Source organism: Melanaphis sacchari, unplaced genomic scaffold (genome assembly GCF_002803265.2).
Source record: "Melanaphis sacchari strain LSU unplaced genomic scaffold, SCAv2.0 Contig221_pilon_pilon, whole genome shotgun sequence".
Taxonomy (NCBI): domain Eukaryota; kingdom Metazoa; phylum Arthropoda; class Insecta; order Hemiptera; family Aphididae; genus Melanaphis; species Melanaphis sacchari.
In genome coordinates, this window is record NW_020271098.1 from 1277120 (window position 1) to 1391082 (window position 113963).

The following is a 113963-nucleotide window of genomic DNA, read 5'->3' on the forward strand; positions in this document are numbered from 1 at the left end:
TTGTGAATAAAATCAATAAAACTGTCAATGAGTCTAGGTGAACGTTATGACTTTTTTTTTGAAAATAATAACATCCGAATTGGTTCTAAATTCTACTCGTTATACAATTATATTTAAAAATCATTGGTAGATAATTGGTCGTTTATGGATGTGGCGTGGAGGGGGAAACTTTAAGTTTTTGTCCATTATTAAAATTAGACAGGATCCATTCTTCGAATTACTGGCTAAATTGTCCTTCACAGCATTTATAAGTATACAAATTTAAATAAAGTAAATACATGAATAATAAAATTATAACAATATGTTTAGTTTAACTTTTTTTAAATTATTATACGTATTAGAAATGGACTATTTTGACAAAAAAAATAAAAACATTCCGTGGCCTGGGAAACCTAGCCTCCAGTAAAATTTATTTTTGAAAATTCTGACTCTAATTCACAAAATTAAATAATTAAATATTTCCTTAGTATTGTTAGTTGATATTTGTAAACGTTTTTGTAAGTACTAAGTATTAAAGGTACTAACTTACCGCTTGCATAGACGATAGACACATACTATATAGTAACATTCTATATAATAATATTATTATTTTAGATTTACGTTTATGCAATTTACAGGTACCTATAATTTACAGGCTTATGATGATTGATAAAAACTATAGACGCAATTTGAGATGTGCTTAGCAACCCACAATTTTTTTATATTATCAATAAATTTGTATTGGCTACTTGCCTACTTATATTATTAAATCATAGACATTCGAATAGTTTTATTTTTTGGATTTTATTCGTGTTTTATTAAAAATAAAAAATATTTGGTTGTAATAACTAATAAGAAATTATATATTATTAGCAATATTAACAACTGACAAAGGCTTTACAGTACGATAAGTTGATAACAAATATTTTATTATAAATGTAAAATAATTATAATTTATAATATTTTATCAATAATGAATTAATTGGTGGAGATGGAGGGTACAATGGAGGACAAATAAATTTAACACCCCTATACATTTAACGCACAGTCTCATTTGAAATAACCTGATAAATTGGAGACATCAGTGTTGAAGAAATGAGATAATAATATAAAATATATATATTATAATATTTATTAGTGAAAAACTTTTCCTAATTTATTATCACTTATGTTTAACATACATATTATTACCATTAAGTGTGTAGGTAAAATAGTAAGATTAAAATTTACTACACATAAATGATCATTATTCATTATTCACTTTGTTAAAAAAAAATTTTGAATTGTATGTATTTATTAGTAGTGTTTTGTGTTAATATGTTATTTAGCGGTCGAATAGGATTTTAAAAAAAAAATAATTATCTCCATATTTTAATTATACCACAGATTAAATAATTAATTTAATTTAATTAAAATAAAATTTAAATTTAAATTGATTTTACTTAATCTGTGATTATACAATTGGAATTATATGTAATTCATTTTTATTCTATAAATAACCTGTAAATAATTTAGTGTTAACAGAATGACAATAAAAAAAAAAATAAAGAAGACAATTATTGCCTATTTGTATTATTATTATTTATTTTAACCTAAATACCCATACAAACATACAGTAAATAATTAAAATATAAGTCATTAATTATAATTAGAGTTAAAAGGACTTCATACTTTAAAAATCATTAAAATATGCATGCATTTATTCCCTTAAAAATTATCATATATACTTTAAAATCATGTAAAAATGTTAATATATGCTCTTAAAAACATTTTAATTTTCATTAAAAAAACTGAAAATAAAATATTTATAAATAGTAGTGTAAAAAGAGGGGTTCTGAAGTCATCACCACGTCACAGGCATGGAGAGGTGGGTGGTGGTTGTGTGTAGTAGTGGTAGCTTCAGAATCCCCCTTTTTACACTACCATAAATTATTAAATTAAGTATTTTTAATTTAATTTTCACAATTTAAAACTGTACCTAGTCTAGAATATTAAACTAACTATAATAACGCAAGACGAAAATAGTTAAAATACCACTAACAGACAAATTGACATTAAACGACCGTAATCTACGTATTCTTTATCGACCGATTTTATGTTTTTTAAAACACAACAATTGGGAAGTAAATAGATTATTTATAATTTATAATATTAATCATTTTAATATATTTTTTCCAATTTCTAGAAAATGCATATTAAAATATATTGTAGGAAATTATAGTACCTATATATAAAATAATATTTTCTATCTTACACATTGTTTTAAATTGTTTACATATAAATCATCATTATTCATGATGAATTTTGTTAAAATAAAAATTTGAATTGTGTGCATTTTAATTGTAGTGTTTAAAATACTAAAATACAAAAAGTTATGAAATATTTACAAAATAATTATTTATAAGTCAATTTTAAAACCGATTTGGTTATATACGATTTAAATTTAAGAATGTGCCAAATCATCACAATTAAAAACAATCGATTTCCTTCCATATAATCGCATCCGAGTGTCCTACTTCTTTGGTATGTTTCATATCACACTTAAAGACTTAAACATTGAATGAGTTAAAAATTTAATTAAAACTTACTCTAAAAAGTTTCACTTTAAATGTCTTTACCGTCCAAATTCTTTAGTTACAAATTATAGCACACAGCCTCAATTTCAAATAAAACCCCTCACCATTTCAAAAAAACGTTGATGTCGTGAACTTTTAATTTGAAACATCACCATGTTCATTTTCTAGCTATCACTGGTTAGCTTTTCTACTCTGTTTCTTGATCAATGCGTTTATCATTGCTCTGATAACCCATTTACATTTACTTATTTTTTTTTTTTTTTTTAATTAACAGATTATATATGTTATTTTTATGAATAAAAAAAAATATGTAATTGAATTTCCAAAATACGCAAAATAAAAACTTATATTTTAAACTTCAAATATTTTAAAATAAATGTCTATTTTACTAAGCCATGTATTAAAAAATATTCAAACTCCTATAAGACTCTAATCCTAGTTATAATAAAGCATTTTATAGGGCACCGCAAATCCAAGACCGACACTGAGTGTGACATGTGAATGTGTTTTTTCATCCATGCAACATATTCCTATTATATAAAAACTTTGCTTAAGACATCTATATTTACAAATTTACAATCAAGCCGGTTTATGCTAATTTAGCAATGATTAATACATAAATAGATGCATTATATTATAATATAAATAACATTATTGAAAACTTTTCGGACAAATAAAGTAGAAAATCAATTTTCATTTTAAAATACTATTGCTTAATGCTTTTTTACTTATTAAAAAATTATTTTATTTAGCAATAAAAAGATTTGCAACTAAAAACCCTGTAGGTCATATTTGTTTAATATTATAGCGGAGTTTAAAGGTTTAAGAGCAACATGAGTTAATTGTGACATTGTAATCTACTTATTAATTTATATTATAATTATTATATTCAACTCATTTAAATATTCAACAATACTTTTAAGGTTTAGTTAAATTCGTTGAGCTTATTACTTTCGGTTTATATTTACATAATATGAAAATATCTCTATTACCTAATACCTTTAACTTTTAGGATTTATACAGTATACTTATGTCCCTATTTTTTTAATCAAATAATTATGGACTAATGATTCTTTCCATTAAATATCACAAAATTGACCGTGGTTTACTGTTGTCAATTTATACCTACTACTACTACTACAACCTATCTACGTACGACGTACCTATTCATAATAATTAATAATACCTACATAATATGTATGTTTGTTTGGATTATGCGCATTCGACGAGCATATTTATTTTGATAGGTACTAGGTATGTGTGTTTTCATACTCACACGATATATGTGTTTGTGTTGCATTCCGTATACATTATATTATATTGGGTTTGGATATAATTATATTAGTAGGTACCTATAGCCGGGCTATAGCACAGAACAGAGTAAATTTAATCTAATCTGTACGTAAGCCATGAATAATATATAAGTAGAGTCATTGTTCCCTATATAGTTGAAAATACAGGTTTAATACAACTAGAATTTGTATTTTAATAAAAACAGGAACCGGAAGTACGTTTACGGTTAATAGTTTTAAACATGTCAATTATTATTTGGAGTTAGGTAGGTATTCTGACACTGTAATACAATTATTTATAGTTCGATACCTACGACCTACCTACTATACAATCTACGCATAAATCAATCATTTTAGACTGCAGTGTTCCATGTGAGGTCAACAAATGAACACCAACATTTTGCTAATATTAAAATAGGTATCGTGGAGTGTTAAAATTAGATAGATATAAGGTAGGTAGGTAGTTTAAAATTGTACCTGATAATAACACGAAAAACAATTTAAAATAAATTTAAGTAATTATCTTGTTTTATTATTTTTTAAATGTAAAATTTGATCTTAAAGTAAGTAGGTATCTATATTTGAACTGAAGTTATACATGCATGCAATTACAAACTTTTATTTTATATATTTTAATATTATTTGTAAATATATTAAAATAACGTATAGAAAAAAATAAAACTATGGTTTTTATAACTGATATAAATGTTAGCTGGTATAACTTATAGGTTATTTTGTATTTTTTTAGTTAAATAAGCAAGCGATTAAACGGTTTTTGTTTTAAGTAGGACTTAGGTATATATAATATAACACAATTGTCTATGTACTTGATATTAAATATATTTTTAAAAAACTTAAATATTCCAATGAATGACTAAAATTAAAAAAAAAGAAAACTTTTAATTATATATATATATTATAATAAAATTATATATTACACTTAGAAATTATTAGAGTTTACTATACCTATATAGGAATTAGTTATAAGTGTTTTAAAACAATGAAGAAAGTATAAAGGTAGATAAAAAATATATATTTAGAATTCTTTTTTGAGGTCATTCGTTATTTAATAAGTTTGAAAAATTATTTCATAAAAAGTTTCATTAAGTATTTCAAAACTCATTACTTACACAATATTTTTTAATATGTGGTAAATATTGATAAGTTCAGGTGTATAAAAGAATGGTGTAGGGGTAAAAACATCTAAAATGTTTGTTTGAACTATCAAAATTTATTTACTATGACTAAAAAGTATGTAGGGTATCCTAAAATCAGATAGGTAATTTTACCCAATTTTAGACCCTGCTATTTGCTAATATACTTAGTTTAAGTATGTATGTGTATTAATATATTATAAAATGGAGTAAGAATTACTGTTATAGATGAGATTTTTAATGGTGGTATAACTCTAAAAAATTATATTTATCAGTAAAATATTACAGTACTTATATAGTAGGTAGTTAAGTATCCTACTAAGTATTCATATTACAATAAATATTTAATATTTTGAAATATAGATTGTATCTGTTAGATTATAGTTATTGGCATTGTTATTTATCATATAGTTTAAATAGTTATGTAAAGAATAGGTACTAATTTTAATTAAAAATTACTCTAATTTAATACTAACATATACTAGTCATACCTTTTATAACTTTACTCATTTTTACAGATGATTATATGTACATCATGTGGAATTCAGAAGGAAAAACACTGAATGAAAATAATAGTGGACAATGTAAAACAATATTTAAACAAACTTTTAAATTTACCAAAGGTATACCAGAACAAAAAATTTCTCCTGAAGGATTTTTAATACGAGACTGTGGTTGTGTCATGCGATTTTTACCTAATTTAGATAATAAATTAAGTAAATATTATGTACACTAAAAATATATCTACTGTTTATTTAAATAAAAATGTTTTATTTGTATATTAGATAAGAATAAGTTACAGCTCACAACCATTAACAAGAACCAAAATCAGAAAAACACCAGCTATACTCACCATCGTAATAATTTAAATCAAACAAAAGTTATTTCAACAGAAATGTACAAATATATTTTGTTTTTAATCTAAATTAATAATTGTTAATGCATTTATATGGTTTTAATAATTATAATCTAAATATTAAAAAAAAAAAATATATGTAGAATGTAAAAACTCTGATATCTATAAAACTGTTGCAAGATAGTTAAATGTACATTAAAATAAATAATATTTTAGTTATAAATATAGAGTAATGAATTATGTTAATTTAATTTGTTTGTAATTAAAATTAGATATCATTTTCCATCAATATCCTCAAATTATTGAAACCCTTTATCCAATATATTCATAGAATTTTTTAATATTCAAAATTATATGCTACAAACAATACAATTTAAGGATATTTTATCATTGATATTTAAATTTTAGGTGTAAAAATAGACAAACATTTATTATCTATTAAGTAGTAAGTGCTTACCATATAGTTATATATAAGTTGAAATTAATTTTAGGTATCAATCAACATTTTGGATGGAACCAAGAATAATCCCTATTAAGTATACCACTGAACTAAATTTCAACTTAGAATCACCTATTAGAAGATTTACAGAAACAATTGATTTACAGGTAATATAAATTGTTGTTTTGTAACTTGATATATTATAAAGGATGGTATTACGCAAGGTCATTTATTTTGAGTTTTTATTATTTTTTCTTGTTTTAAAAGAATATTTACAATTTTTACATATATACTATTATACTAAATACAATAAGTTGTTTGTGTATAAAAAAAGATAAATTAACAGGATAATTTGCTTAAAGCTAATGGATGTCCATTGACACTATTTAAAATTTAAATAAATTTATACATTTTTATAAATACTAAATATATCTAATTTTTATTTTAGATGAAATTAGTTCCTTGTCCATATATTCAGCAAATCGGGACTACAAAACGTTTTAAAACATCAATTGAAACAAAAATACAATCAGAGTATACACTACCATTAGATATTACTAATTAACATAATTGGATATTTAATCTTAAATTATCAATAGTTAACATAGTAGCACAACTATTTATACATAATTCATAAATTAAAAAATATATTAAACATTTTTTTAACACTTAATAAACTAAAACAGTTAATACAATATGATATATATATAAATATATATATATTATTAAGTATAAACAAAATATTATATTAATAATTAAATAATACAATTATACTTATTGTGTATTCATTTTTGACTTGGTAATTTCTTTTCCTCCAGTTTCACATGGTATACTTGGTATTTGCCATCCTTGTATAGATATTTCCTAGAAAAATTAATTTAAAATAAAATTATCAATAATTCAATGAAATAAATAAAAGATTTAATATAGTTTATAAAATACGTTTAACTTAAAATGAATTAATTAAATAGAAAATATGTAAATTTTTTTATTAGATCATCCAATTTTATCAACTAAAAAAAAAAAAAAAAAAAAAAAATAATATTTCAATTTAAAATAGTTTTACATTGTTTCTGTATTTTGTAACAATCATAATATAAGTAATTCTTAAAGAATAAATTCATTATAGTGTTGTTAATTTGTTATTATTGGAAAAATCTTATCATATATTCACACCTGAATTTCATCTAACTGTGGATGTATGTTTATTGTAGATTCTAAACTATTTCCGGCAATTTCATTATTTTCTTGTGGCATATTAAAACAAGCATCTAATGAATGCAACGATACTGTTTCGGCAGAATGGATGTCCCAAGAATCAACATCTGTACATGAAGAACTCGTACGAGTTCTTTCTGCAGGTTGAATAACCTAATACAATATTATTATATATGCATATTTTTTGTATTGATCATTTGTTTATACTAATTATGAGTACTTCATAAATTAGTTTTAAAGGTAATAATTTATATAAACAAGAGGAACTAACTTGTGGTGTCATAGTCCATGGGGACAAACTGGAACATACAGGGTCATAATCATCAATACTAACAGCAATGTTTTTATTTGTTTCATCACAATCATCAATAGTATATACTTCTTTTAATACTGCAAACTGGTCCATAAAATTATTCTATGAAAAAAGATTATGTCGGATGTTATGAAATAATTAATTTAGTAATTAATAAATAGATAAGTACCTTAAAATTAGACATTTCGTTTTTAAGTTTTAACGCATCATCAACAATCATTATATTTCTTCTTTTTAAATCTGCTAACAATGCCAACTGTTCAAACATTTGATGCATTCCCTAAATTGATTTATAACATAGAAAATTAAAATTTGGGAATAATTATAATTTACAATTTACAATTTATTAATAATAAAAATAAATTTTTGTTTACTTCACATATAATTAATGCAGAGTCCCAAGTATCAGATACTAATGTTCCATTCATGTACTGTTCAAATTCTTCAGTATTCATACTAAGAAGTTCTGCATTAATATTTTCAATAAATGACACAGCACAACACTGCAAGTATATATAAAAAAAAAACTTTCAGTAAATAAGTAAATATTAAAAATATATAATACTAATTTTATTAGAATAACTGATAAAGTATATTACATATTGATATCTTTATTCTTTAATACTAATACAATTTAATAAAGAAATATTATTCTAAAATGTAAAATATTAACAATCGATTACCAGGTTGGTAAAATAATATCCAGCTTCTCCAGACATCAGCCTAGAAGCATTACAAAATCTAGTTACATAATGCAAATTAGACTTAAGTCTAACAGGATTTGCTTTAAGAACAACAAATATGAGGACAGGCAAGAAATCATCAGCAGATGCAGGTCCTTTCATTCCATTGTTTCCACCTTGCAAAACTCCAAATATATGTCGACAGCATCTAACAACACATGCCAGTTTGTCTTGTGGTGCTGTAGCTGAATCCATATCTAATAATTCTAGAATTGCTTTATATACTAATTCAATAATTTGAGCATTAGTCTTATCAATATCACAGTCTAGATGTTTAGCATTCACCCAATTTAACTGACGAATCCTAAAATGAAAGTTTTTGTATAGTTATATACTTATTACATTTTTAATAAAAAAGCAATTTCAAATTGTTAAATTTTTACAAATATTTATGAATTAATGTGGGTCTAGTTATTTAGTAACTAATAAAATATAAGTTATGATGTTAGATGATTCAAAATATTATTTAATCCTCAGTGATATTTACTAACAAAATAATCATTTCTTTTAAAAATCAGATAAACATTAAAATCAATTAAATAAATTACTTTTGTTTAAATATTAACTAATGTAAAATTAACTTAATACAATAACATAGATATTTTTGTTACTAAATAGGTAGTTAATATAATTTTATTAGTTAGCGAAATACCGTTTCTGTATAGCTAAATCTTCCTCTTCATCAGCCAAAGTCATACAAAACAAAAACTTATATAATTTTATCATAGAGTATTTTTCTGTATAATCCAAAATTTTTTCTTTCTTTTCTTGACTCAATTCTGGAAATGAAAATTTTCAAAAATGTTTTACGTTAATTAATAATTATTGGTATTTAAACATTTAATTTTAGAATAGTACATTAGATGGGTATGATAGAATTTTAAGCAATATATACCTCCTGACCTAAGTACATTTCCTTTATTTTTGGTATACCTCAATAAGACTTCAATAAAAAAAAAATAAGACTGATTATGTTTAGAAAATTAATTAGAAATAAATTTACAGGACGATCAATTCCGTGTAATAAAAGAATTTTGCTTCACGTTTACAATTGGCATAAAGCATGTGAAAGACAGATAAAAATACAATCAAGAAAGAGGCCAAGCAATATGATACTCATTAAAGTATAAAGATAATATAATGTAGAGATTTTTATGGATCTTTTTAATAATTTCATAAACAAGTCGTCTAATTTATTCTGAATACCTATAAACATTGAGCCTACCTAAAATATAATAAAAAAAGACAATAATTTTATACAATACCCTCATAAGAATAATTATTATTCAGCATATCTAGAATGCTTTGATAGAAATGTTGAGTGAGTTCAGACTGAATATCAACAGGGCTTTGTAAATGTGACATCATCATCATTTGACAAAAATTGCGAATTTGTTTTTTTAATTCAGTACGCAACGATTTTTTTTCTGATAAAATTGATAAATATTCTTGATCTACTTGATCCAATTTCTTTGAAATAAGTGGATCATAATCTTTTTTAGATTTTTCAGATATTTCATCTAAAAATCAAATCAAATATAATTTATTATAAAAACTATATTCTTTATATTTAAGTATATATTTTACGGGGAAAGTCAAGTTAAGGTCAATGTATATTTTGCCCAGTGTTTTTGGACAGTACATTAAAAATACTATTTTTACCATACAGGGTTGTACTTTGACCAGTCCAAGTTACTTTGCTCGTACTAAATTGAGCATAGTAACTTAAGCTATAAATAAAACTTTCCATTTGAATACATTTTTTTTTTTTTTAATGATTTAAACAGTTAAGAAATAGAAGATATAATGAGGAGGATAGGTACTATGTTATAGTCAATTTAGTATGTATTATACTTTTGAAGTTATATACGCACTTTTATATTTATATTTTATAAATTAATTGGTATGAGAGTATAGAAGCAATGTTTGGATGTATTGCAAAAATTGAATTAAATGATGATTTTACATCATAATTGTACATCCAATATCAATAATTATTAATAAATTAAAAACTGAAGAAGATTTAGAAGCAGTTATAACATCTATGAATATTGGAAATCATTGGGAAGTTGATGAAACATTGATTGAAGAAAAAATAGATAATAGAATAAATAAAATAACTGCTGTAAAAACAGAGTCAGTCGTAAATTTAATAATTCAAGCAAATTGATTTACATTGCTCAGCTTAGACTGGGAAATTTTATACAGCCCAGGCAAAAGCATAATTTTGCCTACATTGCCCATTATAATCAGGCAGTACCATAATGCCTGGGCAATGTAAATATTGCCCAATTGTCTACTTTGCCCGTAACACATACACAACATATTTAAAAATTGAATTTTAATGAAAGTTGTTCATACAGGTTTTGTTTTTAAGAGATGTGAATAACTCACATATTTAATTCTAACATATAATTTCTGAGTTATTAAACTTTATAAGTTTTTGTAATAAATTTCTTAATATTTGTTTAAATGTAAAATATAAATATATAGGTACATAATATTTAATATTGTTTTTATTATACTTATCATACTATATGATCCAAATAAATTAATATTAACAAAAAAAAAAATTAATATATATTTCTCCATTGGAAATGTTTTATTTTTCTCTTTTTATTACTAGTCTAAAACATTGTTTCTGTAAGCACATTAAATTTTATGATTTATAAATTATGTCTCACTCATAAATAATTATAATAAAAATATATTAATTGCTATAATTTAAAAATAATTATAACCACCATATCTTCTCATCATATTATTTTAGACTTCGACTATTATTTAGAGAATTTAAAAGTTTAATAATTTAGAAATTACTTGTTAGAATTTTAATTTATACATAACATTTTCAAAAAAAAAAAATGATTTTAATAAGCAAACAAATATAATATTATTGAAACTAAATAAAATAAACATTTCTTTGTATACCTGAGTATTTAAATAAATTCATAAAAACAATTTAATTGCTCTTTTAAAACTTTTGAATAAGTGAATATTTGATAAAAACAATATATTTTATGTAAATAATTGTATTTAATCAACTTTTTTTACAAACCTTTGGACTTAATAGTATTAAACATTTTCAAGTATGACAATTTAGATTTTTTTTCAGTTAAACCAACTTTTTTTAAATCTTGTTTTGTACTAGTCTTGTTAATTGGTACCTTTCTGAAAAATGTATTTAAGAGAAACAAATTAAAATCAGTTAATTAGATTTCCATTGTCACAGAGATAGTTAAAGACCGGATTCCCGTGCAATTGCATATTTTTATGACATGTCCTAAATTCTATAAAAATAAGCTACAAATTCAAATCAAGAGATGTAGATTAATTTAAAGAAAGTTTTAAGTTTAACGTTTTCGGTTTTTTTTTTTATAAAAATGCACTAAATTTCCTTTTGTACAATTATTGTTGTTGTATAATCTATATTATATTACCATCTATCTACTTTATCACTGCTATGTTATGTTGTTATATAAAGTATTGTACTTTTATATCTAATAATATAATTATATATAATTCATTGATATAATACGACGTAATTAAGATAATGACTAAAGATACTATGATAGTTGATAAATTATTGATACATATACACGTACAGTATTATAGTCTATTTGCAGCAGCTATAGTCAACTCGTGTTTTATACTGTTATGGACCATGTAATATATTTTAAAACATATATATTGTACGGTATGGTGGCATATGTTCTGATTATTTAATAAGACAAGACAATGTAACTAATGTGAAGTCAGGGTAGATACTATGACCATTGTATTATTTTAATTAAGATAATTTAGGTATGATCACATGTTGCTCATTTCTTAGAAAATTTGAAACTATAAGAGTGCAAGAGTCAACAAGAATAATAATCAAATGTGAGATGCCTTGTGTCATTAGAAGTCACCATCACCACAATCAATTCTTTGTCAATCAACCATTTATAAGGGAGACTGGGGCAAGAGCTCAGCAGACAATTAGGGAATCCAAGATGCTCAGAGATCGGCCATAACACCACTCACCAACATCTTGTACTTGCAATAATGTATTTTTATATTTAAGTTTAAATTAAATAAAAATTTACTTTATATTTAATATATCAAGTATTTTCATTCCTGTGTTTATATATTAATTGGCGTTGTCATCAGAACGCAACAATACAACAATTTTATAATTGATACTTATTACTTGATATAATTTAATTTAAAATGCTGAAAATTGGACAAAATCTTATGGAAAAAAATTTAGAAACGTAAATGATTATAAATTTAAATCAAATATTGTAAAGTCAGTTATATATGCAAACCTATTTTCAGTTAATTATTATTTAATTTAAATTAAATTAATTTTTTTTTAATTTTATATTTTAATATAATTAATACTTAAAAATTAATGTCAACTAATAAATAATAATATTATAAAAAAATAAATATTAAAAATAAAATTTGAAGTACCTATAATGAAAATTTTGTTTTTGCACAATTTTGCACATTTTTTAGGTGTTAGCTGCACCAAAATCCGGTCTTTAGTTATAATGAATTTCTGTAGAGATGTGCATTAGTCTTTTAATATCAATATAGAAACATTCTCAGAACCTTTGTGTCCTTTAGTAATTACTGAATAATCCAGACTGACATTTATTACAGCAATATAATATTAAATTATTAAGATTTTAAAATACAAATATAAATGTAAGAATAACATTTATCTATGCTATACAATTTTAAAATTGATATAATTATTGCCTATCTTAAGTTTAACTAATTACTATTATCTGTGCTATAAAATTATAAAATATTTTATAATTTTTACGAATTAACTACATACTTAGGAGAAGCATTCATTCGCCTATGTTTTTGTATGTCTTTATAACATTTTGAACAAAATCCATCCCATTGTGGATTACCGTAATAATCACATCCATTTGATTTTTTACATTTTAATTCAGCTTCTCCAATGCGAAAGTTGCCTTTTTTAAATGACATCATTTTGTTGATAATCAAACCTGAAAAAAATGTTATTTATTTAAAACAAAATATAATTTTAATATTATAAAACAAAACTATGTTTTTATTTAAACTATTTTTATATTGATATATTCAGTATCATAAGGAAATATCATAATATAAAATTTAAAAACAGTGATTAAATATTAACTGTCTATTCAAATAAAAATCAATTAAAGATATATTTTTTAGTTTCAACACAAATTTATTTGAATTTCAATAGTATTAATTTAAAAAAAGTAATCTACTTACTATTACTTGGTAGTTAATATACTATTTTTGATAGAGGTAGTTAATAGTTATAAAACTTAAACAACCACAAACGTGCAATTTTAGACTGAATCACTGTTAACTGAGCAGTCAACAGTGAGCACACTAATCAGTGATCAGTGATCACCAATATAATAAATTGCTGAAATTGAATTAGTTAAAAAAAAAGATTCAACTAAATGTGATTTGATATCACAGGTTATCACAATAACATTATTGTTATGTAAAATAAATAAACATATTGTACATATTTATTTATTTATTCCGTGATATTTATGACTACTACGACAAAGGTAGCTATATCCCACGACCCAATTTTAATTTCTATTCATGATCACAATCACGGTCCACGACTATAAATTATTTAGTTTTACAATCAATTTAAATAACAATATATAATAATCTAATTTATTGAATATTTGTATCTACTTGAAAGTTGATGGTCTGTTGTGCACCAATGGTCTTATCAATTATTAAGGTGACGTCTTTACTGCTTCTTCTTCTTTTTTTTTATCGTAGTTGTGCTTTTATCGAAGATTATTATCACGGACTAAAAATCCGTGTTATCTATCAAAGCACAACACATTACACAATTAATGACAGTAGAATATGTATAGAGTATAGATACTATAGACTATTATTTTATGCTAAAACTGTTATAACTTATAGTGTTAATATCAAGTAATAAGTGCAACAATTAATGTTTAAGTATTATTGTGTAAATGTGTTATTAATTATATAATTGACTAGTGTAATTCTTTATTCATAGAGATATTTTTCATTTAGGTATAAATGAAAAATTATATGTTATTACTGATAATTACTGATTAGTTTATTATTTCCGTAATACGCAATATAATTATAAATTATTATATTATATCTTAATATTATCCAATATCAGTATTAGTTCAGTATACATTTATTAAAATTATCTCTCGAATTTAGACGCTAGAGAGTAAGTATCAAATTTAATTTGGTGTTTTAGAAATCATCAAGGTAATTTTTGCTTTATTATTTATTTAAATATTTTAACTACTTTCCAAATCATAATTTAGAGATTTAGCCACTGTATATTTTTAGGTTTATTTTTTTTAGTTCAAGTTATAGTATTAACTAATATGAATTTTAAATTATTATATTTATAAATTGTAATTTGTATACTATGGCTATTTTATTCTTGATTCCTATCATGCTGATAATATAATTTATTATTTAATCATTATCATATTTTGATGAAAAAAATCTAAAGCTATACTTTTTAAATATAACTTGGCCTCTGTGATATATCTTATAAATACAATTAATAACAGATATTGCGTTAATTATTTTAAAAATTCTATTTTATATTTTTAATTAAATAATATGAAGTATTATAATTTTTAACATTATATAGGGTTTAAATTAATATAATAATTGTAATTATAAATAAATATGTCAATTTGATTAATTACAGGTTATAAGTACAAACAGATAAAACTATTTTAATGGATCCATCAGTCTTAACAACATTAAAAATTTTATTAATTGGTCAAAGTGGAGTAGGAAAATCATGGTAAGCTATACCCAATAAAAATTGTAGAAACAATTTAAATTATTTCATATTATAGATAATAACTTGTATTTTATAATTTACTTATACACATATGTATATATATATTTGTTATGTTATTGAATTCAAAATAATATTATATTAACTAAAAGAAGAAAACAAATATATTTTGATTTTAAGTACAGTTGTACTTAAATAAAATATTGAAAATACAATTAATATTTACAAAATATGTTCATCACAAAAAAAGAAAAAATGAAATTTTTATTGAAGAAAATAAATCTTAATAATCTTATAAATTTTTTAGTCTCTGAATTTATATAAATTCCAAAGTTTCATTGTTTAAAGTTTATCAAATTAATATAAAAATAAAAGATAAAACTGTTGTCATTCACTTAGATTTTATTTAAAAATCAGAATTTGCTCAAATATACCTTTAGTTAATTAAGTTTATTCAATTAAGAGTGTCTTAGCTATGTTTAAAAGTGTTTTAGCTTAAATTTAATATTTTATTAATAATAAAATTGTTACTTTTACATTTTATTTTTCATCATAAACATATTGTAAATATTCATTAATACAGTATTAAGTAGTACAAAAATTGTTTGTGCTACTATTATATGATATATTGTAAAAACCTTTTATTTTATACCTTCTACTACTTATTTTTATATTTCATTTATTTTGAGTTGAATATTTTAAAATATATTTTAATATAATTTCTTTTTTAAGAGCCATAATAATAATTTATATTATTTTAGTTTTGTTTTGTTTATTTTATTTATTGAAAATTTAATATTTAACATAATATTAACGTAAAATATCTATTTTTTTAAGTTTGCTATGCAGATTTACAGATGACACATTTAATGAGGACAATGCAGTTACTATTGGTGTAGATTTTAAAATGAGAAAAATAACTGTTGATAATAATAATATTAAACTAGCCTTATGGGTAAGTAATCAAATATTATACTTTGAGAGCAAATTGATTCATGTAGAATGATTTTTTAGGATACAGCAGGACAAGAAAGGTTTCGTACACTTACTCCAAATTATTACCGTGATGGTCAAGGTGCAGTACTTGTTTATGATGTTTCAAACCGAGATTCATTTACATGCTTAGAAACATGGATTAATGAACTTAATAGATACTCTACCAAAACCAATATTATTAAAATGGTTGTTGGTAACAAAATTGATCGGGCAAGTATATAATATGTATATAAAATACTATAGGTTTTTGAGTGTAAACTTTTATTTTATTTAGGTACTAAATTATAACAAAAATACAGAATATTTATTTTTTTAAATTCAATCATAGTTTTTTTTTTTTCAGTAATATATTTGAGATTTAATAAACTACTATTTTTTATAAATAAATGTATCATAAACTTTTTAGTAAAATTATTAAAATTAATTTTTAATTTTAGGAAAGACAAGTTACTAGAGAAGAAGGAATTGCTTTTGCTCGTCGTCATCAAACATTATTTATTGAAACTAGTGCTAAAACAAAAGAAGGAGTTTATATGGCTTTTGAAGAATTAGTCAGAAAAGTAAGTGAATTATTTTATGAAGTATTTTGGTTTATTAGTCTCTTGTCCATGTTAAAATTTATTTTCATGGCAAAAAAAACTTAAATCTCTTTATATTTTTATAGTATAGTTAATATTTTATCTTTAAAATCACTTTCTATTTAATAATTGGTCTACATAATATATATTAATTATACAGTTCTTAATTTTTACACAATCTAAGTCATCTAAAAAACAAATATTACATATTGCTAGACTTAAAATATGTATTTAAATAATTAATGGATTAAAATTATTTTGAAAATAGATAATAAATACACCAAGCTTATGGGAAAAGCTTGAAGATGCCAATGTTGTTCGGTGCAATGATGATCATTCAGTATCGGAGGAAAAATATTGTTATTGTTAACTATTTAATCATTTAAATATTTATGGAAGGTTATATTGTATTAATACATAAGTATTCTAATACTTTATAGGTATATGATTTATTATTTGTAACATAAAAGAAATATGCTACATATGAGTCAGTACTCAGTTTACATATACATGTAATTAGAACTTATTTTATTATGTATTATTGCACTTAAAAATAATTTTTAAGTTATATTTTTGGTTGTAAACATTCATAAAGTTATTAAAATAATATGAAATATTAATTTTTTTAAATAATGTATTATTTTATTTAATTAATATTAATCTTTTCCATTGGAATTTATTTTACAGTGATGATCTTAGTTTCCCTTGAATTTATAAATTATTTATTGATTAAGTTGATAAATTATTCTTTGTTATTATTATTAATATTAAAATAATATGACTAATTAATTTATGGCTTGACCACATAATGAGGAAATTTGCAAAACCATTTGATTTTTAGTATAAGTGTTAGCCTATTGGGAATATAATAGTAGAGTAACTTTTTAAACCATTACTGATTGTTTGGTATTATTTTATGATCTTGAATGATAGTCTTTTCAAGAATACTTTTACTTACTAGTTATATTTGAATTTTTTTCATTTAACAGCCTATTAAGGACGGTCTAGAGCAGCATTTCTCAAACTTTTTCTCTCCCAGACCCCTTCGAAATAATAAAAATGATTTTGGACCCCCTTAATAAAAATAAAAACAATAATATATAATGTAATATAGTATTTTCAATTTATGTTCCGAGAACCCTCTCCGATACATATGCTGATCACAGTTTGGTAAACACTAAAGAGCTAAAAACTGTATCACCTGCAATAAAAATCAGTTGGAGCTATGTATCACTGTATTATGTTTATATATTTGTAATTTTATTTTTATCTAAGTCATCAAAACCATTAATAATATTTGGTATTTAATTTGGCATTGTAATAATATTTTTGTAATAATTTAAGTATGTAATATGTTTTTGTCAATGCAATTATCCTTTTTTAATATCCACATTTCTTGTTAATAAAAATTGTGTTATTATATGCTTTTATTTAATCATACTATAAACCTTGAACACACTTTATACCTAGGAATTATAAAGCAAATTAGTACATCTCATTTAAATTTAAAAGTGAGTATCAAGTGGATCACTGTAACAGATATGTTTAATTGAATTCAATGAAATATTAAAGTATAAGAAAAATGATTTTGAGCAGAATCTATTTATTAACTTATATTACTAAGTACTTATATTAAATTATTGGTTTTTGATATGAAAGTAATTTATTTTACTATAAATAATATTAATACAGTTGGTTGAATTAATTCTTGCCAAAATTATTACATTTGAAATTGCCATTGTATGCATAAAATAAGTCCCCCTGTGACAAATATTTTAAAATGTATGTAAAAAAATACTAGAAAAATCAATCATAACATTAAAAAATGAGTTAAAAAAGTTTAAAAATGGATTATTTATTTATCATTTAAAATACTATGTATTTAGATTGATTATAGAATAGACTAATTCTATAATGAATGGCTTTACCTAAACATTTTTAATAATAAAAATATTAAAACCTTAAATACAGTTAATTTTTATCAATTCATGTTAGTTATTATACTAACCTAATTTATTTTTATACTATTTATAGCCATCCCCTTGCCATAGTGTTAATACTGTGATAATAAATTGTTCAACTTGATTATTTACACAATTTACTAATAAAACATTTATGAAGTTTATGTATAAACATTAAACATAGTTACTTGATGTTTGTGCTATACAGCTTAAAACGATTTATGGCTAAATATATTGAATATGTTTTCCAAAAAATAAATTATATAGCAAAAAAATATTAAAACTCCTATTATATATTTTACAGGTTGAACTATTGAAGTAGGAATCGATGCAAAAGATGTGTGATTCATAATAATAACTATAATTTTTATTATTAAAGTTTATTATTATATTTAATTAAAAATATGATAAAATATGTAATTATAAATTATTGAATACCTAATATCTGCATTACAGCTTACATTAAAAATCTTTGTAAGTACTATTACAAATAAAGTGTATATAATTAAATTAATTAATGATAATAATAAATTGTTATAAATAATTCGCATATAGTATTACCCGGCGAAGAGTATAGGCAAAATAGGTACATTTCTGTAGTGTTCCGTGTTCTTGGTATATAACAGGTGTTTGAGTGTTTCCAAACAATTTTACATAATATGCTCTACAACATTTTGATGGCACTTCGCAACATTTTACAAATTTTTTTTTTTTTATCATTTTTTAATTTTTACATTAAATTACAAAATTAGATTACTACAATTTATTTTTACGTTTTAGATTCCGAGCAGAGTGATGAATGTAATAATTTTACAATTATATAGTTTTTTTGTGTGTGTGTACAAAAAAATTATACGATAAATATTAAGTTGAAAGATAGTTTTAGTTGGAAAATTGAATACAGTTTGTACTTTAAAGAGGTCAAAATGAAAAATTCCCAGTGTTTTATAATTTATTTTTAATACATATAATCTATAAATAAATTTTAAAATAAGTATGTTTGAGGGTTTACATTTATGTTGACCTGGTTGATATGATACAATATAATCACCCAGTGACAACACTTAGTAGCTAAAGAATATTATTTTTTTATATAGGTATAGTTGGGAAAAACAAACAATACAAATATTTGAATCATCATAAGTTAAAAAAAAATGTAATATATTGGAAGATTAAAATATTTTTTCCTCAAATTATTTCATAGAAGTTAACATTTATTTGAAGTTTCTCTTGTTGTACATTTAACCACAATTCATAGTAATCACATTAGTTGGGTTAAGAACAAAAATAATTCAATAATAATATTATTATTGCATGAGGTATGAACACAATTTAATAATATTGTCTTGAAATTGTGATTATAACTACAAAAACGGCAGGTTATTTTTAGATCAATAACATATTGCAATAATAACAAATAATAATATAATTATTATTTTGTCTTGTTTATACTTATATACCTATTACCACATCTCATTGTTCTGTGATAGTGTGCTTTACAGAAAGTCCATAGACTATAATGTTCTATTACTTTATACTTACTCATTCTGCTGCTGTAATTTAATAATTAAATCTTAGAAAAAAAAATGTTCAATAAACGACAGTTGACATCGTTCAATTGAATAATAATTGATTAATTGTTTCAAATAGAGTAGAAAATAATAGAAAACTAACATTTAAATAATTATTCTTTCACTTATTTTCCAATTTTTGTTTATTGAATAGTCATTTAATCAGTCGTTGGTTAAAGTTAATTGTTCAACAAATATAAAATATATGTAAGTGATTTTACATGTAGTTACTTTTAAACTACACAATATAACACCTTTTATAAATGAACTTTTATGTAACTACTTAATATTATTTTACAATATTGGCACCTAAACTAACCTGCAATTTGTTTTTATCTAAATATTCTTAACCACAAAATGAATTTTAAGACTCATGTAAAATCAAACAATTAGGTACACTGTATACAATAAAAATATATTAAACTGGAGGAGGGCTCAGGTTTTTAATCATAGTAAATAAATTATTTTGCCCACTATAGATTTTTTTCCTAATCATTCCACTGGTATCAAATGATTGTAATGTAATTTTCTATTTGCGATCAATTTTTTAAAATATTTCTGGTTTTTTAATCTATTAATAGACAGAGACATTTTGAATAGTTTTAGTTTTTTTATACACAAATCTACAATTTTTATCAATAAAAAACTATTCACTAAGTAATAAAAATTTTTAAAAATGTATTAAAAGATCCCATGTAAGTTTATCTTATGTTTGTATAAAAATATTAAAAATAGATACATTTTTTTTTTTATATGGACTTAAAGATTTTGACAAAATTCTTCAAAATCATAAAAAACTGAAAACATTTTTGAAAGGACTCATTAAAAATTTTCATTTTATATCTAAGTTTTTAAAATTTAGTATAAGATTCTTCGTAAGTGTTTCATACTGAAACTATATAATTTAAAAAATATATAAAGACAATTATTTTCATAGATATTTTAAATTCAAACTTGAATAAAATTATACTTTTATATTGAAATTTATATAAAAAAAAAAAATCAAAAGTTTTATTGTTCATAAATAGCTCAAAAAGACTAAATATTTTAAAAATTATAATTCGATTCAGGTAGGTTTAAAAAAACTTAGTTTTTATTAAATCCAATCAAAAAAATTAAAAACTAAATTATAAGGGAAAGACTAACAGCACTAAGGTCATATTTAGGATACATTGACTCCTAGGCTAGCCTCTAGTGCAGGTTCTACCATGGGTACAGGAATATATTCAATATCATTTTTTTTATAAATATTTAACAAAAAAATAATTACCGAAATAAATGTCCTAGAGGTTAATTGGTTATGTCTATTCTTAATGGTGGTGAATTTTTTTGTAATATTTTCATAACTATCTTATCTTAAAATATCACTTTTAATGTCATCAGGGCTAAAATATTTTTCCACAGTAAAATATAATTTATGTAACATGATAAAAAAAATCAATTCAAATATTTAGGCTGTAGTAATGACATGCACTATGGACATAACAAATTCAATATTTATTAGAAATTAAATTTTGTTTATACAAATCACAATAAAAAACATTTTTCAGGAAATTTTCTAATATATTATTAGGCTGAACTAGTAAAAAAATCTTTGCTAATAACTTAGTATTTTTTATGAAACTGTTCAAGTATACTATGTATTCTGTAAATTCTGTATATAATTGTTACTAGTTTTTCACAATTTAAAATAACTATATAAAGACATTTTTGTTTTTTAACAATTATTATAATTGAGCAAAAGGATTTTAATAAAACATACAATTTTTCATCCAACAAAACACGGTATAATTTATTTAACATACATCTATATTAAAAAGGTTTAAATTTTCTGCTCTGTTTTAATAATTCAATTTTTGATTTGTCATTGTCAAACTTGTTGCGTAACTCCATTAATTCTAAAATAATAATATATTTATTAATAATTTATATATTTGTATTGCAAACTATGATTTCCGTGATAAATAATACTGAAAGTTTAGACTTTTTAAAAAAAAAAATAAATAAATAATAACATAATAAAAAAGATTATATGTACTAACACATAAAATAATAAATTTACATTAAAATGTCTGTATTGTTAAATAAAAAAAGTAGAAACTACAGTCGAACGAAGTTAACTCTAAATCACTAATATCTTAAATTTTTTCCCTGGTCCCTGGAATTACTTTCTATTTAAACAATGTAAAAAATCCTGTTTAACTTCAATATTTTTAGAGCAACTCAATTTCGATTTTATTCATAAAATTACAAAATGTCAATATACTCCATACATCTATATTTACTATCAAAAACAAGTCCATTAGTGTTATCATACTAGAGGATGAGAAACAAGGTATAAATATTCTTTTCAAAAACTATATCAACATAGACATCAACTTAGAAGTATGTGAAAATTTATCAAATTTAGACATTTTGACGTCTGTAATGACAGTAACAAGTACTCAATCATCAGATGAAAAGGAACAAGAATGTACTAAACCTTCATTCTCACAATTGTAAAAGCATAGATACATTATAACAAATTGAGATGATTTATTAATAATAAACCAGAAGTCAGTAATAAATTTATTGAAGCTTTAAATAAAATTGAATGATTCATTGCAAATGCTGCGATCAACAGCAAAACTTTCCAATAAAATTAATACTTTTTTAAATAATTTTTTTTTTACATTTTTAAATTATAATATGTACAATAAATACTCATGTATAAATATATCATACATTATAACGGGTTTTTTATAAGAACACCTGGTTTTTTTTTTTTAATGTGAAAATACTGTACTGTTTTAAATAAAATATGTATTTTGAAATTTATTTTTGGGTTTTTGGATTACTTGAATTCTTAAATAACTCAAACTTTTTTGCCGGCCCTTTTAACTTCAAGTTAACTAAGTCTGACTGTATTTTTAGTCATAATATTTGAAAAAATAACCTCAAAATAAAAATGAAATGTAACAAAAAGTATAAATTTTCAATATTTATAAACATAATATACCATAGTATTCATACTTTAATTACAGATATAACAATGGTACTTATAATTTTATCTATACAATTTTATATTTTTATACAAGTATTAGATTGTAGTATTTTAAATACTTACGATTCATTTTAGTCTCTTTAATTTGAAACCGATAAAAGTTTTTTAATGTTTTCTTTATTTTTTTCTTAGCTTCATTTTTCATTATATTATTTTTAATAGCCTCCTTGCGTGCAAATCCAGGATTTCGCCCTCTAAAAATGTAAATGAAAAATAATAAGTAATTTACAATTAATAAATACAGTTGGTTACAAAAAGTTTCTTTAAATTTGCCATTTCAAACTCTTATGTTCTTTAATTAAATTATAATAATAATTTGAAATGATTTCTTTGAAAATAATAAAAACTTTACTTTTTAGAAACAGTTTTCCACCCATCTTCATCTTCATTGTCAACTGTTTCTTTTTCAATCTGTATTCGTGCTGCTGATTTTTTATCATACTCAGACATGTACGTATCAATTTCAGATTGTAATTCTTTTACATCAACAATATTATCATTATAATTCTCACACCATCCTAAAAATAAAAATTAAGTAATTAATCAAGTAAACTTTAATATTATATAATTTATATTTGCTTTTTTACGGTTTACTATGTTTTTGATAGGAGCAGATTCTGTGGACAATATAAAAGGATCACTTTCAGTACATTTCAGTGATAATGCATTTTCTAAGCCAGATGTATGTGCAAACACGACATAAGCCACTTTAAAGCCCTGAAATTATAACCTATTATATATTAAATACGCAAATAAAGTGAATGCTCATACCTTAATCAATTTTGGAATGAAATATTTTGATGGTATTACTTCTGGTTCAACTGGAGTGGGTTCATTGTGAAAATATACAGATTTTACTTTACCACAACGACGAAATGCGTGTTTCATAATTTTCTAAAATTATACAATTAAAATAGATAAAATATTTGTTTTAATAAATAAATATAATAGAACTTTATAATTATTCGAATATTTTCTATTAACATATAATAAATTAACCAAATTGTTTAAAATCTTTTTGGTTAAAAAGTGTATTTGATAATTACTTAATAGTTAAAATTACCTTATTTTATAAATATATGTAGTTTATTGGTTATTGAATAATTAATAACTTTTATAAAAATATATATAAATTAAATTAGTTTTATATGGATAATTACTTGATTGCAAAATTCAGGAACACCAAGCACAAACAATGTCTGATATTCTGGTTTTTGAGCACATTTGTCTCTGGTTAGATGCATTTTTAAAAATAAATGACGAATAGCTTTGGAATTTTCATTGACTTTCACTGGGAGAACTGCAAAAATATAATAAATAATAAGTTACGATTTTAAAATTCTTAAAATGGATTATATGCTTAGTGCTTATTAGTATAACAATGAAGTAGTATTTAAGTAAATTTTAATTACCTTTAAAGCCAACACAGTCTTCCATGGTGCAATTATCAAGTAATAAGAGTCAAGTACTAAATTAATAAATTTTTTTTATTAAGTAATAAGTATTAGCAAGAGTCAAGAATTAACAGTAATACAGTATTAACACACGTGAATAATACATAACTATTTTTTTTATAATCATTATCACAAACCATACATTCAATTTGTTATCACCTTTATAATCATAGCTGTACAGTGTGTGGAAATCACGAGCGCTAACTCTCAAAACATTGATCGTACGACACTGCTCCTGATTTTTTTTTTTTGGGCGCCTGCACTTATTTTTTATTTTGCGACAACGCATGGCGATGAAATAAAAATATATAATATGATATTATACCTATCCGTACTTCGTATTCGCCGCGGCAAGTCGCGACCATCACATCTATAATTAAACGTTATTTCATTTGATTAAAATCTTCATCGTGTTAATGATCTACCGCAAGATGTGCACGAAAGACTTTATTACGCGCAAATAGAAACGTTGAGAATTCGATAAGAAAATTAAAAAAAAACATATTGAATCTATGATGAAGATCAAAGTAAAATAATAATTTCATTTTTCAAGTGAAAATAATATTTTAAGTAAAATTAATGTTCATTGGCCATAATAGGTACATAAACAATACCTATCTAATAACACTATACACATGTATCTCGGTCGCGGCACACTTGTATTCCGTATTTCCGTGGAACACCGCGGTTGAGAAACACCGCAGTAGTGTATAGTATATAATACTATGTTATAAATTCAGGTGTAAACTATACATACATATATAATCATTAATTAAGCAATTAAAATTTTACACAAGTCTACACAATAAACTAGTAAAAAAAACCTCAACTTTCTCATCCATAAGCGATAACCTTACATTTTCAAATTTGTTAATTTAATAATTTAAATTAGATATAGATATATTATAGCTGGTACCTAAACCTTAATATTATAATTAGAAAAATAGCGTATTTGTTATACATAACTATAAAAGACATCAATGAACTTTCAAACATTATTGTGCTGTACATTTTAATGTAAATTCTAATTGATAGCTCCGCTTATAGATTTAATATTATAAGTATCAGTATATGTTCCGCACTGATTAAATTTATACACATTACACAAGTCACAAATTACCGACTCGTACCCTCCATTACCAAGAATAGATATTGACGTTCGGAAATATTCTTTAATCTATTAATTCGAAATTTAAGACAAATATTTTTTTTTTTTTTTTATAAATTTATTACGGCTTCAAAAGCAAAGGTTTTTAGCCTGCATTAAAGTAATACAAACAAATTTACATTATATCTTTATACGAATATTGACGTTTTTAAGATAGATTACAGTTTATGGCTTATGTTTATACTACGAAAAATGAATTGATTGAGTCCATATTGTCTTCGTTGAATGCTTGGTGGAGTGTGATGGGGTTTTTGAGGGTCTTATCGTTTTAGGCTTTCGTGTATTTGGCGCAATTTAAGATTATATATTCTATTGTTAATGTTCCATTGGTTACCACTGGGGGGCTGATTATTTTCTGATGAGATAAGCATGTGTTAAATATGAGTGGTCTATTTTAGCTCGAGTAATATTTACTTCCTCTCTTCGTTTAGAGGTGTTAAGAGGATATTTTAATAAAAAAAATAAAATAATTTTACATTTCTCAGTTTGTTGGAGAGAGGAAGGTTTGACTAATATTTTTTAGTAGATATATGATAGTATATAATAGATTCTTCCATTATTTTATGCTGTATGATGTTGGAAGTTTCGGATGATGTTAGCGTGTTTATCTTTATGGAAAGAAAAAATGTGGTGACTTCATAGGCTGTAGTGTCAGTTCTCTCATTTCCTTATATCCCGACATGTGAAGGGACCCACTTGAAACATGTAGGGCTATTTATTTCAGATATTCTGTACCTGTTTTTGTTTAATATCTTCAAGTGAGTCTATAGTACGTTGTTATTGTTTGTAGACAAAGCTGATAAAGGCAAATACTTCTAAATATATTTCATTTTTTAAATTATTTATATAATTATTGTTCTTTTATCTATATAGATTTCATATTAATTAATGATTATACCTATAACACCCCACATTACGTACTCTAGTAGTCTAGTCGTTTTTTTAACTTAATTATAAATAGGTACATCACAATGTTCATTTTTATTTACCTACATTTTAATGGTGTAATACACTAAAATACCTCTATAAGTACAAATTATTAGTCATATTAAAATTAAATAATAAACAGTAAATTAGTTTTCCAGATAGTTTTACACCTACAGTAAGATCTTAAATCATGCTACATCTACTACACTGTAGATACAATATAATAGTTCATGGTAATCAGCCATCGGTGTGATGACTTATGAATCATCATTAGATTATCTACTATATAAATTTATGAATGAATCGAGCTTAATAGCACTACAATAACGCGTTATATTGATATAAAAATAACATTTATACATGTAATCAAGGTGGAATTAGCAAACTTCAAGAAACTAAAATGTTAAGGTACAACAAATCTGCTTATTATATTACATTAAATACTGATTGACAGTGGCGTATTTTCAAATTTTTTGTGGGGAGGGGGGGGTCTTTATATTAAATATAAGTTTATAACATTATAATAAAATACATACGAGTTATGATTTAATAATATTATTTATATTATATTATATTTCACTATTATTATGAAAATAAATGTCAATTAATAGTTAAACCCAAGTTATTTTTAAAAATATTGTAATACAAACATTAAAAACACATAATATAAATTAATATTATTTTTTTCTGGGGGGGGGGTCGAGACCCGGGGGACCCCCCCCCTCGTAAATACACCACTGCTGATTGACGATTGTAAATATTAATAATAATTAAAAGTTTCTGAATTTAATATAATATACCTATAAAAAATTTAGTGTTATATATCATAAGGAAAAAATCCCCGGATTTTGACTTAACAACAATGACAATTGCATTTATCACATAAGATATCTGATAGATCGATAAATATTATAATTATTTGAGAATGGTTGAATAGATGCTCTGTGTCTTCTAAACAACATAGTATTCGGATATTTATAATAGTACCATTACAATTTTTATTTTTGTTCTACTTTCAAGTCGACTAATTTCATGAGTAATTCAACTCTGGCCAGGATGATTATTATTACAGGGTCCGGCAGTAAAACCGGATGATTTAAGGAGGAGGATAAAAGGTCGTTATGTGATGGTGGGTGCTTCGTATTCCGACCATCATTAACATCGCGATCTACCATTTAGTAACAATGAATCGTTGGTCGGTTGAACAACGCGGCTTTGCTGTTAAAGCATATTTTCAAAATTACAAGAGTTTTATTCAAACACGTCGTGTTTTTTGACGTCATTTCAAAATATCGTGCAACCAGCCTCTTCCGTCAGATAATGCAGTTCGAAAATTGGTAAATAACCTCAAGCAAACTGGATCGACAACTAAAAATAGAGATGGGAGTACAAGAACAGTTCGAACCCCTGAAAATATTGAACTTTAAGTTCCGGCAACAAGAATGCATACATAACAATGGAGGTCATTTGGCAAACATAGTACATAAAAAATAGTATTTTTTGTATTGAATATCAAATTGTAACTTTAATACTTTATATTTATATTTATTAAAATAAATGCATTCTTTAAATAATAATTAAATATCTAAATCATTCCGTTTCACTGCTGGACCCTGTATTTCAATAATATGCCTTTCTTCAGTAGATACACAGATCTAACTCATGATTTTTGTTTTTGTTTTGTTCCATTATGTTTTTGATTCTTTTTGTTAATTGTTAATTTATCATACTCTATGATAAATCATAAAGTTTTTCATAATTTTTCAATTTATATCATCTTACATCTAGTATCTATTTCAACTGTTTATTGCATGCACAATTAACTTGCATAATATAATCTATAGTCTACAAACTCATAAAATAGTGATCAAAAAAAATTATCAATGAATACATATCATAGTTTAATTGTACTATTATACTGATTATTATGAAGTTAAATGTAATTATGCATGATTTACTATGCATATATAATGTATATTATATTATTTTATAAATTAAATCTAACTATAAGGTAAAATATGTTTTTCTCGATATTATAAATAAATATCATGAAAAAAAAAGGTCAATCCTGTAATATTTTCATATGCTATACAGCGTGTGGTCATTATTTAGATACCACTAAATATGTTACCAGCTATTGGACGATTTTTTTGCTCCATTTTGGTGTCACTTTCAAAATTGAAAGAAATTGAAAGAAACCTACGCCATGGGCGTCCCCAGACATTTTTCTAGAGGGGGAGGGGGCAAAATTAATTTAAAAAATGAATATAGATTTTTTTATACATTTTATTTATAATGCATTATTCATTATTACATTAAATTATTAAAATTAAGTAACAAATTTAAAATTTTAAGGGGAAGTGCCCCATCTTGCCCCCTTCGCTTTTGGAGGCCCATGTATACAACTATAGGCGTATTCTTGGGTCTTGGAGAAAGGGGCAGATTGTGGAAAAACTAAAAATCTATTAGGTATAGTAGGTATAGAAAGAGGAATTTTTTCTCGAATTAATAACTCTTAAAACAGTCGAAAAAATTTAAATGGTATATACATTATACGCTAACATTATTGAACGATATTATAGATACTATAGTTATTTAATATTATTTTTAACTGGAATAAAAAAAATATATCACGATGCTTTGTCCATTTTTTATTTTTTATTTTTAATATTTAAATTAATTTAATTTAAACTTATAACAGGGGGCAAAAAGATACAATTGTCTGTTGCCCACTGCCCGGATTACGTTTATGTATATCACCGTCCACTATACATTAAATAATAACAATTGTTGAATTTTGCTGGGCATATAGACATATAGTAGTGTTTATATGACATATAAATATAATATATATAATAATAATCATTATTATTATACTTCATGAGTATGGGATACGGTGAAATGCGTAAAAGGAAATGCGATAACGACGTTCGTCGCTTGGATTGTTGAGGGTCGCGTTTTATGCATTACGCATTCGAGAACAAAATATGTGGTTTATACATTGCTTGTTTGTGGCAAGTTGTAAGTTATTCTGAAAAAAAAACTAAAACAAAAAAATATTTCAAAGAATTAATTTTTTTTTTATTGTGAAAACATTTAAAGTTTTCACTTAAAAATATGAATATAATGTTATTTACCCTATCAGTGAGGTTTTTTCTACTTCCACACTGCATACTCGTATTAAAAAATAATGAGTAAAAAAAAAATATTTAATAAATTATATTTTGAAATTATTATTAATTTTAGACTACAATTTTTAAAATTATCAATTAGTTAATGATTTATTTTTTTATTAGTATTGTAGTAGATTGAACATTTTTTTTCCAGAAACATAATAATATATTTATATAGCAATTTCATTATCATATTCTTTTGAATAATATTACTGACTACCATTCATTAATCAAGCTATACATAAAAAAAATGTCGTTGTTCTGTAAATCGAATGCTAATAAGTATTAAACTCATAGTAAGAATAGCTTAAATTAATTAACATATTTTTAAAATATCATTATGTAACAATAATATATATTATAGTGAAAAATTTCAATTCACAAGTAAAAATTTTTGAATTACAATAAAATAATTAAAATTTATTTTTTTTATCAATAAAATATCTAATCTTGTCAACATTCGAACTTAATATATAGATTTATGCATTAAAAGTTATGCACACCATTGTATTTCGATATTTATTAGTTGTAAAAAAAACTTGTGAGAAACACACTATATTAAGTATTTTTTTTTAAATATATTTTATCATAGAAAAAAAATTTTAAATATTTAAATTTCTATAAATTTCTAATGAAGCTTAAAAATATTTTAAAAAAATGGTCTTGGAAATTTTTTTTATAAATATTTGGTAAAAAATTTGAATTTCTATTAACAAATCACTTTTTAAATTTAAGTTTGATTCTTAAAGCATTTATATTGCTTTAAAAAGTGAAAACAGACCCACATAGTATCATAGTAAAACAAATACATTAATTACTTCACTCAAAGTCTTAATGACTCATACATTTTTAAATACTTTAAAATTCACTATACCTTAAATCACATATCTTGTTAAAAAAATTAATCAACTTGAACAGTACTGAGCAGTGAGGAAATAAAATATGTGGGTAATGCAACTGAAATTTTCTCGTCTCGCTGGAAAAAAATTTCGCACTACCACTGTGTGGCTATGTGAAGGGTGAATGTGGGAAGGGATTACCTAACTTAATAGACCGTAAATTAAGATTCTCCATGTACAAACCTGAGTACTTCGTTTGTATGGGCTATATCGGTATAGATCGTATTGGTGCAATAAATAAAAATTTAAAATTAATGTAATAAAATAGAGTAAACAAGACATGTATATTTTTGTAATCACTTCAGTAATTCAGTATATCAATTAATGATACTTTCAAAGTTATCTGTAATTCAACAGAGCACTCAAAAATTCACTGTTTATGTCCCTTCATCGTACATATGAGTTATGAAATAAACAAAATAACACTAATCTAACTTAATCTGGCGGACTTAATAATTAATATTAATAATATTATAATATTAAAATATAATAGTTCATACAGTAGTCAAATAATGTCTGTACGGTCCATAAGTATCTATAAAACTATAAATAAACTATAAAATTAATATCATGCGTCTACCATAGCATAATATTTTATAAAATACCTACACTCAATGTGCACAATAACGGTTCGCGTATGAAGCAAAAACTGACTAATAGCATTTTTGGCAAGATAATTTATATTTTTCTACAATTTGCAGTTCTCAAAACGGCATTGGTTACAGTTATCAGGGAATTTCCAACCCTCATATTTAACGCACCACAAATGTTATTATAAAATAAATGAATTTTTTTTATACATGATTAATTAATAGCGGTCTGGTAATTGATATGCGGTGTATATTATATGACGAGTTAAATATATAATATACAAAATATACTATTATTATAGTCGCAGATTCCATTTTTTGCAAACGCGTCTAAAAATATACGCTGCGGCGGCGGCGTCCAGTGACACGTGTAGATAGCAGTCAAGCGTTATTAACCAACCGGTGGTGATGCTAAGGGTGTATCGAGTTACTCTACAGAAAACGCGAGGGTAGCGTCTGTCGCTAGCGAATTTAATCGAGAATATGAGTAGTAATGGACCTATGCCAATGCAATCTGTCAACCGTATTATCGTCCGCCCGTCCGGCGAACGTGTATTGCTATCATACCACCGAACTTATTTCCCTAAAGAACCAGTTTTCTATGATTTTTTTCCATGTAACGGGGTGGAACGACTATCGCACGGCGTACTGCAACGTGCCGCGCGCGCACCACACAACCACCGGCGTTTAGCCTTAGCGTTGTTCCGTTGTAGGTGCGACGCTTTCAGCTGCTGAGCTCGTTCGTGGTACCTCGACAGCCCACAACTCCCTCGTTTGCGCTGACCCTCCGGCGATCACGTTTGGTTAATGCACGGTTAAATCTAGAATAAACTTTTTTCGCTAACTATCAGCTACCCGCTTCACCTTGTAGATACAATCTGCAGACACTAATGAATGGTGATAACACACTCTTGCGACTTCGACTACATACCGCAATAATTTACGATGTAAGCGATTCGTCTTGACGGTTTGCGAAAATTGTAATAACCATGTGATTTTCTGCCACCGCCCCACAAGGGTAACAATAGCAATTATTTTCGAAGAGCGAGCGCAAAAAGAGATCGCCGGCACTGAGCGCGCGTCCACGACACACCGACGAGTGTGCATATTATGTATGTGTTTAGAGGATCGTGACGGGTGTCATGTTCGCGGTTTAGTAGTATCGGAGGTGTGCGAGTGTCGGCGTGTGGCCACGCACCGTGTGTGTGAACGAGCGAGCGAACGCGATTGAGAGAGAGGAGCGTGTGGTGCGGAGACTACCAGTGAGTGAGAGAGAGAGCGCACGCGCCACCACCACCGTCAACACCACCGCCACCAACACCACTACTATTACTACTCATAGTACTAGTATTACTACTATTACTACTACTACTACGACTACTACTACGACTACTACTACGACTACTACTACTACTACTACTACTACTACTACTACTACTACACTACTATTACTACTATTACTACTACCACTACTACTACTACTGCCACCAGCGGCGGCGGCAACGGCAGAAGGCAGAAGCACAAGTAGTAGCGAGCGGCGACGGTAGTGTGTTTTTCGCGTGAATGTATGCGCGCGCTAGTGTTGTGTGCGCGTGAGTGTGAGAGTGTGCGAGCAGAGCAGCAGCGAACCGCCGAGAGTGTGTGTATGTGTGCGTGTGTGTGTGTATGTGTGCGTATGCGAACGGTGATATATAGATAACAGCACCGCGCGCGCGTTTTTGGGCACTACGCGCCACCTCACTGCCCGTTCACCGTGCTCGCGCACCGTTCGCTCCCACCGTTCCCAACGACCACTGTCACACGCACACATACACACACGGGCACACGCACACACGCACACATATACACACACACACACTCCTCGGCCCGTGTACATCGTCCGCCACCGCTACTGCTCGCCGCGTATAGTGGTGTCGTCGTCGCCGCCGCCGCCGCTGCCGCCGCCGCAGCCGCCGTCGTCGTCGTTGTCACCGCCGCCGCCGCTGCCGCCGCCGCCGCCGCCGTCGCCGTCGTCGTCGTCGTCGTCGTCGTCGTCGCCCCGTCGTTATTGTTTTCGTGGTGGTGCGAACGAGTAACAACAATAACAATAAAACCGGTGTCGCCTCTAAACGAGCCGTAGCCTAGTGCTGGCCTCCGCCCCGCCGTCGCCGCCGCCGCCGCAGCAGCAGCCGCAGCCGCCCTCCCGCCGGAAAGCCACAAAAATAGGCTGGCCTAATGTTATGGGGTGTTTTGGAAGCGCCGCGGCCAAGACGGACCACGACGATGCGAAAAAGGGCAAGGAGACGAACAAAAAGATAAACCAGCAGCTGCAAAAGGACAAACAGGTGTACAGGGCCACACACAGATTACTGTTGTTGGGTGAGTGAGAGGGTCTATGTTTTTTTGAAAAATTAAAATTTTTCTCCTGTCTCACATTTCACTCTCGTCAGCCGTTGTGAGAACACTACTAGTCCTGGTTTGTCACCAGCGCTTTCCATTCCCACTCATGATCCACCCTTTTTCTGATAAATGCTCGCCAAGTACTAACCCTAAAGCTCTGCCAAAACTTCCCTTGATTTTGGGCTTCATCAAATGTTGGATATATTATCTAACCACTATTGGCTATCAAGATCTGCACAGTGCAATTGTTTCTAGTGTCTTTCAAAACGTTTGCTTGTTGTGATTGATTTAATAGTCTTAAGAAATCAGCAATTTCTGTGTATTGCCTCTTTGGTCTTCTGCATGGATTTTTCTCTGTATTCTTTGTCAATTTCTCTTCAGTCTAATAATACCTTTATACTAATACAATACCAATGTAAATTATATGTATTATCACTCTTGCTTGTTGATAATCGATATTGAGTGGTGCTCTAAGTCAGTCCCTTGAAGTCTTCTTACAATTTTCAAAGTTTCTATATTTTAATTACCATAATTGTTATTGCAGTAAAATTTGTTTATGGCGCATAATTTTTATTTTAAGTTTAAACCGAGAATGTTTTGTATATTAAAAATTTTCCTGAAAGACTAGGTCATAGATATCAGTGGTTTATCTTACCTCTTGACGATTGTATTGAATAATTATTTTTGTAAAAGATAAATGATAATATGATCAATATTTTCATTTTGTATCTTTATTGTGAATATTCAATTCAAACTATAGGTATAAGTACACATTTACTTGGATTTTGAGTGTTTGATTAGCTATTCTCTTAAATCATTGGTGTCCTTGAAAGTAGTTGAAATTGAAAGATGTAATTATTGATTGTAATCTTAACTTTTCATTTTTACCAACAAGTATCAATCATCAGTAAACTTGTTTTATTTTATATTTTTCTCCTATATATTAGGATATACATGTATGTATAATTTTTTTACCTAATTACAATATTTACATGTGACAGACGACAGTATAACTATGTTAATAAACTAAACATGATAGTGTATAATATAATCGATTAAAAATATAAACTTGAAAACATGCCAAATGTTGTGTCTTGGTTAGTTTTAAATTTATATTTTTCTCATAACATCTACCAGAAAAATACACAATTTTATACACATTTATATAAAAATGTTTTAAGCGTAACATTACATTTATTTTGATGTCTTTACATTTTTTTTTTTTCATTTAACATTCTCTTAAAATGTGTGTTGGTAATATTAACAGATTATCTTGTTATACATCAATATTTGTTCAAATGAATGTACCTTTTTTTTTCTAAAGAATATATCTATCTCGATGATATACCCAAAAAAGAGTTTAGGTATGGTTAGCAATAATATAAGTTTTAATGAATTAAAGAAAGACTAATGCTCAGAATAGTTAAACAGATTGTTAAAATAAAGAGAATTCCTTTCAAAACTTTAAACACTGATTCCTAATTGACGGAAGTATTATTGTCACGTCCAACAATAATGAGAATATTTTGTTTTCAAAATATTCTATTATTTCAGTAGTATTTCACTATTCATAGTTATTGAAAAATGTAAAATATAAAATACTGAAATAATAAATTAAGATAGTTGAATGAAACAATAGTAGCTGATACTTAAACCATGTCTTAACCAAATTTACTGTCAATGAATATCCTTGGGAAATTACCACAATGAATTATATTTATATTTAGACAAATCATATTGTGTATTATAACCAATATTAAAAAAATTGGATAATATAGAAACTTACAAAAATTAATAAATGCTTGTTTTCAAATTTTCAAGTTATATTATTTTTTTTCTTGTAGGAGCTGGAGAATCTGGTAAAAGCACAATTGTTAAACAAATGCGAATATTGCACGTAAATGGATTTAGTGAAGAGTATGTATAAATAATAAAATAATATTACTTTTTGAATTTCTAATTAATGTAAATTAATTTTATAGAGAGAAAAAACAAAAAATTGAAGATATTAAAAAAAATATTAGAGATGCCATATTGGTAAGTTTATTCTTGTCATTCAATATTATATATGAACATATGCAATATATAAATTTATTTTTATAGACAATTACAGGTGCCATGAGCACACTCACCCCACCAGTACAATTAGAACACCCAGAAAATCAATTTAGAGTCGATTACATGCAAGATGTTGCTTCCCAACATAACTTTGAATATACGACGGTGAGTAATAATTCTAATAGTTTATGGTAAATTACTCTTATATTGTCATTAGTTTTTTTCTAAATACTATTTTTTCATAGGAGTTTTATGAACACACAGAAATACTGTGGAAAGATAGAGGTGTACAGTCTTGTTTTGACAGATCTAATGAATATCAACTCATTGACTGTGCAAAATAGTAAGTATTTCACTTCAATATTCTCAAATTGTAATCTTAACATTTCTGTTTATGTATATATATATATGTATATAAAACAAAACTACAGGTGTAATCAATGAAATAATTCAAAAACATAATATATCTATGTTATGAATTTACTTATCATAGTACAAAATGTAGTGTCCTCTTTTAGTTTGAAAAAGTAATGTTTAAATTTAAAATTCTCTGTTTGGTTATTTTATTTTATTGTTTTGTTTAGTTGCAAAACAATTGGTATTAATTAAATTATTTATTTTACATTTTCATTATTATTGTTATTATTATTAAGTACTATATTTGCATTTAAGAGAGTTTAATTTACTATTTTTCAAATAGAAATTTATGTTAAACATGTTTTTTTTTGTTGATTTAGGTTTATTGATTATTAGTTATTACATAATTTAAAATGTTTCATTTCTTTTATCTTAATGATATAATGACATGAGATATAAACTATATTTAAATAATAATAGGTTTGTGTTTTTTCTACAATATACTTAGGTTAGGTTAAATGTGTCTTAGAAAAATCTTTTAGTAGTATAAAATCATTCAAATATTCAAATATTTATTTTAAATAAGAAAAAGAATAAATAAGCTATCTCTGTATAATAATTAAATATATAATTTTTTTATTTCAGTTTCCTTGATCAAGTACACATTATCAAGCAAGTAAATTATACCCCTTCAGAACAAGTAATTATAATATTCTTACTTAATTTTACTTGTATGTTTTTACATTTTTTTACAAAACCTTTTTTTTTTTTTTAAATTTTTGTTTGTGATTAATTTAAAATAAATAACGTTTAACCTACTAGGTAATTTTTCTAGTTTAATATGTAACTTATTAATCTTAAATTTATTATTTAAGCTTAATAGTAATGTGTCAAAAGCAATTGCATCAAATTAATCAGTTTATATATTTAAATTTTATACTTATACTAAAAATGTTTTTAATCTTAAACTAATGCCAATACATAGCTAGTAATTGCAAGTGGTAAATTTAAAAAACATGATAATCAAAGATTATGACTTATTAACTTTTAATGTAGTTATACAAATACTGATTAATACATATATAGTTAAGGGGTAGAGAATTATATTAGCCCAACCCTTAAAAAATTAAAATGCATTTTATTTAAAACTATCCAAAAATTATGTTTTCTTTCTATGTCAAGCTGGCCCAACCCTCAAAAAAAATTATTCTCTATAGTTATTTCAGTATAATAATAATTCAAAGTAAATTAATAATAAAATAAAATAATGTTATATTAATGAAAATATAGTTTGTCACTGGTGACTACTTAATAAATTAGTATATAAAAACCTTATCAATATCAAATAAATATTAACCATGAGTTGCATTAAGTATAAATTAATGCATACAAATGTTCAATGTTGTAAAGTATTTGAGTAGAAATGTTGTATAAAAGTATTCAAATACTTTTTTTGTATCAAATACTATTCTGTTTTCAATAAAAATATAACTGGCTTTTATGAATTATACAAAAAAAGTGCATAAATTACACATACATAGTAAATGATTACCTATCAAATATTGGTATCCATAACTGATATATTTTAGATTGTCAATAACATTGAATGTATAAGAACTTTATAAGTAGACACATACCCAAATTTATTTTTTTATTGTCATCATGAGTACACAAAAATATTGGCTGGAGTAATTAATTTTCTTATATAATTTATAATAGGTTTATTACAATAATAGTATTGTTTTATTTTAGTTATATTAATATTTAAACTATTTTTATTATATTAGTATTTAAATAACTATTCTAAGAGTATATATTTAATTAAATACTTTTAAAAAATATTCCTTACAAAATTAGTTTATGATGATAGTTAAAAACACACTATAAAATAAACATCAATTTAAATTAAATTTTTTCATTAAATTTTAATAAATTATTTTTAGGACATACTTAGGTGCCGTGTTTTAACTTCTGGTATATTTGAAACACGATTTCAAGTTGAAAAAGTTAATTTTCAGTAAGTATACAAATTAAATGTAATTAAGTGTTCCAAATAAATTAATATTTATTATACTTTTTTTTCAGTATGTTTGATGTGGGAGGCCAAAGAGATGAAAGGCGTAAATGGATACAGTGTTTTAATGATGTCACTGCCATCATATTTGTGACTGCTTGTAGTAGTTACAATATGGTCCTTAGGGAGGATCCCACTCAAAACCGACTTCGTGAGTCATTAGACTTGTTCAGAAGTATATGGAACAACAGGTATTTATTTTATTTTTATTTTATTATTATTAAACTTTATATTTTTACTATTTATTTTTTAAAGATGGTTGAGAACGATATCAGTGATATTGTTTCTGAATAAACAAGACTTATTAGCCGAAAAAATCAAGGCTGGTAAATCTCGGCTAGAAGATTATTTCGCAGAATTCACCCGTTACCAAACGCCAATGGATGCTACTCCAGATCCAGGAGAAGACCCTCCAGTTATTCGCGCCAAATATTTCATCCGAGATGAGTTCCTTGTATGTAATTTGTATCTATAATTTGTTTATTTTTATAGTAAAATAACAAGTATTATATTAGGTTTTTTATTATTGGTTTATAGCGCATTAGTACTGCCAGTGGCGAGGGTAAACATTACTGTTATCCACATTTCACCTGCGCTGTTGACACTGAGAACATCAGACGTGTGTTCAATGACTGTCGCGACATCATACAGAGGATGCACCTGCGCCAGTACGAGTTGCTATGATCTCTCCCTTACCCACTCACATATACATACACAGGTCTCTTCATTATTCTGCAGCAATTTTGAGTAAGTAATTATGTTTTAAGAAACCATTAATTTGGGTTCTTAAATATCATTTTTATTGAACATATTTTAAACATTCATAATTATTATTATTATTATTATTTATTAAGTACCAAATTTTATTAATTTAACAATATATTTATTATGTTTAATTACTATGATAAATAAATAAATTATATAGTTATAAATTATGATTTTTATAATAAATAATTACTGCTCTGTATAAATACTTATTCATAGTTTATATAGGAATTTTGATTTTTAAAATCATTATTCGTAGTAATATAAATTAATTTTCTCTTTGGTCAACAGATTTTTAATTCATTAATATTTTTTATCAGTATTAATTGTTCTGAGTTATAATTAATTTTATTTATTTTTAATGAAATCTTTAATATTTAAATACTCAAAATATTAATATCCTATGTATTTTATTTTTGTTTTTTTTTTTTTCATTTTTCTAAGTTAAACTATTCGCATCTTTAATTATATATAACATACCAAAGACTATTAGAAAATAAATTTATTATTGTTTTATTTGTTAATAAATATCTCGTTTGATTTATTATTCACATAAATTATAAATGTGTTTTTATTTAATTTTTGAATAAGAGCAAACATTTTTATGCACTAAATATGCTAAGAATCAAATGATTTTATTAAAAAAAAATCCATTTAAGTATTTTTTTATTGAATAATGAGATTTTTCACATTATTAAACAACAAAAATTAATTAAAAGTAACAATTTTTGAAAAAGAATAAAAATAATTAATTTTTATATTTATATAATTAATTAAAACAGGTTAAAATTATTTAATATTCAAAGTTCCTCCAAGAAGAGAATTCTTCATTTTTTGTGAAGTATTTTTTTTATTTTCATACACACTATTGTCATATTCATTTATTATAAAAAATTAAGAAATAAAAATTGAAAAATGATAAAACCATAATTGAATGTAAGAAAATTATATTGTCTATATAAACGTTAAAAATAACAATGTATGCAATTATACTATTAACATTTTTAAAACTAAAAATAACATAGATGTATATTTTAAAATAAAATTAATAATATTATGTACAAAATAATAACATGATTTTATGTTTTAAAATAATTTACTATCTATAAATTACTTACCATACATTTATTTTTTGTTGAAAATAATATATAATAATATTTAATATCAGAATATTCTTATACTTTCTATATTTTTTTAAGACTAGAAATTGGAGACCGAACATAAAAGGTCGCCTGCTTAAAATATGTCTCAAAAAAAAAGTACTTAGCCTATACTAAAGTCATTTTGGTTGCTACTTTAACCAGTATAGTATATAATAGAAAATATTAAATTTTAACGGCTTTTGAAAATATACTCTATATTATAAACTGTAAAGCTTGTAAAATTATGCATTCATACATTATGTTAAACATTTATCAATTTGTTATAACATAAAGATCTTAGTTAATATCCAATATATTGGAATTTAAAATATAATATAATAATATTATGATTAAAAAAATATATACTGTTAATTGTGTTATTACAGTGATAATAGATAGTTAAACTTAATTTTCTAAACATTTATAATACTATTTAAGTATAATCTACTTATGTACATATGCGAAACGTAATTATACAAGCATTAAATTTATAATTGTCAAAATATTGCATAGATTTTTCAAAAAATATCAACAATTCTTCTATATATTAGACAAATTAAAGTAGTGACTGATTTAGTTGTAGCGTTAAATTGTGTGACCTATCAAGATGTATTCAGTTTTTTAGTAAGCAAATTTTGATTTCCTTGTTCTAGTATTAGTGAATATATCATTTCAATTTAATTTTTAATAATAATGATAAACTTAGTTATTTTAAAATTTATCAAATCATCATACAAATAAATTGTCCAATTTTATTAAACTGACTTTTTTGTACTATTAGTATAATTTTTTTAGTTTACATGTTGAGTTTATATTTAATTTCATACTTGATATTACAAATTACTAAATCATTTAATTGTGATAATTTTTCTCTTAGTAATTAATAAAATTAGAGTTAAAAATAAATATGTATTTAAAAATGAATAACTTTTATATCAATAATTAAAACTACTATTATAAATAAAATAAAATAATAATTCAAATTATACAATAATTAATATTTACTTTTATAGGAGTATCATTTAATGTATATTTTAACAAGTAAATCATATAATATAACAAAAGCAATAATGTTGAATACTAAATTAATATTTCATAAATTCTTTTTATTTTTATGGTTAATTAATGTATTAATTGATTTAAAGATTAAAAACAATAAACAATATTATTTAAAATTATTTAAATTACATTTAATAATTTATAAGTATATATATTATAATTGAATATAGTGAATGGTTTTTAATTTAATATTTATATGATGTATACTGAAATTTCCCAAATATTGTATTAATAAAGTATAAATAACCTTGTTAAATTATTTAAAAAAAAAAAAAATTAATTTTAAATTGTCCCTACTAAAGGACTAAATATAGGACGTATTATTATGTTTCTTTTTTTTTTTCATATCTGAATTGTTAAACTAGTATTTTACCATCAATATTAGATATAATATTATAAATTTCAATTTTAATTGTTTGTTCCAATTTTATTCTACAATTTGATTTTTCCCTTTTTATCTAGTTCTTTCAAATTCGATTGAAAATTGGTTTTTAATAATGTGTAGTTAATAAAATTATTTAGTACTCTAACTTATCATAAATATAGAATGATACAATTCATAACATGTAAAATAGTTTTTGGAAATTAATTCATATTTTTTTTCTTAATTAGATTTTCAGAATCACAGGTTATCAAATCCAAAATCATTTCAACAAACCTAAACATTTCAGTAGTATGTAATTAAATTGATTCTTTGTGGTGAGCGTTCTTTTACAAGCAGCCAAATAAGGATTTTGCAAAAAGAATACATATCTAGATATTAGGACCTTTGAAGATGTATAGGTACCTATGTTTGCCTAGTCACAATTTTAGATAATTTATTAGTAGAAGTAGTTTAAAAAAATTAACAATTAAACTTAAATCCTATAAAAGTATTTAATTTTTAATTTAATATCTGTTTCATTATGTTGTTCAATGTCTAGTACAATGAATATTATAAAATATATTCACCAATAAATACATTTGTTTTTTTTTTTGCTTTTAAGATTGGTGATACATTTTTCTAACATATAGTAATATTATAGTATGTAAAATTACATTGTCAATGGTTATATTATTGTTAACTATTATTTACCAGATACAATAATGTCCTAACCTAATGATTATATAATTTATATTAAAATGGATACCTAGTTCAAGCCTGTTTACTACAGTTGAATGTCCAAATTCAATGATGTAAATAATTGTATGCATTAATATAACTTTTTTTTAACTATATAATATTTGCAACGTTCCATTACAAAAAAAAAAAAAAATCGCACAATTGAAAGTATATATTTATCGTCTAAATATATATAAATTAATTTTTAATATTACCGTTATGAATGTTATACCAGTAAATCCAATGGTAAAATTTCCAAATCTTATGTAATTACGTGTATAGACAAATATAACTAATTATTACATTATGTTTGTAACTTACTAGTTTCTTTAAATTATGTATTATTTGTTTCTTGTTATAAGTCATATTTTTAAGTTATTATATATTTTTTTGCTCTGGGATAATATATGCATTTTTAAAAGAACAATAATTTGTTTACATAACAAAATCATTATTAAAAGATGGAACATAAGTTTCCTATGCTTATAATCAATATTAATTGTGCAACATGAACATGCACCAATATTTTGTTTATATTTATTTCTTTTACTTTTAATTTTCATTTTGTTTGGTGCTGCTTGCTTATACTTCCTTCTTCTACCCATCCTCCATTATTATCAAATCTTGTTAAACTAAAAAAAAAACATGTACAATTATTAAATCTAGGTTTTGATTTTAATTTTTTATAAGTTAACCAGTGTTTTTTCTTCAGAGGGTGATATTAAATTAGGACTTTTTTAAAATTGTATTGATTTATATCATTATTATTATTATTATTATTATTTTTTTTTTTGTACATAGATTTAGTGTGAGGGTCTGCCAATATTTAACATCATCATGCGAGAGTCAGTTGAAACCATTATTGTAAAATTAGTTGTCCTTTTCATTATGTTATATTATGTGTGTATCTGTGTATATGTATATATATATATAAATAATATATATATATTATATAAAATACTAAGCATAATAGTAATATATAACCTAAAAAAAAAAATGTAATACATTATAATTAAATATTACTACTTTGTTGAGTTTTTTATACATAAAAAATATGTTTATTATACATACAATTATGTATTGCTTTTTGTTTATACCTATTGTCTTTATTATTTGTAACCTAGTTGAATTGTTTTTCTTTTTCTTTTTTTTATTAATGTGTTTATTTTATTGTTTCGATTACTTATTATTTAAATTAACTTTAGAAAAGAAGTTTTTAAAAAAACATTAGATTCTGGAGTTTAGAAAAAAATTTGTTAACTTTTTTTTTCTATTCTATGGTTTATTTTATTGTTGAAAATAATATTGTACTTTTTAATTGCGTATGAGTAATAACTTTGTACAAAAGAAAAATTAGCGCAATAAATAATATTACAATATATACATATTATATATAATATTTATAATATAATGTGTATATATAATATATTTATTTTATTATTGTTTTTTTTTCCATTGGTATTGAAATTGCTGTTTTAAATAGCTAATTGTAATTTTACCATTAAAATAATAATAATAATAATAAAAGAAAAAAAATTTACCTTCTATGTATCCTTGAATATTTTAATACTCAATTAATTAATTATTTTATTTTATATATAAAAAAAAAGAAGTGGTTGGGTATCTACTTATTCTGCAACCAGAGTTCATACCCCACATTACTGTCTATCAATAGTATTTAATACACAATTCCAAAACTTTTATAATTGATATATTTATGCATTTGATATCTTACATTTCAGTAAATCAGATATTTAAATTATTTTTCAGTATAATATGTTATTTCCTCTATGTGGTCACTACCATGATTAAACAATTAAATCAATTTAATGTTGGAATTTTATAAATGTCTACCAATACATAATTAGTAACAATTTTCTCAATTATTAATACATTTTGTTCTAATGATTATTTGACTATTAATCCAAATTAGAAATTGTTTTAATGTACAATTCTTCTGATTAACTTATTCCAATGTAGGATCAATAATATGAATGTTTGATGTAAGTGTATTTGGACAATTTTATTGTTATTTAAAAACAATAGTATTAATTTTAAAAGGAATTTTAGATCAAGGCTGGAGCCGCTGGAGGTGTTTCAAACTTTGATATTGGTATTAGTTTACTATTGATATTTACCAAAACACCATACCATTTTTGATATTTTTGTTGAATTTAGACTTGTTTCTAAATCTGGAAATTTCAATATCTATTTTAAAAATTATGATTGTAAATATTTGTTATTGTTTAAATAAGTCATAAATATACTGTAGGGAGTTTTTATATAATTAATAGAAGATTGTAGTTCTATAAAAAGTTCAAGTACTTATTTTAGATTTGAGGATCACAACTTTTTTACAGTTTTACTGAAAACACTTCCAAGTTCAAACCATAGAATATATGTTAATACTTTTTATATTATTTATATATTGCTTTAGTTTTATACTTTAGATACACTAGTAAGAACTAGCTACCTAGAGGTCTAGTAGAAAATAAGAGCACCCCATTCTAGTTTTTAAATTATATGATTATAGAAAAATGTCTTATTAATTAGCAATTATTTATTTAAAAACACATTCATATTTATAAATTTAAATTGGTTTCAATTAATGAAAAAAAACCAAAAAAGTTAATTTAATAATCATAATATAGGTATAGTTATTTCCAACAATGCACAGTACATAGTAAGACATACAGTTGTTCTGGAGATGAAAGTTTTTATTGTATAAGTAATAGGTATTATACATTAAAATTATCAGAGATATAAAACATCAATTAAAAAAATTAACCATATTATATAGATATTTATAAATAAGTTTACTTATTTTACTTACTAACACTTGCTATAATTAAAAAATAATTTAAGAGATTACAAAAGAAACTTTCTTTAGGTTAGGTATCCAAGTGAAATTATATAATTTTTAAACTCTTTAATAACTATAAATTCCTAGTTTAAATGTTTAATACAAAAACTAAAAAATACCTGGCCAAATACTATTATTGATTTATAGGTATAATTAATTTAATATACTTTATTTATTTTTTGTATCGATTATTTGAATTAGGTAAGATCAGTATTTAAGAAATATACAAGAGCATATAATTTTAAATTTTGTACTTAAATTTAAAAGTTCCTAAATATAACTAATAAAATCTATAGATCTTAAGAGGACGCCCCATCCACATGTGTTGTCTCCGTCTTGAATATATTCATGGTAAATTTTCGTTCAGCAGAATCTATTTTATATTGTTAGCTTTAACATTAGAGTAAATTTACCTATTATCAAACTTAATGGTAAGAATTTTTTCAAGTCAATGATGAAAGCTTTTATTAATATTATAATTTTAAAGTGAGTATTATGAGCATTTTAAAGTTTAAATATTTTATACAGCTATAACTCGGTTTAAAATTAAAATATTAATAAAAGCCTATGTGATTCCCTAGATAAAATTCTTAGCTTTAAGTTTGATAGATAATAAGTAAATTTACTGCAATGTTAAATCTAACAACATAAATGGATTTTTCTGAACGAAAATTTGCCATGTTGTATATAAGACGGAGATAACACATACAGGTGCGGCGTCCTCTTAACGACTAGGTACTTACCTATTCAATTATTTTTTATAATGCTGTCCTTTATAGAATAGGTAATATTAGGTAGTCAACTTTTAAATTATCATTCATCACAATATAAAAATCTTGAATTATAATTTTTTGTTCTAAGTAATAAATAATGTTTATAACTAAAAGTACTATTTTTAGTAGTTTTTTTTTAGATACCTACTGTTGAGCGCGTACTCTGGTTTCGCATTCAATTAGTAATTTGTTCGAACGGTTTTACTACGTGAATAAATATACAAATACATGTGTTAGTATCATCAATATTATTTAAATGTGTTACACATAGTTCTGATTTATTAAGACTATACTTACGTAAATGTTTAAGCATAATAAGTAATACGTTGTATAAATGTATAATTAAGTAGGTATATAATTTATTTATATGCTTTGGATTAAATTATATACCTACATGGGACTACTTGTAAGTTACTTTATTTGAATATTTTAGGTTTCGAATGGAACGATAAACGTACTTATTAATTTCATAAGATTTTACAATAATGTGCTTTTTTTTGTATTTACCTATACAGGATAAGTAATTGAAAATATTCTTCGATTTTGAACTTTGAAGGTACCTACCTAATTCGGATAATAAAATTGGTACTTCGGACTCTTCGGAGAGATCATTTAAAATTCTCACCAGGTAAAACGAAAAAAAATTAAGAAAAACTAAGAATTTTTACGTAAAACTAGTGTCTTTATAAAATTTATTTTATTTTATTTAGTATAACCAAATTTCTGTTACCATTTCATTTTGACATTGCACATGGTAAATGTCACTGTGTGTATAAAATATAATAATAAACTTTAAATATTACAAGTACCTACCAACAATTACAAAAATATAACTAATAGACATCGTTATTTTTCGTTTAAATATTAATAATTTCGTTCTAAATTGTTCTTACAATGTTTATAAATAAAAACTGTGTTTGTATATTTTTTTTAATTTGTGGTTTCTCATAAGTCATAATAAAAAACTTATTATGAGGAACCTTGTATTTAGTTTTCATGACGTATTTTAATACATTTTCAACTACTAAATAGTTTTAAAATGTTCATGGTTTTAAACTTTTAACAAATTTTGTTAAAACTATTGTATTTTAAACACATAAAAAAAATCGAGCTCTTGTCTTTTATATTTTTGAATAGCTAGTTATAAATGTTATAATAGTAGCTTATGTGATACCTACTCATTAAATTTTTAAGTTTTTGATTAAGCAAACATTTTTTTTTATCGACGTTATAAAAAAAATTTAAAACTGTAAATGTTTAAAAACTATAGATAGGTAGGTAACTAAATCTAAAATAACTCAAAAGTGACAAAAACAGGTAAGTAGATCTACACCTCAATGGTTCGATACGCCCAGGTGATAGGTCTGATAAACAAAAATTCTTCTCGGGACTTCAACGATGATTATCTATATTGTGTCTATATCTGTATTCGATACACCATTACACCAATATAGATAATATTATCTTAAATCGTGATACTATATCTATGTGTATTTATAAATAATAAATTTCTACATTTTTTGAGTGATTCGACCACTGTACGTTAATAATATACGTTATTAACTATCATTTACTTAAGTATCGCTTGCTTGTAAATAAACTTTTACTATACATTTATGATTTTCACTAAATTTATTACTGGAATCGTAGTATACGAGTGAACTAGGGTGTATTGCGATTCGATCAAAATCCCTCTACCTAGTGCCATTTAATTATATACGTCATACAAGGACAAACTACCGATCATCTTGGTCCATGCTCATCCAAAAACTGAAGATAACCACCATCAGCTGCGACTCTGGCTCCCATCATCTGGTTTCGCAGTCTCCTTGTTATCCATCATGTCAAATGACCTGAATCGACTTCGGCTGCTGGAAAGTGTATTCAATAGAGTGACAGAGTTTGCCCGGACTGTGCACAGCATACTGCCCACCATCAGAGAGTGTGTTGAACTGCATGATAGACTATTAGACTCTATCGGTCGTATTCTGTCTCTGTTGCGGCTCATACGTGACGGTCTTGTTGGACAAACATCCAGTTTAACAAATGGACGATCGAAGGGCTGACACATAAGTGATACTAGTCAATATGACTATTCCTAACAGCTCGATACCATTACCTAGGTACATTTTTTTTTTTCTGTAATGGACTTCATAGTATTATATGTTATCTTTATTTTTTAATTAGTTATTTCTGAAGTATCAACATTCTCCGAGTACAGTTTCTCCTTAAGTTTCTCTATCAGACAATATTGAAAAAAATTTGTGGATGCCTTATTGCTTTAAGATTATGAAAACTAATTTTGATTTAACCATTGTACATTGTTAAAATATGTATTACAGAATATTTTTCTATTAAAATGTCATTTATAGGGTTTATTAGGTACTATTATTTATGGTGTTAAATTTACAATCTCAAATCAAAAGCCACATATCTAGGAGTAGATTAAAATGTATATGGGAATATACAGCATATTTTTATTACAATATTTATAAAGAAATGTGTGTATGTGAAAAAAATATTAATAAGTGTACAGTGAATGGTAAGCAATGGGTTTATCATTTAAATATTTACATTTTTGCTAATAATTTGTTGCTTGAGATCTGATGGGTAAGCTGAATGAGTGATTTTCTACCACTGTAAGGAACATTTTTTATGAAACATTTTAGAAAAATATAACTGTATTCAAAAAATTTACCAATACATCCTTACGTACAATATTCAATCTAAAACCTTATACTTTCATTCAAATTTCTTTTTTAATTGCATGAAAAATTACAATCATATACTTTTATTTAATATGTTGTTTAAGTATGATTTCCTTCATTCCTTGTATGATTCTTGTGATAACAGTATCATTGTATAAATTACATGTACAAAATATAATTATGGATGCCCACAAATCTGTTTATATAACATTTTAGGACATTTTTATTTTTTAATATTGTTTATTTAAGGATTAAAAATAAAAATAATTATTGACACTCTTAAAATCTTTTTATAACAAATAAAATGTTGAATAGGTACTTTATTAGGTATTAAAAAAATGAATAAGTAATTGCAGTTATTTATACTTTATAAATATTTGATATATAGAATAAAAAAACAATAGAATTAAGAATTATCTAAAATTTGAATAAAATGAGCATTTTTTGGAAACATATAGTCAGTAAATCTAAATAATTTAGGACTTAAGATTGCCCTAATTATTTAAATTACAAGTCTAATGTATAATAAAATTAATTTTTGGATCATCTTTATTCTAAATCTTCATTTTGTAATTTTGTTAATATAATTTGTTCCTAACTTTCATATTAGTTGAATATTTGCTCATATTTTTTTTCTAAATTTTACAGTCAAACGATGCTGTTTTGTGGTATTTTAAAAAATGCAGTATACAGTTAAAAATTAATCTAATCGTTACTTTTACTGGGTCAAAAAAAAAAAAAAGAAATGGTTAATCTAGTGTGCTAAATAAATGAAGATGTTCCTACAGCTGACTTTAATCATCTCAAAGAAATAATAAGTTGTTTAAACATAGGTTGAAACATTTTCCCATTTTGGTAAAGGTACCTACAACAATTTTAATATATATTAATTTTATAAAAACAATTTTTTAATTTTTATAGTTTGATTCTTTAAATGAGATACCTAGTTTCTAAAAACTAATTTTTAAGTATTTTAAATTTGCAAACAATTTTAATAAGTACTGATGTTATTTTTTTACAGATGCAATATTAAAAACTTCTTAAATAATGCATGTCAAATGTGCAGTCAATATTGTCAGAAGTGGTTTACAGTTGTTATATTTTTTATAAACATTTTAATTTTAAGTACCTATTGTTAAAAAATAAAATGGAGACTGGTAATATTTAATTGGACAAATTAATTTATAGTTTACAGTATTATTATTTTTTTTTCTAAAGTTAAAATAACTGTTTATGTTTTAAGTCGTTAATTGATTATATAATAATATATATTTCATAATGTATTAAAGTTTGTTACAATTTAAAATATTTTAAAATTGTATATTTATTCTAATCTTTACATTTTAAAGGTTTAAATGGTCATAGTTTATTAATTTTATTTTTAAAGTTAAACAAATTTAGTCATTACTCATTACTATAGACCAAAAATAACTGTTTACTATATATGTATATTGTATAGTCTGTTGAGGACTATTCTTAGGGTCTTGGGGTTGTGGATGGGAAGCATGGCCCTGACACTAAGCTTCATACTTTTTATTTAGATTTAGACCTACTGTACAAAAAAAAAAAAAAAATAAGAAAATAGGTTTTGAAATTTTACTATTTCTTTGAAATGAAGTAGTGATATACATAAAATATTACAACTTATAATTAGATATTATGTGTCAAATATGGTAAGACATGATATTAGGATGAAATAATACTTTTAGAAAACCCTAGAGCTTTTGCTTTTCTTTTTTTTATACACTTCTTATAGTCATAATTTGCTATTTGAAGATATAGTCCATTCCAGTTGCTATAAATTTGTGCAATTTATTGAATATGTTTCTTTTCTGATTCTTACAAAAATGGACAATTCTTTTAAAATTTATTAATCTTAAATAAATTAATATAAATAAGTAAAAAATGAGTATTTTAAAGACATTTTTAAAAAGGAATTTATGATAAATTTTTTAATTATTTTCATATTGGCCTTGTAATTTTGAAGGTTAATCCTGTATTATAATACCTACTTTATTCCAAATAAATTTGACAAAAATGTTGCAAATCAGGATGAAAACGCGTTGTGGTTTACGCATGACAGTCACTGCAGCCAGTCGTTTGATAGTTGCGCAAATTTCACTGGACTTATTTTGAGTATAGACTATAGCATAATATTGTATTAATCATTGTCATTATTAAACAACTGATGATTAATTATTGCAAATCATAATTTATAATCTATAAATTATTATTTTTCAGTAGGTATAAATAAGGAAAAAAAAATTAAAATCACAAGTTATAATATTAAAAGGTTAACATCAATAACATCTAAAAAAAAAATAAATAACAATATTAGGTACATCATAATTTTATAGAAAATGAAAGTATTTGTATATTATTTTAAATAAAATTTCAATTAAGACATTATACATGTACAATAAAAATGTATTATAATATGAGTAGTCTAACACTTACACACTTATATAAGTGAGACATTTAATACATTAAAAACTGATACTTACACTAAATATATTATAGTTAATTTCTGTTTTTACATTTAAATGTTAAATTTTCCATTTGAGTTAATTTTTTTTTTGATTAAAATCTAAATATTGAAAAAATCAAATTAAATACTAGCATTAAATGCATTAAGCAGCAGTAGTTATTGATTGTGTATCGCTTGTTGTCGGAGGTTTTTCATTAATACCCAAGCATGGGACGCGTTTTGAAAGTTCTAATCTAAACGACAAATTCAAGATAATTTATTTAAAAAAAAAAAAAAAAAGAATTAAATAATTATTAAAAAATACATAAATGAAATGCTTAATTATAGGCAATATTGTAATTACTGAAAATTAACCAATTTAAAAAAATAATCTGTAATTTTTAATAGGTAATAGGTGTCAATTATTGTTGGTATTATAATTTTAGATTATGGTTTGTAGTCATGTTTCTAATTTTATAAATTTTTAATGATACAGCCAATACGTATGAAAAAATACCAATTGATGATGACCGCTGAAAGTTTTTAAATGGCGATTTGAAAATATTTTGTAACACAAAAATTCTTGCCAGTCCCTCTAATAGAATTTATGTTAAAGTATCCAAACGGCAAATGATAATATCAAACTTAATGAATTTCAATAACATTTAACAATGGCAGGATTATACAAAGACAGGATTTGAGCGAGGAGAGTATTCAATTCATTGACACTACTTAAATTTTTTTTTTAGAAATTATTTATTTATTTAGGAAGACGTGTTTGTGTTTATACACATGGGAGATCTGAGGTATTCACGATTACAACTTTTAGATAACCAAAATTATTATTTTTTAAACAATAAAAAAATTAGTTTTTTTTTAGTTATATAGTTCTGGTTGAAGTAGGTAAGTTGAGCGCTTGAATTAGGTTGACGATTGTTGAGATTATGCCAGCATATCACCAATGAATAGTCAAAATTATCAAGGGAATTAACTTCCTATATTGTATAAACTAAAACATCACGGTAAAAACAAACATTTATGATAATTTACTGGTAAGGGTAGAAGGGTGATTTAAAAATGTCGAGTGTTTATTAAACAATCAATAAGTTCGTTATATAAATTCTACAGTTCAAAGCTTAGTTGACGAGGGAGGGGTTGTGGATTAATAATTCACTGTTGAATTACATCTTACTCCAATCAATAAGAGTACACTACAATTTGATGATATAACTAAATAAATAATATAAAATGGTTAATAATTATTTAATTACTGTAAAATCAGTGGTTTTCATTATTCGCTTAAAAAATAAATAAAATAATAATAATAACATATACTAGTAATTTGTTATAAATTTGATAAAACTCATAACTATTAGATATATATTAATATATAAAATAATATTAATTATTATAATGCTTGTCAATATTATTATGATTTGTATTGATTTACCTGTATTTAGGATGACTGATAGCGTATACATAAGGGTCGAAACAAGCCACAGTCTTGGCAAACACCGCTGGTAGCATTGACGCGATAGGTGTTAGTAAAGATCTTAAAACAAAAAGTTGTTACTGATACAAATTTCAAGGAGAAACTGTAATGATTTGAGACACTTCTAGTTATGTAAAAAAAAAGACTTAATTTGAACTTTCTTGCTTTTTCAAAGGAAATGATCGAAGAAAACTTATACGCAAAGAAAAAATTGTTTAATTAGGTAGGTACCTATATATTTTTTTTTAATAATATTTATTTGTACCTAAAGATGAACCAAAATCATAAATTAAAACTAAACTTTGTTCTTTGGAAACCTTATAAAATGTATTTTTCAAACTATAGGAATTGGGCCCTTGTTATTTATATATAATTTTTTTTTATTTCTAACGAACTTAATACAGGTAATCCTGATGAAAAAAAAAAAACGAAAATATTAATATAAACGTTTCAGGGATATTAAAATGAATGGCCTATTTTATTTAAAAATAATAATTTTATCTATCATAGAACAAATTTTGTCAATGTAGTTTATCAGAAGTCCGATTTAAAATGTTTAGTATATTAGTGTATTAAATAAGTAGGTATAAAAATTCTTACTGATCTCCAAAAGCGCCAATCATAGCAACTACCGCGTATGGTGTCCAAGCAGCTACAAACAAGAAACAAATCGTAATTGCGGCTTTTGCAATTCTAACTTCCGCTGATTGAGCATTTGCATCTTGATTACTTCGCAAAGATTCAACATTCATCTTTTTAGCCTAAACAATGTATAAAAAAGGTGTTTTAAAATTAAATTAAATTTTTCAATAATAATAATAATAATCCAAATTAAATTGAGAACTCGTTCTGCTGTATACTAGGTGTCGAGTGTACTTCATCATGGATTTTAAACAGGAACGGTCTATTAGCCTATATAATTTATTAAGCATATTTTATTAAACATTTGTAATGCTATTATCAGAGTTGAAATTTATAGAATTTAAAATTGCATAAATATGCGCTTAAATATAGATAAATAATATGGGCTAAAAATATGCAATAAAAGTAATAACATATGTTAAATAAAATGGAAATTTTATAGAGTATACAATGCTTTCAATACTTGTTCGATAATAATCGGTAATCGCAGTCTATATCGATACAAAAAAAATCTTAACAAAATCAACAGATAACCAGTTTAATCACGTCGCATCAATGTATTCGTGTATTTGGTCCGTATAGGTACCTAATTAATCTGTAATCTATGTATTTAATTTGATTATTTTATTGACAATAATCTCAAGACATGTTTACTGAAATATAATTTCATAAAATATGACCAATTTTGATTAAAAAATAGGTAAAAATGTAAAACGTCTTAAAATGTCTAAAAATATTGCAAAATATGCAAAAATATGCAAAATTAAATGTTTAATTTAAATTCTCTGTATTATAAAACACATTTTTAGCTTACTCTGCTATTTTTTAAGCATCTCATACAAAATATGCAAATTTTATAAAATTCTAATCATGGCTATTATGGTTCCTAATACAGTAGGTTGAATATATTTTTACTGAAGATAGAGGATCTATGTTTTATCGTTAAATTAATTACTATAGAAGTATATATTTGTATAATAAATTATTATTGTTATTCACTTCTGAGCCAATTCCGACTAATTATAAAAGGGTGTGAATAGGTTCATGGTATAAATAGGTATTACCTTAAAATTAATTTGTTTGTTGAAAATTTCATGTTATGTTAAGTAAAACATTTTATATTACAGGTACATAAGTTTGAAGACTCCACAAATATGCTTGATTTTCGACAAAAATAACTAAACATTTTTATTTTTCGTTTAATTACTAAACTTCAAATGCTTTTAAGAAAAATTCCACCCATGTATTTACGATATTTTTAATTTTCTGTAAGAAAAATATATGTTGCAGGATCGTATATTAAATTTAAAAGTTTTTTGAATGAATCAAAAAATGTCAAAAGCCTTTAAATAGTTTATAATTAATCTAAATATTTGAAAACCTTATTTGTACTTAATGGAAAATTATAATTTGAGTGATAGCAGTACCATGTTTTAAATAAAATAACGAAAACCGTTATACGTTAGAATATCTGAAGTTGTTAACATTTTAACTTCAATCGGCCATAAAAATTTATAGGACAAAACTTTATTTTTAAAGTTTCTGATGTAATAAAATGTATAAGGAATCATGTAATACATTTTTAAATTTTAGGTAATAAAATTAAAAATTGTATGAATGTTTTTTTGATGTTTATGAAACAATTTGCATATTTTTATGATATTAATGAATTTTGTAAAACTTAAACATTTTATATATTTATAAAAAAAAAAAAATGTGATTATGTTTTTCAGATTTTTTTTGTGGTATATAAACAATTGAGGAAATCTATTAAATCTAAAAATTTGAAATATATTTATATATATTAGATTTAAATTTGGACTTGAATTACTTGTTCACGAAGTGCTTTTTCATGGTTGAACACATGGCAGACTATTTGTGAATAAAAGTATATTATAAAAGACATCGGGATTACGTAACAAATCACAAACATGGTTCCAACAAAAGCTTTAGTCTCCTCGGTAGGCGTTAAGTAGTCAAAAGAACAACTTGTCAAAAAACCCTCTGAAAAAATAAATTATTATTACATAATTTACTAACTTCAAATAAAGAATAAATTAAAAAAATTAATTAATTATTAGTATACGTTATGTCGTTATAATAGGTATCTCTACAATTGTTTATATTGTCATACATACTTAATTTAAGTACATCAATAGTTTTTATAGATATGTAAAAGTAATTGTTTGTTTGTAAGTATTAATTAATGATAGATTTATTAAATAGTTAAAATAAATAAATACATAAATTTAAAAATACTAGGTTATGCCAGATATTAGAAAATATTATATTTTATTATTACTCCTATTAATAATATTTTCAGTTATTACACTTTTTGTTAATTAAAAAAAGTATTTTGGATATGATATTTAGTATAGTTAGTATTGTGACTTTATCTTAATTAAACATAAGTTTTGTACAAAGAGAGAGGATCTGTGAAAAAAAATCTAACCTATGTATATAAACAGTGTTTCACGGTGAACAGACAATTGAAATAACTTTTGGTCTATTAAACATTTTTAATTTTTTTTTTTAAATTTTGTATGTAAAATTAAGAAATTAATTCATTTTTTGCTTGATACTTAAAAAAAATCAAAATAACCTTTTTGTTGATATAATTTTTAAACATGTTTAAAAAAAAAAAAAGAAGAAAAATGTTCCAGCCGCTTATTTTCTACGATTTTTGAAGTTTGCACAATTTTATAATATTTCAAATAGATTTTCTAGATTACGATAATCGCTGTAACACTGATAAACAAGAAGTAAATTTAAATTTAAGCAAAATTTAAAAATTGTTTAAAAATTATTGAGTCAACCTCAGTAAAAGTTTTTAATACTAAAATTTTTCTAAAAATTGGATTTACAAAATGGTTATCTTGATTTTTTTAAATATCAAACAGAAAATTTTTTAATTTTTTAATTTTGCATACAAAATGTTAAAAATATTTTAAATATAGCGCAGACCACAATCGATAATTAAAAAAAAAGTTGAAAATGATGAATAGAACAAAAGTTATTGCAATTGTCAATTCATCGTGAAACACCATGTATATGTATAAAAATTACCATTTTAAGACATTTATAATGCTCTAAAAAAAGGTCATCAGCAGAGTTCGAATTTAAACGATATAAAAGCAATATGTATACGACAATATTATCATTATATGTACAAAACAGTTGGTAGATCAAAAACAAAGTTAAATATTGTAACTGTAACTATTTATTGTGCCATAATTATTTAGAATACTATTTATTTGAATTTGTTTGATAACGTCCAGAATTTATTAGTCCATTTTATAGGATTTATTCAAATGTTTATATCATGGAGCTGTATAAAAAGTTCTTCAGTTTTTCTGGGAGCCAAAAATTGTAGTTGTAATATTTTTATGCTATTCATAAGAACGTTATTGCTTGAATTTAGTTGTTAGGTTTCAAATAATTTTGACTTTCTTACAGAACATGTTATCAAAAATAAAAAAACTTAATTAACTATACTCACTTATAATTATTTTCATATAGGTTCTATAAAAAACTAAATTTAATCTGAATTCCGAGTAGGTAATAATTGTTATTTGTAACATTTATTTGAAAAAATACTTTATTTTTATATATTTTTGTTAACTTACCTGGTACAAATCGATTCCACTTTTCAGTTAAAGGAAATAAGCACCACGGTAAAACATAAGTCCAAATACATATGATCAATATTAATGCTTTGCCATAAGTCATACGACCTTCAAATGGTTTTGCAATTGTACTGAAAAATAATGATTCAATGTAAATATATTTGCAATCACTTATGAAAACGTTATAGGTATGTATATTATATTGCATATATATATTACAGACATTATAAAATAATGTATTTTACAAAAAGTATTATACAAAAATTATTTTTTTTTGTATTTGTAGTTCAAATTGCTTGGGCAATGTATAGATTATTCGGTATTCCATACTGTCTATAACATAAACATAATTAAATCATAATATAACGGCATACCTATTTATATAGTGTAAATTTATAAATTTAAGGATTTCTTGAAAATCCATAACTGGTGCAGTTGTTTACAAATTTACATTTTAGATATCATAGAACTTACGTGTACTAATAACCTTATGAAATCTTCATTTCTAATATAGTGCTACTTATAAGTTATAATATTATATACTATATAAGTAGATAAAACAAAAATAACAGTTAAAGTTGTTATATGTATTGTATAGTTGGACAGTTGGTGTCGAGTGTACTTCTTAATTGAGTAGAATAAATCACTGTTCACGATGAAAATAAATTTTCAGCGAAGACAATCTGTCAGCCGATAGAAATTTATATTTTGCAAAAAACAGATGGCATATACTTATTATATAATTACTAACACACTATTATTTAATAGGTATGTTGAAAGTTGTTAGTCAATCACAACGTTCCATAGAACGGTGTAAATGCAAGGCCGTGGTATATATAGTCTTAAAATTAATCAAAATATTCTAAAAAGTCATTGTGTATGCTAAATAATAACGAGAAGTTTTTTTTGATTTTGAGTAATACAACTAAAATCCGTATTTTTTGGTTTAAATATCTAATTTTGTAAAAATTTGATCTTTAATATCTGTAAAAATATGTTGGTATTAGTATGTTTTATTAGGATTTTTATGGTTTTTTTTTATAAAGTTTATAAGGAAAATTATATTAAATTGCCTAGCTTTTGTTATTAATATTTAGAATATTTTTACATTTTTAACTATAAAATAATTTACATATTTTCGTAATTTTAATAAATTTGTAATCAATAAACTTTAAACCGCTTATAAAAAAAAAATTGTGACTCGTAAGGAGATATTTTAAGGAACTTTGTACTCAATTGTCAAGCTTTCTTTATTCACAAACAAAATTTTCATTAAAAAAAAAAATCAAAAAAAAATCTGAAAATATCTATAAATAGCAAAGAAGTATAAAAAAAACCCTTGAAAATTATATCGAGTCTAGATATTGCTTATGTCAATATTTAGTGAAAATTTAAGTGTTTATAATTATTCATTTTTGAATGCCATTAAAAAAAATCTAAATATATTTTGTCAAAAAATTAGTTTTCCGTAAAAATTACCGTTTTTCTCTATTTTTGTTGTTTTTCTTTAGTTATTTAAAAAATTAGTGAGAAATTTTTTTTCTTTGACTCCTCTTTCTCACTGAAATATTTACTAGATCCAAAAATTCAAGTATCTCTTAGAAACCACGTTCGAAGTTTAAGACTAAGGCATTTTTACATTTTTTAATTATTATGATATCAGACAAAAAAAGTAAAGGTACATAATTATTGTAAAACTAATATCAGTCCGCTCAGTCCGCTCAGAATCTAAAATTGAAAAACTCTGTCTTTGCTTTACACATACTTAATATAATTAAAGATTAGTAACATAATTATTACAACTTACTTTTGTTTGGAATTTTTTATTTTTTATCTAATTTTGTATTATTATCCAGTGCCTATCATTAGTGATATACTTATATATATATTAAATAAATAAACTTTCCTTGATAGGTGTTGTAGTTAACATAACTTCCCTAATCCTAACATAACTCAGCTTAATTGTTTTATCTAACTTTTTTTTTACTGTATAAATCTAAAAATCCAGTTTATTAAATTAATAATAGTTATAATACAATGAATTAAATGTTTATACCTATATCTGTCATAAGCAATCGCAGCGTTTGTGGCTCCTGCTCCAATGCCACTGATAGATCCGCACAATGCAAATATCTGACATTGTAAATGGCCTGGATATTTATGATCTATTGAATCATAGATGAGGATTGGTAGTACTAATACCATGGAAAAATCACAGAGCGCCAAATTGAGGACAAACAAATTGGAAGGTGTTCGTAATGGTTTTGATCTAAAATAAAAATACCTCTATTTTATTACACGATTACACGAAAAATATTAAAAATTATAGTCTATATTTCTATAATCAATTAAAAAAAAATTTTAATCTAAAAATTATGACCTATGTTATTCAGTTATTGCTTGTTCTGTAAATGCTTAGAACATAAACAGGCAATACGATTAGAAATTATTGTTTATTATGTACAATATATTATACATTGTATGAGTTATTATATATATACACTATATATTATTAGAAATGTTCAAAGAATATATTTTTCGACACATCTATTAAAACTATTGAATTTAAATACTACAGATAAATATTTTTCTATTTTTTTTTTTTTTTTTGAAAATAACTAATGACATTATACGATTACATCAATGATTATAATTCATAATGTTTAATAATGACTATTTTATTAGAGTGACGTTTAAGTCATATACAATATAGTATAATATTATGATCTAATGGATGACGTTATTACGAGTACCATACGGTTACACTAGAAGACTAAAATATGATAATCAAATATTTAGTATGTCTTTTAATATATATTATAATGGGTTAGAAAAGACCAAAATCATAACCAATAATAAATCAAATAAATTTGTTATAAATATTTGATATTTTTTTGTTTTTAATACTCCTAAAATAAAATAGTAAAATAATTAATGTACAATTTCCAAAATATCTTAAATATTAATCTGAACACATTTATTAATGAAAATGATTGTTATTTAAAAAAAAAATCATTTAAATGTGTTTCTTTATTATCTGTATATTTTCAATAAATCAAAAGGTATTTTACTTACATTAAAGTCAGTACATTTAAAATTTAAACAAGTAGTTAAATAAACATTACTAAATAATATTTTAAAATTATGTTACATATAATAGTGAACTTTAACTATAATTATATTAATATTAATATTAATTTTAATCTTTAATAATTAATTTTACTATATTTTAAAAATATGTTGATTTTTAATTCCATATTTTATATTATTATTATACTTACGTATTATGTTCAATCGAGTATATTATATGGATCTACATGTTATTAATATAATACTTATACTTACACACAAAATATCCATAACACCAGACCATTTCCAATTACACCAAGACAAAATAAAATTGTATAAGCGAATGCCAAAATATAATGGTAGAGCGCTCTAACTTCTGGGTACGACAACCAATGTTCTGGTATATGAGTAAGATCTTCAGGAGTAAGATTCCAACCCATTAATTGAAGTTCATCTTCATTTTCCATGAAACTAGAACTAATCAAAAGTCAAAACATTCCTAGTATTATAAACTTTATAAAATATCGTGTTTTTGCATTAAAACTATGATATTTAATAATTTTGTATCGTACCCTAGTTGTGACAAAGGTCTCAATACACTTCGGTTGAAATCCATTATTAACGTTTGTTAGTGTTAGTCTAAAACACTAGTCACTACTACGACTGAAACAAACGCAATTATTAAGCCGATCTGGGTTTATATAAATAATATGCATCACAGGGACAACATGGATTATATAATTGTAGCCTATCAACTGATAATCCTCACTAACTTACAAGGGATGTTGTTATTATTTTTTAAATTTATCCTCGTCAACATACAACTTTATTCTGTTATTTACACAATGATTAAATTATAATACGTTTTATAATTAGATTCAAAATGTGTTTAAGTTTGTATAATCAAAGTAAAAAATATATTTACATGACTTAATGATTTGTGTATAAAAAATTCACGTCGTTCAAACTTGGAAAAATATATTTTATCTAAATATCTAGTAGTAGTATTATAAAGTATGATTATTCAAATTAATTTATTGGCAAAAGTTAAAATAGTAGAAAATTACATTATTTGAACTTTAAAAAGTAATTTATTTTAAATTCTCAGTTAATATATTGGATTTACATTGATGTTTTATGTCTTTTTTTGGATAGTGAAAGTGATCTGAACATTTTTATATTGCTGTATTTATTAATGGGAAATTTCAGTTGATAGGTACCTAGTTAAAAAATACATATATATATATTTATTAAAAATTATACTAAAAAAATATTACTGATAACTATAAAACATTTTAAAGAGATATAAATGTTATTTTATCAAAAATGCATGACATTTAGAGTTTAGGTTTGTGGACAGAAATATTTTGTACTAATTGTACTATTAAAAATGCATGATATATTTTCGGCGAATCCTGGAGTATAATAAAATAAAAAAAAGGCAATTTAAACCAAGACCGGATTAATGGGTTGTGAGAGAGCATGGTTCTTAGGTCTATCTATTTCTACAAAATATTTTTTAATGGTCTCGAAAGAAATTTCAAAAAATAAAATAAAATATGTTTATACTACAAGAAATTATACTAAATGATAAATAATACTTAATAAAACGAGTGCAAATGGAAGTAATGAACAATGTAGTTTAATGTGATGTGTGTATACTAGTTTATCTTATAATTATTTGATTATATAGTAAAACCTCAATTATCTGTCACTCTCTCATAGTCTCATCCATCAACTTCTGTTTATGTCACCCTGTACCCGCTGTCAAAATGGCACCGTGAATTCTAATTAGAATATTGCACGTTTATGTTATGGGTATACCGTGTAATTAAATTTATTGATTGATATGAGAAACAAGAAGAAGCCGATTTGAAGCATAAAGCTATTAAGAAAAATAAAAACTTATCTTTGAAGAAAGTCCTGGATTCAAATAAACAAACTAAAATGACTAATTTTTTCAAATAATTATATTTTATTATCATGCTGCTCAATAATGCGTAAATATAATATTTAAATTAATATAAGATAATCATAAATATAAACATTTTTTTTTCTTTTATCCATCACTCTCTTATAGTCCCGTTATAGACGGTTAATCGAGGTTTTACACTACATAACATGTTATTTGTTATTGATGTATTATATCGATTAATGTACATATTATTAATATTATTAACATATAATTGAATTTGTAATTATAATATTAGATTTTTTGATAAAGTCAAGATATGTAACAATTAGTGTCTAATGCTTGAAAAAGAGTTTGTTACTGCCGCGTGGTTGTACCGTAAAAAGTAGTAATCAAAAATAGAGTGGAGAGTAAAGGGTTGAAGTTTGATAGTTGACAGGAGCCTACTAAGTGTTTGGTATTCTGGGACTCAACGGATCTATAATTCGGGTTTGATTTTAATAGGAGTAGGTAAGTATTATAAGTAGATACTAATATATCATCTGTTTTTTAGTTTCAATCCATAAACTCACAATATTATTCGGTCACCTAAAAATTATATCATTGTAAAACCATTAACTTTCTAGATCCGCTAAAAATGCTCTTTGAGTGATATTTTATATAAACTAAAAAGTTAAAAAAAAAAAAAACATTGAATGTATAGTGAAAGTGCTAAGGTTGCAAAAATAAATGCAAGATATGCCATGTATTAACATGTTAGTGTAATAATTCTCCAACATTAATTCGATGTTAGATATTGTAAGTCTTCGTGATACAACAGATTTAAAAATAGCTATGTAATCATGGCATGCTTTTGGTAAGAGGGAGTGTGGTAGTATGTATATATAATACAAACACTGACAATAATTATTCATTATTAAACTCAAACGTATCAGTGTATTATATTTAAATTTACTTCATTTTAATATCATACTGTAGTTTTTAGTTTATAAAATGGTATATTTTATTTGTATTATCCACGGATTGGATAGAATATTATAAGGTAAGATATAAATATAAATATAATATATTTACGTATGTTTTTAACTACTATATTCTGTATAGTAAAAGTTTAGTGGTGCTCGACGAACGGCCTACACACTATATGTAGCCCATGTAGGTATTTTATGTAGTCAGTCTCAATTTTTTAAAAAAAAAAAACCTTTCAAAAAAAAAAAGCAAAATACAATAATTGTTTTATTAATTTTTTTAAGATTTTATGTATTCCAAAAATACAATAATAATAATAATAATAATAATAGTAATAAAATAAAAAAATAAAAATGTTTTAAACTTATTTTTAATATGAAATTTGAGCTTGTGTTTTATTTACTAACAATAAAAAATATAGTTGGAATTCAGTAGTTTCAATATTTAAAATTGAATGAAAGTGTTTTATTGAAAATACGTAATAGATTAGGAACCTTTTAAATAGATAGACAATTTTTCTTAATATTTTAATTCACATGTCATTTGATAAAAAATTTTTTTAAACCGAAACAAAAGTAATTTATTAATCAGTTTTTACTAATAATTCGGTATTCATTATTATATTTGAGATTTTTGTTGTTAAACATTTTCAAATGGAAATTTTACGATTTAATATCGATATCACCCATGTATTTAAAAGAACGTATTGATCAAACTAATTTTACTAATTTGAATTTAAATTCGTTATTTTCCAATAGATAATAAAAGATTAAAAGAAAAACAAATCTTATATGTACCTACGTCATGTTTATTGTATAGTATTTACTATTTTTTTTTATAGTGTATTTAATAGTGTATTTATTGTGTATAGCAAAAATTATATTATTAGATTAAAATTGAGATTGAGATTATTCGTATTTTTATATTTGATGGCACGTTCAAAGATGATTGTTTACAATCATGACAGCTGAGGAAAAAAAGGTTGGAAATCATAATGTATGTATTATATACAATAGTCAATCGACTGTTCTGATCAATTAGAAATGTTAAAAGAATTTTTTGAAATAGTTTGATATTTTATTTAAAAGCATAAATATTATTATACGAAATTTGTTTATATACGGTGTTTACTTTGGAAAACCAAAACATATGTTTGATTTTTAAGTATGTATATGTATTACTAAGGAGTTTTTCGCTAAGGAGTTAAGGTATCACAACGCCCCCACTCCTTTCAAAATGTTTATCTTATGAAATTTATTTCTACAAAATGCACCTCTCCACAAGTATGAATCTATTAATAATAAGTATTATAGTGAGTTCTATCTAATGGAATCACTGGTTTATTGGGATAAAAAAGAAAAAACCTGAATCAAATTTTATGTTACTAAAAAGTTAAATTGATTTATTGTTAGAATCACTAAGAATCGAATGCAAACGAATCGTCAGGATTTTTTTTTTTTAAGAGGTACGTAGTCTAAATAATACATAAATATATGTAGGAATAATTTTTCAAATTACATGAAAATACAAGTAATAAATAAATTTTTTTGTTTGAAAAATCCTTTTGCATTTACAAATTCATTGAAAATGCAACTGTGGGATTTAGAAAAAAAACCTTAACGTTTACAATTGGTCTTTAAAAAATAAGTTATTCGTTGGTAATCATGAAAAATAAAATATTATTTTCATTACCATTCAATTTTTTTAAATGTTTTTTCTTTTTTTGCACCCTCTTGCATCCCCCTCGAGGCCCCTATGAATGAATAATTGAATTAGAATTATAAATGATTTTATTATCAATTTTCTGGCTATTCGAACTGATTTAAGTCATAAAAACAAATTTTATTTTTGAACTTATTAGTGTATCATAATTCATAATAAGTCGTATAGTTAACGTTAAGTTATTGTTAAACGTTACGTCGTTCAATTTGTTTTAATTCGTGTTCATACATTTTTCTTAAATGTCAGAAAAACGAAGATTTATCAATTAAAGAAAAAAAATTATACGTTTAGAAGTTAAAAACGTTCACAAATATAAACCGTATCAAGTCTAAAAGTTTCCCAGATTTATATTTATATTCTTTCCTTATTTTAAATCTAATTTTATTTTTATTTTTAGTACCTGTGTGTATTATTGGATAAAGATAAAAATGTTTTATGGAATCAATCAGTTGACTTATGTCTTATACCAATATAATTACATTAAACGAAACTCATAACAGTCATAACAAATAATTTATGAAAAATAAATAATTATTAGCACAACTCCTTCTAAAAAAAATCATTATTGAATTATTTGGTACATTAAACTTATTTTCAAAGAATTTTTAACCATTTGTGAAATAAAAAAAAAATTAAAAAATTGAAGTACCTATATGTTTATGTCGTTTATTTCTAGGTATTAGTTTATAAAAAACCCAAACTGAACATTCTATAAACAATAAACCATAAGTTATTTAATTCAAAATTCAAAAATTTTAAATTAAATATTAATTTTTTAAATAAACGAGTGTATTAACATCCACGCTATACTACTACCTACAGATAACATAGCAAATTTAATTTACTCCGTCATTTTTAATATAACATTAAGTTAATGCATATTAATAAAGTGGAAATATTATCCAAGACTTCAAGTTTAAATCTTTATTCGATATTTTTGATACAAGTTACAACCGTTTTAAAATTTTCATAATTTGCTTCAAAATTAAAATTTCAAAAAAAGCCTGTATGAAAAATATTTTACAGGATATTACATTTGGAATATTATCTTTAAATTTAATAATAAATTAAAATTCATTTATTTATCCCATTTATTAAATTTTATTTCATTGTAAATTATACTTCCAAAAATATTCGACAAGATATGAGAGTTTTCGGATGATTTATGTTATTATTTATATACCACGATAAGAATTTCAATATATTCATATTAATTTATAAAAAATTTAATCTATTTAAGCCAGTTTACGGTTCGTTAGTATTGACTAATAAATTAATAACAAATAGTGCATACTAGCATACTGCATAGTAGTGATATTTTATCAAATCACATTATAAAACATGCGATTTGTTTTAAACAAAGTATTTAGTTCATTCTACATATTACTACTATTACTATTTAAAAAATTCATGATTAAATAACTAATAACAATTTTAAATACAAGATAAATTAAGCTTTAAAGTTAAAAAAATATATTGTGACAAATAGTCTTACTCAAAATAGTTTTTTTATGCAATGATTTGTCATTGAACTCAATTTTAGCACATCCATTACAATGACCTAACTCTACTTGACATTGATTGAGAGTAAGTTTTCTAATTTTTTTTTAATTGATTTTTCAATAACTTATAATTATAACAATAAATATTATATGTTATTTATTTTAATTTATTAAATTATTATTCTGAAAGAGTATTATTTTTATTTTTATGTTTTATTTATTACTAAAAAAATATTATTAAAAAAAAAAAAAAAAAAAAAAAACAGAAAATAATGAGCAAAGGATTCTATTAATAGGCATTTAATTGGAGTAGATACCTAGTTTGATACGTTTTATAAATAAGACAATTTATATTAAAATTTATTATAATGTGTATGAATCATTTTCATCAAATTTATTTTGCTTGGTTAAATAATTTAAAATTTATATAATAATTATATATAAATATATTATATTATGTTATTTCCTAATTTTCAAAATACATTTTTGTAAGTATAGTCGTGTATAATTTTACAATTCAGAATTCCCTTTATTAAAATAGTACCATTGGTTATAAATACTTTTTATAACCAATGCAATTACCTAATTTGTTTTATTATTAACTTAACAATTATATTTTATTTAGAGTTTTTTACACATTTGGTATGGAACAGGTACACTAAAAATAATTTCTTACGTTTTTATTCTGCAATTAATCTAAAGTAAGTTGGTAAATTAAACATTACATATTAGTATTAAATAAATAGAAAATGTATATTCTTTGGAGTAGACAGTTAAATAAAATGTTTGGTTCATGGTTATATTTTATTTTACAAGACATACGTTTAGTATTGATCTATTATTGAGTTTTTATTAATTCGTAATTAAAAACCTATTATAATATTAGGTAGGTATATATTAAGCAGTTGTAGTTGTTGTGGATTGGGTCTCGGATGCTGTTTGTGGTGGCTTTTCATTAATTCCAAGACATGGAACACGTTTTGATAATTCCAACCTAAACAAAAATAAATCTTATAAATAAAATTTTACAAAATACTTATGTACCTTAATTGATTAAATATATTTCTACACTCATAAAATATAATATTGTTTGTAATATATTATATAACGTGTGATATAACGTGTGGAGAACGATGAAACGGATTGTTATGAAGTTATCCTATCATTTCGGTTGAATTAATTAAAAGTAGTGCAAATAAAATTATTAAAAAATTAATCTTGATTTATGTGAAAAAAACAAAAATCAATTTTTACGTTTGAGATATTGACTTTGTGGAGCTCAAAACTTTGACAGATTTATTCTGAACCGAAAATAAAATTTAGTTAATAAAAAATAAAAATAAATTATAAATCAAAATTATAATTTTTTTGGTAAGATCAATTCCAAAAAAATATTTCAAATCCAGTATGGAACAGACTTTAATTTTGGTGGACAGATAAATTTGAAAATGATAATTGTCATAATTTAAGCATTCTAATGATTTCTGTTGTTAATTATTTATTATGAATGATCTTTTACTTAAATAATATAGTAAATAATTATGTACATCATTTATCATATAATAATTATTATAAAAAATGTTATAACATTATGTTGTTTAATTTTTTTTTATTTATTATTTCGTTTAAAGGGCAATTTTAAATGTATAATACTTTAATCTGTTACATTTTAAATTTATCGTTCCGAAATATGATTTAAAATTATTTGTAATTGATTTGTAAAATTTTGAAATGAATTAGAGATATATTTTACCGTAGTGGGCAAGAGAAAAACTTACTTTGTGATCATATAAAGTGGTTTGTATTTAAAAAACCTATATCATGTAATAATATATAGTATATACATATATTATATTTATATTCAATAATTGTTCGTATGTATTTTTTTTTTTTATTTAGGAAAAAGGCTGCAGTTCTTATCACAGAGTGTTCAACATAAAAATGTATCTCATATTTTGATTAAAATTTTCAACAATTTCAACTCATGTATGACTCTGATTTTAAATCTATTCCTCTAAAAATTAATATTTCATTATCAGTAATAATTGAACCAAAAATATTCAAATCCCTTTACAAAAATTAAAAGGTACTATGAAAAGCTATATGTGGATTTGGAAATTCAATAATATAATGAAATACATATTAATTTTCATCCAGTAGTTAAGTAATAACTAATAATTAATTACGAGTTGGAGATGGTAGTTATCGATGTTATAACTTATAAATTTCATAGAAAATATATTAATGATAAATGTTAAAATATTATTACATAACGTTTAACCAAAAAAAAAAAAATTTAAAACAATTTTAAGATTGAATAAAATAATTTTTATATTATTACACTCAACTGAATTATTATAATTTATAAGATTTAAATTATTTTTACATAAAAATACGCACCATTTAATTATAAATCAAAATAGGTATATCTATACATTTAATTTAGTAATAATTTTTTTCTCCGTGTATGTATTATAAAACTGGTGATCATAAATTGTTACTTATATCACAAATAATTAAAATAAGTTCACCTGTATCTTGGATGACTTATTGCATATACATAAGGATCGAAACAAGCCACAGTTTTGCAAAATATCGCTGGAATCATTGTTATACCAGGTGTCAGCAATGATCTTGAAGTATAAAAAATGATACTGATTAGTATATGTTACAACAAATTAAATAATATCATGTAATTTTTTGGAGATCATATATTCACATGCATTATATCATTTAATATTAAAATTATGTTTACATTAAAAATTAAATTATTGAATAAATAATTTAATATACAGAAAATATTTAAAAACCATTAAAAGTTTAAAAACCCTTACCGATCTCCAAAAGCACCAATCATGGCAACCACGGCGTACGGTGTCCAAGAAGCTATAAAAAGGCAACATATTGTGATAGCTGCTTTTGCAATCCTTACTTCTGCCGATTGAGCGTTTGCATCTTGATTACTTCGCAATGATTCTACGTTCATTTTTTTAGCCTAAAAGATATCCGAGATGAATAAATTAACTTAAATGTAGTATAAATTAGTTTTCAAACATTTCAATAGACGTCTATGTATTACTTAAGAGACAATGCTAATTCAAAAATAACTGCGTTATACATAATGAAATTAAAATTACTCAATGTCGCTCTAGTTACTAGCTATGTGTAATAGTGTAAGTATTTTATAATCAACGATTGTCATGCTATTAAAAATAATCATGTCATAAAAGTTTAAAATAATATACAATATCATCTACACTTTCAAAACTCATTTTATAATTATTATTTTACAAAAATGTATTAAATAAGCAGTAGATACGTGGTGAACATAATCGCTAAGAAATAGGTATTTGTCCGTAGCTTATAACATGACAATTTAGAGAGGATGTTTTTAGCAGGGGTCAGCAATTAAATTCTATGGGGGATCAAATAATTTGAAAAAAAGTTTTCGGGAGCCAGAAAAAACTTATACAGTTAAATTTAAAAAAAAAAATTAAAATACGAGTAAAAATAGCTATAACTTAATTTATACTTGTTATTTTGAATAAAATACTACAAAGGTTTATTATTATTTAAGTTTGTTAAGTAATGCAACAAGTATAAAAAAAACTCAACTACCATTAAATTTTAATTAACCTGTTCACGAAGTGCTTTCTCGTGATTAAAGACATGGCTAACGATTTGCGAGTAGAAAAATATGACTAATGAAACAGGTATTACATAACAAATAACAAACATAATTCCAATGAAAGCTCTGGTTTCGTCTGTTGGAGATAAATAGTCGATGGTACAACTTGTCAAATATCCCTCTGAAATAAAAAATACAATATTGATAATCGTTAATTTCAACAAGTTAAACAAAATTAATTTCTAAATAAATATGGCAGAAGTAGTATAATATTAATATAAAGTGTCTACCGCGCGTATTCATATTAATATATTAATGTAAGTACTTATACAAGAACTATACAAGTGAGGATGTAATGGTCAGAATTCAGATCCCTTCCCATAATTTTCTTTTTTTATGAAATTTTAGAAAATTATGATTTTTTTGAAAAAACTTGAAAATATAATACTTTTGTTCATATTTATAAAAAAATATAGTAGGTAATTTTATATGTATTTGACATGTATTATAAAAATAAATACCTACACACATATACAGCGGCAGTTTACAGATTTGATATAGAACAACTTATTATATGTATATTTTATAATTTTATAGTAAGTAGTTACATGTAGGTCATAATAAATTAATATATTTATACGCAAGATGTAGTAATAGATCTAATCGCCTATCTCATCATTACTTATTAAGTCGGGTTACTTTTTTAGTATGATATTTCTATCAATTTTAAAGAAGTAAATTGGCAAAAAAATAAAAAAATTAACTTTATGATTTAATTACTTTAGGAAACAATTTTGAAATAAAGTGAATTAAATGTCAAATATATATTACATTAAATACGTTTTATAATAATCCACGGGTCATTTGCTTAACTTGTACCTACTTACAAAACGTTATAGTTTAAAAACATGGGTGTATGTATTAAGGGGCTTCATTAGAGTTTCATCTAAAGCTATTTTTTTATATACTATAAGCTTCTTTTTTTTAGATCATTATAAATACATCAAAACGATTATTTTTTGTACATAATTTAGATGTTTTTCTACTGATCCCTCCCTTCCTTACAAAAATTATGTATACGCCACTATGTAAACTACCAACCTACTATTTAATTATAATCAGAGCAGTATAAATTATGTATACATACATATTTATAGTCTAGTAACTCCCCATGGTTCTTGGGTAATTATTGTGAAAAACTATAATATGAGAAATCGGCTAAATTTCAATAACAAATAGTGCACGATATAGGTACGAGGTACTCATTAAACTGATCTTAAGTACTCATGATTAGAATTTAATTTTATTATCTTTTTTATAAATTTTATATTATTTAAATGGATTATAGTCTATTGGTACGTGAAAACGCTTAGATTTTAGAATATATACTTTTAGATAAGTACCTATAAATACTATTATAAAATAAATGGCTTCAACATTTCCAACAAAGTTAAAAGTTTATAACTAATATTATTGTTTTTATCTTTAATTTATTATGTTAGTAATGTGTACAATTTAATTGTTAAAATATATTTTAATTCTATGTTTTTTTCTTCTTAAAATAAATTATTTTTATTTTTACCTTTAATACCTACGAAACATTTTTTAAACAATATTATAATATATACATAAACTTATAATAAGGATTAATGACTAACCTGGTACAAACCGATTCCATTTTTCGGTTAGAGGTAAAAGGCCCCATGGCAAAGTATAAGCCCAAATACATATGATTAAAAATAATGCTCTACTATAAGTCATACGTCCATCGAATGGTTTTGCTATCGTACTAAAAAATAAAGTGTTACATTTTAAACATATTTTCAAACCAAAGTTTACTTTGATAAAAAAGAAGATACTTAAAAAATAAATTTAAAAAAAATAAACCAAAATTGAACGTAAACAAAATTTAAAAGTTTAAATGTAATACATGTTATCAATTAATATAGGTATTGTTATTATTAATAATTAAAAATTACAATAACTTAGAATTTAGATAGAATTAGGAACGAATATATATTAAATAGGTAGTAGGTATGGTATAGGTACCTACACTATTAGTTTATAATATAGTTATGTGTATACTAATCATAAGTAAATGGTAAAGGTAGGTACTAATAAGTAATAGGTATAGCATATGTACTCATATTGTTAACGAGGTGCAAATGATTTAATAAATAGTTACTTATACCAAGAATTATAATATCGACATATACTCAATAACAATAATAACGTGTATAAATAAGAGATGACTGCTAAATAGAAATAATTGAAAATGGTCAAGGAAGAAGTTAGAAGAAACCAGGTAGGTATTTATTACTTATTAATTAATATAGATACCTAAATCTGTCATATGCAATTGCAGCATTCGTAGCACTCGCGCCGAGACCACTAAAAGCTCCAGCCACACCAAATAATTGGCAAAGGAAATGGCCTTGATAACCACGATTTATAGAACTATATATGAAAATTGGTGCTTTTGCCATCATCACAAAATCACACAATGCCAAATTAATAACGAATATATTGGACGGCGTTCGTAATGGCTTTGCTCTGAAATAAAGTATTTGATTATAACTTTATGTATTTGTATCTGTAAAATATTTACCAGTGTCAATCAAGTATGGGGAGGCATTCCCTTTATTCAAGCCACTTATTTCATGTATTTTATTTATAAGTATAAATTGTAAATATTTACTTTCTTAAAAAAACTTTTTGTATAGGTACTGATGTCTGATGCCAAATTAATAACACATTTATAATCCATTTTAAATGAAATTAATGATTTAACAATCAAACATCTATTTTTATTTATTCTTTATAATAATAATCACAGATAAACCATAATAGTTTAAATAAGGTACTACTTTAATGATAAAAAGATCATTATTTTTGAAAAGTGCTTAAAATAGTATATGCAATTCTGATACATTGGAATTTATACAATATTTTAAAATTTTTTACAAATAAATATTTTTTTTATTTTATCCCATAAATAGGCATAACTATATAAAACGTATACTTTCTTTTGATAAATGTTAGTAGGTAAAGTATTAAGTATCTAATATTATATTGTTTTTATTCTTTATCAAAATATTTTTAATGAATTTCTATTACCTAAAATGTTTATAATATTTTATGATTTAAATAATAAAAAAATAAGAATTCTACCATTATATCGACTGTTAACATAACATTAAATTTATAATTAAAAAATAAAAATTATTTGGATACTTTTATTTTATTTTTATTTTTCACGTGTTACTTAAGTATATATTTTTTTATATTTATTTTATGCTGTTAATTATTGACCTGTTACATTTAATTTAAGTTCATCATATATTTTAAAAAATTAGGCTTCTATCCAAGTTAATGAATTGATAATGTTATTATTAATAATAATAAACTTTATATTAAAAGAATCCACAATTTAATAGGGAATAATATTAGTTATTATGTACAATTTATTATGTTAAATATTTAATAGGTATTTTGTTAAAAATAAATACCGATAATAAAATAATAATTTATAAAATATATTAACACTTGTAATGTAAACTTGCTATGATATTTATATTAAAATATAGGTATACATATAAGGTAGTACTTACATACAGAATATCCATATGACCAAACCATTTCCAAATAATGCGATAAATGTAAAAAGTGTATACATAAATGCTAAATAGTAATGTTGCAACGGACTGGGTTCTTGGTATTTTAACCAATGTTCTGGGATGTGAATAAGATCTTCAGCTGGAAGGTTCCAACCCAACAAGTGAGTTTCTCCTACTTCGTTTTCCATCAAACTAGAATTCGTATAAAATCATTCCTTTATATATTTCATTTTTATTGTGCCTATTTAATCGTCAACACAAACGATGAGGAAAAGATAATGTAGAATTTTAGACGTTGTCCATTTATTATTTGTACGTAATACATATTTCTATTCGGAAAAAAATAAATTTAAATAATGAAAAAGGGAAAAGCATGATAAAATATATCGATTGGAAATCACGTGTATTTTCTGAGGCATTATTATATAATATAATTGTAACACAGCCGCGCTCAGCTCAAGATTAAAATGATTAAAACAAAAATTTCCTCAACAAGTATACTCGACTTCAAGGGGTTTTATCTATTTTTTTTTCATTTATATTTTAGCCTACCCCATTTGTGGCAGAGGTCTTGATACGGTACGATTGAAGTCCATTATTAGAGTTGGTGACATTATGACGGTTATGTGTGGATTGACTGTGAACGCGATCCGGAGTCCGGACAACTAAAATACTACCTAGATACTATATACTGTACACGTCCGGAACAGACAGTATTTTTAAGCCGTAGTTTATATTTATACATGCAAGTAAAGGCTGTGGGGAGGTGTATAGAGTAGGGTACACATGCCGTGGATTGCAATGGCAATGCGGATTAAACGTAGTCGTCGTAGCCTATCAAATGATTAATCCCCGGCTAATAATTTTTTTTTTACTTATAAGGTTATAATATCTAAAGTTTTTTTTTCAGATAGATAGTTTAATAATGAAATTAAATCGCATAAAATGAATACAAGTAAAGACTGTTTGTAATATAGTAGTGTGTATAACTATACTTACATTATATTATTTGAACATCTGTATATATAGGTATACTTTAAATTTGAAATTAATACTGTACACAGGTTAATTTTTTTTAAAGTGAATGGTTTCATTTTTAAATATTTATAATAAGTACCTATACAGTATACATTATACTCTTAATCACTTATTATATTTAGTTAAGTACTTGATATTTTTCACAACCTTCATATGTGTTATAATAATACTACCTATGTAAGTAAAACTGTTAATCGACTTTCGATTTTTAAATATTAATCTGAATACAATTTTATTTGTTTCTATCTATACACACCTATCAATAAAAAATATGACGAATATGTCATATAATATGTCATTCAGAGGCATATAACTCATAATACTCGTAGTATAGGTAAGTTTTATTTAAACTGAAAAAATTCTACAGAGTGATTCTTTTAAGAGTAAACATTCACTTTCCGTTTAAAAAATTAATCATTATAAAAAAATATATTTTACATAATTTTAAAACTTTACAAAATAAATTAAATAATAATAATAGAAAATACTATTAAATATATTTTGAGCAGAGCGATAAATGGAGCTAGGTTAAAATTTGGGTTCGTTTTAAAAGCGGTAAGTTGAGTACCGGGTATAAAATGGTAGTAGGTAAGTTGGGTCCCGGCTATAAATCGTTGGCGCAATTAGGTCTAAAATATTAAAAACTTAAAACTTTAATATTTTATATTTATATAATTTACTTTTGAATAATTGTTGTTACAATAATAAGTCATATTGCATACAGTGTGGTACACTGCCTGGACACCAATTAATTCTACGCATGATGTTAATGTGTGTATAGACAGGTATATTGTAAAATTTGACGTACTTTATTATTTAGTTTATTAACATTTTTAAAATTATTTATACCATATATTGTAAAATTTGACGTACTAATATATTACTTAGCGTATTGACATTTTTTTCCCGGTACACAATTTTTTAATCATTTATACCATATATTATTTATTGAGAACATAATATTATAATAACCACATACATTTTAATTTATATACTTTTTTCCGGGACTCAACTTACCTAATACCTTTTTTTATCCAGAACTCAACTTACCTACAACCTTTTTTTTTCCGAGACCCAATTTACCAATCCCGCGATAAATATATTAGTTTTATACTATGATAATTGTTAACCGATACATTTTTCTTAAATGGTTGTGTAGGTACATTTACACCTTTATAGGAAAAAAACTAAAAAAATTAATTGATTTTCAACTTCAGGGGTAATTTAGTAGAAAATTGGATCTAGTTAGTACTTTGAGTAATCGGAGGGGGTCAAAAGAAATGACTAGTGAATTTAAAAATAATCAGGAAACAAAAAAAAAAAAAATCAAGATAGGTAAACAAGAATTTTGATTCAAAACTATTTTCGATAATCATTGTTTTTTTGTTATACCCAATATTTCATATTTAAATTAATATGAAAACTGCATTTTTCTATTTCATTATACATATTTTTAGAGACTCAATTTATTATAATAAATTCTATAATAATAATTTATTTAAATGTAAATATTAAATTTTAATTTTTTATTGCCTCTGATGTAAGAAATCTTTTGAATAAACTACTTCATTTTTAATGAAAAAAATAGCTAGATATGAGTTTGTCGTCTCCTAATGTTGAACGCAAGTATGTTTTAAAAAGTTTTAATTTTGAAAAAATATTCTCACCACCGACAACAGTACCTAACTAGAATCATTAAAAAAATACTTTATGGATTGCAGATATTATAAATAAGTCAGACATAGGTATTTAATTGTAACATATATATTCTACTATTATAATCTTGATTTGGGACAAGATACAACTTATGATAAAAAGTACCTAACAATTTCTATATTTCAACTCAACACAGATTCGTTCCATTAATATCACTTTTATTTCGGTCTTTACAACTTCACATAGAATATTTTCAATTTCTAAAGTGGATAAACCAGATGAAATAAATGCATTTGGTACCTATCTCTAAGCAATTTAATAAAAATTAAACAACCTTTAACAATTTAAGTTTGATAATAGGTAATGTCTTGCGTTATTTTAAAGGCTTAATTAGTTTAAAATAATAAATCATGTTAAACAAATGGAAAATTAAACTACATTATAATAAAAAATATAATGTAGGAAATTTTGTCCATGTACTGAAAGACAAACCTGTAATGTAATAAAATATTATATTAATATGAAATATACGTTAATAATGTGATCCAAGCTTTTTGATATTTTGTAAGAAATTCTTACTTACTTTCTTTTATTTAGTTCAACATTTTTTTATTACCTAATACTAATTAGATGCCCTTTATATTATAACAGGTATCCTAATTGCCGGCAATGAACCAACTAGTTTCGATTTACTAACAGAAACCACGTTTGAAGTTGAAGATCGAAGCATATTTTTTCTATAAAAAGAATATATTCTCAAAACAAAACAAAAGAAAAAAAATAATGTAAAACAAATACATTCATCACTCCACTAATTAGGATTTAAAATTATCGTCATTTAAACACTATAAATTAATAATTTTTTTAATATGTTGAAAATTGTATATTCGATGTTAGCGATTAAGTAAACGGGAATTCAGAAGACAGTTTAACTACTCATAATATTTGAGAAGTATAAAAGGAGAATTTTAATTTTAAATAAAAATATAACTTATTTCATTAATTAGATAATATAACAAATTATTAAAGACTTAAACCATTAAAATGATAATACTTATTTAATAAGAGTATTTATCAATTTCGAAAACTATCTGTAAAATTTAAAGAAAATCCGTGTAATTCAAACTATCTTATGGATCAAATTCAGCAAATTATGTTAGCCCGCACTACTTCATATATTTTAATAGATACCTGAATACATAAATGACACTATATTTTATTGAGTAAAAATAGCAATTCTCACTTAAAATTTAAGCCCAACAATTATATACAAATATACAATTATGAAAGATTTAAAATTATGCACTGTAGCCCGATTTAGTAAAGAAAAAAAAGGGGTGAGATAACAGTAGGGGATCTGTAGAACTTTTTCAAATACATTTTTATATTTTACATATAAAATATTATGATTGTCATATTATTTACAGATGTTTTTTAGCTAATTTCTAGGCTTCTGTAATAACGTAATGTTTAATATCGTAGCGATAAAAATCTATTTTATCTGTAAAATAGACAATTTATATTTGACACTACCTACTGTTTTAGTTTTTTAGATAGTTGCTTTCTGAATTCTGATTAGTGAATACTATTATAATTACATAAAATTTCGTTCAAATCCGTATTAAAAAAATATTTCTCAGTATAGGTATCTACTTATATTATTATTATGCTTGTAATACAAACTATCCCATTAAAACTTTTTAATAAAACCTACCTACCAATATCAATGATTTTTTAAGACATATAATTACACTTATTTATAATTTGTTAAAAATAATAAATAAAATTATAAATATTTATGTATGTTTAATACTTTTCAGACTCGTGACATTTGTAATATAGAATAGATCAGTAATTATTATATGATTGGTTTGTAAATATAATATTAACAAAATAATTAAGAGCCAGAGCACATATTGTAATTGATTGTACAAATCCAATGAATTAAAACGATTAAAATATTTCAAAGGTTTCTTTTTTTTTATAAAAACTGAATACAATTTTATAGGATTGATATTTCATTATGGCTTCATATAATCATATATCAAAAAATAATGTAAGTAAATAGAAGCCATTAACAATAGATAATATAAAAAAATACATACCGAGATAGTCAGTACACAAGCATATATTACCAAAAACTCATATTATTTATAACTATAAAATATTGATTTTAAGATTTTTATATTTATTAGAATTGAAATGAGAAAATAGTTGTGTGACATTAGTCCTAGGTACTGAATATAAAAGATTTCTATTCTAGTAAAATTATATCATTACTAATTAAATTTATTAGTACCAAATTTTTTTTACAGATGTCTGCGCATAATTCTGTAGTAACTATTTTTATAAAAACAAACAACATTTTAAGCTACAATAAAATTATGCAAATGACTTATTAAATTAAATAATAATAATAAAAAAAAATTAAACGAATATTTTAGAACAAATTATTTGTACAGAATTAAGAAATAACAATTAAAAACACACCATTTTTAAAGATGCATATTTTGCAAATAACATAAAAGCTCGATTTTTTAAACTTACCAGGTAACTTTTAACGTTTTTCAAAACCTAAATTTGATATAATAATAAATGTACCATAATTAATTGTTAACTACTAACTTCATTAGCGTGTTGACAGTAAATTGCAATGTTATATAAAAAGGAAGTATAAAACAAAGATTTATTCTTAAAAAATTATTCTTAATAATTTTACACATAATAGGATTAAAAAAAAAAAAAAATCATAATAAAACAACAATATGCCAATCAAACTATACATTAGCCATTATTGTGATTATCAAAGGTGTAAAAAAGTTAACATACAGACCATAGGTGTGCAAAGACTTCTAAGCCAGGTATAACTAAATTCAATCTGACCATCCACTCTCTCCCCCGTTACGGTCACACAAGAAAAAAATTATGTGTATGAGCAACCAGTTTATCTTTAATTGTGTAAATATATATGATTTTAATTTATTTTGTTATCAATTTTCTACAGCTATAACACTTTATTAATTATTACTTTTTTAGGTACCAAGTACCCACCCACTTATAAAAAAAAGGGTCAGGTGAGGCTAAAGCCCAATCAGCTCTACTCGTGCGCACGCCTATAATACAGACATAAATAAAATTAAATAGAAATCATAATTATTTTTAAAAAAACAGCTGATTTATTTGACATTCTTTTAAATTTGTATGAATAGAAAAGCATAATACATCAAACAAATAAAAATATTTTATAACTGTTTTACAATTTACATATTTCATAAATATCCAAAACATAAGTAATTTTATTAGTAAAAACATAATTTATTACATTTTAATTAAAAACACTTAATTCTATTTTCTTGTGCTACAATTTTATCATAAAATATTTTATATTTATTCAGAACTTCATCACCGACTTGTAAATTATTATGTTTTAAATTTACTATTACACATTCTATAATATCTACAGGTATCGTATTACCAAATGTACTCCCAATATCATCACTATTTATTTCTTTTTCGAAAAGTTCCAATATTAAATCTGCACAATTAATTAGTTCTCCATAACTTAAGTATAATTGTAACAGTTCATCAACATTTCTTTCTTTGAATGTTTTGACAATCCAATTAGGTAAAAATGATTTATGTCTAAGTAGCTCATCAGCTATATGATAATGTATTAATGTCCTTCCTTTTTCTTCATATTTGTTAACTAATGTTTCCAAAAAGTGCCAAGCTATTTTTCCACTGTCAATGCCATCACCACTAACTCCATTGTCGGCTAACCAAATCCATGCTTTATCACATTCTTCAGAATTTATAAGAGATAAACAAGTTTTTACCAACTCTCTTAATGGTTGATAAAGTGATAAATTCCACATTTTAGACAAATGCATTACATCTTTATACTTATGTTTCATTAACAATACTGATATCACACTTTGTATGTCCATATTGGTTGTGGACTCATCAATTTCTTGACGAGCTCGAGCCAACCAACATAATTTTTTTAAGTGCTCGATTTCTATTATTCCATTGTGAACATCATCAGTCTTTGAAAGAAAAGGTAACGAAATTGTAACAAACCAAGCATCTTTAGGGTTTAATATTTCCAAGTATAAGAGTGATAGTCTTAAATATTGTTCTTGGGCTACACATGTGTCAGCCCGTAAATATAATTCATAAAATGTCATGGATAGTTTTTTGTACTTTGCATATTTATCATGAATTGAACATAAAAACATGTAAAAAGGATATGCATCTATATTTGATAAAGATCGAGCTTTTTTTAATACTATATCTTCTACTGAGCTTTGTAAACCATAAAAATTGAAACTCAGAAGTTCTTCTTTTTCATCATTTTCTAATAATGTTAAAACAAATGTATGTAGACAATTTAATTTTCGGTCTTGATCCTCTAAACATAAAATATTGTCATATGCACTTCTGTACGCTTTTAATTTTAAATTATTCAGAAAAATGTTAGAATGGAACATTGATATCATGTTTTTATCTCCAGAATATTTACATATTATTAATGCATGATTTCCAAGTTTTACTGCGTGATCATAATAACTATATTTTTCAAACAAAGTGATAGCTTTTAGGAAATTGTCTACATTTTTTTTAAGATCACATTCAAGTATCTGAAGTGCTTTATCTGGATCATTATTTAACATATATGAAATAATTAATGTTTCTTCCCATTTACTATAATCCAATAATTGAGCCATTTGTTGTATGAAAGTATATTGTCCCTCTTGTAATAAGAATTCTACAAGAGTAGAAGCATCAATAAGTGGCCAAGTGTAGTTTAACAAGCTATCAATGTATTCCATTAATGGTTCCTTGGATAACAGTATATTAGTTGAGATCATTTTTTCACATAACTTTATATCATGTGAAAACAAAGCTTGTATCCAATAGCTATAAGCAAGATTACTAGCATCAACAACATACTCTTTAGTTTGTCCATAATTCTTGGAATTCAACTCCATAAATGTAAACAATCTACAACATAAGTCAAAACGTGTCACCACTATTTGATGAAAACTGTGGGAAACTACACTGGTACCTAATTTACTTCTAAAACATCTTGAATATAGAGTATCTTGCATATTATCTTCATCTGTCTCTGGATCAGTATACATCATCTTTATTAATATACGAACAGCATCAAGAACATTACATCCGTTTAAAAATAATGATATGATAGGATCACTACTATCAAATACATAAGACCTTCTAACCAATTCCAAAAAGCTTTTTGGGGACATATTTATGTCTAAAAACAAATTAAAATTATTTTTTGGCTCTGACATCAGCACATTGAGTAAACTATTTAATTTGTTTTCAACATCAGGATTTTTAAATGAAAATATCTTGTTTTCAACTTTATCTGATGGCCGCAAAAAGCAAAAACTTGAATTAGTTACAACAACTAGTAAAAAAGATGGTGAGCCCAACCAAATAAGTCCAAGAGGAGCTAATCTTTTGCGACGATAATCTAAACAGCTTTTATAAAAACTGGCACTACATTGTTCAATAAGTTGCATTTGTGATTCAATATCTGAAGAGTCATATTTATCCATTTCCTGAGCAACTTTTGTATCAATTGCATTACTTATTTTGGTACGGTAATCAGTAATAAATTCACAACCATCAGATGTATCATAAACGGCAATAGCATTTTTTAAATCATCATTTGTAAAATAAGTCGAAGACGAAAATATTTTATCCAAATAAGTTTGTTTAGAGTTAGATGAATATTGGGTAGGTTGTTCAAAAGCAGTAGTATCCAAAGAGCAATCTTTCCATTCACCATTTCTGATATTCACAGACTTAATACAAGCAGTATCTTTTCCTGTTCTCCATATGCACCAAATTTCATTGCCATACAATGACATATCAACTAATCTACTATTGATGGGTGACCGTACATAAAACTTTTGTTGAAGTTTAAACATACCATGATCAGTGCATGGTTCAAGCACTACAAATGTTGAACTTTCTGATAAACTGAGGTAAATAGTAAGTAAAAGTTGATCATCAAAACTTTTGTGAATAATATGTGGTCTTGAACCATTTTCTGTTGAAGCCGCATATATTTTTTTCATATCCATAATATAAATATACACAGATTTATCGATTGACCAAACTTTTAATTCGCATGTATCATCAAGAGAGTATACATATATATCTTGTTGAAATGGGTGTACAGCTAAACTGTTGATAACTGGGTTCTCAATATGTGTAGAAAAAACTTTGGTTATATTTGAAAGCATTCGAGGGACAGCAGATTCTTGACAAATTTCTTTTAAGGTGGGTAGTCCAGAAATATACTCCATACGTATGTAAAGCATGACATTATTTTGTAGAGCTATTATAAATATAGCATCATGTTTTTGATCTAAACAAGAAGCAGCTGAATATGGATGGCTAAGTTCTGCATTATAAGAATAGAATGTTGCTGGATCATCAATAGATGGTACATTAAAATTTGAAAAAATTGACGAATCTGTTAATACATTTTCATTTTCACTATCGTTTTCCAGACGATTTGGTCGTGGAAATGTCAATCGGTGACAACTACATGCAGTTGGAACTAATAAAACAACAGATTCCAATGTCTCATACACAGAAATTCCACTTTCCAATACAGGAGAATCACGAAAATGTATACGCATTTGGTTTTCTGTAAGATTCATGTCTAAACTATGTTCAACCAATTCAAGTTTATCATATAAAACACGCCAAAATATAAAACGGTTAGGAATATCTTTGAAACAGTGTCCACCTGATCGAGGTAGTGTACTTTCATCTCGTAGAGTAGTTGAAGCACCTTCAGGATTAATCAAAATTTCCCTCCATTCATTTGATTGAAAATGTTCAGTAACTACTTGTCTGTAGATAGTATTTAAATATGGATTATCAATGTCCATATTGTCTAAACAAAATAATACAATACAAAATTAATTGTCAAATAAAAACTAAAAAGTAATAAATGGCAATTACACACTAAACCTATTTGATTTTTGATTATAATTTTTAAGGAAAAAAATTAATTAAAATAACCACGATTTACAAATACATGCATGAAATGTATCCTTTAAAAAAAATTAAAAACTAGTAAAAATTATTACTAAGAGATATCTAGCATATACATATAATGGGGTATATAAATAGAAAATTGTATGTACTGATTAATCTATTTAACCAGGCATTAAGCTCTATTAAACTCGATATGATAATAAATAGACATATTATCAAATTTAAAAGTAAGAATATCATTATATAATGAATCTCATGATTTTTTTTATTTATATTTTAATTTTTAAGTAAGTAAAATATATTTATAAATTTTAAGTTATTTGTACATTTTAAGATACAAACTTATACTACTTCAATTAAATTAATTTTAAAATATTGTATTTTATATGTATGTTTAATATCTGATCATTATATTTGAGAAAACCATTTTTTTTTATTATTATTTATTGTATTTATTGGGGTTATAAATAAATAAATAATTATATTAGATAGTTTCATACAAAAATAATAAGCTGTCCTATATTATATATTGTATACATGATGTATTTAAGATCATTAATAATTTAAAAAACAAAATTTTTAAGTGATAATATTTGAAAAAATATAAATATATACTTGAATACTTAAAATAATTAGTATTTAATCAACATAATTTTAACTAATTACATGCCCCAAAAATAATAAATGAGTCTAAATGTATATTAATCTAAATCTTATTTGTACATATAATCTTACACTGAAAATTATGTTTATTCAAAATTTTCTCAAACATTGGTGTTAATGATCAATCATTTTGTAATGACTTTAAATCATAGATATTATTTAAAAATATAGAATAATAAAACTAAGATGTATATTACAAACCAATCATTAGATCAACAAAAAACAACAAAGCCCAGATTGAAAAAATGTACATTTATAATTAAAGATTTCTGTATTGTGAACCAATATAAAAACTCTAAGTCCGGGTTGTTAAGAGAATTATAATATTGTAAGCAACTCACCGTTTATAAGCACACGCTTAAGTCAGTTTAACAGAATGATAGTCGAAGTCGATTAAATAATTTGAAACTTAAATACACGTTTAGGCATTCGTTAAAAGGTACAATACAGTTAAGCCGTTAAGCGATAAACTAAACAGTACTACAGTAGACGTTACTACGTTAGTAAGTCGTTTGATTATGTTTCGTTGGTGTTGTGTTGCGGTAACCACAACTTTACTCACGCGGAGGGAATTTAATTGTTAACGCTTATCACGTATTGATCACAAATACGTTAGCATAGGTATCATACATTTGTTCCAACGTCACTTTTGTCCATATTTTGATATTTTTTAGACAATATCAATTGCCTTATTGGTCCATAAAATATTTGTAATTTGTACAAATGGTTTTTTATAGATACCAAAAGAGCATTTGTTTCAAGAAGAGTAAAATAAAAAATAACCATTGGAGAAAATTTCTTGTGAAAAATTGTTTACTGCAAAAAATATTTTTTGAATAAGTCATATGTTTTTATGGAAATAAGAAATAACGGTATTTGAATAATTTAAGTATTAACAATATTGTATAACGATTAATGTTATGCTTTTTAAAGTATTTTTTATTCGCTTAATATTATATATTTATATTAAAAATAACTTACTAGGACATTAGGTTCACTAGATGATAGTCTTACTTTTACTTTAAAAAATAATAGTTAAAATAGTTAAATACCTAGGAACTCTGTAATATTAAGCATAAATATTATTTCATTCTACAATAATGTAGTAATATACTGTTGTCTGTTATTGTTATCTACGCCAGTTGTAAGACTGTAAGAGTAATTATAAGCGGAACTACGAGTTAGGTCATGACCTGGTCTATTACCGAATTGTCGACAAGTTATCGGATTCAGAAATTATACAGATGAAGTATGTAATAAATAATAATATATTACGAATATTTAAAAAAAAACTAAAATATTGTTTTGTGGTTATTTTCCCGAAATAAAATGATGGAAAATTAAAAATAATGAAATAATTTTAATTCTTATTGCTGTTTAGGTTTTATAATAATAAATATTATGGGTTGTATAATATTAACTTTTTTTATTTGATATGAATGTTATTAAATTATAAAAAATAAAAACATTTAATTAAAATCAACAAATGAAAATTATTTTTAGCCACTTTTATTTTTATTTCTATTAAAATTTTTTGTTTATATTTATTTCAATAAAATGTATTACTAAGTTCGAGTGTGAAGAAATTTTTTCAATACGTTTTGGTGTTTTGACAAATATAAGTGTATATATATTTATAGAAATACCTAAGTAATAAGAAAAGCGTTGGTGGCCGATGTCTAAAGCCGTATTTTCATTGCGGTTACACGGTATCCGCATCACAAATAGGCTTAAGGCTCTAGCATTTATTAGTTATCGGTATATTTTCTTGGAATTTAATTAATACTTGAATATATCGTGGCAGTATGACTATAATATATAAAAATATTTCTAATATCTAAAATATCTTAGTACATTAAATATTAAAATACAAAACCTAGAATGTTAATTGTATAAGTAAAGGTAAGTTCTTTTAGAAAATTAAAAAATATATAGGTAAACTTGAATACTTAATATTTATTGGATAAATCCCCCCATAGGCTTGTATACACACAAATAATTATAGTCATCATATTATTTAAAAAATTAGTATTGTTATTTTTTTTTTTTTTCTGATCAACAATTAATTAAATTTGCAAGAATTAAAATATTATAATATATTGTACGTATAATATTCTCATTGGTATCCTCCCATGTCAAAAACCTAAATTCGCCACTGCAGTTATAGCTACAACCTGTAGTTCGGTAGCCCATGCAGTAGCTTATTTAGTTTAATTAGAATAATAATTGGATAATGTTATTACTAAACTAAACTAAAAATAATATTATTAGGTCGAGAAAATTGACTGTTTACAATATTTAACCCTTTTTTAAAATTTTTTATTGAACAAAAAAATTTCTTTTTGAAACACATAAAAGTAAATGATTTTCTAGTGATAATAAACGATTTCTGTATTTAGTTTTACGTATTGCCAACATGAAGGAGAATCCTTTTTAACATAAATAAGAAGTAGCGAATGGAATCAACATTTTCAATGCCTCTGTTACTGAACGTCTGTATTAATTTTTTACTTAATATAGGTGGTGGGGGGGGGGGGGTCGCGAAGTGATTAACCATATTTTTTACCTATTTTGGGGGTTGTGACACTAAAATGGTTGAGAAACTATGATCACCAGTCTGTAATAATATATTTTAATCTAATGGCTTAAATCGGCTGTTGAATAACAGTCGTTGGAACAAATATTTTTTGGCATAAATAAACATCAAGACAAACATTTCTATGAAGAAATGTACGTTTTGTATATTAATTAAATTTAAACATGTTGAATTTGGAACAAATATTTCGTAGAACAAAAGGTTAATTCGACACAGAATAGATAGAATTATATTTCATCTATTTTGTGATCTACTTGTAGGTACTTTCTAATTTAGAATTGTAATAATTGATTCCTATTTGATTTAGGTATAATTTTTTTTATCAATATTAATATCTTATCATTTTTGTATGTTTGATAGTGATATTGATTGTCGGCCCAAGAATGGTGTTTTCTATTTTTCTGTAAAAGTGTAAACTGGCCTTACCCCTTCGGATAATATTTTAAATTTGAATATCATTGGTTTTATGTTTGAATTCAATTAAAATTTTATTATTAAATAGTGTTTGTATAGTTAATGCGTGAAAAGACAATTCGATTATACAACAATTATTAATAACAGAAAATGAAGATGGCTGAATCTGTAAAAAAATTATTAAAACGAAACAAACCAGGAACTAAAGCTAGTGTAAGTTTTATATTATTCTTTAAATTTGTGTGACTTACATTTGAATATTGTTTTGTAGTTCTTCCGTAAATGGCCCGATGAGCCGTTTGAAGAGATGGAAAGTACATTAGCTGTTCAAGAGTTTATTCAGCAACAAATACGTATAGATCCGAGCAATATTGATGTCATATTGACACCACCAGATTCTCAAGAAGAAGGAGTTTGGAAATATGAACATTTAAGGTGACAAATAATTACTTCTGTTTTAATTAACATTATTAATGCTGAATGATTGTATTTGTAGGCAGTTTTGTATGGAATTAAATGGGTTAGCGGTTGAATTACAAGCTGAATGTTTACCCGATACATGCAGTCAAATGACATCAACTGAACAGTGGATATTTTTATGTGCTGCACATAAAACTCCTAAGGAATGTCCAGCTATTGATTATACCCGCCATACTTTAGATGGAGCTGCTTGTTTATTAAACAGTAACAAATATTTCCCTAGCAGGTACATCTTATACATAATATGTTATTATGAATTTTATAAAACAGTAGTTTTTTTAATTGGCCATTCACAAAACATGTATCTTATTCAAAATTACAAATTATGCTCTATTATCACCTGTTAATTAAACCACAAGATTTGCTAATAATGTTCAAGTTGATTTTTTTTTTTTGTTTTTTACTTTATATTTAGAGTATTTTTATAACTATGAGAGATAATAGTATTTATTCAGCAAGTGTTATTTTATTATCGGATTTTCTACATTTAAATTCATATTTTGTTATACATAAGATATTATTGAGCTTTTGCCTGTTAAAAAAAAAGATATATATATATAAATAAATAAAATGTTTGTAGGCTCCTATATAATTTTTGTCTACACTAATGTAGTTCATCCAATTTTTAAACTTAAAGGATAAATTGTAGATCATGAAGTTTTCTTTTCTCTACTCCCTTTTTATTATTGATCAAGATTTATTACAAAGAAAAACATTTGTGATGACTGATGAAATTTCTAGCTTCTATGTTTTAAATGATTATTAATATTGAATATGCATTCTCGGAATAAATATGCCAGTTAATTCCTTAAAGTTTTTATTAATTTAATATTTTTATGTACAGGGTGTGGCATAAGTCGGTTCCCCAATTAACACAACAAATTAAATATGTATATTGTATATTGATTCTAATTATAATAATAAATTAATTATTAATAACAATAATAAGCAGTTTTGTGATAACAAAACAGCAGGAATCGACTTATGCCGCATTCTGTATTAAAAAGATGTTTGTTTTTTTTGCCTGGTCAGCAGTTTTCTTATAGTATTTCAGTGTTGCTAGTTAAAAAATAATAAAACAATACATATTAATTATTTCTCGAAACGAATAACCGAGTGGCATAATTTTTCCATAGTTAATAAGAGGAAACCAAAAGAAACACAACTAAATATTATATACTAAAATTTTATTATCAAGTATCAGCTTACATTAAAATATTTTACTTAAATATATGATAAAATACATTTTGCTACATATAAGTCATAAGATTTATACTTAAGTATACTGTTATAATATAAATAAAAGCTACCATTAATGGTTGTTTTTTTTACAATATTATATTTTATATAGTAGTACATAATTTCCACTTAATGTTTAAAACTAAAAACCAACAATTAATTAATTAATAAAATAAAATATTATATTTATGTTATACAATTTTAAAAAGATTATTTATTCTAGGGTTAATATTAAGGAATCATCGGTGGCGAAATTGGGATCTGTTTGTCGGCGAGTATATAGGATATTTTCCCACGCATACTACCATCATCAAAACATTTATAATAAATTTGAGGTAAAATATTCAAAATATAAAATTATTATTTCATTAAAAGTAGTTACAGATACAACATGTATCAATTTTTTAATAAATTAAAATTGTGTAAAATAATAAAATATTACAGAATGAAACGTATTTATGCCAGAGGTTTACAAAATTTGTGATAAAATACAACTTAATGGCAAAAGAAAACCTGATTGTGCCTATGCCTGATACAATTATGCAAGGTATACGAACTGAAGAAGATGGAACAACATCAATTAAAGAGCCATAATTTTACTCTCCTTCGTACCGCGGTAATCATTCTTTTCAAATGTTTTGCGAGGCACTGGTCTATTAACATGATCTGATATCTTGTCAGCTCCCTGGTATCTAAAATAAAAATACTTTAATTAATTAATTTTAGACATACAATAAAATTAAGAATTTAACTAGGAAACATAACAATATATTTTTTTTTTTATTAGGTCAGTTAGACAATTAACCAATAACTATTTATTATATTAGATTATTGTAAGCTTACCCAGGTAAATTAGGATGGAGATGGTTTTTAGATAACAGAATATGGATTGAAGGTAATCTTCTTGTTGTAATTGATTGAGAGACTTTACCATCAATCATCTCATCCTTAATCATTCTTACGCTATAAGTAAAATAAATATTACTATTTATAAAATGTCTCCCAATTTGAATTTTAAAACAATAATATGTATTTATTAATTTAATAATAAAGTGTAAATGTTTAGTACACTAATCAATTTAGTTTTTTTTTCATTTTAATACTTTGTAGTATTATAGTTTTTATTTTGTAATGGTGCCATACCACAATTTACAGTGAAAATTCAATTTATAATTATATTTATAAAACAATCACATTACTATGATTTTTAATTTGTATACATAGGAAACAATACTTATAAGTTATAAGAATAAACATGATTATTTATCTTGTACTGTTTATCTAAAATATTTGACTGAAATTGTTACTTACTTTCTATATCCAATACCAGTGACTTGTTTAAGCTCGGGCATCTGTCTTTTTAATATTTCTGCACATGTTACAGCCTTGTTAACTGATGGACCACTGGCACTACATACTAGATGATTAGAGTGTTCAAAACTTTTTACTGCAAAACCAAGCATGTTTCGGATTTTGGAATGGTTATTAATTTTTAAATGTTCAAAATTGTCTGGTAAATTGTCAATTGTAATTAAAGAACGTGTCCAACGTTCTTCTTGGTATACACATTTAGGTTTCAAAGTTTCCACTGTAAAATATAAATAGTTTAATTTAGATTTTAATAGAAATAAAACTATTGAACTACATAGTAACAGTAATTAAATATTATTAAGTTGAATAATATTGTAACAATTCTGAGGATATTTTTGATTTATAGTAAACATGGAACATAGCATGGGTGTTCCCAGGGGGGGGGGGCAAGACGGGGCATTTGACCTCCTAGAATTTTAAATTTGTTACCTAATGGTAATAGTTTAATGTAATAATGACAAAACATAATAATGTACCATAAATAAAATGTATAAAAAAATCTTCATTAATTTTGCCTTCCTCTATAAAAATGTCTGGGAACTCCCACAGAGCAAAGTAACATTGCTAACTTCGATCTATAAGTAATTTACTTGAGAACTTGTAAAATATTGAAGCCATGGTGAACCAAAAATTTTTAATCCCATCCTGACTACAGTTGAATATAATATTTTAGTCATAAGGTAAATTATATTAGAGTTGTCATTTGAGGTTTTGTTTTATCATAGTTAATAAACATATATTATACAATGACGCATGTATGCGGTTGGATGGTTATATATTTAATATTGTAATGTATCAAAATTATTACTTGTATTAAATGTATACCTATTAGTGTATTACATTGAAAATTAATGTTATTAAATAATTAAATAATATTATTTAAGTAGAAGGTAAAATTTAATTTTAATAGTATTCTAATTTATATTTTTTACTTTTCAATTTAGAAAATTAATTTACAAGTCTAATTTGTTAAGTGTCTTCTTTTTTTAAATTTCTTGTTATCATTAGTCCATTAGTTACTCAATTATTCAGCCAAGATAAAATTTTATTCTATTAAGATTTAAGACATTAAGTGATGAAAACATGTTTTATTAGACACAATACTATTTGATATGGTATTAAATATTTAAAATATGAGTGTTTTTGAAGATATTGTTAGAAGTTATTTGAGTGTTTCAATAATCAAATTCAAATACTTTCATGTTGAAGTAAATACTAAATACAGATAAAAATTTTATCACCTCTACTTAAAAACATAAGTAGTGATTAAAAAAATTGTTTGAATACAAAAATTTTGCATTGACGTAACAAGAGGATTATTATAATAAATTATCTAGACAATTTTTCTTATATATGCATAATGGTTTATACAGTATATTTATTTTTTATGCATAAATTATAGGTTTGCAAGTTTTAGGACAGGTCAATAAAATATAGGAAAATATAGGGGTATTAATATGTATACTGTTACTTCCCTCCTAAATGTCACGTCTGAATTATATAGGCTTGAAATAGATAAATTTAGTTAGAAAACATTTTAATTTTATGTAAAAAAACAATTTTGTACTAATTTTTAGTACTAAAGAGTACCTACTACCTACTTATATTTATTTGACTTATTAGAGAAATTAAATTTGGTATAGATATAAGACTAGTACCTAATAAAATTAATTTATTTTTAAATATGTTTTTCAGTATTTAAATGGGTTAGTACCTATATAAATGAGTAATCAGTATTTATGGATAATTTAACTGTATCTAAGGCAATAATTTTTAAGAGAAACTAAAACTTTTTTTAATATCGGGTAGGTGGCTACAATATAATATATTGTATTACTTACAGTTTTAATATAAGTATTTACAACGAGTTTTTAACTAATCAACAACTTGTTGGGAACAGTTTTGAAATAAATCCACTCTTTATTGAATAAATTATAATACATTTTAAAAATATATAGTATAATTCGGATGTAAACTAGAAAGATGCATAAAGTTTCAATATTGTGGAGATAGTTGTAAAAATTGTTTTATTTTTCTATAAGATTTCTAACTGATAGTGTGTTGTGCATAATACATTCAAATAATAATATTATAAATTAAAATAAATTAGTTATTAAAAATTAAATTATGAAAATAGAACGAGAAATTGTATTTGTCAAGTACAATTACAATTTCTTGTTCTGTTTTCATAATTGAGTTTAATAACTAATAGTACAAATATAGCAGAAATTATTATTAAAAATCGTAAATTGTAAATTTTTTATCACATTTTTAATAATAAAAATCTTAAATATTTTTGGGATTCTTATATTATATGTAAGGAAGTAGTAGGTTTTGAAATATTGCTTTTGTTGATCTACTATAAAATAAAAATTTAAGAATTTACTACACAACGCATTTTAAAATTTTAATTTAGACATTACTCGATCTTCGATAGAGATTATCAATAGTTTACACATTACACACCAGTATTTTTATAACACATATTTTTAGAAGGATATATAAATTGAACATATAGGTAAAAGAGCACATAATTATATATTGTTATCTAATAAATCACGCGCAGGTAAACCTAACATAATGAAAACGTCGATGGATTTTGTACAGAATTTGTGCTCAAGCTATAAATGTGTAACGATAATACAGTTGAACGCGCAGGCGACACAAATCTCACAAGCATGTGAACGAGAATCAATAGTTTAAGGGCCCCCCCGTCACTCTTCCAGGTTTATTATGGCCACGGGACTTTTATGAGATAAAATGAAGAGCATTCCAGAGCAATCGTCGCATAGTCAACATTCCATCCACGACCGACTACTAATAAAATATACCGATTATAATTTTCAAGTCTAATTTCAAACTTCTCGAAAAGCACAAGTTGGATAGGGAGATTTAAAAAAAAAATGAATTCTCATATCATTGTTTCATAGCGGCAGACTATTACAATTCACTTATTTCACTATATAAGGCAGTTTACATTAAGGCATGGAACCATTAAGTATTATTTTAATACAATATAAAACGTTTTCAATGATTTTTTGCATGGGTTTTCTTATTTTCTGTGGTGTAAACATTGCAAGCGTCATATTATTAGATAACGTTGATGAAAATTCCTTCACGATCTGTCCAATGAACCTTGACCTATATGGCTAAATACATATATAATATATATTATATATGCATGCACATACACTCCATATACCGAATTAATCGTTATGGATCTTCCTGTTGGTAGCATTAGGTATTTACGATTATAATATAGTTGGAGAGATGTGACGAAAACATGTTTATGATTAATACATTAACTGAAAATAACTTCAATGAACACCGACGGTTAAAGTTTCCGTGTGTAATTTAAATAAATAACAACAAAATATAATATAATTTGAACTAGATATACAAATAAAAAATGAATTTTTTTGATCTATTGAATGGGTTGGAAAACAGATACGCAGTATAGGATAGAAAAAATAAACAAAACACTTTACGTTCTCAAAGGTTACAAATAAGAAGTGCCAAGTGGGCGGGGAGATGGACTTAAGAGATAAGAGGAAGGTAGATATATTCCATCATTAATTCGAGAACTGTCCTACACATATATAATGTCGTTCTGACTGGGATCTATACAAATCATAAATAATTTGGTTTAATCTACAAGACTATAGACGTGACTATACGTAATATAAGATTAGTTAGATAAGGTTTTCATGTTTACTAAAACAGATGGAGTAAAATAAGACTAACAGAATCTAAAAACATACGTTAGGTAAATACACATTCACACCAACTGCAATCGTGATGCCGATCAAAATAACGTTCGTGAACAACTTTGATATTGAACAGCGTTATTTAAATTAATATCAGCGATTATCTGGGTACGATTGAATACATTAGTCCAATAATAGATTCTCTAATACTCGCTATTCTTATCAAAAAGAACATAAATTTACTAACAATCTGCAACAGCGAGTTAACTATATAGCTGTTCAACATTTCCTGCCATGTAATACATCCATCATATAGAGCGAGACAGGACCTTAATTTCCTTAGAACACTCATATAATATGCACGTACTGTATCAGTGGTCGGGCGAATGGAAAACGGTTAAAATACTTAACAGAAAAGTGAAGTTTCTTCGGAGTTAATTCGCTGTGAAAACTTGGGTACGAGTTTTCTACAACCCTAGCGACAACAAAGTTCCACGGAGACACGCTGTCCATTGTACATATTCTAATATTGACGGTTATATAATTATGTGATATTGTATTTGGATTCGTGATTGTTACGGAGACAAGGGGTGGTTTCAGTTGACGCACAAATTGTCTAAAATGTTGGTTAGCTGGTAATATTTTACATTAATTATAAATTATACACACGATTTATAAAAATAACAACTAAATGATTTACACTTTGAAAATGTTTCCATAATATTTTTGACCACCGTAGACGCTTTTTTTTAATTACTCAATACGATTAGTTTGTTTTTAATTATCTTTGATTAGACGAAATAAAATAATAATCGATTTACGTGAATAGTTGTTTCCATTTCTTATTAAATAAAATACTTAGTGCATAGAATAAAATGTATCAAATTTTGTACTGATTTTTTTTAATAGGTATAGGGATAAATAACATGCTATAGTTTATACAATTATTAATTTAGTATATTCATCATTGTTAATTAAAATTATTGAGTGTTTTAATTAAAATCAGGCATTATTAGAACCACTTACGCATAACGAAATATTGTTTTATATAGGTACATTAATTGTACCAATCGATAAAACATGCACAAAATAATTTTATCAATTGTTTATGAAACTCTGTTCAGTGGCGTACATACAAGGGATAGGTTTGTGTATTTAATCCCCACCACCCTTTGAATTTTTTCAATATCTAAAAACGTAAACAGTTTTTTATGCAACATATAAACATTTAATATATAGTCTTTAAAATTTTGTGACTAAAACAATTTGTAGAATCGTGCTAGAACCAACTTATTAAATAAAATTTAATCAATTATATTATTCTCATTAAATATTTAACTGATACATTTTATAATAAATATTATGAGAAGTGCTTCATACTATTCTCGGATCAAAGGATTAAAGGGTATCCTGGCCTGTTTAGGTAATTTTTCATATTAAATATAACTAATAGTTCAAACGGCGTAATATATAATTTTAAGAAAGTGTTTTATTTAAATTAATAAAAAGACTGATGTACTCGGAATAAAAATTTAAACGAATAATGGTACAATACAATTATGATTGAAAATACATTGTTTCAACACATATATAATTATGTTAGAGTATATTAATTAAAGTGACATATTTTAAAAAAGTAATGAAAATAAATGCAAATAAAATTGGCATTATTGTTTAAAATAATAACACAACTAGTCATTGAAAAACGGCGTATACTATTCATTTTAGATATAAATGTTGGCCGCTAGTTTCACGCTACAGGCAGTCGTTACGAGAGCCTTCCACAACTGTTCTATACCTCCAGCAGTTTGGACGCGCCGCATTCCAAGTATATCATAGTAAGTACACCCTCTCGGACATATGATGTAATTGTATATAAATATATAACTAATGATTAAATATATAATAAATATATATTATATAATGACATTAATTTTTTAAGCAAATTATAAAAAATATAAAATTATACGTTTAAAAAAAAAAAATTCTTTTGTTTTAAATATATTTATTGAAAACAAAATGTTTAATTCCAAATTTATATTTTGTACAAATATTATTTTAAACTAGTGGTGACCAACTTTTTTCGAAAAAATTTTCGGCGAGTCAAGAATTTAAATTTTTTCTTTGAATCTAATGTTACATTTTATTTTAGGCACATATTAATAGGGAAGAAATAATTTTTTTCAAAAGAAATATTTATTTATATTAAATTTTACAAATGTTAAACTTTTATAATACTTTTTTTTTTTAATTTTAATGACTTTGGTGGGTCGTACTTGGTCATCACTGTTTTAAATAATCGATTAAGACTTTTTGTACATTTTTGTATATTATAATAATAGTAGGCGAGTATAAATATTACATTATAAGTAATAGAACAGAAATAAAAATAAATTATTTAATTAGTGAAATTACGTAGCTTTATAATTTGATTTATAAAGTGAAAAATATGATTAAATTAAAATTCCATATTTTTATGGTAATATTTTAAATATTTGTTAAAAGAATAATAAAAAAAATAGTTTTGAATTATATATTAAGGTGAATAATGTATGTTTTCTCAGTGAAATGATATACTTGTTGGAGACGTTAAAAATATATCTAAAATTTACAGTGTTTTATACAAAATGTGAAGATCTTTCAGAAAAAATCCTATTGAGTATAATAACACATTATATGAGTTTTTATTTCTATGCGTATTTGATGTTTCAAAAATTATAAAAGTAATGAAAAAAATAATAACTTTAGTAGAACGATCTATATATCTGAGCAATAATTTGATAAATATGGAATAATATGGTTATACAAAAATATTAACTAATAATTGGTGTCTATAAAAAAAAAATTATGCATAAATATATACATTATATATGTATATGATACAATAGGTACCCGTACAGAAGAAAAACCTAGGCCAAATGTATCGATATAAAATTTAGTAAAGATTTAGTATAATTTTTTATAATTATTAATTTATTTCATACGTAGTCTGACTAATTTTATTTGAAATATGAAAATTTACAAGCTGTACAATAATCAAGTTTTATAGAGCTAAGAAATTAAAAAGCGTGAGTAGGGAAGTCGACAAGTGGTGGCACCACAGAGTTTAGAAGTTGGCGTATTTATTAGATACTTGCTTGTAAATTTTTCACCAACGTAATTTAAATTATAATAAGTATAAGTGTGGAATTAATATCGTTAATTGTGGTATGAGTATTAAAAATTAATACTTGTTTAAAACGTATATAAATCACTTATATCACTTTAAAAATCTAGAAATTATCTTTAATTATGTTTTAAAAATGAAATGTTAATATTTTATTTGAATAGATAAAAATTAAAAATAATACACTGTGTATAACAATTTGGAAGACACTCAATGATTAAAAATTGGTTAATTCATTGTACTAAATGTAATATTTGTTTTTATATACCTAGTGGTACCTGTTTATATTCGTAATTTTTCATTTATTCGAAAATCCAAACTATATTAGATACTTTAAATGGACTTACAAAAGTTCCACGACTTGAGTAAAGGATATTCAGGTATTTTTCAATCTAATATTTAATATAACATAAGTAAATATAATATCAAATAGTTCATAAAAATAAAAATAAAATAACACCAACGACCATGAAAATGTTTTCAATTCAAAAATTAAATTGTGGTAACAGTATAATTTAATAGGCACTAGGTATAGATGTTGGCAATAATATTTAATTTTTATAACCAATATAATATAAGTAATTATCTTGAAAATATGTAACGATTTCCTGACTTGTCATATATTTCTATAGTTTAACAATTTATTTTAAACTGTATTTTACTAACATGCAAGTTTTATTTAAAATATATTAATTATTTGAAGGAAATTTTCAAAAAAGCTCAATTATTGTGAATTTAATGATCTTATATTGATTATTTTCCGATATGAATTAATTTTATTTATTCATTACAAGTTTTGTTAACAACTGGTGCTACTTAAACTTGTCAAATAAAGCAATATTAATTAAAATATAGGTACCCTTAAATTTTCAGAAAAACATCTCTATAATAAATAAGAAATGAAAAAATTGAATAAATATAAAAAAGGTGAAAAATCTGTTGTTGACTTGCAGTGGTTTCGTCAATCTAATATTTCCTTCGCGTACATGACAACATAAACTATTATCATTCTCGGAGAAAAATAAATTAGCCTTACATCCTTAACGAAATCAAATGCATTTGAATTATAATAAAAGTGTTGATTAAATTTTTTATTTAATTTGAAGGACAAATTTATAAAATGGATACGGAACAATTTCGCAAACATGGCAAAGAAATGGTGGACTATATATGTGAATATTTAGAGACAATAAAACATAGAAGAGTGACACCAACGGTAAACCCTGGATGGTTAAAAAATCAAATCCCACTAGAAGCACCTGTACATCCGGAGGCATTCGATGAAATAATGAAAGACGTTGAAAACATTATTATGCCAGGAGTAAAATATTTACATATATTATAATTAGTGCTTATAGTTGAACGTTAATTATGTTTTAAGCAATAAAATACTGGGATTTAAACAGAATAAAATATTTTTAATAGAGTTTTAAACACAATAGAAATTGGAAATTTATATAAACTTACTTTTTAATATCTTATCTTATCAGCCTTTTGTTTTCAGATTCAAACAGAAGTATGGTATAAAATCTGTAACATAAATATAAAAGACATTTTTTAATTTATGTATTTACTAGGTAACTCATTGGCAACATCCAAGATTCCATGCTTATTTTCCTTCTGGTAATTCATTTCCTTCAATTTTAGCAGATATGCTATCTGATTCTATAGCATGTATTGGTTTTTCATGGGTAAGTTACAAATAAAATACATTTTTTTTTTAAATAATATATTTTAATTTTTAAAGGCTGCAAGTCCTTCGTGTACCGAATTGGAAACTATAGTTTTGGATTGGCTAGGTAAAGCCATAGGATTACCAGAAGAGTTTTTAACATTTTCAGAAGAAGCATCAAAAACTATTAATTCTGCGAGACAAGGTGATAGCGAAACCGAAGTACACAATGGAAAAGGCGGTGGAGTACTTCAGGTAAGAGATTAAAACAATTAAATTTAATTAGCTATATAAATATACCTATTACAGAAACTATTTTTTTTTAGAGTTCAGCAAGTGAGTGCATATTTGTTTGTATGCTAGCAGCTCGAGCTCAAGCAATAAAACGATTACGAAAACTTCACCCATTTATTGAAGAAGGTGTTCTACTATCAAAACTGATGGCTTACTGTTCTAAAGAATCACACTCGTGCGTGGAAAAAGGGGCTATGATGGCGTTTGTTAAATTACGTATACTGGAGCCTGATGAAAATAATAGTTTAAGAGGGGCTACGTTAAGACAAGTCAGCTGAACACATAATACTTAAGTTACAAATATTTGAATTAACACATTTTTAGGTGATGGAACAAGACGAAGCGATGGGATTAATACCGTTTTTCGTTTCCACTACATTAGGAACGACGTCATGTTGTTCATTTGACAATATACCCGAAATTGGTTTAGTATGTCAGCAATTTGAAACTGTTTGGTTACACGTTGATGCTGCGTATGCAGGAAGTGCATTCATATGTCCGGAGTTTCGGTCTCTAATGAATGGTGTACAATATGCAGACTCTTTTAACCTCAACACAAATAAGTGGTTGTTAACAAATTTTGATTGTTCATGTCTTTGGGTAAAAGATCGGTTAAAATTAACTTGTGCTTTGGTGGTCGATCCTCTCTATTTACAACATGGTTATGCTGGTGCTGTAGATTATAGACACTGGGGTATACCACTGAGTAGACGTTTCAGGTATGTTTAAAATAGTTTAATACGATTTGTATTTTATAAATGAGTATCAATAAGTTTGAACACAAAAATTTAGATCACTAAAGCTTTGGTTTGTGCTACGCACATACGGAATTTCTGGACTTCAAAAATATATTAGGCATCATTGTCAACTAGCAAAACGTTTTGAAAGATTAGTCAGAAGCGATAATAAGTATGAAGTCTTAAACGATGTGAAGGTAATAATTATTGAAATATATAATATTAAATTCAATATTTTATCATTATATTAAATTGGTTTTTTTTCATTAAAAAAAAAAAAATAGATGGGGTTAGTTTGTTTTCGTTTGAAAGACGATCCGACCAATAAACTAAATAAAAAGCTCTTAGAAACCATTAACGAATCAGGAAAACTTCACATGGTGCCGTCATTAGTACACGAAAAGTATGTCATCAGGTTTTGTGTAGTTGCAGAGCATGCTACAGAAGATGATATTGGTAATATAAAACAAACATATAGTATTGAAATTAAACAATTAACTGAAATCAGTAACATTATAAGTCTTATTTTAAGTACCTACTATTCAATTATACTCATTACATGTTTAATGCAAACTACTTAAGTTTAATAAAACATAAATTAACGGGTTAAAATTAATTTTTTCTATGGCTTTATACTGTTAATATTATGAACCATGATAATCAATTTTCAAAATAACAAATTAGTACTAGAAAAAGTTATTTATCCGATTTTTAATTACAATTCATAACAGTTTTATTTTCATAAGTATTTTTTGAAGTATATTAGGTATTTACATTTTTAAATGTTTTTTATGATTAATTAAAAAGTATAGACAATAAATATTGTTGTTCTTAATTTTTTTTTATTACAATAAAACTCTTTAAATTATGAAAAACAATACTTTATTCATGTAACTTAAGGTTTAACTAAAATTTATTGAAATTTAGATTACGCCTGGAAAATTATTAAAGAGACAGCTGTAACAATCGTGTACAACGAACAAGAACTCACAGAAAAACGAGAAGTTAGTAAATATAATTTATTTTAATATGTACATAGTTTAAATAGGTTAAAATGTTTTATCTGTTATAGTATAAGACACCATTTTTATGTATATAGTATATTCAGATTTGTGTACAACACAAGTAGGTATTTTAGATTATGAGTGGAGCGATGAATATGTATTCATTTTATAGCGTTGAGTTTTATATTTTTATTTAATTTTTTAATGTCTTAATTTAAACGTACCAAGCTAGAATTTAATACAAGATTCATAGTAAGTTGTTTAAAATTGGAATAATTATAAAAAAAAGTATTGGATATAATGATTTCTGTTTCAAAATAGTTAGACTAATTTTGAGTTAATTATAAACATTTGAAATTTTCTAATTCATTTAGTTTTTTTTTTTCGAGGAACTCTGATAAAAATTAAATATTTAAACAACAAAAAAAAAAAAATCATTATTTTAGTTATATTTTACAATTCAAAAAATATAATTTGTAAGAACTAAAAACTTTTCGTTTTAATGTGTATTATTATTTACTACACAGTAAAAAATTTTCAAAATATTTAGATTAATCTTATGCTACTTTCACTAAGAGCCTATTCTTATCATTCACGGTATATTGGTATTAATTTAAAAGTTAGAAACAGCTAGAAAGAAACGTAATATTGCTTGAAATAATATTATAATATATTATATGATTTGTTCTTAAAAAAATTAGTTAAATCACAACCATAGTACCTAAATATAGACAAATAAATTACTAATAACAATACAAATAATAAAATATAAGCTGACCGACTGTCTTTTCTGAGATTCATTTTTTGTATGCAATGATTTTTAATAGAATTCAAATTTAATATAACCATTACAGTATAACTAATACGAGGTAGGTTACACTTGACACATACATGACTTCCCAGGATTATTTATTGGTATGCATTTTCAGTTTTATAATCTTACTACGTTTTTGGTAATAGATATTAAATGATAATGTTAAACAATATGTGTGGATGGTAAAATATTAAGTTTTCCAATAATTATTATTAGGGTTATAAATTGATTGTATTTAATTACTAAAATATGCATTTTAAATATAAAAGGATATCCAAATTAAAATAAAGGAGGAAAGTATGTAACCACTCTGCAGCACAGTATGAGTCAAATGTACTTCGTTATTGTAATATAAGTGTTAAAATTTAATTAAATCATAAATCATTGCATAAAAAAAAATTATTTTGGCAAAGATGTTCTATCAGCCTATATAATAATGATATTAATTTATTTTGCTATTAATTTATCATAAAATACCTAAACAAATAAAGGTACACATTTTTTTAATAATTTTAGCATTGAACTATGGAATATTTAAAAGAAAATTTAAATTAAATTTTCAATAAAAATTAAACATTTTATAAATTTTTAACAACACAAATTTCACGATTTTGACAAATTTTGATGTTCAAACATTTACAAAACAAATTAAGTCTATTTATGATAAATATTTTCAAATTACTAAATATGTACCTTATGTACCTTGTGAGGGATTTGATATTCAATTATCAAATTTTTTAAAAAGCTAAATAAAAAAAGAAAATTGATAACACCTATTAATAGTTTAAATACTATGAAAGTGTTATTGAGTATTAAAAACGGTAATTAATGTAACATTAGAATGTTTCAAGTTTTTATAATTATATAATTCTTTTCAAATTATAAAAAAAAAAAAAATTGTTATTTTACGTGAGCATTGTATTCAATTTTAAATAATTTTTCCAAAAATTATTGTCGATTTATGCTTGAAATTTTAGTTAATTTCACAAATAATAGCTAATGAGGTTCTATTCATTTTTCAAGTACTTTGATTGTAAAAAAGTTTTTATTAACATTTATATAGAGAAAGAAACAAAAAATATAGGTACCATTATAAATGTTTACAATTTGCTTAAAAAGTAAAAATATTGAAGTCAAAAACTTAAACATTTTTACTGCTTCAAAAAATGATAACACTAATAAATTTATCTATAAATAGAAGAATAGAAAACTGGCTAAAAATACAAATAAAAGTTTTATATTTTAACTTGTTATATAATTCAAACATTGTGCTCATTAACTTTTTTATATCCCTCTCGCTCACAAAGTTGATTTTAAATAATTATAAATTACTTGTTTTAAAATAATTTGTTAAATGTGAAATAGGAACAAGTGGATGAAGTGTTTGAGTTATCAGAACGTAAAAAGAAGGATGATTTGGCCTACAGGAGATCATTCTTTGTTCGAATGGTCAGTGATCCAAAAATATATAATCCTATAATTGCTCGATCATCCCCTGGATCTCGCAGACATACTCATTTAAGTTCAATGGATGATGATATCCATGATCCATTATCCATTGCTACAAGTGATACAGAAGATACAATGACTCAACCAGCGTAAGAAATAATAATAATCAATAAAAAGTTAATGATAATTAATTTACATGTGGTGAATTGAGAATAAGATATTCTCAATTAGATATCTAAAAGTAGTAGGTACTTTTAAAGGATGATTCTTTATTTATTTTTTATAATTATTTTACTTGTCTAAAAACATATGATTAGTTTAAATATTTATATTGTATGATCAATTCAGATTACTTTATATTATTTTTATTATTTTACTTTGCTTTGAATATTCCATACAAATAACTATACAGTTTTAAAAATATATTACTCATAATAATTAGAGAAAATGCCAGTGAATAAATTTAATATTTCACAACTAGGTATAAATGTTTATTTAACAACTATGAAATTAAAATATTATGTTATTATACTTTTAGAAGTTCATGGATAAGTTGGCCATTAGCATTTTTATTTCAAGGCGTATTTGATGATAAAGAAGGAAATGATGTTCCTTTAAGGTGAGTAATATAATAAGTGTTTATAATATTATAATTGAATAATTAATAATAAGAAAATATTTAAATATAGATTTAGACATTTAGCAACTAAAATGCACTTTAAATCAAAAAGCAAATCACCGGAACACTTGGCCACAGAAGAAAACAGATCACGGCGCAATTCTCCAGTATTTCCAAGGAAATCTAGTTATATTAAAACTGAAAATGAAAGTAACATGCAAAAATAAGAACTGACCAAAATATAAAAATAATTTTTGCTTGTATTATTTTTCAAGCTTGTTAATAATTATAAGTTCATGACCTCAAATGCACAAAATGAATCTAGATGCTTATATTAAAAAATATTTACTGTTAAGCTAATATTTGTAAATGATTAAAAAAAAAATGATATAGTAGAATAAAAAAATGAAATATATACAATGATAGACAATTTTTTAGTTCATAAATATATTGACATAATCAGTTTAGTAATTTAGGATAAATGGTAGGGAAAATTCAGAACCAAGATAAATTAAAAAAATATTAACTTAAGGTACTAATAAATAATTCAAAATATTGATTTATAATAGATAATTTAATATTAAAACATAAACTAGTAATAAGTTTAACATTTTTACTAAATAATGATTATTTAAAAAATAAAAATAATTTTTTCTTTTGTACGAGAGTAATAGTTTCTATTAAATTTATTAGATATTCTTCTAACAGACAGAAGTGAGGCTTTAACTATGAGAAAGTAGGATTCATGGGTCCAAATCTCTTAATTTTCTGAAAAAGTATGACTATATAAAATTTTTTTTTAATGTATTGGTTAATTATTCATTATCTGCTTTTATATACAATAAGTAAATTCATTAAAAAATTCAATGCCACTGAATATTGATAATACTAACAATGATATAACATGATTAATAATATTTATAGATAGCAAAATTACACTATACTTGATACATCATTTATTGTTTTTAAAATAAATGTAAAGGTACTCATTATGCATATTGTATAGTAAAAATATATACTAATATAAACTATAATATAATCTAAATAATTATAGGGTACATACAATTATTAAGACAAATAATAATATTAATATTAGATTTAAGAACATATATTAATTACTAAATATAAAATACTTTTTTTATTATTATTTACTCATTTTAAAAAACAACCATTAAATAATAAAAATTATTGCTTATCATATAAGGTGATACCAACATATTTTAACTGAATATATCATATAAAAATTCTTAAATATTAAGTAGATACTCATAAAAATATTAGTCTATTGGTTGATTAAGCAAAAAAAAAAAAAAAAAAAAATAAATACCTAAATAATCATAATATTTGAGGTCATGACATTATAACTTATACAATTCAATTCCTGATTAATTAACTTGCTTTCTGTATGAAAAAAAATAAATTATTAGTGTTGAATAATAAAATGTAGTTTTTTGTTGTAAATTCTATATTTATAAAAATACTAAAATACTTATGGTTTAAAATTTTAAACATGTTATCTAATCATTGTTTTTTTGGAACATGCTGCAATTATTATCCAATTATAAACCATAATCACTAGATTACTTAATTGTTTTAAAGTTTACAATTTATTGAATAGATAATTTTTATTTATATCAATAATAATATTTATACTTGTTATACTTAAAACACATATCTATTATAAAGTTAAATTTGAAAGGTAGGTAAGAGCGGTATTATTTAGTTGTTTATTAAAGTTAATTAAACACATCAATCAATAATCTTTGAATTATTCATCAACTACTGCATTAAACATAGTGGCAATCATATAATTTAATACACCATGAATTTTTACTTGGAAAATTCACCATTATAAGTAGTGTTTTATCTTTTTCTTAAATTTCTCAGTGTATTGGAAATTGCTCTCAAATTTACAAAATTATCTCTGTTTATCAAAAGCTTAACCCACTAATTTCTGGTTAACTTTTTATTTCTCTGAGAAATTACAATTTTTTAAAACAAATAATACCTATTTGATAATATCCATTGTGTGACATAACACAAAATTAACTTTTGCCAATTGTCAAAATGTACAAGATGAATTAGATATTATCAGCTGTTGGATCACCCAAACTGGATTAATTCTCAACTTGAGAAAGTGTTTAGTAATTTCTTTTTCAGATATCGAAAACCCCTAGTTATAATGGGTAAGTTACTTTTAAAAGGTAACTAAGCCACATTATTAATTAACATAAAAAGTAATTAAATTATTGACAGTTACCAAAATACATAAATGTTACTTTCTATTTTAAAAATAACTAGTAACAATGACAACATTTTAAATAAGCAGTTTATGTATTTTAATTTTTTTTTTTTATTTGATATAGGTTAATCTATCTTTAAAATTGTTGTTATTTTTTCATGTTTAAAGCAAAAACCCCAAATTATACTAAAAATGCATTTTATAAAAGTGCCAGAAAAGAAAAATTCATTAGTCATTAGCATAAAAAATTATGATTGGTTTAAAATGATTTAATTAAGAACAGTTTTTCTTCTTATAGAATTTAAAAAATAACTAACTTAATAATTCTTGCATTACATCGATAAATAAATAATAAAGTAAACATATTAACCAATACTGTCCCTAGTTCACTTTTATTTTCAGAGTGATATTCAACTCCACTAAGATCTTGAAATATAATATACCCTACTATCTTTTTTTAAACATCAACACTAATGTTACCATAAAAAGAGCGTTAAAAGTCTTAGGTTTCATCAAATGTTACTGTAAAAATACTTTATACTTGTTAGATGACTTATTCTAGAATATGGCATGGTTGTAAGGCACCCTTCTTTGTCAAAAACCAACTTCATGCTGAACTTGTTCAAAATAGATTTTTATCAAACGCTTTTTACATTCTTAATATTCATCAATCTTAGAAGTCATACACATTCATTCAGTCTCTTTTTTTATGGTACATTAAAGTTGATTAGTTTATTAATAGTTTTAAAAACAAAACTCTAAATGCTCTAGTTCTAATTAGAAGATTTTTTAGAAGTTTCTGCTTACTCTATTTGCAACAAACTACTTTCTTTATCCAGTCACACTCCTTTGTATAACTATAACTGCATGCACAGAATTTATACTCCCCAAAGAATCAGTATTTTTGTATCTTTAATCTTTTTATTATATGCTTATAGTGCCTGATAGGTTGAATACAGGCTCACTGAGTTTCAGAATTTTTACTAATCCAAAACATGGGTATTATTTTTTTTAAAGATTTAACTTTTACTGAACATATTAATGAAAACATTTTATGAGCCATTGTGTAACTGTGTACTTGAATTTTTAAAATGTAATTGCTGGAAACTGAATAATTCTACTTGCTGAAAAAATTATTTTTATAGTTAATTTGTATGATATATTATGAAATATGGGATTTGAATTCCAGATTATGATTATTTTATAAAAAACTGAGTAAAATTAGAAAATCGATATCTATGTTTGTTGGCACTAAAATCGTATAAACATAAATCATATAATTACTACTGACAACAATAGATATCACATTTAATATAGGTAATAACTTTAGAATTCAGAAAACAATACTGTGATGTACTGTTAGTTATAAAATATGTTAAATACCAAAATAGATTGCTTTGAAATGTTGTCCTAAATTCATCTTAATGTTCCTAATTTCACGTTATATTCTACCACTACAATTCACAATCTAGTGTACAAGAAAAACTTTTGTTTTTATTTTTTGATTTTCTACATAAGTTAAAAACTTGTTTAAAAATTAATAATAATTAATAACTATTAATATGTATAAGAATTACTTAATATTAGTTTGTATTTTTGTATCTTCGTACTTAGTTCTAAAATTAAATTTGCATCTATATTGTATGCCCCAGGTATACAATTAAAATAAAAAATACCTGTTAAACTAGTGAAAAATAATTATATTATTAAGCTTAATATTTAATCAATTAAAATATAATCCAGTCTATAGAGTTAAACTCAATAATTTGCTAATTTTTATAGGCCAGAATATAGCCATGTTTATATAGATTTAGTCTTTAGGTTTCAACTATATTATAATCATTTATAAAATTGTAATTGTTGTTTGATTTTTATATTCCAGTATAAAAAAAATTAAAAAATAATAAATATTATTTTTATCTTGTATTAAAATTTAAAAAATATATATTTGAAATATGAAATTATTTTTCAAATTATGATAAAAATGTTGTTTTATTGAAAATAAAAATTATTTTCACTTTTAATGCTATAGAATTTCTAATAACAGTAGGCATCTGTTAAAAATATTACTTTTATTTGGTAATGTTATAATAGTTGAACTGAAGCCAATAATATTAAAATATATTAATATTTTAAAGGTTACCATTGAAAAGTTTAATTCAAGTCGGATATCAAATACTATTTAACAATAATCCAAACAAATGAAATAATCAAATAAGTAGGTTAAAATTAAAAAGGCAGTATAAAGTAAATTTAGTTAAAGATTAAAAATGTTAGTATAATTGATTTGTGCTATTTCATATTTAATACTATATAGTATTATTTGGTAATAATCAAATTAATTTAAAATACATTTTTTAAAATTTGTAATCATTAAATTTAATAACAATATTTAATTAAGACTATTTTTAATACATTTTGAAATAATAAAATTAATTTTCAGTAAACTAATTGACAATTAATTAGATGTAAATTTTAAATTAAAAATATTGTATTTTGCTTAAAATATGTTATTGATGTTAATCGCTATGATCATGAAACAATTTAACTATTATTTTTTAATGAATTAATTACAAAATGTTATAATGTAGTTAAAAAGCAGTAAAAGCAATACACTTACTTGATTATCTTAGTACACAGGACGTGTTATCTAAATCACACCTGTATACGTTTGAAACAGATGTAAAGATATAAGTAAATAAAAAAGAATTCAACAAATTAAACAATCAAAATAGGTTTTTATTATATTATACCTATTATCTACAACAATTTTACTATGACTAATATCATTGTATTTTTCTCTATTGTCTATCTAAAACCTTCTAGTGTTTGAAATTCAAAATATTTATTTAACTATGTAGGTAGATGTAATGAATAAATGAAACTATATTTTATCATTAGCTTATAATATAGTATGATATACATTATTGACATTACATAACCTCATTTTTTTGCGCGCTAATCTTACGGTATCAAGAAATAATTATTAACACTAAAATTATCACAAGCTAAGATAATATGTTGTTAAGTAATGGTTATTGTGCTTATTATCAATTTTATCAAAGATGTTAGAAAATATAAGCAAACCACTTAGATTTTATAAATAAGGTCTATCTATGGCAAACTATTATAAATGTTTCTTATATTGTAAAATATTGTATTACTGTTAATTCTTAATAAATATTATAAGCAGTTTGTGAGAGAAAAATCTTCTTATATTATAATATATAACGTGAAGTGGTTCGCTTTTTTTCGATAGGTAAGAGGTACTTTGAATAATAAAATTAAAATTAAACTTATGTCGAGTTGCACAAACAACCGCTAAATATATTTCAACGCATTAATAGTGATTAGTGAGTTCAGAGTTAATATAGGTCTATTAAACATGATTTAGATACTCATGATTGGCTTACTAAATTTTAGTGAACCATTAAATAATGTACACATTTTTTATATAATACCCCTCACTAATATTTTAATTCTTGAAGCAAATATAAGTAATATTATTATATCTATTTTTTTTTATAAATTATAATGTAATTTTGATTTTTGAAAACGGATAAGTGCCTATATCTAGATAATATATAGTCTTTATAGGTTAGGTATATACGTATCACTTTTGCCACCTTTTTGTTTTTAAAATTAAGTACATTCTGACTTGTGAAACTTTTTTTTGGCTTACAAAACAAATTGTGATTTATTATTTTTATTTATTTTATTGATTTATCATATTTTCTTTAACTTATATTGAATTAACACTAACAAACAATATTAGGTGCAGTCTACAAGACTACAAATGTGAAGAGACTAAACATTTCAAATAACGGGAAACACGAATAATTGCTTATAATACCCATGATATAAATGATATAACACTAAAATATTAAATAAAATAATTATATCTATAATATTGTTATTATAATACATGAATTGTACATTATTAGTTATTAGGTGCTATTCTAATTCATAATGATATTTTACATATATATTAGATAGTTCAATATAATTTGTATCAAATACTATTGATTAAAGAAAAGTAACAATAAGTAAAAAAAAAAAAAAAAATAAAAAATAATAATCAAGATTTAATCTTAACAGAAGTCTGAATTATATTGATTAAAATTTGGTTAAAATTGGAACGTTCCGGAGTACCTACCTTACGAATAATTTGTTGAAGAGAGCATTTTTTAACCACCATATGAGGTAGGAGAGCTGTGTCCCTCTGCGTCCCCTTATTTTAACTCCTGTAAGTATATAATAAAGTATATTTTATTAAAACAATTAACTACAAAGTATAAAATACAGAAATGAAAACAAATACAATGCTTTGAAAATAGTGTGAATGGCAACTCTGACCTATTAAATATTGGATATAGGTACTGATTATTTTTAAAGATACTCAAATAGTCAAATAACTATCAGAGTTGTTTAGCATTTAAATAGGTAAATTGTATACATCATATATTATTCAAATGTGAAATATCGGTGTTTGATAGTTTCCACCGGGAATGATTTTACAGCTTTTCGTCATTTATAAATTTGAAATAATTATAGTTGATTGTTATACTACAAGAATCTATTGATTATATTACAATAGGTACTGTATAGTGTATACCTATTGCGCTATTGCGTAATAAAATGTTACATAAATTATATTTTTAAACATTATTGTTGTCTATTGATATGAATAAACAAAATAAATAAATAAGTATTAATTATAATTAGGGGTCGGATGTTTATGCACTTAAAACTACTGTAATGCATTTATGCATTAAAAAATTACGAAATATACGCTAAAAATTATAAAATATGCATTTTTAACCAATAAAAATGCCAAAATATGCACAAATATATTTTTTAAATTTACATAGCGTTTTATTTACTTTAATTTACATTATTATTTATAAATTAGGTATTACCATTATTAGCGTTATACTGTGCTAGGTACTATATAGTTTTTTTTAATTTGTTCAAATTTGTAATTTCGTCTATTATCGTTTAGTAAATTTTTGTAATGTGAAAAGTTTCGTTTTACATTAACTGATGTTATTTAAACCTTGTCCAATAAAGTACTGTGATTCCGAACAAACACGATAAGTCGATAATAAACATTTATATTTTACGTCAATACTTGGTAAATTGTAGACTGTAGTTACCATCTATAAAATTGATACATACAAATTGTGAAATTAATTGTATAGTTCGTTAATTAAATTGTTTTTTTTTTTTTTTATGTAATGTACTGAAATATGCTTTTTTATTTTAAAAATCCCAAAATGTGCAATTAAAATACGAAACCATAAAATATGCAAAATAAAAATAGTATTATTTGATTCAGTATAACATGAATTAAATTTGTATCTAGGTTAGCATTAAATTAGATAAATAGAAAAAAATATGTAATTTCATAAACATCCAAGCCCTAATTATAATTAATAAAATATTTAAAATTAGGTTATTATTCTCTATTCCATGCCATTGTAAAGCTTGTAAAATTCGTTATTGTTTGATGTTTAAAATTAATTAGAATTTAATGCACATATTTTATATTAATACAGTGACCTATTAATCAATGATTAGGTTACCTGTTATGCAACCGATAGTGGTTACCTATTTTCCCCTCCCCTTTTTTACTTGACATTTTCATAAAACATTGTAATTATTTTGTAACTAAATGTAAAACTCAATAATTGAGATTCTTGACTTGACTAAAATTCTATAAAAACGTTTAAAATTGGTCGAGTATCAGAGTTAATAAATTTTCATTGTTAACACTGAACGTTTTACCAGTCACGTACTTGCATTACTTTATTTGTGTTTGTGTACTTATCATTTTATGTCGAAACGGATATTTTTAAATTTATTATATTTTAATTATATTATAAGAATACAATTTTAATAAATAAATATGTAATTTTGTTACAGCACTAATAGTAGAACTAAGCCTTTGTGCATTATTGTTTACTTTATTTTCGTGTCCGGGCAATAATAACAGTGCCATTTACTTTCGTAGTTTAGAAACTTTTTAATAACTGTCCTCGACTGAACTTCGCAGATGGCGTTGTCGTATACATTTGTGTTGTATTTTATTTTAAAATTTCTCACTTCCTAGCCAAGTTTTAATAAGCTTACGGTGATATTTTTATTTTTCTTGTAATCACCGAGCGTTAAAAATTGCATAATTCATACTCACCAATAATTATGCACGTCGGTTATGTTGTGGTTGGAATATTGGGGGAAAAAAAAAATAAAGATGAACCATAGGCTTAATTTTTAAATCAGTGTTCCCCACAGTCTTTAATTTTACCATGAAACATTAAATTGTAATAAACCATCAAAAGTTATATAATACAACTTAAATATGTATTTCTAAATAGTCGTTTTAAATTAAAAATTATTCAACTTAAAATTTTTTTATAAAGGTTTATAAATATATGTATATATATTATATAAGTAACAAGTCATAATTTTGACTATAAGTCATCATTAAGTTACAAATGAATAATAAAAATGAAAAAAGAAGAACATTTTTAAATTCTTTGAATTTCTTACTATGGAGTATTCTAGAGAAGATGATTTGCTTTAAACTCCGTTGAAATAACGAATCACTAAAAGCTGATTTGATAAAATCGGTTGCTTTGTGGTAAACAAGTTATCAGATCGTTTGAAGAAGTGTGTAAATGTAAATGGTGTATATTTTGATAAGTAATTATTTTTTTTTACTCACTAAATTTATAAATAATAAATAACATCAGGTTTTTTTATAATTGCTTTGTTTTGTCACTAAGAACTCGGGTGGTCACTATTTTAATTTTAATTTATAATTTTTAACTTAAATGTTATCTTTAATTTTTATAACTTTAATTTATAATAAAATTACCTTAAAGGTTTTTAAATTTTACTCAAAAAATTGTCTGATTTTTTAATCAATAATTTATAGTTTTAATCTATAATCTTATGTTTAATTATCTGAAATTTTACCCTAAAATTTTCTGATATTTCAATATATAATTCATAGTTTTCTGATATTTTATATGATTTGAAATTTCCGTCTTAAATATTATCTTAAATTTTTTGAAATTTTAATCTATAATTTTCTAATATTTTAAAATACAATTTTTAATATATATATATTAATTTTTATCATTTTTTTTCTAATTATAAAATATATATATATATATAGTAGTTATAAAATAATAATGCAAATCTGATGATTAAATACAATTGGTTCGTAATATACGAGTAGTTCTTATTCTACGTTATTATTATAACCTACATATTAGCAGTAACTCAAGTTTTTACGTTGTTTTTATTAGGTAATATATAAAAAAAATATTATTAAATTTAACTAAAAAAAATTGATTTTATGTACCAGTGTATCATGAAGTACACGGGTGGTATATTTTTGTCTGTAGTATATTGTACAATATTTATTAACGCCACTACCTAATTTTTAAACGAAAATGTAATTTATCAGAACAAGATAAAATACAATAAAATATCTACATTGTTAAGTTTAACACTTAATTGTATTACCTTTTGGAAGCAACGATACTTTTTATGTAAGGGGGATGAGAGTTATTTAAATATGTTGTACTCCTTGTATGATATTCCTATAGTCTCTAAAGGATAGAGTTAAGGTTATCTTTATCCCCGATATAAAAGTAAATTAAATAATAAAGCTTAATTTGCCGGTAAAATTATATCTTACGAATATTTAATATTAACAGTAAAATATAATAGGTAACTAATGAGTATTAAATTATTACTAACTTTAGATTATGAATTAATAATTAACATATTATAGTTAGTTATTAATACTTATTAATAATTGTTTGAAAAATTATTTTAGTTGGCTATTTTAAGCAAATGTATTTTTTTTACATTACCATTAATTTTGGTTAATATTTTTATTACATATTTTTGGAATCCTTTTTTGAAGTAGTACAACAACTTGAAAAATTCAAAAGCTGTAGGTGTTTTATTCTACTTTATATACATTTATTTATTATAAAATTTTGGTTTTTTAAACAGCGTAATTTAAGTTTTTTTTTGAAAATAATAACAAAAACT

General features: G+C 24.2%; 11 protein-coding genes across 21 annotated transcripts; 5 read left to right on the plus strand and 6 right to left on the minus strand.

Annotated features, from left to right (window-relative positions):
- The first annotated feature begins 4163 nt into the window (after positions 1 to 4163).
- Positions 4164 to 6917, plus strand: LOC112594205. Of its 3 annotated transcripts, none has more exons than XM_025338875.1 (5): positions 4164 to 4303; positions 5520 to 5717; positions 5787 to 5898; positions 6349 to 6463; positions 6745 to 6917. In XM_025338875.1, the coding sequence occupies exons 2-5, from the start codon at positions 5528 to 5530 to the stop codon at positions 6859 to 6861; spliced, it is 534 nt and encodes a 177-aa protein (XP_025194660.1). In that variant the 5' UTR covers positions 4164 to 4303; positions 5520 to 5527; the 3' UTR covers positions 6862 to 6917. The 3 variants fall into 3 exon arrangements, with proteins under 3 accessions (XP_025194660.1, XP_025194658.1, XP_025194659.1); XM_025338873.1 differs by having other exon boundaries at positions 4164 to 4299; XM_025338874.1 differs by having other exon boundaries at positions 4164 to 4265.
- A 105-nt stretch (positions 6918 to 7022) lies between these two features.
- On the minus strand, positions 7023 to 14413 carry LOC112594180 (rab5 GDP/GTP exchange factor). 3 transcript variants are annotated; one of them, XM_025338838.1, is made up of 11 exons: positions 14280 to 14413; positions 13402 to 13579; positions 11629 to 11741; positions 9836 to 10090; positions 9223 to 9349; positions 8511 to 8874; positions 8202 to 8330; positions 7997 to 8107; positions 7786 to 7929; positions 7473 to 7667; positions 7071 to 7160 (listed from the first exon to the last, which is right to left on the minus strand). In XM_025338838.1, the coding sequence occupies exons 2-11, from the start codon at positions 13560 to 13562 to the stop codon at positions 7071 to 7073; spliced, it is 1689 nt and encodes a 562-aa protein (XP_025194623.1). In that variant the 5' UTR covers positions 13563 to 13579; positions 14280 to 14413. The 3 variants fall into 3 exon arrangements, with proteins under 3 accessions (XP_025194625.1, XP_025194623.1, XP_025194622.1); XM_025338837.1 differs by lacking the exon at positions 14280 to 14413 and adding an exon at positions 13833 to 14267; XM_025338840.1 differs by lacking the exon at positions 14280 to 14413 and having other exon boundaries at positions 7023 to 7160; positions 13402 to 13562.
- On the plus strand, positions 14310 to 17543 carry LOC112594181 (ras-related protein Rab-18-B-like). 4 transcript variants are annotated; one of them, XM_025338844.1, is made up of 6 exons: positions 14310 to 14328; positions 15304 to 15402; positions 16237 to 16354; positions 16414 to 16605; positions 16833 to 16955; positions 17242 to 17543. In XM_025338844.1, exons 2-6 carry the CDS (start codon positions 15335 to 15337, stop codon positions 17341 to 17343), a joined length of 603 nt encoding a protein of 200 aa, XP_025194629.1. In that variant the 5' UTR covers positions 14310 to 14328; positions 15304 to 15334; the 3' UTR covers positions 17344 to 17543. The 4 variants fall into 4 exon arrangements, with proteins under 4 accessions (XP_025194629.1, XP_025194628.1, XP_025194627.1 ...); XM_025338843.1 differs by lacking the exon at positions 14310 to 14328 and adding an exon at positions 14552 to 14636; XM_025338842.1 differs by lacking the exon at positions 14310 to 14328 and adding an exon at positions 14719 to 14805.
- Positions 17544 to 22293: 4750 nt separating this feature from the next.
- Positions 22294 to 24985, minus strand: LOC112594223 (ribosomal RNA-processing protein 7 homolog A). Its single transcript, XM_025338906.1, has 7 exons — positions 24961 to 24985; positions 24709 to 24848; positions 24320 to 24442; positions 24136 to 24265; positions 23901 to 24066; positions 23612 to 23742; positions 22294 to 22403 (listed from the first exon to the last, which is right to left on the minus strand). Exons 1-7 carry the CDS (start codon positions 24983 to 24985, stop codon positions 22318 to 22320), a joined length of 801 nt encoding a protein of 266 aa, XP_025194691.1. The 3' UTR covers positions 22294 to 22317.
- An 8289-nt stretch (positions 24986 to 33274) lies between these two features.
- On the plus strand, positions 33275 to 43628 carry LOC112594199 (guanine nucleotide-binding protein G(s) subunit alpha). Of its 3 annotated transcripts, XM_025338866.1 has the most exons (12): positions 33276 to 34117; positions 35983 to 36055; positions 36121 to 36175; positions 36242 to 36361; positions 36442 to 36539; positions 37199 to 37253; positions 38497 to 38570; positions 38639 to 38818; positions 38883 to 39081; positions 39165 to 39374; positions 42206 to 42376; positions 43497 to 43628. In XM_025338866.1, the coding sequence occupies exons 1-10, from the start codon at positions 33979 to 33981 to the stop codon at positions 39309 to 39311; spliced, it is 1140 nt and encodes a 379-aa protein (XP_025194651.1). In that variant the 5' UTR covers positions 33276 to 33978; the 3' UTR covers positions 39312 to 39374; positions 42206 to 42376; positions 43497 to 43628. The 3 variants fall into 3 exon arrangements, with proteins under 3 accessions (XP_025194652.1, XP_025194651.1, XP_025194650.1); XM_025338867.1 differs by lacking the exon at positions 42206 to 42376 and having other exon boundaries at positions 33275 to 34117; XM_025338865.1 differs by lacking the exon at positions 43497 to 43628 and having other exon boundaries at positions 42206 to 42568.
- A 7971-nt stretch (positions 43629 to 51599) lies between these two features.
- Positions 51600 to 60999, minus strand: LOC112594204 (opsin, ultraviolet-sensitive-like). Its single transcript, XM_025338872.1, has 8 exons — positions 60908 to 60999; positions 60612 to 60812; positions 59323 to 59535; positions 57267 to 57397; positions 55472 to 55644; positions 53599 to 53759; positions 52957 to 53058; positions 51600 to 51760 (listed from the first exon to the last, which is right to left on the minus strand). Exons 1-8 carry the CDS (start codon positions 60949 to 60951, stop codon positions 51670 to 51672), a joined length of 1116 nt encoding a protein of 371 aa, XP_025194657.1. The 5' UTR covers positions 60952 to 60999; the 3' UTR covers positions 51600 to 51669.
- Positions 61000 to 67099: 6100 nt separating this feature from the next.
- LOC112594226 (opsin, ultraviolet-sensitive-like) lies at positions 67100 to 74510 on the minus strand. Its single transcript, XM_025338909.1, has 8 exons — positions 74238 to 74510; positions 73680 to 73877; positions 72409 to 72621; positions 71727 to 71857; positions 70077 to 70249; positions 69275 to 69435; positions 68972 to 69073; positions 67100 to 67434 (listed from the first exon to the last, which is right to left on the minus strand). The coding sequence occupies exons 1-8, from the start codon at positions 74297 to 74299 to the stop codon at positions 67338 to 67340; spliced, it is 1137 nt and encodes a 378-aa protein (XP_025194694.1). The 5' UTR covers positions 74300 to 74510; the 3' UTR covers positions 67100 to 67337.
- A 4966-nt stretch (positions 74511 to 79476) lies between these two features.
- On the minus strand, positions 79477 to 84636 carry LOC112594111 (nuclear pore complex protein Nup160). The gene is made up of 3 exons (XM_025338741.1): positions 84428 to 84636; positions 79746 to 83319; positions 79477 to 79492 (listed from the first exon to the last, which is right to left on the minus strand). The coding sequence occupies exons 2-3, from the start codon at positions 83312 to 83314 to the stop codon at positions 79477 to 79479; spliced, it is 3585 nt and encodes a 1194-aa protein (XP_025194526.1). The 5' UTR covers positions 83315 to 83319; positions 84428 to 84636.
- Positions 84637 to 87051: 2415 nt separating this feature from the next.
- LOC112594229 (MOB-like protein phocein) lies at positions 87052 to 89434 on the plus strand. Its single transcript, XM_025338911.1, has 5 exons — positions 87052 to 87309; positions 87368 to 87531; positions 87593 to 87802; positions 89039 to 89150; positions 89260 to 89434. Exons 1-5 carry the CDS (start codon positions 87247 to 87249, stop codon positions 89407 to 89409), a joined length of 699 nt encoding a protein of 232 aa, XP_025194696.1. The 5' UTR covers positions 87052 to 87246; the 3' UTR covers positions 89410 to 89434.
- LOC112594230 (ribonuclease P protein subunit p25) lies at positions 89382 to 108759 on the minus strand. Of its 2 annotated transcripts, XM_025338912.1 has the most exons (5): positions 108511 to 108757; positions 98527 to 98589; positions 90127 to 90403; positions 89659 to 89778; positions 89382 to 89507 (listed from the first exon to the last, which is right to left on the minus strand). In XM_025338912.1, coding segments are annotated over exons 2-5 (510 nt in total). In that variant the 5' UTR covers positions 98528 to 98589; positions 108511 to 108757; the 3' UTR covers positions 89382 to 89395. The 2 variants fall into 2 exon arrangements, with proteins under 2 accessions (XP_025194697.1, XP_025194698.1); XM_025338913.1 differs by lacking the exon at positions 98527 to 98589 and having other exon boundaries at positions 108511 to 108759.
- LOC112594227 (tyrosine decarboxylase) lies at positions 95226 to 103875 on the plus strand. The gene is made up of 13 exons (XM_025338910.1): positions 95226 to 95316; positions 95622 to 95731; positions 98166 to 98380; positions 98637 to 98750; positions 98807 to 98986; positions 99058 to 99294; positions 99350 to 99744; positions 99818 to 99959; positions 100047 to 100218; positions 100690 to 100766; positions 102946 to 103178; positions 103568 to 103648; positions 103719 to 103875. Exons 3-13 carry the CDS (start codon positions 98180 to 98182, stop codon positions 103873 to 103875), a joined length of 1989 nt encoding a protein of 662 aa, XP_025194695.1. The 5' UTR covers positions 95226 to 95316; positions 95622 to 95731; positions 98166 to 98179.
- Positions 108760 to 113963: the final 5204 nt, after the last annotated feature.

What these genes read in the sequence shown, in the direction of transcription:
- LOC112594227 (XM_025338910.1), top strand. Translation starts at nt 98,180, where the DNA reads ATGGATACGGAACAATTTCGCAAACATGGCAAAGAAATGGTGGACTAT. An exon ending in GATACAATGACTCAACCAGC is followed by an intron (nt 103,179 to 103,567) that starts GTAAGAAATAAT and finishes TTATACTTTTAG; the next exon opens with AAGTTCATGGATAAGTTGGC. An exon ending in GGAAATGATGTTCCTTTAAG is followed by an intron (nt 103,649 to 103,718) that starts GTGAGTAATATA and finishes ATTTAAATATAG; the next exon opens with ATTTAGACATTTAGCAACTA.
- LOC112594230 (XM_025338913.1), bottom strand. An exon ending in ACTGGTATTGGATATAGAAA is followed by an intron (nt 89,779 to 90,126) that starts GTAAGTAACAAT and finishes TTTTACTTATAG; the next exon opens with CGTAAGAATGATTAAGGATG. An exon ending in CTCCATCCTAATTTACCTGG is followed by an intron (nt 89,508 to 89,658) that starts GTAAGCTTACAA and finishes TTTTTATTTTAG; the next exon opens with ATACCAGGGAGCTGACAAGA.
- LOC112594204 (XM_025338872.1), bottom strand. Translation starts at nt 60,951, where the DNA reads ATGGATTTCAACCGAAGTGTATTGAGACCTTTGTCACAACTAGG. An exon ending in AAAAAGCACTTCGTGAACAA is followed by an intron (nt 53,760 to 55,471) that starts GTAATTCAAGTC and finishes TACATTGTTTAG; the next exon opens with GCTAAAAAGATGAATGTTGA. An exon ending in ATTGGCGCTTTTGGAGATCA is followed by an intron (nt 53,059 to 53,598) that starts GTAAGAATTTTT and finishes TTTTGTTTTAAG; the next exon opens with ATCTTTACTAACACCTATCG.
- LOC112594205 (XM_025338875.1), top strand. Translation starts at nt 5,528, where the DNA reads ATGTACATCATGTGGAATTCAGAAGGAAAAACACTGAATGAAAATAAT. An exon ending in AAAGTTATTTCAACAGAAAT is followed by an intron (nt 5,899 to 6,348) that starts GTACAAATATAT and finishes AATTAATTTTAG; the next exon opens with GTATCAATCAACATTTTGGA. An exon ending in CAGAAACAATTGATTTACAG is followed by an intron (nt 6,464 to 6,744) that starts GTAATATAAATT and finishes TTTTTATTTTAG; the next exon opens with ATGAAATTAGTTCCTTGTCC.
- LOC112594226 (XM_025338909.1), bottom strand. Translation starts at nt 74,299, where the DNA reads ATGTCACCAACTCTAATAATGGACTTCAATCGTACCGTATCAAGACCT. An exon ending in AGACCTCTGCCACAAATGGG is followed by an intron (nt 73,878 to 74,237) that starts GTAGGCTAAAAT and finishes TACGAATTCTAG; the next exon opens with TTTGATGGAAAACGAAGTAG. An exon ending in ATTGCATATGACAGATTTAG is followed by an intron (nt 71,858 to 72,408) that starts GTATCTATATTA and finishes TTTATTTTTTAG; the next exon opens with TACGATAGCAAAACCATTCG.
- LOC112594181 (XM_025338844.1), top strand. Translation starts at nt 15,335, where the DNA reads ATGGATCCATCAGTCTTAACAACATTAAAAATTTTATTAATTGGTCAA. An exon ending in ATATTAAACTAGCCTTATGG is followed by an intron (nt 16,355 to 16,413) that starts GTAAGTAATCAA and finishes ATGATTTTTTAG; the next exon opens with GATACAGCAGGACAAGAAAG. An exon ending in TTGAAGAATTAGTCAGAAAA is followed by an intron (nt 16,956 to 17,241) that starts GTAAGTGAATTA and finishes TTTTGAAAATAG; the next exon opens with ATAATAAATACACCAAGCTT.
- LOC112594111 (XM_025338741.1), bottom strand. Translation starts at nt 83,314, where the DNA reads ATGGACATTGATAATCCATATTTAAATACTATCTACAGACAAGTAGTT.
- LOC112594229 (XM_025338911.1), top strand. Translation starts at nt 87,247, where the DNA reads ATGAAGATGGCTGAATCTGTAAAAAAATTATTAAAACGAAACAAACCA. An exon ending in TGGAAATATGAACATTTAAG is followed by an intron (nt 87,532 to 87,592) that starts GTGACAAATAAT and finishes TTGTATTTGTAG; the next exon opens with GCAGTTTTGTATGGAATTAA. An exon ending in AACAAATATTTCCCTAGCAG is followed by an intron (nt 87,803 to 89,038) that starts GTACATCTTATA and finishes TATTTATTCTAG; the next exon opens with GGTTAATATTAAGGAATCAT.
- LOC112594223 (XM_025338906.1), bottom strand. Translation starts at nt 24,985, where the DNA reads ATGGAAGACTGTGTTGGCTTTAAAG. An exon ending in AGACTGTGTTGGCTTTAAAG is followed by an intron (nt 24,849 to 24,960) that starts GTAATTAAAATT and finishes ATATTTTTGCAG; the next exon opens with TTCTCCCAGTGAAAGTCAAT. An exon ending in TATCAAAAACATAGTAAACC is followed by an intron (nt 24,067 to 24,135) that starts GTAAAAAAGCAA and finishes TTTTATTTTTAG; the next exon opens with GATGGTGTGAGAATTATAAT.
- LOC112594180 (XM_025338840.1), bottom strand. Translation starts at nt 13,562, where the DNA reads ATGATGTCATTTAAAAAAGGCAACTTTCGCATTGGAGAAGCTGAATTA. An exon ending in TAATACTATTAAGTCCAAAG is followed by an intron (nt 10,091 to 11,628) that starts GTTTGTAAAAAA and finishes TTTGATTTTTAG; the next exon opens with ATGAAATATCTGAAAAATCT. An exon ending in CACAGTTAGATGAAATTCAG is followed by an intron (nt 7,161 to 7,472) that starts GTGTGAATATAT and finishes TAATTTTTCTAG; the next exon opens with GAAATATCTATACAAGGATG.
- LOC112594199 (XM_025338867.1), top strand. Translation starts at nt 33,979, where the DNA reads ATGGGGTGTTTTGGAAGCGCCGCGGCCAAGACGGACCACGACGATGCG. An exon ending in ACACAGATTACTGTTGTTGG is followed by an intron (nt 34,118 to 35,982) that starts GTGAGTGAGAGG and finishes TTTTTCTTGTAG; the next exon opens with GAGCTGGAGAATCTGGTAAA. An exon ending in ATAACTTTGAATATACGACG is followed by an intron (nt 36,362 to 36,441) that starts GTGAGTAATAAT and finishes ATTTTTTCATAG; the next exon opens with GAGTTTTATGAACACACAGA.